We start from the raw sequence: 124,202 nt of genomic DNA, 5'->3' as shown, positions 1-124,202 counted from the left end.
TTTCACTGCTGTGTACCAACGTCCATCTGAACATGCTTGGACATGCACCCAATTATGTAAGCAAATAGACAATAGATAAACACATACCCTTCATGAGCTGGTACTGATTGTCTATTGAATTGTCACATTTTTATATAATTTCAGTGTCATGTCATCTGTGGTATCAACAGTTTGTAGCACATTTGTCAGCAGTTTTCCAGCCTTTTTTACACCTCATAATGGGCAGCATAAAAGCATATTTTAGTCACAGCATGTTGAGCTGTTTTACTCATCTTCCACCAGTCTGTTACGAAGTGAAATCTCAACTCCGGCAGCCACTCACACATCACATCTGAGTGCCACTACCACTTTGTTGTTATAAAACCTGAAAACACGCTTTGGGTCTTTAGATCTAAATTCAGATGCATGCTTCCCTTTCTTCTCTCTTCTTAAAGAATCAGGACTTATGCCTGAATTATTCATCTACATTAGTTTATATCAGCAGTGTGTCAATAATTCATTTACCAAGAGAAATCTGGTTTCCAGGACAACTTGCATAATAGTCTCAGATACCCTTTAGGCTGCTTAGATCTGTTTGAAGTAGAGTGTGAGACGCTCACTTGCTCAGCAGAGACTGAGACCAGTGTTACACATTTAGACTAGAGAAGTTTATATGAGAAACACACCTAGGTAGGCCTATGTTTTGTGCACCTAATGGTGGGTTTATTATATATATATAATACATTACGCTCAAATTGGGGCGGCACGGTGGCGCAGCAGGTAGTGTTGCAGTCACACAGCTCCAGGTTGTGGGTTCGATTCCCGCTCCGGGTGACTGTCTGTGTTGGTGTGTTCTCCCCGTGTCTGCGTGGGTTTCCTCCGGGTGCTCCGGTTTTCCCCCACAGTCCAAAAACACACGTTGGTAGGTGGATTGGCGACTCAAAAGTGTCCGTAGGTGTGAATGTGTGTCTGTGTTACCCTGTGAAGGACTGGTGCCCCCTTCAGGGTGTATTCCCGCCTTGCGCCCAATGATTCCGGATAGGCTCTGGACCCACCGCGACCCTGAATTGGATAAGCGCTTACAGATAATGAATGAATTACGCTCAAATTCTAATTAGAAATGATGGGAGTTTGCTGTAGTACCAGCCTTTTTATTGAAGGTTGTACAGTAAATGCTGGAACATGTCAATGAGGAATTGATTGTAGTCAGTCACCAGAGCATTAGTGAGATTTTTTCTGGATCAAATATTTCTTCTACAGGTGTCATCTCAAAGGTATCATTGGTGATCCATCACTCCAGATTTCACAGTTGCAGTGCTCCACAGCCCAGATGACACTGGGTGACTCTGGTGACCTTAGACTTTCTCCATTGTGTCTCAGTGCTGGTCTACAGTGTTTAGGCAAACTATTATCATGCCTGATGTCCTCACAAAGGTATACTTTGAAGTATAATAAAATAGAAGGTTATCTGGATACTCTTGGACAGATCATGTGGAGCTAACATCAGCGCCTGCGGCAGAAACACACACAGTGAATCACATAAAAAAAATGTGATACTAAAAATAGCATTACATTTTGGATGTAATGCTTTGCACTTTTCTAATCTCTTGGCTCACACACACATCTCACTAATAGCTATAGCTTTCTGAATAATTCTTATTTAAAAAAATCTTATCATTCGTTTATCTGACCAGGAGGAACCTTTGAATATCAGTTACTGGGACAAATGATTACATTTAATAATCTGAGCTGATCTTACAATCAAGGCTAATGGTCCAGAGGATCAATTATTTGTTGATCAGAAAATAACCTACAAGTGTCATTGAATCACCCAGTTCGATTCCGCTCATGGTGCTTCAGCTGTGCCACTGAAATAGTCCTAAAGCACTATTAATCATTAATATTACTTACTAAAGACAGCCTGCAGGTCTTTTATTTCAGAACCATTTGGTTTGTTGCGCAGGCCGTTTATTGGGTGATGCTGCTGTTGGAGCCCATAGTGGATCTTTTCCCATGAACACCATCAGTCATTGTTTTGAATACTCCTCAGCACTAGTACTTTTCTGAGGCTCATAATGCTCAGTTTATGTCCCACACCTGCCCGTCATGCCACATTCCCCACTCTGTGCTCATCATCTTTCTTCTTGGCAACGTGGCAGTGCACTGTGCTGCTCCATTAACTGAATTGTCCGCTCCGGTGTCGCCCACATCTATTGTTATTGCTTATTGACAGATGTCTCTCTACACCAATGTCAGTCAATTCGCCCTTGACTGAGTTGACACATCTCATGGGTGACATAGCATCACACCCAGAGTGTAAGTGATCATAATTCCCCATTCTGAGCCAAAAGACTTTCTCATTCACTCAGACCTGTTGCCGTACAATGTTCTCACTTGCAATATATGTGTGGGTATTTCTCAGCACTTCATGATCTGATTTAATTCTAATGCAGTATTTGTCATTAATATGTAATATATGTTTCACTCTAATATATTTGATTAAAGATTAAAGTTTTTTTTTACAGTTAATCTTACAGTAATTGTACACTGAATATTACTGCGTAAGCCTGTTTGATTCTTTGCTATCTGCTTAGCTGGTTATTAAATAAAAGCATTTTTATGTAGGGCCATATTTGCTAAGGTTTTGGGCCAACTCCTGCCTTTTAGCCAGATCTTTAAACGCTAAATAATTTGTCTCATGAGTGAATTGTACAGTAGGACAAAAAAGCCAATATATGAATACTATAAAGATGCCTCGAGTTATTTCAGAATTTTTCAAGTGAATCATGACACATCAGAATCTACCCCCTTCCTTGTATCAATGCATCTTTTAATCTTTTTTCACTTTTGAAATTCCTTGCCACATAATATTCTAGGAATCGGTTATTCAGTATTTACAGTGAGTTTTATAATCTCTCTGCTGGGTCTGTTTTACCCACAGTAGAAAACATGCCTCAGACGCATGATGCATTGGGTTCATTCTTCTTGGATTCACAGTATGTTCAGTTCATGGGCACTGCTTACTTTGTGCATGATTTACGCATGATGTGTTGTCCAAATGGGGGTCTGCTCAATGCTTATAACACATTTGCAGCACACCACAGAACTGTCACTAATTCACCCTCTGAGAGTCAGGGAGATAAATCAGAGAAGAGAGCAGGAACACATTGGTCTACTGGCAGCTCAAGGATTCAGTAACACCGTGACTTAAATGAATAGCTTCACACCTCAGCTGAATGTGAGCACATTGTTTGACAGTGCCAAGGCTGAAAAAGAGTCAGAGTTGGAATAATTATTATTTTTTTTAACTACTGTATATGCCTACAGTTTAAGACCAGATATTATTCTTCACTTTTTTTCCAAAGTCCCATAATATTCATGTAGTTTTATTTTCTAAAATCAAATTATTCTTTTTAACATTGCTATTATCCAACCTCTCTTCTCATCCCTTACAATTACCCTGTGGGGGTGATACATTTACATGAGCTCTGCGCTGATTGACTGCCTTGTTGGTAACAGCCTTGTGTTGAGTGAATTAAAGTACTGTAGGCAGAATAATTGCATGAAGAATGAAAGACTTTTTCCTTTCAGTGTTTTCAGTTTCAGTTTTCATGGTATGACACCACAGGTGGATTTGTGGATCTCAGTGGATCTCTCTGTGTCTGTGTGGGTGTCCTCTGGGTTTTCCTGTTTCCTCGTTTAATTCAAACAAACAAACAAACAAACAAACAAAAACCCCACACGTTAGCTATTCAAAATGGCCATATGTATGAATGTGTGACGCTTAACTGGTTATACAGAAAATGAATGAACGAATGAATGAATGAAGTTTCCCGTGACATGGGCGTTTTCAGTGCAGTAAAGCGTGGTGGGAGGGTAATTGTGAGACGCTCCCTTGCTGAGCTGGATGTTGGAGGACTGAGGGGAGGAGTACTTAGTTGTTGCAGTGACAACATCCTGGACATAGGAGGCTGGCGGTGCCCATGGCTACTGATAAAACGAGCTTTAGACGAGATTAGATTCAACAGGAGGATTTACAAATAGGAAAACGCACCGAAAAATCTCGTCTGTATCAACTCGTCCTTGTGTTTTTTGGCCCATGGTGGCGATGTAAACCGTTGGAGGCAATGAGGATGTGATGCGGCGGAGAGAGACAGATGATCGCTCCGCTGCTGGGCGCCGTTCACGGTGTCGGTAAACGGTGAGGGGAGCTAGCGCAGATGCCTTCACAGAAAAAGGCGCAGCATTCAGTGCAGTCCGGGCAAATTTAGCGGGTGCTGGGTCTTTTCTCTGCAGTTTTTTTTTACGTTTTCGGTTTGGCGAGCGTCCAGCGGCGGTGATGGGACTATGTGTAATCTGATAAACACGTAGGCTAGTGTGGGTGAAGGTGGTCATCTGCTGTTGAGTGAATGTGGAGCGGAGGGCCTGGTTCATACAGAGCCGTTATAACCCACAGATTATAGTAACGGACTATCAATATAACCTGAGTGAGACTGCAGTATTTAATCTTTCAGCGTTGCGAAAGCGGTCAGGATAAACCCACGTCACCAACGTTACTCTTCAACGACTATAGTTTATTTTATACTCCGTTGTATTGGTTGGTAGTAATACATTAAGTTAGCTTCTTTTTCTGTAAAAAAAATACGCTCAATGTCTTTTAATTTCAATAAGACGTGCCGAGCTCGCGGCGAAGAAAACACGTTATTTTCCAAACGCTGCTAGCTAATGTTAAGGTTAGCTAGCTCTCCGGCTAACGTTAATGTACCGCTCTTCCTCTCAGCCGAGGAGACTTCATCGACGTGTAAACGTTTGGAGCTGGACCCGGGGTTAGGAGCATGGACGGGAAGGACTTCGGAGTCGTTCGGTATGTGAACACTCACCTTAAAACACCGCGTGTAAGACTGGGGCTGTTTAGCTGTTTTACCAAGCGTCAGTTGGTAATTGAGAGCTAACGATAGATAACTGTTAAGGTGTCAGTTTGTTTTGCTGGTGTTCTGCTCTCTGCAGTTTCGAATAGAAATGAATTTACCACTCTATAACAAAATTGAAATCAACTCGCTCTCATTTGAAACTGTCATTATACATTTTCACGTTCCAGTTTTTAGTGTGTTGTGAGTAAAAGTGATGAATTACTTAAACCAGTTTACTCTCCTTGTTTTAGACTACATCTGCTGTGCAGCCATTTATCTGAACATTATAGTTATCACTACATGTATTCTTACCTGTGCAGAGGTTTCTTCGTCGACCTGAAATACAACACTTTGCAGAAGCTACAAACTGTTTGTCCTGGCAATGTTTTACTTGTGAAAACACAGCATATAATTATAATAAATATAAATAAACCCAAATTCAGTAAATAGTAGCCATAATGTCTTTTTTTCATGGCTGGCTTTAAGCGGGGTCTGAGAGTGAGCAGACAAGCACATTAACAAAATAATTGCCTGTTGTGTTAATTATATTTTATATCGTTTTTACTGTTAATGTTTTTTCTGCACAATTAAATGCTCAATGCCCAGATAAATGTCTTGTAAAATTTGTTCTTTCAAAATTAAAAAATGTACGAAATATTCACAGATCAGCTGTGATTGAACCCTCTTTTTCAGAGCCAGATTATGCTTTTCCAAGAATACTATACTTTTGTAAGCTTAATATCTCTTAAAAGTGGATAACTCTTAAATTCCTGTAGATTTGGTGCTGTTTGACCGCTCTAACTAAAGAAAGAGAAATTGCCATGGAAACTGAAATTCCATTTCCAGTCTCCCTCCCAGTGCCTGTACAGTTGATCATCATATCAAACCCAGTAAAATGATGACTTCTTTCTTTTCAGAGCAAAATGATGCACATTTTCTGATGGATGTGAGATTTTTCCTGACCAGGAGATAAATACAACTTGGCAGTTGGGTTGCACGTTCGCTGCAATGAGATAAGAGTGGCCCACATGAGACAACTTTGACGTTTGTCCCTTCATATTCCGTTTCAATATCAAAATATGACAACGCCGGCTCTTCTGCCACTCTCGGGACGTAGGATACCCACTCTGTCTCCAGGTGCCTCGTCATTCCCCCACCACAGAGCAACCCTGCGGCTCTCTGAGAAGTTTATACTCCTCCTCATCCTCAGTGCCTTCATCACCCTTTGCTTTGGAGCATTTTTCTTTCTCCCAGACAATTCCAAACACAAGCGATTTGACTTGGGTTTGGAGGATGTTTTGATACCACATATTGAGCCAGGGAAGGAAGGAAGACATAATGGTGGGCCAGTCATACATGGACAAGGAGGACACGATGAGCATCGGCACAGGTGAGAGCACTGACTAAAGGCTTGCTCACTAAAGTAGTTTTATTATCATGTAATTTCATTCTGTAAATCTTAATATTTGATTTGATTCTTAGATTGTTTTGCCGCTGTCAATAAAACGATCTCTCAATTAAATTTTGAGCTCCAAGGTCAATTTTGGCAGTATAATTTGGGTCATGAATCATTCTCAGCTCAACTGTGGCACTGCCATGGTCTGTTCTGATAGTTTCAAGTACATCCATGCTGCAGAACTTTGTGTCTTTGTCACAGTTTGAGAGGAGGCCACCATCCTAAAATAACACCCAGCCAAGAGTTGGCTAAGTGGGAAGACACTGATCTTTGATGGAAACAATAGATGGTGTCTAGCTCAGATTATGCATTTTTATAGGTGTACTACACTCCCTGTACATTTAATGGTGTTTAATAGTGGACTTTACTGGTATCTTACTGCATTGTTTGTTTCTGGGTTTTCTGCTCAATTTATTCCAGAAATTGGGAAGTACTTTTCTTAGTGAATGACACTGAAGGCTGAATTCTGTATGAAAACTGAAACTTATCAACATTTTTGTGGTTCCAGGTCATGGCAGTTTAGCCAATCAGTGCATGTGTTATTACGCCAAGCAATTTAAACATGTTTACCAAGGCCCAAATGGGAAGAAAAAAGCGAGCTTTCTCTTTAAATGCATTGGACAATGTAAAATGTGATTGCTGATCAAAGGTCATTGTTATCTTATGTGTTATCAAGTAGATATCCAGTAGGTTTGAGAATAAACACATAATGATGAATGTTCAATATTGAGAATCGCTTTCCAGGCTGATGTTATCACAATTTCGGCCCTGTTGTAATTTTGATGATCAGGTGAAACAGAAATGTTTCATTAATTTATATAAGTATTAATCTCTGCATTTTACACTAGAGGCTTTGAACAAGGTTGTTGAATTGGCTGAGTTAAAGCCACCATTTGCTAATTTCATACTTTTGTAAATATATTAGTATGTATTATGATAAATTCACTGAGAGATTAAAAAAAATAGTTTCCCCAATTTTGAATAGTCACAATGCTTCTCCTTGATCAATGTTTGGTGCACTGGAGCAGCATAGATCATGCATCCTCAGTAGAAATTCACATAGTTTTACCTTCCTCTGCTGCAGGGTCGTTAAACCCCGGCTAGTTGGGTTAGCTTCAGGGATTTCTTTGCTGAGGTCCATGTTGATGGTTTTGCTCTGTTAAAGAGTGCAAAAGGGTTGTTTTTGTTGTTTTAATTTGAATCTTTTATCCTCAATGAGCACAAGTGAAACTATTTTTTTCAATGCAGCTCTTGATTCAAACTCCTCATGGAGGAAGAAAGCTTGAAGTAAATTGAACTGAGAAATGCCAGAGTTGTTTATATAGCCATGGCTATATTAGTTGCTCTTTTTTTTTTTTTTTTTTTTTTGGCTTTTTATGGGCTGACTGGTGAATGATCATTCTGCTATTTTACTGTAGTATTTCTGAGATAATAGTACTATGCACAGTCAATTTGACAGTCCCTTTTAAATAGTACATTACAGAAAAATGTGTCAAAGTTGTTAATTTCCTCTGAAAAGCTAGATTAATGCAGCTGTGAAAATGTCACTATGAGAGTATTAACTATAACTTGGGGTTTGAGTTGTGATGCCATGTTTGAAGACATCCTGTTAAAGATGATTTATCAACCTATTTTCAGGCACTGAATACTGGAGTAATTGCAGCATATTTTACTACACTTTTTTTTGCTCAGTGTTAAACACATATACAGATACACACAGAGCTTTCCGTTCATACTCTGCATAAAACTTAGCATTACCACTGGAAATCATGGGGGCAGTGTAGCCAATATTTCACTTATGCCCCTTTCACACATGCATGGTAATCCATAAATGTTCCTTTGTTTACCCGGAGGAGCAGTATGTGAATTCATCCCGGAACTTACCTGGACTTTATCCTAGTAAATGTTCTGGGTAAAGTCCAAGTCAGCACATGTGAGAATGGCGCAGGAAGTGTTCCGGAGATTCTTTTGCATGCACTGTACAAGCGCTGTGCCCCACGTCAAAATCACGTGTTTCACGTCCTGCTGCGAGAGCGCACCTGAGGCAGAAAATCTCCAGCTGTGAGCTGCATGTGTGAAAGACTGTTCCGGGACAAATCCGGTACAGAGAAATTTTCCCGAGTGCATGTGCGAAAGGGGCATTACAGGTGCAGTGTGAGTTTCCATGCATGATGTGGGATTCCAACTGTTGAAGCAATTTGATCACCTCCTAAAGCATTAGACATTTGTCAGATTTTGTGTTACCAACATCTGGGAAGAACAAATTTTACAAGCAAAACTTTGCACCAAGTTCAGGTTTGGCAACTTTGACACACATTTGTGTCCTTGACCAATAGTGGTGCTTCTCTAGTTGCAGTAACCATGAAGGGGTGGGATTTTTGTATACCTTTGCTGTAGATCCAAAATGCAAAACATACAATCAGTAGCTGTGTGTGATTTGATCTGATTTTATAAAGGTACATAAATACGAGGCGGCCTGGTATGCAGTTAGTTGGTAAGCTGGATTTGTATGGAAAGAGATTAGTCTCAAAATACTTTACAAATGCGTAAATGTTAATCCACAAATTAAACACAAGTCACAAATATGTTTCACTTTTCACAAATGAACACATACCAATCTGTGTCTCACAGTCTGTAATTTGTACAAATACAGTTATATTCATAAATACATGTTTAGTTTTTCATAGATATATCATACTTTTATGCGAAAATAAATACATTTGTTTACATTTACATTGTAAATATTTGTAAAGTTGAAGTCTCGAATTTATCAAAGTCGAAGACTCGAATCAAGTGACTCATGATTTTTTCTGTGACGTGCATTAGTTTATTTCCTCTCACGGGTTTTTGGATTTTGAGACTTTCATTTTTTATTTCATCCAATCCAAATACCAATGCAGCCTGATCCACAAATGTGGCCAGCAGGTGAACAAGCCTCCGCTAGGTGGCACTGTTGTTTTCCCCAGTGTCTCAGGACTGCTGACGTGTCGCTCTCAGGGCCGCAGCAAAACAACCCCCTGTAGGCGGGACTATGACGCCATTGGCTGCCGCAGTAAATGATAGACAGATAACGCTGGCTGCTGATTGGCTAAATAAAAGTGATGACCAATGAGAAGTGCATATTCTGTTTAGGAGCCGTGGGGTACTCGTCCTCCGGCTGAGGGTGTCTGTCTGAAACAAATGACCCGTTTTCTCAATCCAATCGCAAAAATACGAAATACATCGCATCCCATATCAGTCCAATACGCAACACCGCTTTTAGTGTCCAAATACGGGATGGTGTTAAGGTATTTTATTTGACAACCCTATTCTACAGCGAAATTAGGGAAGTTTCTCTGGATTTTAACGTCGTTAAACTTAGGGCACCTTCAAGTGTTCCCCAGTGATCCGCTGCTCCTAACTGTCTGTGATATGAAGCTGAATTCAGCGGCTTAGGCGGTATTTTGTTCGAACTTCCACATTAAATATTGCGCAAATGTGTCTCCATTTAAGTTGGCCCCCACGTCCTAAAACAACAGCGCCACCTAGAGGTGGCTTGTTCGCCTGCTGGCCACATTTGTGGATCAGGCTGCGTTTGTATTTGGATCCGGTGAAATGCGAGAGGAAAGTCTCAAAATCCAAAAACCCGCGAGAGGAAATGAACAAATGCACGTCACGAAAAACTCATGAGTGACTCCATTCACAAATGCAAATTCTACAATTTACAAATCAATTTTAAATTTGAGATTTCGACTTATATTGAAATATATTTTACATTGAAATATATTCAATGTAAATGTAAACAAATGTATTTATTTTCGCATAAAAGTATGATATATCTATGAAAACCAAAAACATGTATTTATGAATGTAACTATTTGTACAAATTACAGACCGCGAGACACAGATGGGGATGTGTTCATTTGTGAACAGTGAAACATATTTGTGACGTGTTTAATTTGTGGATTAACATTTACGCATTTGTAAAGTATTTTGAGACTAATCTCTCTCCATGGAGTTGGTGGTGTTTTACTCTTTATGGATGATGAGCTAGATGGTTTATCAGAATGAACCAATCTTCAAGCCCTGCGTGCTTTACACATTGACATGAAGGGCAAACACCTGTTGTGAGCGTGGCTTAATGTTTTTGTGCCATATGCTGCAAATATAGCCAGGTTACTTGCTGGATTTTGGGATGGAGAATATTTGACAGTTGAGCAAAAGTGTTTAACAATGGTCGACCCAAATAATGGTGTCATTTACAACACTGCGACCCTATTACGTTCATAGCCATTTTGACAATGTTCCCTGTATCTGTCACAAGGGTCACAAACTCAGGAGCTACTTACTGAAGAAATTGTGAAAAGAGAGAAATCATTCTGAAGTGACTGTATTGTGTTGATCCATAAAAACACTATTTTATGCTCTATAGCAGCACAATACTGGGTGGTGTGTATCTAGAAATGTTCACATTTCCTAAGGCTTGTCAGTTCAGCAGTGGAAATGGAGAAATGACAGACTGTGTGGTGTCACTGCATTGAGAGAACAGCAGGGAGCTCTGCAGGGAATAACGGGATGTTTAACAGTACTGGGGGATGGGGTTTTATTCTCAGTGAGCAAACCACAGCGTAGCTGGCAGCTCACGCCAAAAGGCATCAATGCCAACAGCTACAATCTGGACTAGCTCTGGTGTAGAGCTAAGATAACAGGCAGAACTGGTTTCAATAAAATACTTTGTCCTCCCTGAGCAGGTCTTTTAAATGGGCTTTCTACATACAGCTGTCCAGAGAAAAATGGGTATTTACAAATTCTCCATTTTTATTTTTCCTCATCATTTGAACATCATTTGAAAGTTGTGTAAACATCCATGAACCTTAACCAGTAAAAGTACTAGATGAAAGAAAAATAGCCTCAAACAACTGACAATCAAGAAACACAATTTTGCCTTCACATGTAAAGTAATTTTCATTATAGGATATAACCAAGCAACCAAATGATCTATGCTGAGCCTGACTAACTGAATGACAATTATCGTCATTACCATTTCATGGCACTCCAGGTATTATATGCATCAAGTGGATGGCTGTTTTGATCTTTGTTTTGTACTTGTATAATCTGTGAAAATATAGTGAAGCTGAGTCCACTGACGCTGAGTTGACATTTTGCTATTAGCAGAGAGAGGACTTCTATTTAGCCATTAACCTGAATTATGACCATTTAGAACACACAACCTCCCTCATGAATTTGAATGAATGAACTAACATTCTAGGCCTATTTACTGATGTCTCTCCCATAGGTCGCAATGAAGATGTTACTTTAGACACATTAATTTTTATTGAGGAAAAGAAAAAACTCTAGCTCCTGCCATTAGTGCCCCAGTAATGAAGCCTTAGAAAGATAAGTCATTCAGATCTTTTTCTACTTATCATCTTAATCCAAAATCAAGGTCATCTCTCATAGGCATGGGAAATACAAAGGCCTACCTGCTTAGCATTTTTATACTTGCCTCAGAGAATGGCAGGATGTTAATTGTGTGGTACACCTGGTCTTGAAGCATCTACACTGAACTGGGGGAGGGGTGGTATCCATGTTTTTGATGCTGTCATACCATTTCAAAATATGAACACGGTTTAAGGTAATACTGTGAGGGTTGGGGGATGGGGGAGTGTGCATTGAAGGGCTACGTGGGCCTCATATCTTTGAGCACAAAGTTGAGTGAAGGGTCTTGCACTCTGCAGTTCAGCTCAGCACAGCCCGACAATGCACGCCGATACATGTGTTGAGGATAAAAACCCGTTTCTGAGAGCAAATTTCAGCAACTGGTCCTGGAAGAGCCGGAAAGTTAATACTAACCTGATACTAACCTTTTTGCATTATTATGGCATTGCTTTTGTGGTCATTGGAGTTGAATTGCTACAGTGCTTTCTTTCTGCGTGGTTTCGAAGGTGACGAGGTTATTATTATATATTTTTATTTATTCATTTATTTATTTTTAAAGAGTTGAAGAGCAGAAGAAATAAAGTTTGCAAATTACACTCATGAAGACTTCATTATACAAATTACACAGTACTTATTTCACCATAATGTAGTTATGCAGTTTTTCTGTAAAAGATCCTTAAAAGATATTTTTCCACATTTTTATATCTCTTTTTCGGTATTTAGCTGTTAACTACCCCCCCCCCCCGCCCCTTGTTCTGGCAGTGTCATATTAGGGATAATTACACTTTTCAACACAATGAATGAAATATTACCCAGGCATAACAGCACTTCTCTGAGTTATTGTTCATCTCGATATCTTGAGAGCTGAATGCACATTGTCCCAGAACAAGAGTCATTTTTGTCAACTTCTGAAAATGTATGCATGATTTCTAAAAGACCACATTGTCCTCAGTATAGTTGTTGTTCTATAAAAATATTTAACATTTAATTTTACATTTGATTAATTTAAAAAATTAATAATAATAATTAGAATTTTCTGGGTGTCATGGTGGTGCAGCAGGTAGTGTCGCTGTCAGGGCCCTGAGGTTGTGGGTTCAAGCCCCGCTCCGGGTGACTGTCCGTGTGGTGACTGACTTTGGTGTGTCCGCGTGGGTTTCCTCCGGGTGCACTGGTTTCCTCTCATGGTCCAGAAACGTTGGTAGGTGGATTGGCTACTCAAAAGTGTGTGTGTGTGTGCTGCCATGTTTTCTCTAATTTATGCATTTGTAAATGTTTTTTGTGTTTTGTGCATGTTGAACCAAACGTCCTTTGTGTCTGTTTCATTGCTTCTTTTATTGTAGTGTTTTCCATCAAGAAATACTACAGTGGAAATAGTGAAATAAAAAAACTAGTTGTTAGGATAAGATCTGCTCTGAGCAAATGTATCCTCTGTAGATTTGTTTTTTCTTTACCTTTTTACATTTCATATCAAAACTTTCTTACCTGAATTCTGTGAAACTGCTTTGTGACAACATCAGTTGTAAAAAGCGCTATACAAATTAATTAGATTTGATTTGATGATAAATTAAATTAGATATTATATCTATGGTCCTTGCTTTGATGATCTACAACTTATTTATTTATTTTAATTGGAGAAAAAAGTTATATTGAAAAAAGTTAGCTTGTGCTTGTGAAATGTGTATTTATGTCATTGTACTAGGTACAACACAGCTGTTTACCACATTTAACCCACACATGCATGCATTAGGGACAGTCAGCACACACACACACACACACACACACACACACACACACACAAAAAACCCTGTTCTAATATATCTAATTTATTTAAGAAGTTTAGACTGTGTAGTCCAAAATCTGTAAGCTCTTAACTAAAACAAGTAAATAATGTTATAGTTATTTTATAGATGTTTATAGTTATGAATATGTTGCAAACTTAACAATTACTATCCGGAAAGGCGTGTAGAGCTGTCCTAGTAGGTTTAGAGGAAGAACCAGATTATCGAGGAAAAAGGGAAGTGTACACTGATTAGTCAAATCAATAAAATTATAAAATGTAAAAAAGAATAGATTTTTTGTGTGAAAAGTTTGTCTCCAATATTTTTTTCAGCAATTTTTCCAAATATTTGCATAGCTATATTGAGAATTTGAATTTGAATCACTTTATTGGCCAGTGTGCTTGCACACAGAGGAATTTGTTTTCTGCATTTAACCCAATCCACCACATTTAAACACACAATATTGAGCACACATGCCCAGAACGGTCTCAAGTCCTCTATTTTGGCATGAAGTGTAGAAGGAAGCTGTCTTTGTTTCGCCACTTGGACCGGTACCAGGGTTGGTACAAAACGATACACGGAAGTACGCAGGTGTAAATATAGCCAGGCAGAATGCAACAGACAGAATCCTGACAGTGAGACCAGGACAGTGAGAGTCTGAAGGTATCAGACTCTACATGTGGATGGAGAATTTGTGGCTGAGACAAACACAAATCTCACAAATTGCTTTTTAGCCAATATTTTATTATGGAGAACTTCCAATGTTTGTAGAGAAAATTATAATGTTTCATTAAATGTATTTACAAATTGTCCCAAAATTTGAATGTAGGGGAAAAAGTACGACGTTTCCTATGGTAGTTTGGTACAAGGGCCTGCTTTGTTCCTGAACAAATGACGCTCTAGTTGTACAAGGATTTGTTTGGTCTGTTAGGAGTTTGGCAGGGTCTGTTCACACTGCAGTGTACATTTCTGTGTTTTTGGTTAAACTGTGAGGCTGCTTTGGTAAGTCTGCTGGATTGGAGTCAGTCTTGAGTATGAATTATGTATTTTGTTGCTTGGCCATCTGCTTTCACTCATGACCCAAGAAGACGAGCTCATCCTGGCCATGAGCTCTGGAGCCAAACACAAGCACACTGATCTCACTCTGCCTCTGGCTGTGCTGTGGTCAGTGCCAGGCTGTGCAGGATAATGCAGTCTGTGCCACCCTTGACCAGTCTATGCCCTCTCAACCCAGATAACAAGACAGGACTTATTTACCCGTTTTAAAAAATGCTTTGGTGAGATATTTGCGTATTGGCGACATGCTGCTTTTTGCCAGACTTTTTTCACCACACTGTACTTTATGGTAACAATTGAGAAAAAGGTAAATTAAGGCTTTGTTGATGTAGTTAAGTTGGTGTGCTATGAAAAGATGCACATGTATTGTATTGATGGTGTGCCAGGTGCTCTGTGGCTCTTGATGTCGCTGGATATCCTCCTGCAGTTCAAACTAATTGAGTTTGAGATCACACCTATCCACCTAAAGAGAGACTCAGGGTTCCACTGAATTAAGGAAATTAAACCAAGACGAAATGATCATGATATTGTTGCTGTGCAAAAAAAAAAACTATATCCAAAACACTAACTTTGTAGGAGAGAGACAAAAATATTTTTTAAAAAATCTAAGCCAAATAAAATCCCCAGTAATTTATGAGCATTTCTATTGGTCCATAATCACCTTCATAATCAGGTCTTCACACAACATTTAAAACTTTTTACACTTTGTGAAGGACAGCTGCTATGTTAAAATGATGTACATTTCCATCCATCCATCCATTATCTGTAACCGCTTATCCAATTTAGGGTCGCGGGGGGTCCAGAGCCTACCTGGAATCACTGGGCGCAAGGCAGGAATACACCCTGGAGGGGGCGCCAGTCCTTCACAGGGCAACACAGACACACACACATTCACTCACACACTCACACCTATGGACACTTTCGAGTCGCCAATCAACCTGCAACGTGTGTTTTTGGACTGTGGGAGGAAACCGGAGCACCCGGAGGAAACCCACACGGACACGGGGAGAACACACCAACTCCTCACAGACAGTCACCCGGAGCGGGAATCGAACCCACAACCTCCAGGCCCCTGGAGCTGTGTGACTGCGACACTACCTGCTGCGCCACCGTGCCGCCGATGTACATTTTAATAACCTAAATATTGTTATTACAAAATATTAAACAATTAATTGTTAATTGCCACTTTCAGATGTGTTGTGTATTAATAACGAAAATGATCAGGAATCTAAATGAATATTCTAGAATGTGCTTGTAATCTAATGGATTAATGAAAAATCAATCTGCTCTGATAGTCAACCCCCTGAGCTGCTAATAAATTTTTGGGATGTGCAGGAAATGACAAATGGCATTTTATAATGCAGATTGTATTACTTTTTTTTGCTTGTTCTAGTGTTTTGTATTGATGTAAACCAAGAACAAAAGGTCAGTGGAAATGATCCTGTTAATAGATGCAAGGGCACTGTGGCCATTGAATTGGACGTGAATGTATATTAAACGGGTATGTTAAACCTAAGTTTGGTGTTGGTCTTGTTAATAGCACTGTAGTATCTATGTTTGAGGAAGATGTGTTTAGTCTTTACTGTAGGTTTATCTGAGCTTTATACTGGGCTTTTCTACACTTATGAAGCCCTCCCTCATAAGAAAGAGAGCAACTTCTAAATCCACAGCACCTGGTAGCATCTCAACCTTTTTTTTTTTTAAACTAGGTGGATGAATAGCTTCAACTAAAGCCCTATTCGGACAGGATTAATTTTACACGGGAAGCTGGGGTAATATCATTTTACCACAGGATGTCAGTAATGTTTATTTAGGATTCGCACTTGAAAAGAACTCTTGGTGAACATAACACAGCCATTGGGAGTGGCTACTCAAAAGGCTACTGCAGTATTTAGACACTACTGTTGTGACAAGAAAATATCCATCCTTCAACGACCTTATTTTCTAGTCCTTTAGAATAGACAGTGGGTGAGACGATAACAAAAAAAAATTCCTCCACACAGTTAGTGTAACTGATATTATAAACTTTTTAACTGTAACTTAGAGTAGGATGCACATTCATAACATGTATGTAAGTTGCAATTGTGTATAAAACTTACCTACAGCTAGCAGAAACATCTCTCCACTTCACTGAGTGATCCTTTAGATTATGTGGATTTGCACAAGGTGTATCGTTCGGTAGCTTAGCTTAGCCTAATTTTTAAACAGTATGTTTCATCACTAAATGCCTCTTCCAGCTCCCACATTCTTATGAAAACCCATGAAAGATTTGTCTTCCCTGGGATATGATGGAATATTCACCCACATGTCAACTTGGACAGGATTAATATAACCTGGGGTTATTTTTACTGCTCTTTTTGCAGTAGGTAAAAGGCTCAGAATTATTTCCTGAAACAAGATTGCACTCTTCAGAAAATGACTGAAATTGTCTATTTGGAGGGGATAAAAACCACTGAGATACTCTTGTAATAATTAATTTAGCCCACGTCCACAGGTAAAGCTAATCCCATCCAAATAGGGCTTAAGAAAGCATCTCATCCATCATATACACCGTGCTAAGATATTTGCCAACTTTTTTAATATTTAACAGTCCAGTACTTTTAGAAACATCTTTAAATACCAGTCTATGACTAAATCTGCCCACCTGACTATTTTCCATGAATACAATAGATGGCAATAAGCTGTTTTTAGATATATCAATTAAGGACTAATTTTCTTTCTTAAATGAGAATAAACTGTTACTGCGTCCTAATAGAAACTTTCACATTTAATAAATACCATTAGTATTGAACACTTCATGTATATTTTCTGTAGATAAAATCTTAGATTTGTCAAGATATTTACATTTGCCAAGCACTCAACAGTAGTGATTGACCGACATGGTTTTTTTGATGGCTGATGCCGATTTTTAGACAGCAGTAGTGGCCGATGGCCGATATTCCCATTCCTCAGGCAGTGAATAAACTAGAGGCATTATCATGATTTATTTTTACAGGAAACCCTTCAAATTTGTAAAAGAAACCATTTAGAGGTCCTGAAATATATATGAAGTTGTCAACAGGTTATGGAAATCACAAAAAAATGTAGGCGCTTGTCTTATTTAAAAAAAAAAAAAAAAAATGTTAGTGGCTATAAACGGAAGAGTTCATGAGTCCCTTTACTTTTTAAATTTGTGTCTCCAGGGGTCTACTTTCATCAGGTAAAATTTGGAGTTGATACCTCATACTCATTTGAGGTTATTCAAGCTGGAGCAGACAGTCTGTAAGATGGCAAAATGGACGCAAGGGGCGCCAGATTGACGGAGCTGTCCACAGCTTTGCCTGTGTGCATTGTGTAAATATTGGCCTCTTGCACTCACATATCGGCCAGTGCCGATTAAATAAAAAATGCCAAAAATCCGATAAATCAGGCCGATATATCAGTCGAACACTACTCAACAGTGTACATTTAAATAGACTACTAACAAGAACTCTACAGTCAATTTCACTCCCTTTTATCACACATAAAGCAGACTAGCTCTGTCAGATTAGTAGTCACAGTACTTGAAGTTCAAAACTCAAATCACATTTAATGCAGATCAGTTTTAACTGGTTTATTATAGAGTAAAAAACACCACCACCAACAACAAAAAAAAAAAAACACTTTAAGCCAAGTGGTCCTTCTTACCTTAATGACCAAAATATGAAAGTGACCAAAGGCATGGAGCAACAGACAGTCTAACCCTGGATCACAGTCTAAATATTAGTCTTACGGAAGTGTCTTAATTTTTTTTTTGTTGTTGTTAAAAAAAAGTCATATGAAGAAGGTATGAGTATGTTCTAGTGGCAAATGGAGTCACATTTGTAGTCTTTTTGATAAACAACTTTGATAACTTTAACCAGTGCTTGCAAACACAATAACAGAATTCAGCATAAATGGTGTGTATATGAAGCTAATCATAAAACTGAACATTGTGACACAGAATTGGATACGAATTTATCCCATTATTAGGCTGAGTAGTGTATTATCGGCTGTTCTTCCTTCTGCTGCTTGGTTTTGTTTTTTTCTTACACGGTAAAGTGTTTATATAAATTGTTAATTAATTTGCAGGGCATTGCCCTACAGTTTTTACTGTGAACAAATAAAATGTTCAGAATGCTGCATGTACATGTGATTGGTTATGATCCTTTGCTGTATAGATCTTTCAGACTTTTCATGTCGGAAGTCATTATTGCCGGACTGTCTACCGGGCTGGACTATTTGCACTCGCTGGCTGACTGACTGACACCTAATTTTGAAACCCGCATGAGCGAGTAGGAACTGCTCATTCAGCCATATTTCACAGAGAGAACTTAAGGTGGTGCCACTACAGCTTCTGTTGTTAGTTTAGCTATATTTCACATTCCGGTGTGTGAACTAAATTTGGAACCGTTCTGCAGTGGCTAAACATCATCTATTCACCGGACAAATACTCTTTTTGAGACCTAAAAAATTTCTAAATCGCTAAAAATGTCCAGGATTTTGCTGCTTGCAGGCTTTCCCCTGTACCATTTCTTGCTATAAGCCCTAAATCCTTCATTAAAATGTTCACTTTGATGATATTGTTGAAAGGTGAGCAGAAGGTGTGAGAGTTGAAGTGTTCAAGGTGTCAGAGAGTTGAGAGCCCCACTTTACGGACACACTCGCGCCGCTTCAGCCCTCCACTGTCCACCACTGTGAGCAGCTCAGTGTTTTACGGGAGCCTTGAACAGAAATGTGTTGAATGTTGTTGAGGTAATATTTATCATTGCTCTGTGTTTGGAGGTGATTCTGTGTTCCAGCCTTTTGTTTTCTACTATATATTTAACAAACAAAGTCATCTTGTCTGTCCCTATAACGACACACATACACGAACACATCTCACCGTTACCGACTTTCTGACGAGCAAATTACATCTGCATGCCTTTTTGTTTAATTTTACACGAAAATGGGCAAAATCTCCGGATTATTAAAGACAGAACACCAGAGCGAGGTGTTACTCAAAATAAACAAGGCTGTGAATTATTTACAGCATTGTTTTATCAGTTGGACCCTTATAGAAAAGTCAGTAATAAATATTTAGTTCTCAGCAAGGCCCTGTTCCTTTATCAAGTATAGATCACTTGGTTTTAGAAATGTTCAAAAACTTAAATGTTAAAATGTAATTTGGTTGCATTCTGGTAAATGAGTTACTTTACTGTCATCTCAACACAGTGCTTCAGTTTTGTAGCTTTGTATGAACAGAAAATAACAGGCTTTCCATAATCATACACACACTGTCAGCAAATACCAAGAACACCTGTGTGACAATGGTTGTATGGCTAATGGCGGTCCAGCTAAAGTAGGCCCGCCTAGTTTTTCTTTGCTCTTGTTCTCTCTGGTGGTGCTAACTTTTTTTAGCCTTTGTATCTACCATTCACTATGAGAAATTGAAGAAATACTGAATCTAATCAGAAAACCGCTTTCTCTCAGAGAGAGCTGTGGAAGATCAGGAGAAACATAGTCTGCTTAGCCTGGCAAATAAGAATTGAAAGCTGCTAAATCCGGTGCTGTCCACTTAAAGACTGCTTTTAATCATTTGATACCATGAGGCATTTGTTCCCCTGAGTGCCCTCAGGTTAAGAGTGATTCAGCCAGGAACAAACAGCTGCACAGCACACCCTCTTTAAGAGATAGCAGCCGCCTCTGGAGAGTATGGAGATGAAGAGAGGGTGGAAGAGAGAAAGCCCATGTAAGGGAAATTTGAGAAGTTGACCTCAATTGTTGCTAGCTAATTCAGAATAAGCCAGACAGAGTTTAACACAAATAAGAGGAAATTGGAAGGACCCTACTATCGTCGCTGTCCAGTGAATACATGCATCTCTATTTTTGTTGATTGTTAGTTTGGGCCAATATTACTTAGAATAAAATATTTTACATTGGCATCCATTAAAATTTTTTTTTTTTTTTTTTTTTTTTTTTTTTTTTTTTTTTTTTTTTTTTTTGGTCCTTCTCCTGGAACATTACTATTTTTGGACGCACCTGATTTTATTTGGACAGTGATGATATACATATTTTAAGTGCTTTTATTTATTTTGTTAACACTGTCCTTCCTTTGCACTATTTGTGCATCAATAACTATGCAGTTTTGTGGAAGCCTTGATTCCCAATCAAAACTGGACTCCTTTTAACTTCTGGACGTCATGTAATTGCTGAGGCAAGATTCAGAACTGAATGTTAGTGCAGACTTTCAAACGTTTTCTTGCTGTTTGTGTCAGAAATAATTACACTGCACTCTAAACACACTCACCAGGCATTGTTTGGGAACTCATGACAGCTGCAATTTAGACAGTTTAGGCTGTGTTCATCATTTGTTGTAAACAGCAGACCTGCTTGGGAATGTAGGTAAATTTCAGTTCTCCTCTCAGTTGAACAGTTCCCTATGCCTTCATTTCCTTTCTGATATTTGCAGATTTCAGAGATGAGTGGTGATGGCAGGGTAGCGCTCAATTTCCAGAGTAAATTCCCTATTGAGAGAGTAAACTAGGAGCAGTGAGTGATGATGGAATTTTAAAGGATCCTACTAATGATGGAGACAGGGAGCCAGTCACTGAAGTGGCCATCAAACGAGCAGCAAGCTGACTTTACTTGTGGTAATCACTTCTGGAGCGAGAGATTTTAAGCTATATTGGAGATCAGTTCTGGTACCCTTTTTATCCATTAGCCACACCTGTGTGCCAGGGGAAAGCATTTATGGTGGTGTTTGTGTTGTTCCCAAAGCATGGGCTACATTTCAAATCATTTTTTGCTCTTTCAGATTTTATTTCCCCATTGACCAAACCTTAACTTCTTAGATAGTTTTTTGCCAGACAGCCTAGCAGACTGGCCTAGAAAAGGTACTTTTGTTTACCTGCTGACTGATTGATTGATTGACTGATGAACCTTGGTGAAGTGTAAATGCGTAAGTACTGGGTCTTTCCAAAAACCCACAGAGATAACAGGTGAGTGTTAGCTACAGTCATGTCCTTGTATGTAGGATTGAATCTTTACCTTATTATTTTAAAAAGGAGTGTGGAGTTATACAGTGGTATGACTGTGGTTGTGATTTTGGCACAAAATACTTGACATCACATTAAAGGGAGCCATGTCTGCCCAGACTTTTAGGTCCTAGTATGGAATATAAATGTCCTATACAGTTCAATTATAACGGTATTATACCACAGGGCAGCACAGTTGTACAATATGTAGTGTCACATATCCTCAGGGTCTTGGGGTTGTTGGTTTGAGACCCACGCCTGGTTGTTAAATCAATACAGTAATATGTGAAGTTTGTGCCTAAGAAGGTATATTTTAAGAACATATTTGGCTGAGACAGGATGAAACATGATACAATCATAACATTTATTTCTGTGTTTATTTATTTGGGTCATTTATGTGCCATTTATTTATGTGTCGTCCTCCATGTTCTGATGTTATTACATGAAATTAGAATTACAGAGAAGAAGTAATAATTCACACTCATAGCTCATGTACAAAAATTATTTTGTTGTTGTTGCTGGCAATTATTTGTCATTGTACAACATGCAACAAAATGTGTTTTTTGCATTAAACCCATCTGTGTCAGTGAACACACACACACACACACACACACACACTAGTGCATTAGGGGCTGTGAACACACACACCCAGAGCGGAAGGCAGACATCCCCAGCGCCTGGGGAGTTTGGGGGTTCAGTGCCTTGCTCAAGGGCTCTTCAGCCATGGATGTTCCTGCCGCTCCTGGGGATCAAACTAGCAACCTTCTGGTACCAAGCCCAGTCCTCTAACCATTAGTCCAAGGCCTTCTTTATAAAACTTTTCTTTATAAAACCAATGAGGTTCTTTACAGAACCAATAAGGGTTCTGTGACTTTGCTGCAAATACGTTTTGGCATGTTACAGACAGTATATTTCTCTCCGGTGTTGTATATTTTTCAGATTTTTTCTCTTCTAAGTAGGTCTTTCTGATGGTAATCCTGCTGTATAATTATCCTGAAAAAGTCTTTGTTACCTTGTAAGTTTGTCTATTTTTTTTTTCTTATCTTAACATTCCACCCCTAATCTCTTTCAGTATACAGCATATGCCCAGCCCAGAATCAAGGGACTATAAGACATGTTGGACCAGCTGGCCTGATGTCATTCAAGTTCTGTGAATTCTGGGCTGTGGATCTGGGACAATGCTTCCACAGTTTCTACAATTGTAGGTGGATTGGAAAGATTGGTTTTTATTTGAAATTACTTGATTTGCCAGGAGTAGTAAACTGAAGTGTCTAAGTGTGCATGGTGAAATAAGAGAGCAGTCTTTGCTTAAAAAATAAAAAGGTAGTTCTTCTCAGCAGAGTATGTGTTCAGAGTGCCAAAATGCTGTTGAGTTAAGATCTGCTCATACTGCAGTTGATAGAAAGCCTACCAAAGGGCGTGTTTTAGGGCCTTCTATCTGTGGGTTAGTAATCCCTCTGTTTGAGACCTGTCCTCCTATGAGAGCATCACTGTTATCTCATTTCCCATTCGTTAATAGCAAGTATGAAAACCTCAGGCTCTCCTTAACGATAAAAACAGATTTCCCCATTTCTTGCTCTTCTCACTGTGAAAGGCAGAAAATGAGGCTTGATCTAAGCCTAATGATTAGGCTGAGTAATGGAACTTGCTGAGACAGACTGCGTCTCCTGAGGCGAGCTGGAATAATCTTCACTGGTTTTTAAAGGCCTCGCTTTAAACTCTGAGGACTCGCACATTAAACAGACCTGTAAAGTGTGTTTCTCTGCTCTATTTCAACAGAATATGCTATGACATAGGACTGGGGAATATAGCTGAAAAATATATCCTGATTAAATGTATAATTTTTAAGTCACATACTGACACATTTTTAATAAAGAACAGGGAAAAATTCAGCATGTATCTGCTCTATTTGTTAAGACATATGTAGTAATTTCAACACATTTAAAACTACACACACAAAGGTTTACAGAAAAAAAAAAGATAAAAGAAAGATATCACCTTGATACACACGTAAAATAAACAAAGCAAGTAAAATCAACTGATTAAAAGTTTGATATAATAAACAATATGAGCAATGAAAGTTTTTGTTAAAGGCTAAGCACCACTTAATGGACCTCCATGAATATTTCACATTATTTTAGTTACTGACATATATAAGTATGAATTAAAATGAAAATAGCAGCTTAATTTGCTTTAAAACTGACAATTTTATTAAATTAATGGAAAAACCCGAGCTCGTTACGGAAATTCTTGAACGCAACCGTGACGTCACTGGTGGACAACAGCTGAACAACGCCACAGTAAAACATCGTTATGACTGACTGTTATGACAGTATCTAGCTAAATAACAAACATTATTCATGACAATAGCCTAGCAATAAGATAAACTCAAATTTAAAGGTACCGTTATTCTTGTAAATGTGATCGAAGTCGAACTCGAATTCATCCGACACTATAAACCTCCGTAATGCAACTAGTGATACGTAGCCTAGTGTAATCTGAGCCACAAAGTGCAACCAACAGTCTTGTAAACCATATTCCTTGAATTAGTGAGAAATAACATGTTTTCTGACTATCAATAAACACAGGTTAGGAACTCAAATTCCACTGTATTTATTTGTTTGACACTTTCATATAGCTGGTGCTTAGCCTTTAACACAAAGTTGAGATAGATCAACTTAGCATCTGCAAAATGTGACAAACATGGTAAAAAAAAATTCTCTAAAACTTAGTAAACAAATGAGATGAAATGTAAACTTTAGTGCCAACATCGAGGGATCATAAGCTGTATTAAAAATTAAGATCTTTTTATAAAGATAACTCTCAAGGACTAGACATAGCTTCCTTTCAAACTGTGAGCCAGGAACACAAGTTGGTTCATTCTCTCTGGTTTTATTGTTGTTGTATTCCTGCTCTTGGTCACCACAGTTTTCCTGCACAGTTTACACACAGCAGTCATCTGATCTTGGTCAAATTAATGGGGAAAAAAAAGAAATAAAAACCCCACCTGATTTTCTCAATGCCTGCACTCATATTTTTTTTTTAACTTGCACGTTTCTGTTGTTCCTGAGAAATATTAACAACAGCCTGGGAAATGTGTGTAATCAAATAAAATTATGTTGACTACATGATAAAACCCATATATCGCTTATAATATACTAAGATACTTACTACCCCAACATGTGTTTTCAAGTCTGTTTCAGCTCACTCTACTGAGTAAAGTCAGTCCAATATTAACTCTTGAACAGTCTCGTCTCTCTCTATCTCTTCGGGATGTCCAACCCTGTTCCGAAGTTGCATGGCCAAATTTTTTTTAGAGCAGAGCAGTGAAAGAGGCAATATTCTCTGTATTACAGGATTACAGGCGGAGGAGCCTTCATCTTTTTAAAGTTGTCATTTTTAAGTAATAATACTTGAAAGTGTTCCTTTACATTACTAAACCTATTAAACATTTTTATTGCTGCTATTTTTGATGTGTCTATAGTGATGCATATTGTTATTGCTTTATTGCCCAGGTCTAGGTCACAGTGGCTCAGTAGGTAGTGTTGCAGTCACACAGGGTCCTGGAGGTTGTGGGTTCAATTCACGCTCCGGGTGACTGTCTGTGAGGAGTTTGGTGTGTTCTCCCCGTGTCTGCATGGGTTTCCTCTGGGGGTGCTCTGGTTTCCGCCCTCTGTTAAAATACACACATTAGTGGGCGGATTGGTGACTCGTGTCCATAGGTGTGAGTGAATGTGTGAGTGTGTGTTGCCCCGTGAAGGACTGGTGCTCCATCCAGGGTGTGTTCCCGCCTTGCGCCCAATGATTCCAGGCTCTGGACCCACTGCGACCCTGAACAGGATAAGCGCTTGCAGACAATGAATGAATGAACACCCAGGCCTACTGTGATTCTTAACGTTTCACATGTGTTGAATACACCCTACTCCTTTCAGATACATTTGTTTGTAGCTAAAAACAAATTAGGTTATTTTCAAGCTCTTTTCGGTATTTACATAAAAATGGTACTCTTATCTGCCCTAGAAACACTGGAAATTTGTTAATTAGCTGCAGACTATGCTAAGTTTGTGTCATATATGTTTTGATGTAAACATAAACATGTTTTATTTGCATATCATATTTAAAATCTGCAGCAGGACATCTTTCTTTAAGATGGAGGAGGGGCTCACTAATGAAACATGCGTCACAGTTCTGGATTGGGAAAAAAAAAAAAAAAGATTAAAGCAACTAGGACTTGATTGGTGCAGGCCTCAACCAGGTCTCTGCCAAGCTAATTGATTCAGACTGATGTTGACATGCTCCTAATTGTGTGTTTGACTTGGAGCATTGCATGAAATTACTGTGACGCTACAGTATCTTTGTGTGATGTAGTCAGGGAAAGGAGAAGCATAACTGAAAGGAGGGAGAGAGAAAAGTAATAAAGATGTCAGCTAAGGCCGATTTGCTGGTGAGCCTATTATCATGGTGTGTTAACCCAGACACAGTGAAATACTTGTTGTTATTATTGTTTACTATCATCAGCAGGAAACCTTTGACCTTACTAGGTCTCTTAGCAGTGCCGTTCGAGTCCACTTCCATCTAATGCATCTTCCTGACATTACTGGCTGGTGTTTTTGATCCAATCCAAGGCACTTGTGTGAGGTAGTTGCTGTAGGAGGATATTGCAGATGGTCACTCAGGTTAGACTTCTGTACCTTCTTAAGGCTGCCTTCGGCTGAGATGCACATAAATGTGTTGTGAGACACAGAGTCTTGTAGAGATATTGAGGCCACGACGCGTACAATTCCAAAAATACATGTCTAGAAAACACTAATTGCCTCTCTAGTTGTGTGGGGGAATGGATATGACACAAACATTACTTCACATGTACTCACTTAAAGAGCAGTTTGTGGATCATTTGCAAACAAAATGTGACAGATTTTGAAATCAATTTTCAAAATACAGAAGCCAGTCTAAATTAGAGAGACGGGAGTAATTTAAAAGCTTATATATTTGTTTGTTGGTACATTCTGTTTTTTTACACTGAGAACATTATTACATTGTTTGAATCCTCACTCAGGCATGTTCAGTATAATTCTTCTATCATTGTGCATCCCCATTTTAAAAGTGAGTGCATTCTTGAGTGCTTGAAGCCACGTACTAACACATCTCTCATTACTGATCAGAAATTAATCATGAAGATTTACAGTGTAATAAGGAGGAGGAGAAAACCCTGGTGACATTACAATTTAATGCATGTATGGAGCAGTGTTCTATACTTTGCTCTTCTGTGAAACCCAGCAGACATTTGTTAGTGTTCTCTATTGTGCAGCAGCCCTGAATAATGATCAAAACATTGTTCCCAATTTCCTTCAACTTTTTATTAGTAAATTCCCACTACAGCAATAAATCTCCTCTCAACGTTATTGGACCATGGGGTAATAGTTTTTATTTTTATTTTTTATTAATTATTATTATTTTTTAAACAGAGCAATGTGTACAATGTGGCAGAATAAGTAACGGGAAGTCTGCCGACACCTGAGCCAGTCAGGATGCTTGTGTACATCATGCGTTGCCTGTTTTACTGGGGAATTGACTTTTTATTTATTTATTTTCCAATCTTTGTGTAAGCTGTTAGGACACATACTACACTAAATGTTTAAAAGTACTGTTGTAATGTATTTTGTGTAAACAAACAGGGAATGAGGAAAGCACTGTTAGACTGACAAACTGCCCAAATATGGATGATTTGTGTTTGACTTGAAGATTGAAACCACATTGCTACAGTTAATATGGACAGATGAGTGAAGCCTAGTGGTATACAATGGCTTATGGCTCAGCAACACTTGGTACTATTATTAAACAATATATATCTTTAACAATACATTTTGTTTGTTAATCTGGCTCTAAAAGTTTCATTGTCAAATTTTCTGAATGCTGCTGGTAATGGATTAGCATTTAGCTTGATATTCGACATGTTTCTTTTCTCTTTTTTTGGCAGCTGTGTAATTATTCATATAATAGAGAAAGGAAGTCCAGCTCTCTTTCTGTTGCTAATTTATGAATAAATCATGGAAATTATGCAATGATGTGCATATTCAAGTGACTGATTGTTTTCTCTTTTTTTTCTCATTTGTGAATACTAAACTGCTTAAAATGCTCATACTTAGTGAAGGCTTTTTGCAAGGCTTGAATGGGCAGTGTTCACTGGGAATTGCGCAGGAGCATTAGAAGTGGATGTGCATGTTATGTTTGCCCCAGTGAAGTGGCACTGAATTAAGTGAGGCCGCTACTCTGAGGTCACGTTTGTCCCCATGCAGTCTGTCTTTCTTGTGGCCAGGGTTGGCTGATAGCCTGAGGCTGTGGGTGAACCACTCTGAGATAAGTGATGTTGCCTCAGTGTATCTCTGTCTGTGCCACTGAATCCACCTGACCTCTTTTCCTTGCAGTCTTTCACTCCTCTGTCCTGCCTTCTTTATGTCTTGCTCTTTTTTTTTAATGTAGTTCACTGGGACACTCCCGTTGCTTCCACTGGAATGAGTGATTGTGTTTTGAGCATGCTTGTGGGTTGTGTACCTGTATGATCAGATTGTGTTACTTGTAAGGTGGGTTTGCATTATATGATCTGTCGTTGTGGTTCAAAACCCCTGGGAGAGCTCCGACATATGCCTTGAACATTCCACTGAAGCAGCGTTTGTGATCATTTTCTCTCTCATGCCTGTTAAGTTCTGGCTGTGGTTATTGCTTAGCTTGACACTTTTTCCCCTGATTATTCCTGATGCTAATGGTTATTGTCATGCATATTTTGTTAGCCAGTTAAATGCACTTTCTGGTTGTAGGCTAATGGCCAGTGCTGTTTTTTACCTGACATGAGCAAATCAGGCTCGAGGACAGATTACTGAATGCTTCTGAAGTACATTTAGCAATAAGATTTTTTTATCCTAGACGAATAAGTCATTTGAATAGTATAATTCAATATATATGCATCTGTCAAAGGTCAAATCAAAAGTAGACTGGTCCAGATCTTCGTTCCTAGCTCTCAAGGCACATTAGCGACACATTCCCCACTGCACTCTGAAGTTTTTATAACACCAGTCAGAAGATTTTGGAAGATCATTGTCACCCCGTCTCAATACCTGTTTCCAGTTTTCTTTTATTTACATGCCTTTTCCTTGACAGAAATGTTTGTCACAGCACACATATGACTTTGAAAATAAACTATGTTATTGCAAATACTAATTGCACTTGTCTCATTTAATTAGGATCAGAAAATTGCAATAACCAAAACAGGCCTAGTCACCAGTTGTGGATATTTCCATTCCCTTTGGCTCAGTGGATAGAAAAGTGTCTAAAACCATCACTTCACACACAGTATGCTAAAGTTAGATTCCAAGTCCAGGCAGGAATGCTACTGTTAATACAGTTGCTCAGAAGTTATTTCTATTATGCCAAGTTTGTGTCACATTATGAAAATATTTATATTTTATTTAATTTTTTATTATATATTTTATATTGTCTAATTAGTTGGGTACAGTGGTACAGCAGGTAGCGTTGCAGTCACACAGCTCCAGGGACCTGGAGGTTGTGGGTTCAAGTCCCACTCGAGGTGACTGTCTGTGAGGAAATAAAGAGATAATATCCGTGGAAGGAAACTAAACATGTAGCTTTTCCACGGTATGGAAATTGTGTTTGTATTTTTCCATCTAGCGGCGACAAAATGCAACTAGTGCACCATTTAAGGTGAAACAGAAAATCATAATGAATCGATTGCTTATCCTTTGTATCATGGATGTGTATTCTGAATTTTTTCACTTGTATTTTGGCATCTGAATTTGGTCTATCTAATTTGAGCAACTTTGAAATATACTGTTTGAATTATTTTAAGCTTGAATTTTTTTTATCTAAATTTCTGTACCTTGAATAATGACAATGAAAACGTCTTCCATTCAAGAGCAATTATATTCAGATGCATAATTGCGAATCAAAATATTCAGAGGTGGAAATCTGAAAACTTAAATTGAAAAGCAACAAAATTCAATTCAGATGCATAATTTCGGTGCAAAACAAAAAAAAAATCAGTGCTACAAATTCAAAGGTGGTAATATTTCAAAGTCTGAGACAGAATTGCTTTCATAGTCATTGTCAGTCCAGAAATAATGTAGCTTTGAGTCCTTGATTCATTTTATAAGAGGTTGTGATAAATGTTTGTGGCATTAACTTTTCATCTCAAGTCAGTTATGAGTCAGTATGAAGAGTTGTAACACAATTTCCTCTGATACCTCTGTTCCTGCTGTGCTTTTGTCCTTGCAGGGAAGAGGAAGAGAGTCTACGGGATAAAATACGGGCAGATCATGAGCGGGCACTGCAGGAGGCCAAGGAGAAACTCCGCAAGTCCAAAGAGGAGCTGAGGGCAGAGATCCAGACAGAAAAGACCAAGGTGGCAGAGGACCTGAAAAAGAAAGATGGACCCAAGCCCCTACCTCCAGTGCCCATGCCCAAATTAGTGGGGATCAATGACGGAGACCCTGGAGTCCCTGATGTGAAAGAAAAACGGGACAAGATCAGAGAGGTGAAAGCAAGTTCTGAGTTTTTGTGGTATTGTGTATTATAGCTTTAAAAGTCTGTGAGTGTCAAGCCAATTGACCACGTATTAGCAGCAACTAGTAAGTCCTGGAATGAGTAAAAAATCTTTAGTGTCGTTAGTCATAAATAATTTCAGTGCCTTTTTTAAATTCAAATAGCAGTGGCCTCTAGGGTTGGGCGGTATTCACATTTTTCATACCGTCTCAAAATATTATCGCAGTACATTACTTACTGTGTTTTTTTTGTATTACTGTGGCTGCACTGAGCCTGTGAGCACAAAGTCGAGTGAATTTATCTGAACGCAGCCCGACAGTGCACACTGACACACGTGCTGATGATAAAAACCTGTTTCTGAGAGAGCAAATTTCAATTTGGTGCTGAAGGAACAGAAATGTTTGAAAATAAGCTAAACAAGATGGTGTACACTGTTTAGAACAGGCACTTGTTCTCCCAGCAGATTTTTCAGTGAACTGAGGCTCAAAACACACATATTTAGAAGATAAAACCGTATACCTGGTATCAAGTGAAGATTTTTTTGGAGTATTTTACCTGTTTACAACTTTCGTCCTCTGTCTTTTAACTCAAACTCAGCACTAAACTTACAACTGCGGTGGGCTACTGGGCTTGTGTTTCTCTCCACCCACTTTTCAGGGATATAAGCAGTCATTGCACTGCCACAGCGCCCCCTCCCTGTGGCTCTCTTAAATGCACATGAACATTTTAGCTGACATTTAAAGACACAGAACAGAAATTTGACATATCTCACACGTCATAAATATTGCCCTCATTTTTGAGATACGTCTACCTTTTTAAATACTGCGGTGTATGGTATTATCGTTATACCGCCCCACCCTAGTGGCCTCCTATATTTGTCTTGTTGCTTGAGTACTGTGGCTGTCGCACAGTTCTTTCACTATGTTTCACTTTTAGGTGCCTGCAAATGAATCTATGGCAATATTTGGTATTTCGGAAAATCATGTTATTAATATACATAGTAATGTTATTATGAACACATTAAAAAGGTACGTTTATTGTTCATAGGGGTACAAACAATGTAAATGTACTTTTAAAAGTACATCAGTGGTTTTAAAGTCCACTTGTGTTCCCTGCACATATAACACATACTTTTCTCCAGAAGAAGAGGTGAATATTTGTAAGGTTTCGTTATCAAACTGTGTTAAATATAAAAACATTATATAAGTTCTGGAGATTAAATGAACAGGGTGGCACAGCAGGTAGTGTCGCAGTCACACAGCTCCAGGGACCTGGAGGTTGTGGGTTCGTTTCCCGTTCTGGGTGACTGTCCGCGTGGGTTTCCTCCGGGTGCTCCGGTTTCCTCCCACAGTCCAAAAACACACGTTGGTAGGTGGATTGGCGACTCAAAAGTGTCCGTAGGTGTGAGTGTGTGAGTGAATGTGTATCTGTGTGTCTGTGTTACCCTGTGAAGGACTGGCGCCCCCTCCAGGGTGTATTCCTGCCTTGCGCCCAATGATTCCAGGTAGGCTCTGGACCCACCGCGACCCTGAACTGGATAAGCGGTTACAGATAATGAATGAATGAATGAAAGATTAAATGAACAAATTTTAATGGCTAGTTTACTAACAACACTAGAACTGAATGTTGATTGGTGCTAATAATTTTCAAACGTAGATTTTAAATGTTGCCATTTCATTAATCTGCATAATTAATCAATTGGCCGTTCTTCACAAATCACATTGTTTAGGAGGTTTGTATAGTCACGGTACATTGTGATGCCAGCTCCTCTTTAGATCTCTTTAGAGTATGTTCAAGTGTGTGTAATGATTGGCCCACGCTACTGGATTTTAAAAATCCTGACCGATATTGAAAATGTGAGACACCACACACATGATAATATTTTTCACAAATATATCTGTGTTTGATCATTATTGGCCTTTTAAAATCCCCACACAATCCTGAAAGAAACAACACATACTTTGAAATTGCTCACATCCGACAAACAGTCCTTAAAATCTCAGGGGTGTTTATCGCAAACTAGATGTAAACAAACACAATGGATTAAACCATTACCCCAACTCGGCTCTTGTTGGTTTACGTTCTTTCAGGCCTGATGTTAACGTCATGTTTCACCTGAGAATCAGCGTCCACCCCACGCTACAAGCTTCTAAGGACCTTTCACATTCACAATTCACAATCAGGGTGGCCCCGACTACCCCGAGGAGTAAAGATTTGATTATGGACTCTCCACACTACAGGATCACCTAGGAAGATAATCTTTTATGATCACCCTTAAATAGGGAGACCTTTGCAATTGTTGTGAGAAACAAAATGACCTGATTATCCTGTATGAGAAAATATGGTCTGTCTTATAATGTTGTTTGTGTATTACCACTGAAAGAACACTGCTTTTAAAATAATTACATCAAAACCTTTTATGAATCTTGAAAAATGTTTGTGGTGAATAACTCAATCTGCACTTTATTGTTAAGCGAGTGAACTGAGAATGAGGTATTGCATCTGAAGTGGATTGTGTATGTATGGGAATGGTCAGTGAGTGTGAGTATTTTCTCTCTGTAAATTGTATTTTGGCTATGCTCGGTTAAGAACCAGCCTGAAATTGTTTTTCTGCCCATTCTCAGTTAATTACTTCTCATTATTTCCTTTTAAATGGTACTTGGAGTTGAACAGTTACAGCCCATTTAATCTACCGCTGACTTTGTCTCAAACCCAGAATCTCTGCAGTTATAATTATCAGCCTTTGAAAATGGGATCCAGCCTTAGATGAGAATAACTCTGAGTTATGGCCAGTGGCTAATTCATTCCTATCTTTAAAATAAATGTCACTGTTAAAGATCCTTCCATTTCTAAGGCCCTGTGTTCTTGTCGGTGTACAGTCAAAGTAGCAGACAGTGTTGGTGTTTATGATTGGATGATGATTGGTTATTAATATAATCTGTAGTGTTTTTTTTTATCTCTCAGTAGACTATAGGGTTTATTAAATTTAGGTGATCATAACTTAAAAATAAATTCACCTATTAACATTGTATGTGGTTTTGCCAGTTTGGGAGTGTTATGCATAAAACATATCTTGTAATGGCTATGTTGTGGATTTTCCAATAACCAAGACAGCACTCTCTGATGTTGGCTGCATCTATAAAGTTTTGTAGAGAGTACTTTGGATTTGAATGAGGACTGCATGTTGGAAATTGCATATCTGGATGTGGCCATATTCAGGCATGGTTTATCCAGGTAAAATATACACTTTATGTAATAGTTTCTACACAATAGACTAGATTACAGCTACTTTACAGTGTACTAATGTTAGAGACACATTAACTTTATTATTTAGTATTAACTTTTCATCACAGTTTGTATAAATGTTGATTAGAAGATTTTGGTACTTTTTTCCCCCTTGCACAGAAAATGCTCAGCTCTGATCTTTAGGTTTTCTGCTAGCCAATGCTCGTACCTGGTCCCTGGAAATGGGGACTTTTTACTTCCTGCGTGCGCCTGGTTTAAATCGGACAGAGTAGATATTAAATGTGACATGTAAAACTAGCAGGAGTTTTGAAGAGGTTAAATGAAAAACACCATGAAAGCAGGATGTGCAACAAGGAAAACTGTGCTGATCTGTGAGAACTGGGGCGCAGAACTGTATTCAGTTCAAAAACAACACGTGAATGCACAAAAGTTAACAGCACCTAACTTTACCACCGCTGTTATTGTGGTTTTCAAAGCCCACAGTTCTCATTACAGACAGGGTTTTGTGATGTCACCAGCCCCATTTTGTGGAGGAGCTGTGTTGAGTCGATTTGAAAGCCATAAAAAGTCACTAGCACTGGATTGTGGAGCGTCTCTGGAGTAATCGACCACTATACGTGTTGTTTGGGATGCGTTGGATTGGCTTCTGTTATTCAGAACTTTTCAGCCAAAATCCACACCTGAACTACATTTGATGGCAGTTAGCCATGAAAATCCTAAAGTTTTCACAGAAGAGAAGAGGCAGTTCCTGCAGCAAAAGGGACACAAACTCTTGATTATTGTCCTTAGTTTTAGGAGAATGTTTGATTAACACAAATGTTTTCTTATATAGAGTAAATGAGTGGAAAGTGTTCACTTGGCCGTTTAATAGATATGGAACAAGTTTTAAACCTTCAGAATTTTAAGATCACTCGGATTTTCATTGCTGTCATCGTTTAAGCATCACAGTATACTTTGTTTCCAAAACACCTTCCAAGCCTAGCTTTTACATTTGAATAAATGATACCCTCTCCTTAACATTTAACATTTCCCAGAATTTTGAGTTTAGCTTGCATGTTGCAGGTTCTCCAGAATTATTAGCCCTAGGGGTGTGGATGATGAGGTAGCCTTTTTGCATGAAATGTTATATCCCCCATCCCATTATTTCTACCTAATCTGTTATTGCTAATTGGTTCTAATGACTGTTCAATGCTGGCTATTTTTTATGGTTTGGTGCTCTGGGGACTTATAGGTTTTTCTGTGTTGGTGTGTGTGCTTGGCTAAGATGTCCGTTTCCCTGGGGGTGAGTGGTTCTATTGACCGTAAAGCCTGGGTAAGTGGATGGCTGAAGCAGGGCTTTTAAAGCTGCCCTAATCATGGCACTGAGATCTGCAGAATCATAAAATGACTACAGCTATTGAGACATGGGGTGAGAGGCTACTGAAGAGCCATCTGTCTGAACATTATAACATGTTTAGATCAGCGATACACAAAGCACAGTGTGTGTGTGTGAGAAAGGAGCAAGACATGCTGATTTCTAGAATCTTTTTTCATTCTGTAACATGGAATATGTGCTTATGGAAAATTTGTGCTGATCTTAATTTTTTTAAAGATATTTTTTAATATATAATTTACTGGACATATCTGCCAGGGTCCTCCTTCTTCCCCATTTATCAGACTCAAGCTTGCCAATGCTGGCTTCTGTTAGCCAGTGTAGGTGTTCTCGTCTGAGCTTGTTTGGAGAGAAGTGGTGTTGGTGCAGCAGTTTGAAGAGAAGTAGTGGTTGTGTGATTGGAGTGTTTTGAGGAGTCTTGGCTAGCTTATGTGTGGAATTGGTAATTGGACTAATTTAGGAAGGATACTGGATTAAAATAACAACAACAATTCTAAACATCAGTTCAATGGCTTTTATTTATAAGCGTTTAACTGACAAATTGATTTCAATATTACCTTTGGGGAAGAACTGTTTTTCCAATACAGTTGAATACTAGATGAATATAATATCTCTAGTTTGATTTCATTCATTCATTCATGGTCTGAAACCCCATATCCAGTTCAGGGTGGCGGTGGGTCCGGAGCCTACCCAGAATCATTGGGCACAAGGCAGGAATACACCCTGGAGGGGGGACACTTTTTTGTGGGTTTTTGGACCAGGGGAAGAAACCGGAGCACCCAGAGGGACCCCACGTAGACACGGGGAGAACACACCAAACCCCTCACAGTCACCCAGAGCAGGACTTGAACCCACAACCCCCAGGTCCCTGGAGCTGTGTGACTGCGACACTACCTGCTGCGCCACCGTGCCCCCCCTAGTTTGATTTCTGTTATTTTTATTACATCTCTTTTTAAAAGTCTCAACACATGAACAAATATGTCCATCCATATTCTTCTAATTTTTTGTAGGTCTAAAATGCTACTTATCACTGTAGACATCTTAATAGTCACTTTAATGAGTAGCCTACGTTACATTGTTAAAATGTAAATTTCTGAAGTTTACTGACAAAAAGCAATTCGAAAAACGAAGTGTGCTTTTAGTGTGATTATTTTGTTAACTTGTGCACAGTTCATTCAGTTGCAAATTATTTTCGTTACAGAGCTGAGCTTAGGATTATATGGGTGGTGTTGTTTTTAATAATTATAGTTATATTGATCCATTGTGAGCTTGGTGCATCTGTAAAGTGCATCTGCATGTCTACATTTGAGATCGGGAAATAATGGCCTTTGGTAATGTGGTTGCACATTCTCAACATACACATTGTCTCTCACACAGACAGGACTGTTTTTGTGTCCTGTAGGGCAAAGTCCATATCTCTCTCAGTGGAAAACTCACAGCAGGGCCATCTGCTGTTCACCAGGGAACCTTGACCTTCTTACCTTGTGTGTGTGTGTGTGTGTGTGAGACAGAGAGAGAGAGTTGTTCTAATGAATTTTAGGGCAGTCACAGGTCCTTGCAATTATCTAACTCCATCTCCCCGTCCCATTTGTTGCCGCTGCATACAAGTAAAATCTTAGGACACCTTGAATAGGCCCAGTGTGAGGATAAATATGGGCAGTTGGTTTATTATATTGGATTATATAGTTGTTTTGTTTTCTAAAAGCCAAAAATTGCAACAAGGTGTTTTTATTTTCTGTATTTTTCGGTTTCATCTTCTCTAGAATGTTCACTCTGCATTTCAAAATGCTGCCAATAACAATGCTGTAACTGTCATTCAGCTTTACTAGCTAGCTGTTATTTTACATGTACACTTGCCCCCCTGAAATTTACAGTGGACACGGGTCAGCACTGGTAATGCTTCCCACCGAAATGTATTTTTCCAGAAAAGGGCAGTCTTTGAAAAACTTGATCTTTGTGAACCTTACATAGATTTACTCAAGTCTCTTGCTTGTCTACCAAATTAAACTGATGAGAGGCTGACACCACAAGAGTCAACCCTTTGACTTGTGTTACTGTGACATTCGAAATGTTGAAAGTGATTAAACTAGGATAGGATGGTTTCAGGTGGGCTCTGGTGGGCTTCAGGTGGTTTCAGGTGTCTAAAACTGGTCACTAAATGAAAGTCATAATGCTTAACAATAGCAACAACTCATCATTAAAAAGAATGATGAACTGGGGAAACAGTCAGTGCTGGATGCCGAGTGGTGAACAAAATCTTGCCCTTCATTCAGGAAGGAAACTATTTTAGATTTGAATAAATGTAGGTGTACCCCTCCCAATCATTTCTGACATGAAATCATGAAATCTTACAAATCCTTTTATTAATTTGTTGGGTCAATGCCGAGAAAATGCTCAGAGAAAGCATAAAATATGAGACAACACACACCCCTTAAAGTTCTGATAGATGGCTCTGATGCACACTCCTCTGCAAAATTTGTAAATATAAACAGTTTTTTGCTATTGTTTAAGTAAGATAAGATTAAAAAAAAGTTAGAACTTCAAATGAAATCCCTATGGTTCCATGGTTTGTTCAAATCAAATCCCTACAAATTTCATTTTTTTTAGTTGCAGGGTAAAACCACAATATTTGCACAATAACTCTGTCAGTGGAGTTGATGTGTGTGGTGTGCAGTTCTGCACAGTTCTGCACATGAGCAAATTTGACTTGCGGCTTCCTGATGCCTTTCGTGTTTCATCGGTATAAGTAGGTTTTGACAGATTCGCTCAAATGTGAGATTTGTGTTTTTGTTTAATGCTTTGGCCTGTAGATATATTTACACTAAGTGAAGACCCCGATCTTTCAAATTTGTAAAGAAACAGGTTTAAATTTTATTTAACTGATCTTTAATCTGTGTCCACTTGTCATAGCTGTTCCTGCAGCAATCAGACTTCATTGCTTAAAGTCCTTCTTGTCAACTTGCTGCAACAAATGCCAGTAGACTCCTTGAAGTACAAAGCCTAGTGCAGACATCAGCCAAGTATGCCAAGCCTAAGGCCAGCACACAGCAGCTACAGCATGCGTGAATGAATCTGCTTTACTACCTGCCTTCACTGTTGTGCCCTTGAGCACTTAACTGCATGTGCACTAGGGACCCTGTGCTATGATTCTTCCTCTGTCTGTAATGAAGACTGCTTGGAGTGTGGAATAAAGCACTGTAGCACTGCTGTGATTGGCAAGTAACATACCTTCTTTAAACTCGCTGTATATGATAAGCGGCTGGTATGTGTTTTGCTGCAAACTAGAGCTATACATACACTATTCTCAAGAGGCACGTACAGTTAACATGTTTGTCTCATGTGTATGTTCTATGTCCAGCAAAATATTCCAGTTCAGTAGACATGAAGTGCTGCTGGGCCAGTGGAGGCCTGAACGAACAGCACACTGTGGGCTTCACGGTCCAAATGATGTGAAATGCATGAAGACACAACAACAGAACATTTTCCTAGTCACCTTACATACAGATTCAGCAGAGAATTGCTATTGTTTATTATAAATGACTAACACTGTGTTAAAGCTAGCATAATAAAGGCTAGCTGTGCATCTCCCATTTAAATATGAATAGTCACAAATCTCTGCCAATTCCTTTTACATATACGTTACATTTGTTTACTACTAAGAAATCTTAAGCGTATACATCTCTGCAGTGCAAAATGTTTCACAACAGATGTGAATATGAAGAAAAGACACTTTAACACATCTGCAACTAAATATAGCTGCCTGCTTTTTTGATTATAGACTTTTAACAGTAATGCTGAAACATGTACTGGTTCTACATAGAAGTATCAGAGAATAACAAATGTCAGAAAATTGACACAAGCTAGGGCCTGGAAGATCACTTTGCATACATTACTTGATGAGTTTGAGACACTTAAGGGCACTTGAGAAACCCGAGAGCCTCTGTGTTCAGGGAAATGGTGACCCCCACTTTTAATTCCGCCTCTGGTGCAGTTCTCAGGTCTTGGTTTAGCTCAGTTGCTCTCAGTCCTGGTTCTGGTGGGCCTCTGCCCTGCATGTTATAGTACTCTCCTCACTGCACCAAACACTTCAGCTTTCAAAGGGGTTGTTAATTTGCTCATTAGTTGCATTTTTGATCGGGAGCTGGAAAATCTTTCAAATGTGAAGGGCAGTGGCCCATCAGGACCAGGGCTGAGAACCACAGGTTTAGATGCAGATTTGCTCTGAGGCAGCCTCTTTTAGATAAAGCAAAGCAAAGTAATGGCCTAAACTGCGCTGAAACTAATTAACTCCATAAATATTTCTCTCTTTTTTTAAACTGTTCTAACCCCTTCTGCATTTTCAGAGGTGTTTGTTTGCCAGTCTGGGGCTTGATAAATGATTCTGATCAGAGGAAGTGTGTGCACGTATACACTTTCTCTGATGTTGTTTATGGAACAAGACTTCAAGACATGGGATCTGTTTGTTTGTAGATGACTGTTTACCGTGTATATTTTAAAGCTGCACAGGGTAAAGAAGCTAAATCTATTTCAGGTGAGAGGATCTTGGGTGTGTGCTCCTCTTTCATTAGCGTTGTACTGACTTTGATTAGCCTGACAGAGGAGCTGACGGAGAACAAGATGCTCCCACAGAGCCTCTCTCCCCAGGCTTTTTCCACGGCAGCGCACCTCGGCTATTTGTGAAAGATGCCGTGTTGGAATAGATTAAACAGAAGCTCCGGATTCATTTCTCCTGTGTGGATTAGTATGTAGCTATTGCTTGGAGCACTGACGCAGGAGGGAAACAAGGAAGGAGAGAGAGTGGAGCAGAGCATGAGACAGAGCGGGAGAGAGAGACACGGAGGGAGAGACTGAACATAAGTGGAGCTTTCATGGCGTCTGCCAGGCTTTAGTGTTTGCAAGTGCATGCCCCTTTGTGTATTGTGCAGTTTGTCTGTTTGAAGGTAATTTTTTATGACAGTGTGACACTGCCACTTGCTCTTTGCCTCTCCTTCTCTCTTCTGTTTCCTGCCTTAGCCTATCTGTCGGTCTTTCTTTTTCTTTCTCTCTGTCTTTGTCTCTATTGCAAACGTCCCCTGCTAACCCTGCTATTTCTTTTCCTGCAGCCACGTGCTGTGTGGAAATGACCTGGAGTACTCTCAACACACATTCAGGTGTCTGAGCTAATTGTGCTAACAGAGTAATGACCCCAGTCAAGCTCTCTGTACATAAAGGAACTGATAAGCTTATAAGGTTGGTGATCTATTTGAGGGCTCTTTTATCTCTGGCTACTCTCCACTATGCTGTGCTCTTTCACATAAGCATCTATAGAGGCGTGACATTTTGGCTTGCCCTCTATTTGACAATGCTGATTCCAAAGCCAGCTGGGGTCGTTTGCATGTGTGTCTAGTCTTTCAGACTACAGATAATGTAGAAAATTCAACTCCTATTCCCAAAATCTGTCAGTCCATATGTTGTTTGTCTCAGTCCTGTGCCTTTACATGGTCTGAAGTTTATCCCAGAGGAGTGGAGTCAGGACAGAGAACATCAGCAGTGACTAAGCATACAGCCTCACACAGACATAGCAGCATAAACATAAGCTGTAAAAACTTTTTTTTTTTCTTCTTCTTCTTCATGAAGCTGTAAGTATACGGATGGGTTGTGTTAGTTTATATATAGGTGGCTGTCCTTTTAATTGGCTACAGTACTGCTTTTCAGAAGTTTGGAAGATCTTGCCTGTTCGCTTGTTCCTGAAATGCCTGATTTTCAGTCTTTAGTATTTTATTCCTATTTTCTTTAAATAATACATTTAATAATCATGCCCAATACATGTAATGCCAGGGTTCTGCCCGTTATAAAATATGACTCTTTTCCACTGCATGAAACCTACATGACTTGGCATGGCTATTTTGCTTGTTCACCAGCCAAATCTGGTCCCTGGAACAGGGTAAGTTTTCAGTGTTATCTCACTCAAACCGTGCCGAGTAGGTACTAAATGGTGACATGTAAAAACTCACCACTGGTAAAAGCTATTAATTTACAGCAGCATTCACATTTATTTTTATCGGACTTACAACGGCAGCTCATAACTTTACCTTGAGGTGTTTTCAAGAGGTTTAAATTCTCCTTGGGCCAATGGGCAATGAAAAATTCCAGTGAAAGACGAAAGTGCAACAAGTAAAACTGATCTGTGAGAACTGGGGCACGAAGACAGGTTTAGTCCAAAAAACTAAAACAACACAGAAATACACAATGGATAAAGAGCACCTAAATTTACCGTTGCCATTGTTGTGGTTTTCAAAGGCAGCGATTCCTGTAAGAGACAGGGTTTTTGTGACGTCACCGACTTCATTTTGCAGGGGAGCCCTGCTAGTGGAAATGCGACAAGCTTTAAATGTGCCTAGTCGAGCACCAATACTGCAAAACATCACTGGAGAGCTTGAGTGAGAATGCTAACTACTAGTTCCGGTACATTAGCTAATAGTCACCTGCTTTGGCTTGCAAAAAAATGCTTATGTTGAAAGACGTGAAATCGCTGTCCTACCCAACCAGAACCTGAGAAACCAATTAGGTTCTCTTAAATGGTCTGGGCATCACAGGAGACCAAGCACTGTTTTGTACACCAATCCACTACTGATACAGTCACACTACACAAATGATACACCACATACTCACTATATGTTTAACAAACTGAACAGAATGCTTAATACACTGGAGATGTAAAACAAGTTAGAACTGAAATTATGCAGTTGTACTGTGTATATAGTGCACAGGTGTGTAGTGTGCTCCTTCCTCATTAGGAGTCGAGCAGTATTGGTATTGGAAATGAGTGCTAGGAGTGCATGCTGTAGCTGGCAGTGGAAGCAGGAGGCCCTCAGGGTTCTGGAGCTTGTTTTCATGGGGACGATTACAGTGCCAGGTTCATGGTTGAGCATATGCCTGAGAGGCTGAAAGAGGAGGGGGAATGTACAGTGTCCCCAGCAGCCAAGGTCACTTAGAAATGAGAGATGAAGTTGACAGTGTATTAGAAAGGGGTGTGTGTGTGTGTTCACGCTTGAACTGTGAACCAAATCAGAAACAATAGCAGCATCAGCCAATTAAACTGATTTAGTTCAAAGATGTCTTTGGCTCTGTCTCAGTTAGAGGCCTAAAACTTTCGTTCTGACTGAAAACAAAATGTGCTCTTATTAGTTCCTGCCTTCATTCAGCTCTCCCCTTGGACCGGGACTGGGCTAGAAACCACTAGTATGTCCTTTAATTTGCAGCTATAATGATGTACTAGCTATGTAGGTGTTTGTAGGTGGTGGTGTATTTTTTTTTTTTGGTTTATACATTAAAGTTAAGGTTCGTGGTTTTGATTAAAGGAAAAAGAAACACTTTTTATAAATTGAGGATGCTAGATCTCCAGTCTCTTCCTGGAACCTGGTCTAATGTATTTATGAATCCTGAGGCATCTGAGGTATTTAGACAGCCAATAGACCTTTGAAAAGCTTGAACCAACATGGGAATTTGGCCCTATTCCTGCTCCATAGGTGGGTGATGCAGACAAATTTTTGCTGTTTCAGAATACCTATGTTGGAACTAACACTGCATGAAAATAAAAGTGCTACAAACTAAACAACTCGAGTGACGAATGAGATTCTGGTAATTCAAAGAGTAAATAAAAAACTTGGACAAGTTAAACTTCACCCACGTACAAACAGTCGATGTCCTCTATCATATTGTTCCTTCTTAAAAGACATGGAGCTTCTGAAAGTAAGCAAAGAGCAGCAGTTCCTCAGAATGTTAGACTTTGCATGTATGGCAGTTCTTACAAAACGATGTAGCATCTTCTTCTTTTGTCATACCACCTGCAGTTTACACTGATTTTTGATCATATTATCCATCCTCATGTCAAACTTTCTTTTGAGCCTCTTTTGCATTGCAGTACTGGAGCTTGCCCCCCAATGGCGCTGTGGCTCCCTGAGGGTCTTTTGAATCGGACAGTTCTCTCTCCAAGCCCTGTTGGATCCTTTGGGACAGAATATCTTTTAAGCATGTTACAGTGAGAGAGGACAGGAGGAGGGGCTGTCATGAATCAAACTGACTCCAGCGGACACCAAGGGGCATTAAATAATTTGTGTAGTGCCACAAGCTTTGTGTGCGGCAGCAGCAGCGATGTCCAATTGCTGCCGAGGTTCCCTGGAGTGCAGTGGAGATGAACTGAAGTGCAGGGGGGGAGATTTATGAATGTTCCTCTTCTCAAGCCATGTACAGGGAAGCCTTTTGGGTGGTGTTGGAGGGGGGGGTTAATACTAATTACTGCTTCTCCCCCTGGAGGAGATTTTAAAGGGCACTCTCACACTCAGAGTGTGAAATGTGGGTTTTGAGCTAAATTTTTACTGCCATTGTGAAGGTCAGAGCTCCTCTGCAGACCCAGAGTTGGATAATGTGTTTTCTGGCCATGAGGGGTATCTCATACCTCTGCAGAGGACTCACTGCACAGCCCAAATTATGTTATTTGCTTGAGCTCCTTCCTTCATCCAGCTTTATCCTGGGACTTGTGGAGGGTTTGCTCCAGTATTGTACTGTTACAGTGCTACTTCCTAGAACTTGCAGTGTTTGACCTCAGACAGAATATGCTTGAGCTAGGTTGGGATTTGTCCAGTTCAGATCCCATTAAAAACTGATCTACAACATTCTTCTTAGCACTGTAGTATTTAGTTAAAATCTCACCAGTGCTGATCTACACGATTTCCCCCAAATAGTCACAATGTAGAGTGATAGTCACAGCTCTGCTACTACTTTCAGTACCTCTCACTCAGCCACTCCATGTCTTGCTTCTGCACCTCGTCTGCTTCTATTGCCATTCTTTGACTTTCTTTTTCCTCTCCTCACTCTCTTTTTCTTTCTCTACGTCTCCCCATCCCCCTCGGCTCTGCAGAGTTGGCTGAGCCTCGGCTCTAGGAAACGCTCCAGACAGAGTGATTTGCTCTAAAAGGATCTCCCTCTCACGCTTGCCTCTCAGCGCACTGTAGAAAAACCATCAGGGCACCACATAATGTCTCCAAGTAACACACCTAAGAGTCATGCTTCTCCCTGCCAATGTAACACTCCTGAAAAATCACAGTACGAACAAAAAAAATTGGAGTGTCAGAAGGCAAGGATTGAGTGTGGAGAGGAGATTGTTGGGGCTATAGAAGATCTTATTGGGATGCTTGTGTTGAGGTTTTAAAATATGCATTCTTCTCCTCGATATGATTTATACACTGTGGTCAAGATTTCATTTGCTTTTCACAGTCTTAACCTCTTACTCTGACCTTCATAAAAACAGGGCCAGCATGCGAACATCTTCCAACCTCCACAGCAGAACCAAACGACAGTCTCTTGACGATACAGTGCTACCTAATACTTGTTTCAGTGCTGTGTATAGGACCAGAATCATGCGCATTATGGCAGCAGAAGCAGCAAAAATATGCATAATTTTGAATTTCATTGTGATGGATTTGTTTATAGCCATTTTTGTTCATTTCTCTGCAAAAGGCTGCAGTAGACTTCACAGCAGTACCTCAGCTCTTCCACTTCAGGATGCTAGACGTATCCTTCCCGAAGATCTAAACATGGTCTCAAGGCGAAAATCCCACTGCTTAAGTTTCCCTGTCCCTCAGGGGGGTGAGGAAAAATGAGCAGACTTCTCATCTCGGTTCTCGGTCATGGTCTTAACAGTCACCTTTTTTGTGCTGTTCCTTCACCATCTATGATCTATGAATCATTCATAGCACTGCAGTATATTTTTGCATATGCACATATGCAAATGCAGATCCTCTTATAGAATATTTAAGCACTAATATATTCAAATGATAAAAAGTTATCTTTTTTTATATAAATGAGGTTAGGTTCCTGCTCCTATCAGGTTGCTGCATTTTAAATGGTTTCTTGCAAACAATAATAAGAATATTTCTTTAGTTGTAAGTTTTCATTTTATCTGTTCTGTCTGTTGTATCTATTGCATATTTCCAAAACAGAAAAACACTCGGATTTCTTCACCATTTTGTCTCTAATGTGGTAAATGTTTATTTATTGAATTAATTTATGGTTTTATTTCCTTAATTTAATGTATTTCTTTTTAGAACTTTTCTGGGTTTCTGTGCTGAGTCCAAGATGTTTAGCTACTATTAGCTGCTCAGAGTTCTGGTTATAAGTGACTCTGCTACGGCTTGTGCAAAGGATTTTTCCTTCAGAGGTGTCAGTAGAAGTAGGTGTAAGTTTGGGCACAGGAAGTTGAAACAATCCTGGAGGTTGTATCTAGCCGTACATGTTTTCTGGCATGGTTACTCAAATAGGAACTAATGATGTTTAGCTGCTGCATTCAGAGATGATCAGAAGTCATGTTAAATAGGTGTGTTCTGGATTTGTGTTTGTTCATTTTATTATCTCTTAACTTTCCACAGATTATTTTTTAAACCTGTGGAGTACAACCTTCATGGTAGATTAATTTTATAAATAATCCTTTAACCAAACTGGCTTTATATGAATGAATACAGGTCCAAACTTTGGTACAGGGTTTCCTAATATTTGAATGGTAGTGTTAATCTAAATAGAGGAGCATGGATGACTGCTCCAAGTTGGTTAGGTAGAGGTGGCTGACATTCAGTGAGCAGACACCTACACTCAATCAGCACAGCAGAGGCTGGCAGACATGGCTAATATTTCTTTCCTTTTGTTTCTGACACATTGAGCTCTGTTCGATTGATGGGAGGGTGGAGAGGACCATATCTGTCTACTCAGGAATTGATATGAACACTCGGGGCAGTCCACAGGGACAGTTCTAGTTAATCAATCAGTCTTGTGGTTCATCTTGCGCACACTGCCCTACAATCTGGAAATATTGGAGGAATATAGTACCCCAATTGATTGTTGATGCAGTAGGTCTTCCTATGTAGTTGTATTGGTTAATCAGGATATAAGATTGACAAGATAGCAAGATTTTTGGACAGTACAGCACAAAAGAGGGAATTGATTAGCTATGTGTTTTAATTACATCCCTAGTCAAATGTGCATATCGTATTTTGAGAGCGAGTGTTCTTATGGTTAAAATAAGCAGCACTCTCAATGCTCTCTAAATCAGTCAGTCAACACGGACATTAACTGACAGGCAAAACACTTCAGGCCTTACCTTTGAATAAAACATGAAATTGGCTTATTTTTAGAATATTTATGAGAGTGAGGAGGGGGAAAGGAGAGGAACATCCGAGTGGAAAAATTATGGATTGGTTAGAGGAATGATTTGAGCTGGAAAGGGGGAAAGTCTTTGAAAATGTTGATTTAACTGTTAAACAGTTAAATCGTTTTTGTTTGTTTTTAAGCGTTATTGTTTTTTCTCAGAATTGAAACATCCCAAAATATAACTAAAGAATTTGCAAGAGAAAAGTTCACCAAAGCTTGCCAATAATATCTGTGAGCAAGCAAATGCATAATATGCACATTTCAGGTTGTAACCTTGAGAAGACTCAGATAGCAGCCACATCATCAGTCCAGGCTTAATGACTTCCCCCTTTGTCCCACAAGAGGGTAATGACTGACTCGGTTATCCAGAAAATGGTCAATATTAGGAGTGGTGCCAATCAGGCTGGAGAAGTTCTCAGAGATGAAGTTCCCAAATGGCCAGACTAACGTTGAGATGTAAGAAGATCTAAAACTATAAGTAAGTTGTTTGAGTCTGCAGAAATGGATGTGTAAAGTTTACAGATTGATTTCAATGAACTGGTTTGGATTTACAAATGGGAGGGATGAATGGGTATGAACATCGATGGGAATCAAAGGGAAATGCTTTGCTTTGTTACTTAATTCTTTGACGACTGTGTTTGTGTTTAATGGATGTGATAAACAGAATATTATTTCCACAATTAAGACATCCACAACTTATTTAGTATTTAACACCATTCTACATTAACATGATTTTGTTTTAGTTCATTTATGGCAGTGAGACAGGAAATAAGACAATTGTTTACAATTTTTTGACTATAGCAGAGAGGGAGAGAACACATCAGAGAAAATGTTCATAAGTGTAAAAAAAGCTCTGGAAAAAAGGTCCCAAATCTAACCTGAAACCCAGTCTTTTGTCAAGCCTTTAGCCAATAGTTGGATGTAGGACAGGAATCCATGCTCAAACAAACTTTTCTCTTTGTAGAACACAATCCCTTGTACCATTTCTATGACTACATGAGAGGAAAAGTGCTGAATTTGCTGCAGAGTTGAAGAGCAGTTGGGAAACACATAATCTCTGTAAACAGGACTTGCTGAAAATCTGCAGTGAAAAATGATGCAGGTAGGAGGCTGATATGAGACTCAGAGGACATGGCGATTAGCTGAGGCTGTAAGAACTGCCATCAGTGGGGTTTCCAAAACCAAGGGCTAGCTGACAACACTATTCTTTTTCAGAAAGCACTTTATAAGGATCTGCCTTACATAAGACAGGGCACCATAAGCTTGTAACACTGCAAAGCTGTAACTAACTGACAATGTGGAACTACATGCTGTAGGTTCTACTTATAATTCAGAGCTCTCTCTAGAAGTGTAAAGTACCTGTGAATGTAGGCATTATTAACAGTAAACATTGCAAGTTCTGATTTATTTTCCACTTGTGGCTTTATGTGGACGTACATAGTGATTATTTTATTTTTATACCTCCTGTTTGGAACATTTTACCCCAACAAGAAAGAAGGCCACATTTATAAGTGCTGTAGTACAGGAAATGAAATAACAAGAAAATGTGTGATCATTGATTTGTAGCCTTTATTGTGGGACAATACAGACTTGTATATTATAGTTTACATTACAAAAGGCATTGTGTTAATAAGTGTTAGGTGGGGACATTTGACTTATTTATAACATCAGACAGAGGCAAAGAGTGTGCTGTGTACATGACATCATACACTACTAAAAAGTCTGGCACTCTGCATAAATCTGAAAAAGTGTCTTTTTTTAAAAAAGCCTGGACATTTAACTTATAAAATATAATTTCATTTTAAATTACAATTGCAGTATTGGTGAGACAAATTGGCTTTTTTTTATGTATTGCAATCATAATTTTCTCAAATTGTTCACTATTTCCATACAGTGCAGTAACACTCTGTCCATTGGAAAAGCACTCACAAGCCTGAAACTCTAGATGAAACAGCTTCAGCATGTGGTTGAACTTTAGAAGACTGGGGTTGTGCAGTTGTTGGAAATGAGGTTTTCTGCAGTCTTGAGTTTCTATAAACAATTAAGTTTGTCATAGGGCAATTGTTTGGAAAAATCTTAGTGAAAGTCATACTCAGCAGCCAAAGCAACTATTGCACCAATTATTAACTGTATTCTTTTATTCTTTAATTCTAGGGAATTACAGAGACTGATCATAGAGATCCTGTCCTTAGTGCAGTGCAGTGCTGTTACACACTGGTCAGCCTGTGGTTTTTAGGAAATCTTTGGGAAAATAAGTTAGGTTACAGCTTAATAATGAAATAATCTTTGCCCCACACAGCTTGCGTCATGGAAAGATTTGTAGCCAAGAACACAATGAAATTATTGGCCTTTGTTTTTACTGGCCAGACTCCCTCATGGGTAGTGGTAGAGGTTATAGGCTGTGAAGAGCAAAATAAAATCTGGCCTTTATGCTCCAGATGCAAGCCTCAAGTAATACAGCTAAACAAGTCCTGAGACTTCAGTGACATACACAAAAATCAACCTAAGATGTTGTTTTATGTCTTGGCAGGTAAAAAAAAAAAATCTTCAGACATGGCCAAGCAAAACAGAAACACGTTAGAGGTGACAGATTATTCCCCTTTTCCACATGTTAGCGCAGTACCCTGGGGTATAACTGGGATATGCTTTCTTCAAAATAACACAAGGATCTTGCACACCAGCAGTGTTTTTGCCCCCCGCCTCCGGCTTACACTCACTGGTTTCTACAAAATCACCTATTCCAGCTTTATTTGGTGTGAGATTTATAACTTTTTTTTGCTGACTGACTGACTCCTACTGTTGAAAAGCACATGTGTGAGTATGAAGCTTATTTCAACTTCTTCTGTTAGTTCAGCCATATTTCAAAGATAGAACTTAAGGTGACACTACTACAGCCTCTGTTGATTATTCAGCCATATTTCACATAGCGCTTTTCCACCAATGGGGAACCGGAAACTAACCATGAACTAAATTTGGAACCCTTCAGCACGTTTCCACTGACATAAACTGGTTCATGAACCAGGAAAATTCTTTCCTAGCTGGAACCAAAAAGAGTAGGTTCAGCGTGAACCATGGCTTAGTCCGTGTGTGTGTCGAGGTTCAGTAATTCTAGAAAGAGCTCAGAGCCTCACATACAGCGTTATGGCCCAATGGAGCTGCATGGGGTCATTTACAAAGTTTCATATTAATAAATAAAAGGAAATAAAATGCTCCATTTGTGTGTGTTTCTGGGACTGTGTTTGGCACGACACCATGTGTGTTGGCCAGAGTCGCGTCTTGGTGATGGTTAGCTACATTTTCCGGCTGTTTACAAGCTCAGCACGACGGCTCAGACCTCGGCAACGTTTACACACACATTATATCTCGCAGAGAGAAGAGGACTGCTGAATTAGTCTTATTTCACGTGAGTGTATATATTTGCCTGAAATATTGTAAAGGAAATGAATTCAAAAATCAACAAAATCTTCTTTGTTCTTTGGTGGTAAATCATCTAGTATTTATTTTTAAACAAAATGAACAAGAAAAACACTGATGTTGGTGGTATATTTTGAGCACAACTTCATGCCCCTTTTTTCATTTCAGCATTTATTAGTCCTGCCCTCCACATTTTGTGTACAATACAATTGCATAATAAAAACACATGTAAACAAACGTATTCATATGAAGCACTAAAGCTTCTCATGACCTACCAATGACAAGGGTATGTATTTTGGGCTTTTCTGTTTTTGAAAAGCCAGAAATGCCTCTGTGACAATGGCTTTATGACTAATGGCGGTCCAGCAAAACTAGTTTTGTTGTATGCCACTATTGAAGTCAGGTTTAAAGTAGCCAAAATGTCTGATCAGCTCAAACTATTTTGATAATTTTGACAGCCCTAATACTATATTATTTATACATTTGTATTTCACAAACTTCAGTTGGTGAAGACAAAAATGATCTTGTCCACAGCTCAAAATACATCACTGTTTATTGCACAATAAAAGCCAGTGTTGGCACCTGCTTTGATTTGGCTTTCGCGAACTCTTGTTGCATGAAATGAGAAACACTTATTGGGGCAACCTCTCTCTGAGAGGATATGCCCCGAAAATGTCATCAAGGTTCAAGGCCCTGCTATGCCTCATCATTATTGTGTTGTTTGGCCCTGTGCACCTCCTGTTACAGATCCAGTTCAGACATCTATTGTGTTGGTGTGTTGAGGCTGCGCCAAGATGCTGCTTTGTATTCATGAGCTTCACTAACTCCCTGTTGTATCTTTGCCTCACTAGATGATGAAGCATGCATGGGACAGCTACAGGCATTATGGCTGGGGACACAACGAGCTGAAGCCCATCGCTAAGAAAGGACATTCCACGAATATCTTTGGTGAGTGAGGCACATCCCTTCCTTGTTTCCTGAAAAATCTGCTGCACCCGCAGGTTTGTCCACTCATTTGCATGTAAATAACTGCACTTGGTGTGTGGCTCTCTTCAAAGGGGAAAGCCTGTGCACAAGCACGTCTATGGCCACTTTTCTGAGCTCTCACAATGTGTAATTTGTATGTTTACAGATGGTGTAGACTTACACACAAATGAGACACTCCCTCAGTCCTGTTTAATTTAATAATTTCTGTATTATTTCGGTCTAGTGCTAAGCTCCTCAGCCGTTTTCTGTGATAAAGAAGATCAGTCTAAACAGAGAGCTTGTGAGAGAGTGAGAGAGAGAATGAAAGTATGAGAGTATGAAAGTATTTATTCTGGCAAACTGACCATACATAAACTGTATTTTCTAAAGTCGGTAAAAACTGGGTGCACTGCAATGTTCGTTAGAGGAAAGCTAAAAGGGGCAAATGAATGCAGAGGAAAAGAGAAATTCTGGAAAAAGATTGAGAAGGAAAGAGTCAAAGCAGTGCTGAGTGCTGCTCCTCTGACAATTCCAGTTTCATAATTAATGAGCCTTTCTGTTTCTGCCTCTTTTTACCTCTCTGGAATCTTTTTCTTTGTGTAGGAGATGACTGGTCTCTTTGGACATGTCTATATTGATCAGTGTGATAGTGTGTAGGCTGAGCACTCCTGAATGGTACAGCGGGAAGATCCATGTTGCCCATTTGAGCCCTCCTTACATCACAATGTCTCCATTTTCAGCCTGTAATGAAGCATTCAGTGAATAAACGAAAAAAGAAAAATAACTGAAATGAGGAGTCTATGAAAAATCCAGTCTGATTCAGGATTGAAACGGTATTCAGGTAATGGACACTAATGAAAATCTTTTATCATTGATGGAGACCTGGAAATGTCTTCCATAAGACGTTAAATACCTGATCGTGATTCTTGTCAATTTCTTGGTGAGGGGCTGTAGATGTTTTCTATATCTGTGTGCTGTCATGTGACAGCGGAGTGTTAGGACCGGTATCTTTACACTGATATGATTAATGGCTGCTCATGGTGGTATAATCCTCAATGCCATACTCTTTCTTCCTTTGCTAATTGTCTCTTTTCGTTTATTTGATAACTGCTGTTTCCCCAGTATTGTTCTATATTTACTATATTACTATAAAGGGTTTTTGTGCATCTCAAATAAGATATGATGCAAAATTTACCTTCCAAAAAATTACATTAAAAATTCTTAACATACCATCAATGCAGCAATGCAATTTTCTCCAAATATTATCTCCTGCTTATCCCAAGACCTGATAAAGACCAGACACTTTATATAACACACCTGGGACTATTAGTCACTAGTCACTGGAAAATGGGAAAAGTGTTGTGCAGTAGCAGGCATGCTTTAATTGTCTGAATATCAGCTATGAACAGACTCCAGATAATAGGGTCTTTATTTTTCATATTGTTTTTGTGTTCTACGCCATTGGCTCTCTCTGGTTCAATGACATGTTTGGTAGATTATCTATGTGAAAATAAGTTCATATATCTACCTATTGTATTGCAAAGTTACTGTGATAGCAAAATGGCACATTTCAGAATCTGGTTTAATCTGTTGTACTTAATTTTATATAAAATGGGTTTGTAAATAACTGCTGTCTTGAAGAACTCTCTGGTTGTTCTGAATTGAGCCTTATGCACCTAGTCCTCGGTGTTTGTGTAAGAATCCTATTCTTTAATTTTGGCCAGTGTGAGACACTGCTTGGAGTATGACCTTTTGGTTGAGCTGCTGATGTGGTTGAGACATATCAGTTTACCTGTGGCTGACTCAGAGGTCGTTTAACCTCACATAGCTGACCTGTAGAAACCCAGAGTCTTGCTTACGAGAAGCGTTTGAGCTGTTTATGCATTGTCTTAGATCTCACACAGTGACTGTAAACAGTTTGTTGACTGGGGGAGTACTATTGGGAGACTTTGGATCAGATTACAGAGATTATCCCACTACACCAACTGACATATGTCAAAACACAGTATTGCATGGTTTCACAATGTCTACAGCTCTCCTTCCTCATCCCCATGCTGTGTTAGTTCATTTAGTGCATGCTGTCTTCTGAAACTGTTTTTATGCTGGTCTCTGATGACTTATGATATCTCATTAAATTTTCCAGTCAGTTTGAGAGTGCTTTTTCTTCAATAAATAATTACTTCTTGATTTGCTGTAGGAGAGTGATGATTTAAGTTGGGAAGGATGTGGGTATTGTCAGAAATGTAACTGAGGGCCCATAGCTGTATTCATTAAAGCTACTCAATAAAGAATGCTGTCAGAAAAGTGTTGAATGTTCTTGCACTGGAGAACATGAGGGGTTTAATTAGTTTCTTGCCCTGTATAGCTGTGTTGGACGGTCCAGAATTAAGCTTAAAGCCCAATTTATACCTCTGCGTTGACCCTATGCTGTAGGCAATGTGTCAACGCAAACCCTACACCGTAGCCTGATGCACACCTCTCCAGAAATGTAGCTATGTATCATGTCCACACAGAGGACAACAACTGTGATTGGTCAGTAGTCGGACGGACATTGTTTATGCTGAACCGAAGAAGTACCTTTTCACACTATAGAGACCATAGACAGCAGCTAATTTATAGCGGGAGATGTCCGACATGGTCCGACATGTTGAACTCAAGACAAATTCGGCCATCCCCAGGGGAAAAAAGTACTCAAAGAGACGCAATACCACAGAATTAGAGTCACTTTATTGGTCACTGTGCTTGCACACACGGGAATTTGTTCTCCACATTAAACCCAATCCGTGCAGTGAAACACATTTACCCACACACTAGTGAACACTATGGGGCATTGAGCACACATGTCCGGAGCAGAGGGCAGCCCTAGCGCTCAGGGAACAGTTAGGGATTAGGTGTTTTGCTCAAGGGCACTTCAGTCATGATCTGCTGACTCTGGGTTACAAGCCCAGTTCCCTAACCACCCGGCCACGGCTGCCCCTTTGTATTAGTTGTTTCCTGGCACCTCATGTAAACTGTTCTGTCCCAATCAATGACCTACTCCTTAAATAGTGCACTTTAAAGATAATAAAAGTAATTATTTTACACCACTGCATTTGTGCTTCATAGTGTAGAGGAAGATGTTTGAGATTCAGCCTAGTGGTGTGGCAGTGTCATTGCAGAGCGACTCGGACACCAATGCAGAAGTATAAACGCTCACAGTGGCATAGGGCCTGCGTTGAGTCAACACAGAAGTATAAATCTGCCTTAACTTTAATATCAAGCAAACGCATTCTCTCTCTCTCTCTCTCTCTCTCTCTCTCTCTCTTTCTCTCTCTCACACTCTCTCTCACACACACACAGAGAGAGAGTGGGTTTTGTGTTGGTACTGGGTAGTATTTCTGACCACTCCACTCTACACCACTTGGTGTAGACCTATAGGTTTTCGGCTTGAAGTGTGGCTGTCATTGATGCAGCGATCTGCTGAGAATAGTCTGTGAAATGTAGCAGAGCATCGGATTAGAAAGGCTTTGATTAGCATTCAGCTTAATCAATTGAGGGCATCATCTACCCTCTACATCTATTAATTTCCTTCCAATAATGCAGTTTTACTATGGTATTAAAAAGATAAATACTTACAAAATGAAATTTCCAAATCCAGGTTACTGTTTGTAAATGTGAATATTGTGTATGGGGCTTTGAGGACAAGGTACAGAGGATATACTTTGGCTGAATTCTGTTAGCACACCTTAAATGCGTCCTCACTTTGACTAAATGAATTCCAATTTTACTTTCCACCTAAAAACACATAAACATAGATGAGGTTTTCTTTACTGTGTTGAGAATGTTCTTAAAAATATTCCTCAGAAGGAATCTCTAGTGGCTCTTTACACCCTATGTAGTGCACTGTATAGATGTACACTGTACAACACTTTAGGTGCACTAGCTATTATAGATGCTCCTCTTCTTTTGATAGTTTAGAGATTTGTGGTCTGAAGTAATAGTAGCTGGTTTGTGACTAAACCATCAAGAACAGGTAAACAACAATTAAACTGTTTACTGCTGGGACAGGTGTTTCACTGCTGACCAAGTTCCATTTAAAGTCTCTTATTTAGGCCATTTGCTTTTCAGCAACTAGGTCATTTTCCCCCCGTTTTATCAGCTCCCTGGGCAGAATGGCACAGTGCATGATGGGCAGCGTTATAAAGCGCCTGCATGACAACTCTCCCCAGGGAAGGACCTGATTGGCGTAAGGAGCTGCTCTGAGTGAATGCTGAGTGACTGACTATAGGGACGAGCTGGCCGTCACTGTCAGAGCGCACAGGCCTATATGATCCTGAAAACATTGCTTTAGGGTAAAGAGGGAGAGAGCTTAGGAGAAGGGATCAGGATTAGAGAAGAGAGGAGAATAGGTGAGGGAGCGGAAGAATAAGGAAAGGCATTTTGACGAGGCATGTCCCCACCCATTGGGTTGATATTCTTCCTTCATTTTCAATATCCTGGAACTCGTTTGTGTAATTCCTGCCATCCCCATAGGAGTCTTGATGAAATCTCCAATTATATATGCATTTTTTGGCTTCTTGTGAAATTGAGTTCCCTAGGTGGTTAATATTTTCTTAATGATCCGTGTGATTCTCTTGTTCATTCTGTTTGACTGCAGAGAACATGGGGGAGTGGTTCTCAGCATGTTATTTTGTGGGTTAGTGTGTGTGCGTGCACAGCGAGTGAGTGCTGCTGTGTTGTTAATGTTGTAATAACAGCTTAGTGCACTGTTTTATCCTCAATAACATGATGAGATACAGAAGAGATGGAAGTGCTGTTATTGGCCTGACTTTGCTGAGACATGTTTTTAAATAGAGGTCCTACTTTCTAACAGCATAAGGAACCTTATCACACCCTGTTAAGTGGGAATAAGGAGAAAAAAATAAAGTGAAACATTATTTCTGACCCTGTGATGAGTAATTTTGCCCTGTTTAATTCTGATAGATATTTAAGTCTCTGCTAATACATAATGTTTGTATTATTTTGGCTGAAAGAGTCAAGCCTCTTTTTGAGTCCTCTTTCATGAGACATGAAGTGCCAACATAATCTCCTCCAGAATTCAGATTCTTGATTCATTACTGAATATTGTATTTATTCTGTCAACAACACTCTGGTTCTCTTCAGCCCATTGTAATCCTTTTCTGTTTAGGCATTCATGCTGCATTTTGTTTGGCTTTTCTATCTGTAAATCCCATTTTGTTTAACCTTTCTTACAATTCTGTCCCAAACACTCCTGTTTCCCCATTTATGTTTCATTTGTTTTGTTATGCATTTTCTATTTTTAAGGCATATTGCTTTGAGTGTTTACCATTGATCAGTTAACATTTTCCTTGTCCTCTATCTTTTGTTTTCATAACTATTCTGTTTTGGTTATATTTGCTCCATGTAGATATACTTTGATACAACTGACTGGGAACAACCAACATGTTTTTCCACACTCTGTGTTGGATATTATGAACTCTCATGTTGAAGAATCCCACCATTCCACCGTGGCCTGGTGGTTAGGGAACTGGGCTTGTAACCGGAAGGTCGTGACTGAAGTGTCCTTGACCGGCATGGCACCTAACCCCCAACTGCTCCCTGGGCACCGTGGCTAGGGCTGCTCACCATTCTGGGCATTTATGCTCACTCCCTCCTAGTGTTCACTAGTGTGTGTAAATGAGTTTCACTGCAAGGATTGGGTTAAATGTGGACAAAAAATTCCCCTGTGTGCGCAAACAGTGGCCAATAAAGTGATAATTTTACTGTACTTGGTCTGAAAAAATAACTAATTTGTTCAAGTAATTAAATTTTTGTTTGTTGTGTTTCACAGAATTAGAATTTTCAGCAGTAAAAGAAATCATATCTGTGATTTGTTTACTTGCTGTGAAGTAAAAATAAAAGCTGGGTGAACATACTCGTATAAGTATAGTTATCATATCATTTTATAGTGTGCAGATATGTTTATGAAAAACTCGGTCAATTCTTAAAACAAATCACTTTATTTGCATTATTGATGTATTCAGAGTAGTGATCGACCAATATATTACTATATTACTTTTGGCAATTTTGTAATATGATCGACATCGGCCAATATATTAGCGTAAGAGGCCGATATTTACATAATTCACACAGGCAATGCTGTAGGCAGCTCCGTCATTCTAGCTGTTAGAGCGCCCCTTGCGTACATTTTGCCATCTTACAGGCAGACATCATTGAGCACAAGTACAGGAGTACAAGCCTCCAACCTGTAGCTGCATGCCATCTCATCAGAGAAATTATGAATTATTATGAATTATTTTCTCTTCTTCAGCTCTCACTATTTATGACTGCTGTCATAAACGACTGAGTTGATAGTTGTAACATTAGAAACCTAGCGTTATTTGGCCTCTTATTTTGCTCATTGGTCGGCGGCACCTATATTAAATAAAAAAATAATAATAATAATTCACTCATTGTTATATCCGTCAGTATATCTCAAGTACTACAGGTCCAAAGTTGACAGTTAATGTACCAAATTAAAGCTTAAAGTCCCTGATTTTCATTGATTTAATCATTTTATATATAATCCCAGTCGATAAATAAGTATTTTGCTGTTATTGGAAATTTTTATGAAAAAATATTAGTGAAAGTACAAATTTTCAGATTTTTCATGGTGCCATATTTGAGTAATGTGTACATATCATACACCAATCGAGCGGGCAGACTCTCAGGATCACGAAGATATACAGTAAAATGTAGGGCTAAGCATTTAAAACCGAAAACCACAGCTTCTCGAAGCCTGAAGATCCCACAAGCGGCTCACACACAAAGTTAGCACAGCTGCGCTTACCTTAGATAGTGAGACTAAATATGGGTCTCTCCGTTTGTGAGTAATCCTCATGTTTGTGTCAAGAGTACTGGCCCAAAAAAATCCCAAAAACTTGAACACATTTTCAAAAAATTAAGACATGATCCCCGTGGAGCCATGTCACACCTACTGCCGCGTAGCGTAGGCTCTCAACTTTCCAACGACATGTCAATCAAGTCTGTAGACCAATCTGGGGCAGAGTTATGGTGCTGCGCACCCAAGGAGGAGGGACAAACACGCAGCAGAACGCATATGTTTAACAGACCCAGGCACCGCGAAAGACTCAAACGGTTCTGTTTGACAGCCACAAGCTCCACAAACAATGATCAAGTCAACAAACATGCTTCAAAACTTATATTTCTTTTATTTCTCTCACTGAGGACATTTAAATGCAGCAGGGGGTGTGGGGGAGGTTGCCTTGCTCTACAGCCAATCAGAGTGCAGCTCTCGCCTTTCAACATGGCAGTCATTTAAAGGAACACTGTAGTCGGTGAGAACAAAAGTGTAAACATCAGAAATAAACTCAGTATATTAGAATAAAACACACCATACCTGAGGGTTTTTACTGTTTGGTGAGGGTTAAATGGCCAATTGGTGAGGGACAGGAGACGAGTTTCTCAAAGTAAAAAAAAAAAAAATCGCTGTACGATATTGACATTAGGTTTAGACAAGGTATATACACTGTATTTTTGCAGTAAAAGTAATCATTTCCTTTATGGAGAGCTTGGGGTCTAAAGAGACACTTGGAGAGGCCATCTGTCCACTGTCTGCTGCAGCTTGAATAACATCAGTATGAGGTATCAACTCCAAATTTTACCTGATGAAAGTAGACCCCTGGAGACACAATTTTAAAAAGAAAAAAAGTAATGGGAGTCATGAACTCTTCAGTTTATAGTCACTAACCCTTTTTTTTTCGTTTTGTTTTTTTTTCTCAAAAATAAGACAAGCGCCTACACTTTTTTTTGTGGTTTTCATAAGCTTTCGACCACAAATGGTTTCTTTTACAAACTTGAAGGGTTTTCTGTAAAAATAAATCATGATAATGTCTCTAGCTTATTCACTGCCCGAGGAATGGGAATATCTGCCACTACTGCTGTCTAAAAAGCGGCATCGGTCATCAAAAAACACATATCAGTCAATCACTAATTCAGAGTAGCTGAAATACAAGCTAATATTTCTGAAATTGCATGCAAATGATTTTGAAGAGGTTTTATGTTACGTACGCTGTAGCACTGACTGTAGTCTGAGGCTGTAGCAGTTGGCCATGTTGTGGTGTGTGAGTGGTTTGGAGTGTCTCACGCCCACAGGGAAATAGATGTAGTTCTGGGGTGTGTATGTGTGTGTGTGTTTCTGCTTGTGCTTTTGCAGCAGTTAGCACTGCTGTATGAAGTAGAGTGCCACAGCAGTCAAAAGTGTTGTGCAGAACCATCACATTACATTCTCACTTAGTGCAGGTTTGGTCCCGGGCTAATATACAGCTTTCTAAAATGAGAAAATACGTCCAATATGTCAGTCCATTTCATCTCTCCTGAGGAGAAGAGGAGTGTGTGTGTGATATCATACACAGCCCGTGTAGCTGTTATATATGTTATTTTGATCTGTCCCCTCACTGCTGCAGTGTTCAGACCTTTGTCTTCATACTGAACGTGTCAGTCTGGGAGGATTTAAACTTTAAACTCCATAGGTTTTGGAGTGTGTGCATGAATATAGCGGCACACAGCCCTGATCAGAAGTGACTTTGTTTATTTCTTGCTCTCTTTTTAAGTGCTCTGAGGCTGTACTTTGGGCTGGCATATTGCCAGATTTGAAGAAGTGGCTGAGAGCAGCAGATAGAGAAAGCCTTCCCAACAGAGCTTCACATTTTCTCTCCACTTCCTTGCATCTCCTGCCTCATACTTGGAGTTCTGTTTGGATTAAACTTAAAACAGTGGGTCAGCGCCAGCCTTGGGCAGAAGAAGGCATGAATGTGAGATTGCTCAGTCCACTGGAAATACACATAAATCCTTTGTGCCTCAGTTGCCAGAGATATACACGCTCAGAGAAAGAGAAATATATGAACAATAATAGATGATTAGTTAGTGTGCTGCATTGGTAAAAGTGGACCAGACACAGCACTGCGGCTGTAGTTTTTAAACACAGTTGGACTGAGAATTTAAAGCCAGCAGCATCCTGTAACCACTAGAGATTAGAGGACTAGAGAATCACTAACACAAACTGGGCAGCAACAGATGAGCTAATGTCTCTGACTTTACAAAGTGGGCCATTGAGGTTGGTGTGTGTGTGTGACTGTGAGGGTAATTTCTGAAAACGCCAGCAGTGTTTTTGTATCTGATTCACTTGTATCAGTGCGACCCACAATAACACCACCACTCAAAAGATCGAATGATCCTCCACTCAAATCATACCTGCTGTGTTGGGGTCCGGTGGTGGGCGGTCGCTTGGCCATTAGATAACAGGGTGAAAGTAGGCTAAAGCATAAGAAGACCAACAAATGGACTATAATCTGTAATTATAGAACTGCAAAGTACGTGTTTATGTTAAGTGGAGTGGATAAAATGAGTGTTAAAACAAGGGGGTTGTTTTCGTGTTACAGCTGATTGATTCATGTATGGGCTTGATATCCACACCATTTTATGTTTAAATAGAAATGTTGCAGTTGTACTGCTGCGTGCTTGTAAGCTTTCCTGTTTGTTGCTGAACATTATTTTCAAGGGGTCACTTCCCTCCTTTGCGTGTCCCTAATTGGAGTCGACAGGAAGGTGTTCATAAACCATTTCTGCAGCACTGACTAGAGGTTGTGGTGTGTGTAGAGTTCTAATTAGCACCAGGTCTGTTTTGCTCCTGTCCTGTTTTGTGTGTGTGATAGAGGAGTCCTGTCCCTCAACATCACTGCTCCTGTAATTCATCAAAGTGCTGTAGCTCAGTAAATATTCATCAGCCACTTAACCGTGACTGACAGCAAGTTCAGCGTACAGCAAACACTGCACAGATCACACACTCACATCATATAGACAGCACAGAGAGAGTGAGAGCAGGAAATGAAGAGTTTCTTCATAACATTTGTTTGATAATATACACCAGGCTCAAGTAACATTTTTTTTCATCTCCTTGTAGGATTAATTATGAAGAAGACTGAGAATATCTAGGCTCTTTGCCAGATGAAAGCTGTTCTGTCCTGCCCAGAGAGAACTAGTTCCACTCTCAGATGTACCTGAGAGAGTGGATGTGAGAATGGATGTTAGCTGGAGTGTGAAAAGCAGAAATGACTGCATATGTGCCACACTTCCAATTCCAATATTTATGAACTGTACATAAGCAATTTAAATCCTGCCTTTCTTTTATTCCCAGTGTTCTCCACATCTTATTCTCCTTCATTCGTCACAATAAATCACACATCCCGTAGGTTTTCTGTTTCACTCTCATTCTCTCACACACACACACACACACACACAGAGGTTCTGCACTTACACTCCACTGAGTTTGCAATTCTCTCTTGAGTAGATAAGTAATGGCTTGGGCTGTATGAAATAGCCTACAAGTAGATGGAGGGAAATTTTATTGCAATCTGTCAGTGTAAGTGACAAGTAGTGGACTGCGTAGGAGACTGCATAACTGTTGGAGGATAATGACCATGATGTAAAGTTAACTGGACTCCTGGAGTTGTATATGGACTATAATCAGTTCTGATGGCACTGCTTTTTTAATTTGCATGTTGCACTGTGCTCTTGTAAGTGATTTTTTTTTTTTCCCCTCAAGTGCTTTTAAAGTTTCTTTGTGGAAACGTAATACGTGACCTCAGAATGTTATCATCCAATATCCTGAGTGTCCATGGCATCGAAGCTTGAAATTAATGTTGGATTTTCATTTCAAAGCCATCAGAAAAGTTAACTGGCTTGGAGAAAAGTGAACTTGTCAGTCCACAGCCCTTATGATGTCCAAGATGTAATCACCCAAAACGCATGCATTTTAAAGAGCTTCGTTTAGTATTCACATTCTCTGACATTTTCAAATTCTCTGGTGGGGTTTGATAACCTCTCCTCATTGACTCTGTAGATTATGTGTCTGGCTACACAATCACTGACCATTCCTGTGAGATACTGTCTGGAGTTGACATTCCCTGTGGCATTCTTCCCCTGGCCATAACATGTCACCTTTTGGCTTGAGAGACCAGTTGTCCTGTGCCCCTTTCACACATGCACAGTAATCCAGATATTTTCCCGAGTTTACCTGCCAGAGCTGCGTGTGAGAACGGGACCACCTGCAACATTCGTCATGGACGTTACCCGGCATTTATTTACAAAGAATCTAGGTAGAGGCCGTGTTAGAACAGCGTGAGAAATGTTCTAGAATGTCTCCTGCATGTGCTGCACATGCTCTGTGCTATGTCTAAAGCATTAAAAAAAAGCAAAAAAATCTGTGAGAGTTCATGTTTGAAATTTTTGGATATATTTTATCTGGTACTGGATGAATGGACCTCCACATATTTATGCATATTTAACTAGGGCAGGATATAATTTTTATACACATTTTCAATATTTCAATCTATATTTACAGCATCTGTCACTGACGGGTGTTCACTACAGGGAGCTCCTATCAGTTCATTGAATACAATTTTAAAGTTAGTTTAAAAATATTAATGATGATAAAGCCAAGAAGTTTTTGTTTGATTGTGATGTCATGTTGCTTTCAATTTTTGACAGTATTTCTGCAGCATTTTATGTTTTGTTCATATTGATGTCGGAATTATATCATATTGACCGAAATTAAGAAATATATTGTGATTTAAATGTTGGCCATATCGTCCAGCTATATATTTAACACACTTTTGCCAGACCGCCTACCGGTCCGGCCTAGAAGAGGCATTTGCGCTTACTGACTGACTGACACCTAATGTTGAAAGGCACATGTGCGAATAGGAACTGTTAATTCAGCCGTATTTCACAGAGAAAACTTAAGGTGGCGCCACTACAGCATCTGTTGTTAGTTGTTAGCCATATTTCACATTCCAGCTTGTTAACTAAATCTGAAACTGTTTCACGGTGACAAAATGTCCTCTTTTCCCTGTACAAGTACTCTTTTAGAGACCTAAAAAATGCATCCGGCAGGGATTTCTAAATCGCTAAAAATGTCTGGGATTTTGTTGCCTGCAGGCTTTCCTCCATCCCATTTCTTGCTAAAAGCTCTAAATCCTTCATTAATCAGAAGCATTAAGCATTGAGCAGAAGGCACGAGAGTTAACTTGTTCAAGGGTTTAGAGAGTTGAGAGCTGAATTGGGACACACTCGCACCGCTTCAGTGCTGTAGGTCCTCCGTCCACCACCGTGAGCAGCTCAATGTTTTACTGGAGCCTCGAACAGAAATGTGTTGAATGTTGTTGGGGTAATATTTATCACAGTCTTTTCTTTGTTTGGAGAATGTTTCTGTGACCTTTTTGTTTTCTACTATATGTTTAACAAAGAGAAAGTCATCTTGTCTGTCCCTATAACGACACAAATACACGGACACATCTCACCGTTACTGACTTTCTCACATTACTGAATTACAGCTTTTGGTTTAACTTTACACGAAAACACACAAAATCTTCAGAGGTGTTACTCAAAATAAATGAGGCTGCGAATTATTTACAGCACTGTTTTATCAGTCAGGCCTTTATAGAAATATAAGTCAGTAATAAATATCTACTTTCCTTTGTCCAGTATAGGTTACTTGTTTGATAAAATATTGAGGTGCTTGGTTTTAGAAATGTTGAAAAATGTGTAAAATGTCATCTCAACACAGTGCTTCAGTTTTGTAGCTTTGTATGAACAGAAAATAACAGGCTTTCCATAATCATACACACACTGTCAGCAATTGACAAGATAAACTGTTTTTATAGTTTGTTATTATTTTAAACAAAGACATTGATATGAAGCACCGAAGCTTCTCCAGACCTTCCCATGACAAGGGTATGTATTTTGGTTTTTCCTGTTTTTGAAATGCCAGAAAAACCACTGTGACAAAGGCTATATGGCTAATGGCGGTCTGGCAAAACTAGACTTGCTTAGTTTCTCTTTGCTCTTGTTTTTAAATAGGTATTTCTATTTCTTTTTCTTTTTCTGTTGGTTTGGACCAAATGTCATGTCTGTCACAGAACCACTCAGAGTTTACTTCACTCACCTTGAAAAATACAATGCTTTCCAGCACATTCAGGCTCTAAAGCTATGTTGGGATTAAAGGAGTTTCTCAGGGGGATGGCTATAAGTAACATTTCACACATCTCCAAGGAAATAAAACCCATGCACCCAGAATGAATTTTAATTAGTAAAGGATGTGTAAGTTTCCCAAAATGCGCTAGAGCCTCAGAATTTACAGATGGCTCCTCGCCAGTATTGAAGCCTCTAGAACAGTTAGCACGTTCTCCTGCTGCCTGTCACTGTTGTGGCTTGTGTTTTTATATTCTACATACAACAGTTCAATTGCAGGCCAGATCTCCACTCTCTTGAACTATATCTCTGCAGGCTGGAGACCAGCGAGTGGGAGAGACAAACACAGTAAGTTGGAAGAGGCCAGCAAGTGGGAGGTTAGGTTTAGGTATAGGGTTAGGGATGGGTTTATCGTTAGGTTGTACCTCCCACTTGGAGCTGCCACCAGCCTTCAGAGGAGTGTCCAAACCCAGGCTAAGGATTTTTTTTTTCAACACTACTTAACTTAATTGCTCTCTAAATATATATTTAATATATAACAGGACTAAATTCTTGATCCATGGAATGTTAAAGATAATTAAGATTAACTTAGAGATTATTCATAGAAATGTGTGGACATTATCTTTCATCCTTTTCTTAGTAGCTTACCACAGTGTCTCAGGTATAAATATAAGGTTGGATTGGCCATATTTAAAAGGGATTGGTTACAAAATGGTGAATGTAGATAAATGTTAAGAATTAGTTTGGCTGGCGTATGGTGTTGAGACCAATGGGATTTTTCTATTGTGTATTTAATTTTACAACAGGCAGATGCCACAATTAGGTCTGTAGCAGGTGCTTTAGAAAATATAATTTAAAGCACAGCCGCAACTTTCATCATTAGTTGTTGTTTTAGTGCAGTGATCTTAAGCGATCCTAATTACAAACCCACAGTGTTGTCTCATCAGAGCCAGAAAAAGTTTGAGGTTGGGTCAGCTGGACAAAATAACAGAGATCTATTGATCTTGATGTTTCTTATGTCACTCAGTGCGGTTAGTGTTAAAGTGTTGCATAAAATGAGTGAATCTTGGGGACACAGAGTATTGCTGGAGTGATTTTTCATATTGAAGCACTTTATTGTTCATTTAAAAATGTCAAATTTCAAAATCTTTCTTATATTATTTATGCAAAGTGAAATCTGTTCTGTTTAACTCACCTAAAATCTTACTTTCTGATCAAAAGATGTAAATTCTTGTAGGCCCTAGTGACCATTGGTCTTCACTTTCCATAGAACCCGAGTGTTTGTTTCTTCTACCACAGATCTAATTTGTGGAAAATGGTACCAAAGAGGCATTAATCTGGCAAAGCCCAGTTTAATTCATGGAACACAAATTGCACATTATAAGCACTTCCTTTAGGATAATGCTACATACAGAGACGCCACCAGGCAATTAGCACCCTTGGTTTTAGTTCAAAGCCCATATGATATAGTCTCTACTGGGGCTGAGGTTTTAATTGCATGCCTTTTTATTTTTTAACTCCTTTCTCTGTGTAACATGGGCAAAGACGTTGGAGCATTTGTTCCCATATAGAAAAAACTCTTTGATCTTTTTTTCTTTTAAAGATGTTATTCAGAAGATGATCAAGGACCCTTTTTATCTCATTTGTACGAGAATGAACCCATTCCTGGCTTGACATTATTCTTACGGTTCTTTTTCTCACTATTAGACAGTAACTCATATTCTTGAACCAGTTGGATGATGATGAGCTCAGCAGCTGTTCCTCCAAGCATCCAGAAAGGCTTAGAGGCTTCTAGTCCATTTGGCCAGAGCCATGGTAGCCACTTTTGCAGTGTGTGGAGGGGGTTCTTATTAATCCCAGATGGCAGAGAGAGCAAGACTACTGATTAATAGATTTGGATTGTCAAAATAGTGCTCTAGCACATTGGTTTCTCATATAAATATGCAAACAATTTTGCCAAACGTGTGTGCATGCAAACACAAACAACTCATCTACTGTCATATTCTTTGCTCAACCTGACAGTTTATGAGCCAATGGAGAAAATGAAGTCTGAATAATGAAATCATCACCCTAGTTGCCATGTGTGCATTCATATTAGAGCAGCCAGAAAGCTGTCACTTAATGAAACTGGCAAAGATTCCACAGAGGTAGGGCTTTGGGGAGAGAGAGCAGGCGACACATGGAGAGAGGCTGGAGCATTGACTGTTGTTGTTGTTATTGCTCCAGATAACCTTGTTGGATCCAATTTGTCCTGTACACGCAGTGTTTGGCCTCTATAATGTTCGGCTGAGAAAATGGCAATGAAGATTAATTTGGTATGATGGGTTTGATTTGTAGGCGATTGAATGTCAGGCATGAAGAGACGTACACTCTGAGAAAGTGAAAGCTGAAACAGAAGAAAAAAGTGAAATCATTGAATGTGTTTAGCTGGATGCTGGGGAGCCAGGGTAGCAGGCCAGAGCTGAGCAAATGGCTGAGCGTAAGGAATGGAACAAACAATGAATGGAAAAGATGTAGGGGGTGGTAATAATACTCTTGATTTAATCGTGATGATGAAAAAAGGCCTTACCGTGAAAAAGCCTGAGATGGTCCTTCATTAATTTATTTTCCATTAAACTTGACCACCAAGTGCCGATGAATTTTCCATCATATATCATGTTCATTTGCAGGGACAGTTTAACACCTCTAGACTTCAGTCTTAAAGATTGACTGTGTTTTCTGCTTCTCATGATCCAAGTAGGGACTGGATTCTGCTGCTGTCATTCTGTTGTTCTGATAACACCCTAAACGTCTATTTATGATTTTGTTTTTCAAACCTCTTTGTTTCCTTTTTTCAGTTATGTCTTTTTCACATCTGCTTATCCTTTTAGACCCAAAACGTTCGATTGTCTCCTCACAGCTGAAGGAGACAAAACATGATTCTGAGAAAGATTTTCTCTGATCTCTCAACAGTAGAGTCCTAAACTGTTGCTTTTCTAATGGTTATATTTGTGATAGTTGCCAGGGCTTGCACAGTTTTTAAGAATTAATTTTTCTCCATTAATTGTCCCTTTTGAATAATTAAAAAAAAAAAACTTTTTTCCCTTAGTTCCCTTTGACTTTGTTACTCTTTAATAAAATGTGTTATCTAATCTCCTCAGAAAGGTTTCCTGGAAAATAAATAACTTATGTAACCAAATTTGTGAGCATTTGATTTTAAATTAAATGTATAGGGTGGGCTCTGATTTTTGCACATTATTATAAATTAATTGAGTTTGATTACATGGCAGATGGTGTGATGGTTACATGACGTGTAGGTGGTTTTAGGTGTGGATTCAGTTTTTTTTCCCTTGTCTGTTAGGCTCAGGTACATTGTGGACAGAGGAGCTGAGAGTGTAGATCTGAGAGGAGGCTGCTGTGTATTTTTAGAGTGATTTAGAGCTTCTGTCAATAATGATAATAACACTGCAGTTCCTGCAAAACATGACTGAGCTCTACCACGCTGCAGCTTTCAACAGCTGACACTGCTGTACTCAAGCACCAGGAGTTTCATCTGGCCTCTTTTTGGACTGGAACTATTACCCTATGGAAAAATGATCCAGACATATTTGAGCAGGCTGAAAGCAGGCTTATATATTAAACGTATGTATTAAACGCTCCACAGTAAAAGTGCTGATCTTTTCATATCCCAGTGAATACAGTCACAGCGTAGGGGCAGGAGTGCTGTTCCCTAACTCTGTGTATTGTGCTGTGAGCTGACATCTTTTATGTATGTATATGCTTTGTCATGTACATGTACCACCAGGTGTGACTGGCCTTTTCTCTGTTTGCTGGAATGAAAAATAGTCTGAGATGTTGATACCTCGAGCAATATGATATTTTTGTGAAAGTGAATATGATGTAGCTGTCAGTATCACTGTAATGAAGACTTGTGGCTCAGCAATCTGCTTTCTGCCTTACTGAAGGTAATTAGGGAGAGAAGCACAGCCACTGACTCTCAGCAGCCAGAGGTAATAATTGGTCAGGCACAGTGAGTACAACCTGCATTTTGAGACGGTTTCCTAAGAGGCAGTAGTTACTGCTTTGTGTATCATTGTAGTTTCACCCCTGATTGCTGCCAGAGCTACAAGATGTGGACAAAAGACCAATTACACTGCTGCATATTGCAGTCGAGATGTGCGTGGCATTCTATAAATGTTGGTGAATCAGTTTTGTGATGCGTTTAGACACTGGCAATATTTTGACCATTACATCTTGTGGAATTCTGTGAATCAACCTTCCACAGAAACTCTCATCTGGAATGAGGATAGGCCAAGATACTCATAGTATACGAAATGGTTTTGTTGCTGAGAGGGCTTATTTACATAATGTAGACTTTGTCGTGTCAGCAATGGTCAGTATTATAATAACTCCTAACCATTACACCTAACAATTACACAAATTTTAATCCTGTTTAATTATAATGTTATGTAATTTATTACATTCTTTAAAACAGCAGTGTGATGCAGTATGTGAACATTAGTACAGCTTTAAAATGTGTCCATCAGTCTGTACTATTTTTTTATTTAAAGGTGTATTTCAGTCCAGAATTCTTTTTGAAAAATGTACAATACAGGGCAGACGAGAAGAACAGATAGTTTTAAAATGTACCACCTTGACCTTCTTAATCCTTGTCTCTGTTCCTATTGAACACTATTGATCTTCTCAGCAGCCATAGTACCTCAACAACAGAACATGCAATCCACTGAGCGTAAGGAGGTTTGGGCTTGTACTCGTACTTGGACAGGAGACCACCTTGGAAAAGCTTGGGTGGCAGGACGTGCTGTCTCTGTGGTCTTTGTGGATCCCAGTTCCTGGGTGCCGTGATAGGAACGTGGTACTAAACAAAACCAAAGTCCTGCCTCTGAGGTCATAAAAGATCCTGGGTCATTTCCTTAAGAGTAGGGTGTTATACTGATATCTGGCTACAATAAAAAAAATTATTTCCAGCTCATGTTAACATTAAGTGTACAGTAATAAAAGCAAGGATTGGAAATTAATCATGTAAAAAACAAACATGGCATTTTTGGTACCTACATCAGTGATTTAAAGCAAAGTAAGGAAATACAAGGAAATTTTAAAATATGAGCAGGTTAGGGAGACTTTTCCACCAGTGATCACTTCTCTGGGGTTTTTATGAAATATATCCCAAGGATAAAGCAGCAGAGCCCTGTCTACCACTGTCTAAACAGCCCTGTTCACAATGACCCTTCCAGCACCTGTTCCTTTAAATGAGTGATGAGCTGCAGCTCAGTCCAGTCTGAGAGCCCAGGAGCGGGAAGAGAGTGAGCAGAGGAACCGAGCTCTAGTTTTAGCCATTTTCATATGGTCTTTTTCTTCTCTGGTCTTGTTTTCTCCTTTTTAATCCATATATTTGTTTCTCCACTTTTTTGTTTGTTTTGACAAACTTTTAACCAAGTGTTTGAGCGCTCACGTAAACACAGGTCCAGCGCTGTGACTGGAGGCTCAGATAAGAAGACACGAGAGTTCTAAAGTCACTGTACTCTATGTACGATTCAGCACAAAATCAGAATGGTTTATTTTATCACAGCCAATATTAAAAAAAAAAAACAAGTGGGTTGTTTTAGTTTGGTTTGCCAGTTGGTATATGTTCCTCATGTAGTAATTTTTGTTTTATACAGTTCTTTTCTAAATCTAAAAGAAATATTGTCATCTACTGCTTTCTGTATCAGCAGCTGCATGTAATTCCTGTGTATGTTCCCTCATATGCCTACTGTTCTGTCTCTGTCTCTTTCTCTTCCTTTCTCTTCCTCGCTCCCTGGGTAATGGAGATGCATGTCCAAATGGATAGTAGATCTTGTCTGTTTGACACTGAGTGTGGGTTAGAATTTACGGTGCATGCTGACACATCTGTCTGTTCTCTGTCCCTGCAGGTAATTCCCAAATGGGGGCCACAATAGTAGATGCCCTGGACACCCTCTATATAATGGGACTACATGGCGAATTTAAAGATGGCCAGGAATGGATCGAACAGAACTTGGATTTCGGTGTGGTGAGTGCTCACGCCTTTCACTGGCTACAGGACCAATAGGGATGTGTCCCCGTTTTTAAGGTTGAATAGTCTGCCTGTGGTATCAACTCAGTATCGATCGCTCAGTGTGTGCCAACAAGCTTGAAAAATTGTACTGATTCAAACATCCTACACTCTTAGCAAAAAGGGTTCTGTATAGTACCAAAAAAGGGTTCTTTGGCTTGTAATAATAGTGGAACCCTTTTTGGTGCTATATAGAACCCTTTTCATAGGGTTCTATATAGAACCCTATGAAAAGGGTTCTATATAGAACCCTATGAAAGGGTTCTTTTCAAGGGTTCTATATAGAACCGTTAATGATACTATAAAGAACCATGTTTCCATGACTTTTTTAATTTAATTGCAAATTCTTTAAAATGTACAAACTTAATATTTTACTGCATAGATCACTTCATGAAATAACAGGAGACCATATACTAGTAAATATTTTTATTTATTGAGTTAATTCATAATAAACAATTTAATTTCATTCAATACATCAAAATGGCATTTGTCAATTCACAATACTAAAATGTATTGTCATGTTGAAGCAAAGACTCCTCCAACATGTATACACACACATTCACACCGGCCATATCATTATGTACATCTAGCATGTATCGAGACTCATTTTCCATTTTATCAGCTCTATTTACTATAGAGGAGCACTTTGTAGTTCTATAATCACAGACTGTAGTCCGTCTTTTTCTCTGAAAAATTTCAAACTCAGCACTGCAGTGACATGGTGATTATGTCACAAGACACAGCGGTGCTGCTGGAGATTTCAAAGCCCTCAGTGTCACTGCTGGACTGCGAATGGTCCATCAACCAAAAGCATCCTTGTACCAGTGCAACACACACTAACACACCACCACCACATCATTGTCACTGCAGCGCTGAGAATGATCCACCACCCAAATCATGCCTACCCTGTGGGGGTAATATGTGAGTCCTGACCATGGACAAACAAGGTGAATGGGAGATAAAGTATGCAGAGAAACAGATGGACCATTGTCTGTAACTGTATAACTACAACGTGATATAATGTAGAAGTACCTAATGAAGTGGTCAGTGAGTACATTGAAGACCGTTGAAGTATAACAGGAATATATACATTCTTTATATATTTTAAATTCAAATACTTACAAGAATGACTTAAAATTTTAAATTTACAATTAAAGCACCCAAACTTACTAAACACTGAAACTTGTGATTTGTCCAAACAATCCTAATAATATCTGTGGGGGGAAAAACTGCAGGACTTACATTACATATGACACAGAAATGCAGAAAAAACCTGAACTACACTGGATGATATACTAAAGTTTGCAAAATATTGAATCTTATTTCACATTCAATAAACATGTTCAACTGTGAGAAGCTCAAGTAAATATCTGAAAAACAAATGTAAAGTCTACTCACAGAGAGAATTGAATACTCGCTTCAGCGTAATTGGAAGGAATCTTTCCTCCTTCATTTTAAATACAAATGCTTCAAGGAATGTAAGAGTTTTTTTAAGTCCTTTAGGGTACTCCACCCCAAACACAAAGTAAGTGCTGAAGAGTACACCAAGGGCAAGCGAGACATCTGTGCAGTCGTCCACCATGATCTCCTTGTCCATGGTGACTTTCACCAAACTGTACTGCAAGGGAACTCCCTCCTTACAGCCACTTAAAATAATCTGTGGTGTGACGATATCTAATGTGTCTGACTAGACAGAAACAGAAAATGACCTGGTCACATTAAATAAACAAACATATCCAAATGTTACATTTGACTTTTTAAAAGAAGCTTACTTCCTCAGCTGTGAAGAGAAGTGAGGAATCCTCACTGAACAGAGACGGAAGGCACAGGATGGCTGCCTCTAACTGCAGACCTATAATCAATTAAAAATATTTTAAATCAAGGAGTGCCACTCCCAAGTCATTTTCAAGACACAAAAGCTTGAACTCATTGCACAAAGTTTTGGAAGGGAAGGGCAAAATTTCTCCAAATAGACTTTAAATTCCTCATTGGTCTTTTAGCTTCAGTTTTCCCATGCATCTTTTTCAAGTGAGCATAAAAAAAACCTAACGTTTGCAGATCCCACTGTAGCTACATGACTTACTACATGTTTGATGGCATAATATGTCATTTCAATAGTTGTCATGATCTACTGGTTAATCAATGGGAATATTTGGCAAAATCACATAAATATTGCAGGTAATGGTATAATGTTTTTGCCACCATCATGGCACTAGCCTTGCGCCCAATGATTCAGAGTAGGCCTGAACTGGATAAGCGGTTAGAGACAATGAATGAATGAATGAATGAATGAACGAATGAACGAATGAACGGTTGTACTATTTAAAACAAGGAAGTTCGGATGTTCTCACCTTTTTTTACAGGACCTTCTTGGCAGTCCTCAATGGTCTCCAGACATCTCTTAATCACTGCAGTGCGAGATGCTCGCAGTAAAATCATGGGGGCCATTTTGCTCAGCACTGTAGTGACTTGCTTGTCTATGTCAATGTGTTGGAGATCTTTCATTTCCAAAAGCAGCTGTTGGTGTTCAATATCCAAGTTATTAATGTTACCATGTAAAAAAACGTGTTAATTGCAAGACTAACAAATACATAAAACATACAATTTCAGGCAACTTAAGGCAAGGGAATTCCATTAAAATCTCTCTTGTAGAATGGGAGGAGATATATGTTCTTCTGTATCCTCTTGTCTTTGTCATCTGCTCTTGTAGAAACAGCATATCTGGTCGGACCTTCTTTACCTCCTCAGCCATTGTCTTGACAATTTCGGTTATGTTTCTCTCCTCCATACACACTTCAGTTGCAACAGCACCATTAACCTATATGAATTCACACAACCAACTTGAACTTACACAAGAGACAATAAGTGACATGTGAATATAGCCATGTACAAAGTGAACGTTCTTTTGTACGTACAGCAAGTCTTCTCCCTGCTTTAAATTGTAATTGGACAACCTCAGATGTACGCTTTCTGCCAGAACCTGGAATTGCAAACTTTGTTCTCATCCTGAGAACTTCATCATCGCTGATCAGCGGGCGTCTCTCCTTTTTGAACTTGTTCTTTAAGGACTCGTGCAGAGCATCCTAACAGAAAAACATGGCAAACACATGGCTCTCATAAATCAATTTACACTGAAAACATAAGTGAGTAAATACATTTTGAAAATATTAACTACTTACAAAACCTGATCCAAAGTTCTCTCTCAGGCATGGGTATATGGTTATGAGTGAAGACAACAACTGAACATACTGGTTGTGTGAAGGGTACCTTGGATAAGATTAAGCGAATAATTAAAATATTACAGCATTTTTAATGTTTGATCTGACATGAATGAAAATACTAACAAATACTCCTTTTGTATGGATAAAGACAAGTACCAGAATACACTTACAGTGTTTTACTAGACAGCTGGTCAAATAGAGCCTGCAATAGAAGAGTCCTTATTTTTGACTTCTTTGAGCTTTTGAGTTCAGGGTCTCTCCGTTCCAGCGCAGCCAACAACAATGGGGGGAAGGCAAAATGAGATGAACCCTGTGTTTTTGAGCCACATCCGTGTGTATACTCAATCAAAGATCTATGATGCAAATGAGACAAAATGATAATTATTCTGTTTTTCTGTTAACTATGCTAGTCCTACATCTCCACATGTTCTGGCTAGTTAACTTGGCCATGTATGCAAGAATAAATAACGCTATTCACTTTGACATTGTAAATTTCAGTGCATCATTTTGTAATTAGGATTAAGTTTTCTCTCACAGGACGATGAAGCAGGGTGATGTAAAGTTCGCCTTTCCCATCTGTGTAGCAGTCAAGCGGATGATAGTCTACTTCTTCACCAGGGTACAGAACCATCCAATGGGTAGTAGACTTCACACCATAGGAATGTAAATGTTCTGAATAGTGGGAACTTTGGTAAATCCTCCCACACAGTTTCCACTCACCATGGAACTTAATTATGTGAATCAGTTTAAAAAAAACTGGAATCTCCTCAGCATGTAAAAGATCAAGAATGTAGTAATCTCCAACTTTGTACTGGACTCTGTCATGTTCCAAGTGTTTTGTTTTCCAAACAGAGTCTGCGAAACTTGCAGTATCACTTACAAAAATTTCCCTCAGTTGAGAAGGGAGCACTCGCAAAGGTATTTCTGTTACACTGTGAGGGACTGCTTCTGAATTCCAACTGGTACTACATTGGGACTCCCAACACTGTCTCATTTGGTAGCGCTTTGCAAGAGTTTTTGCAATATTCTGGTAGTTGCTAACCACAGATGAAAGTCGTTTGAAATAGAGGTGCTTTGACTCATACCTAAGACACCAGTGTGCCCTTAGAGGTCCAAAATTCTCTATCAAGCGTGGGTAGTGAACCAAGTAATGGATCTTTGGTATGAAATCATCTGGAAACAATCTTTGAAAACTTGTCAGAAATTCTGTTATTAAAGCTGTCAGAGGACTTAGCCAACTTGTTTTAATGACAGGTGCAAGAAGGATGTCACACACTGATCGCAATAACAGATAGAGATCCCAGTATGAATTCCGTTTAGGAACAAAGTCTCCAATTAGGAAGGGTAGAAGACGAAACAATACAAATTTTTCAACAGCTTTTCCTTGAATTCCACTTCCCTGCAGGATTGTCTGTCTCAACAACACCGGCCTGTGTGTAACATCATTTTGTCCAAAAGGGAACTCCTGGAGTCGTTCATTCAACTGCTGAATTGTGATAAGTTTATCACTGTTCAGATTCTTTAAGACTAACCTTGTAACATGTGGAATTACACCCTCTAATACATCATGCATAAGATCTGGTGGAAAAGATTCGGTCACCTCAAAATGAGGAATTTTTTCAAATGGACAATGCTCAGCAACACCATAGAGAGATTTTGAATTTTGTACTCCTAAATGGCCTCTGTGGTCATCAGGGGTCCGAAGGGAGCAGGATGACTCATCAGTTGAATCACACATGTTGTCATGATGGCACATACAGAATCGACAAATGAAGCCATGACTAAAACATGCACTGAAACCAGCTAGGGAATGGGCAGATAGGTTGTCAGCTGAAATTGAAAAAAGTGCTCCTTTCAGGACATGAGTTTGGCCCTCAACACTGACTGATATTCCTTTGTTTTGTAGCTCTATGAGATCACGGATGAGCGGCTGAAGAATAGGCTCATAACCATACTTTTGTAATAACTTGTTTCGAACTAAAACAGAAACATGTATGTTCTGAAGTTGTGAACGGTACTTTAGTGGTAGATTTCCAACAACAAAATAGAAACAGGCTATCTTGTGAATCAATTTTTTGGAGCCAAGGCTATTCAAAATTTCAAACTCATCTGTGTACAACTGCAATTTTAACAATTTGTCTGACTTTCTGCAACAAAGAAGCACATGCTTCTTCTTAGAAAAAGACCCATCAGTGAAATCTGTTAATGTATCGCCATCAGAAACTCTCTCCTTTTGTACAAACAAGAACACTTCCTTCCTCTTTAAAATATGACAAAGAACTTCCAAAATAGGTATGTACTGAAAAGTGTCTTTTTTCCCTCTCTGGTCAGTTCCAAGTATATACTCAACAGGTTGAACCAATCCAAATTCTTTTATGCAGTACCGTTCAAACTGATAGTCTGAAGTTACATGCTCAAAGCACTTTCCAAATAGATTGTCTTCAATTAGTGCTTTAAGATCTGAAAGGCTATCAAGCTCTGTATGTGCATCTTGAAGGCAAGTCTTTAGCAGAGCTCGATACTGTTCATTGAACAGCTCAATTAAACTTTTTACCTCCTGTGAAATACTATGAGTAACAGTCTTAGAAACAATGTGTTTTTCCTGTAGCTTTAAACAAAACAGGCCAAAGTGTTTCTGAACATTTTCTGTAAAATGGCTTAACTTTTCAGAGAGCAATTCTGTATGGACAATTTCATCATAATCACTGTCTTCGTCACCACCTTCGTCTTCATTAACATACGGCAGCTTGCACTCTTTGTCCAAGTTCTCTTTGATTGAGTTATGTTTACGGAAAATATGAACCTTAAAAGAACTTATTTTCTTGTAAACATTAGGACAACCATTGTCAAGTCCACATTTGACAGAGAAGTTAGGTTCACTTTCATGAAAATACTGCAAATGCCTCAAATATTTTGATAATGAATGTTTCTTAACAGAGCAGTTGGGGCAATAGTACATGGAGCAGGACAGTCCTTTAGGATCTTGTTTGGTGGATCTCACCCATGAAAACATCAGAGAATTCACCCAAACTGTTTCTCTCTAGCCACTGGCATACTTCCGCAGGTGTCCAAGATGTATAGTCACTCATTGTCTATAAACAAAGAAAACACACAGGCATAACATTACTGTAATTTCCAATTTGTCTTTCATCAAAATCACTCAAATCTTGATTTTTGGTCATGTTCAGAGGTAGAACACTAGCTATAACATGCTATAAAAAACCTTTCCAGTGAAAGTTAATGTGGCTTGATGCACTTGATATTATAGCAAGTAAAATCATACTTTTAGTTTTTTTTTTTATCACAGTTGCACATTGTAAACACAACATCCTCACCAAGGAAAATACAAACTTGCCTAAGTAAGCATTCCTTTTAAACCATTCTTTCTAGCAAATAAAATATTCAGTGTTAAATGACATTTCGGCAGCTCCATATGAAATATTCATTCAGATAGTTGTCGCTAGCTACATTATTACTATTATTCTTGTCAAAGTTTACAAACAACTCCAACTGCAAAAATCTAGCTAGCTAAACTACATCTGAATATTAACAACGGCTAAAATAACGACCGCTAGCGAGTTAGCATTAAGCTAACAGTCTTCTAATGTCGAACTAAAAATTAAATAAATCGTTAGCTATTATTACATTGTCTGGCATCGCACCTAGTCAGTCTAACACGAAAGTTTTCCAGCTAAATGTAGCCGCGGGTTCTAAGCCTGGCGATAAATTACTTTGTGTTTACAGACTGTGGACTTACCTCAGAAAAGTGTGAAGGGTAGCGCGCTCGAGCTGCGGCGTTTGTTCACCGGCAGCCGCGCTGAACATGCGCATTCCCGCGCCCAGAGACAACGCCAAACTGGTCCCGCAGCGAACTGAACTTCGCACCGAGAGAGAGACTCATGTCTAGACCAGCATATCTAAGACGTTCAGTGTTATAACTTACTGTTCAGTCTCACAAAGCTGCAGCTGGCACAGATGGAAAATAAAGAACTATTTTGTGAAGCTTGCGAAGTATTTAATCAAGATAACTAGAAAAGCAATTTTAATTTTTTTTTCACAACGAAAACCAGGCAACCATGTTTTGCCATTTTCCTCAACGAATAAACACTAACCAAAAATTGAATGATAAATGACCCATTATTTCTGATTTTGAAAACAGAAAATCGCAAGGAAATAAAACATTTGAAGAGGAGTTGACTCCCAAAGAATCGATTCTTCCAACTTCTGAGAGTCGCTCGTATAAATTCTAGGCCAACGATTCATAGAGTTCCATCTCTTAGAGTCGACTCAGTCTCTATATGCAGAGCACTTTAAACTTTAATTGTAAATGTTAAATAAATGAAAAATGTATTTGAAGAAAAATGGCAATTTTTTCCATATTTCCTTATTTTTAGATGTTAACGTTTTTAAATGTAATATCATTTTAAGCTTTTGTTTATTAAGGTTATTATTAAAATATAGCTAAAATATAGTAAAACTTTAAAATTACATCCCTAAAATTAGGCTATTTGTTATTAATGTTAATTGATTAATTCACATTTTAGTCAAAAGCCTTAAGCTAAATCAAAATCAGCTGCCAAAATTAACTGTAGAAATTGTTCCAAAATGTAAATAAAAAAAGACAACAATAATAAGCATAATAATAATAATAAAAATATTAATAATGAATAAAAACAACAACAACAATAATTTATATATTGTCTAGAATGTATTGGTTCGTTTTGTTACAGACTCATTACAGCTGCATAAATAATAATGACTTATTATTGTTATTATTATTATTGCAGCTTTAATGAGCCCATAGCAGTAAGAACCAATACATTTTGGACAACATGCATAAAGAAGTAAAATAAATTCAGGACAACACATAAAAACATATACTTGACCCCCAATGCCAGCATACTGTAGCATAATTACACAATAACACAAACAAAGAACCCTTTCCTGAGCTGCAAAGAACCATTTAGGTATTCAGAGAGTTCTTTGAGTATTCATGGTTCTATATAGAACCATTGCCTGTAGCAAAGAACCCATGAAGAACCCTTTTTTTTAAGAGTATACACAAAGTGCATTTATCAGTGCAAAGATGTGGTCAACAGAGAGATTAGGAGATAGAACAGTGAACGGTGGTGCTGATAAATGACAGGGTTTTACGCATAGCTGTACCATAAAGCCATTAAAGCATCAGTTCTTTAGGTTTTCATTGTTAAAGTTAAAGAAATGAGTTGTTCACATCTGAGGCTACTTTTCCAAAAGAGAGAGACATGCTGCAGAGCCTTTTCACACTGAAAAATACCAGACTGCTGTGGAATTGCTTAGAAGCAACTAGCTGACTCATGAATTGACAGCCATTTTACCTTCTTTTTATTTTTATTTATTTATTTATTTAAACATCATGTTCTTCTCCAGCAACAGAAGAAGCACGTTTGCAATTTGGCCAAGCTCTGAAACCGTTGTTTTGCATTTTTTTGAGTGCATTAGCACTTTTTGGACTTAGGTGTGATAAGAGAGCAGTGGATCTGACACATGGTTGTATCCAAGAGACAGCGCTAGCACCATGGAAACAATGTAGACGAGGACAGTTCAGCCAAGCAAGCTGAAGAAAAGCCTCAAATGAGCAGACAGTCTAAGGTTGAGCAGAAATGGTAGGCAAAATAAGTTGGAGAATAGAGCCGTCCCAGAGAGATCCCCCAGGGACTCCTCTATCCCCGATTCACTTTCAGTATGGCTCTGCCATTAAAGAATCTTCTTCCAGTCCATGCTCTCTCTCTCTCTCTCCTTCTGTCTGGCTTTTTTTTTTCTCCTCTTTGTCAGATACGGTGGAGTGAGCTGGGTCTTTCATATCTCTTCTCTTTCCTCATTTTGGAATCGTTTTTTTTTTTTTTTTTTCCCTCTTTCTTTCTAGTCTTTGTGCTCTCTTCTTCTTCTTCGTCTTTGTCTTCTTCTTCTTCTGTCTTTCTCATTTTGTTTTGTCTTTCTCATTTTGTTTTCCACAGTCCTTCTCAGAGTTTCTCCTCTGGCAGGTTTTGCGTACTGGGCTTTTTTTTCTTATTCAGAAAGATTGCAGGCCTAATTCTTAGTTCCTTTATACTTTTGTGTCTTGCTGTCTTCTTACTGTCTTTTCCTTTTCCACAGTTGTATGTGTTTCTGCGAACATTTTCATTGGCTTTATGCTCCTTTCATATTTTGTTTTCTGTTTCCTCTCTCTCTCTCATACACTGTATTTGGCTCTTGCTTCTCTGTTTTTCTGAACATTTTCCTGAAGCCTTTGATTCTAGAAGAGATTAACCTTTGAGCAGTTTACTGCAGCCTGCCTGGGCTCAACAGGTTACAGTGCTGTGGGTCAGTAGGACCAGGCTAATTGATTCTTTTTTTAAAACAAGTGTATGTTACTAGGAAAGAGAGTGGTGGGCTGTCATTAAAAGAAATAAGGGCGTAGTGTGAGGGTGTAATGAATGAAGGCAGACATGCGCATGCACTTGCCCAATTCAGCAATCTGTACTTGTCCTAGTAGTCTAATGCTGACTGACATTTCATTTGTGTTATGTTGTCAGCTCTAGGCAGGATGTTTGCTTACAGGATTCAGGATGCAACTACAATTAGGTCTAGCTGGAGTTTATTTTAGAAGCCCCTTTAATATCCTTAAACAAAGTTCTCTTTATTCAAGGATAGTTGTTCCTCTGTAACATTGCTGAACAAATCAGTGCATAGCATAGATTTTTGCTTTAATCATTAAATCATATCAACCACATCATGTTTGACGAGAAAAGTGCCTGTTAAATATGAAATGAAACTCCTTAAAGCCTCAGACACATGTGGCTTTCTCAGCTCTGCTCTTTGTTCCAGGCTAATGACTGTGTATGCTTGGGACAGAGCAGCTGCTTGACCTTAGCATCCCACTGTTTGGCCCTTCAAGTAACTTGTGGTCAGACACAAGCTTCTTCCTCTCTCAGATTTTGCTGCCCTCTCATATCTTTCAAAAGATCACTTTGTTTAGACCAGGAGTAGAGAAATACTTTTATTTTGATTGGAATTACAGTATCGTCTGCTCACGTGAACTCAAATTAGTGGCTTGTTTTTAGATTGACTGTAGTTTGTCTCTCTAGCTTGTCCTGATTTTACCAGGAATAAAACACTAAAACATTTTCACTTTAGAAAGTATCCAAGCCACTGTAATTAAAGCTGACTGTTTAAATATTTTCAGACTTGACTCAACTACTCATTGACGTTAAAAACTCGTTCAATGGGTTGTTCATAAACTATTATTGTGAGGTATTTCTTCTCTCTCTCTCCCCCATCTCTCTCTCTCTCTCTCTCCCTATCTCTCTCTCTCCCCCCATCTCTCTCTCTCCCCCATCTCCCCCCCCCCCCCCCATCTCTGTCCTGTGGGTGTACTCTGTCTCTTTTTGATGGTGTTGGTTTGATGGATGGGGCTGCATGCCATCGGAATTAATTGTGGCGGTTAAACCAAAAGCTGAATTAATAGACCTTGGTTTGAAAACGGTCATATCTGAATTAATCTGGTCCATGCACACTTTTGTCAGAATTAATAGACATGGTAAATGAAGGCTAAGCAAGGCGACCCGGCTGAAACATGGTCTTGTCTTTTTTGATTAAAAGGAAGTTTAATCTGCTTCACTAGACCTGTCTGAGGAACAGCTGACGCTGTTTGAAAACTGTTTCAGGAAGGAGAGGACGACAAAATAAGGAAATGCAAAAAAAAAAAAAAAGTTCTGCTGTGCATAATACACCTGCAAAACTCCCAGAGGCAATAAACAAATCACAATATTTGTTTAATAGATGTATATTCTTACTTTGTGAAACACACCTCTAACAAATTAAATTATACAATGACAATTACTTTCTAGACCTGTTGGAGAAACATTTGCAGACATACAGTGCTGAGGAAAAAATGGTGGAGTTGCCGTAAACTTATATAGGCAAGTTGAAAAATACTATGTTATATGATGCCATGTGTCTGCAGTTAACAGTGAGGGCTTACAGACTTTAACGAGCTGTTGGACTTGGCCCCAACAAGAGAGGTGTCTTGTTGAAACAATGGAAGGGATTATAAAATTCCTTCAAGAAGGAAATCCAAAGAAGTCCAATATGGAGTGTGGAATGAGATGGTTGTTCCCAGTCAGCTGTGTTAAAGTATGGTGCAGTTATGAACGAAATGGGCAAGTTATAATTTGAAAACATACAGGTAGATGGAGGAAGACATTAAAGTATCACTTTAGAAAACTCAAAGCGAAATGCATTGAAAATAGAGAATGCAGAACAAACCATAAAACAAATGGGGGCAAAAAGGAGTCAGTATATGAAGAAACTGGCTGAATGAAATGACATTTACAGATGGAAAAACCCAAACGAAATCCACTGCTAACCTAACACCTAAACAGAAGACAAAATTACAGTGGGTTAAAGAGTAGCTATCATGGAGTGTGTATGATTAGATCAAAGTGATATTTAATGATGAATCATGAATCAGGATGCAGGAACTTGCAGATGCAGTATCAGGCGCAGAGATGTCCCGGAGTGCTCGTTCACACATGCAGCTTGTAGCAGGAGATGAAACATGTGATTTAGGGGTGGTGCACAGTGCTTGTACAGCGTGTGCAGGAGAAACTCCAGAACATTTACTAGGGCTTGAGGAGGATAAGGTCCGGGACGAATGTTGCGGTTGGTCGCTTTCACACATACAGCTCCTCCGGGTAAACTCTGGAACATTTCTGGATTGCCATGCATGTGTGAAAGGGGCATAAGATATATATGCCAGGTATAAACAACAGGGTTAGATTGTGGAGAGGTCATAGAGGGGTATAATCACTCCTCTGACCTCTCATAGCACGCATAGCAAGGTGTAATCACTCAGAACAGTCTATGGATGGGGCATAGTGAGAATTAGTCACAGCAGAGAACATGCTCGGCAAATATTTATCAAATGGCAATCCCATGAAGGAATCGTTCTTTCTCAGTCAAATAGATTCATATATATATAGGTTCTATCCAACATTTCTGTGCCATTTTGCACTGTATACCTCTATGCTGTTAAATAATCTAGAAATAATTTGAAACCGTGTTTCAAAATTTATCATGAAACCAATGACAACATACTATGAATTGCCTATTCTAATACTGTACTGGAATTGTACAGTGTTAATTTAAAGCCAAATTACTGTTCTTTATTTATTCTGTGTGATATAAATCTATGGTCTACGGTCTATTGTAATACCATACTTTTTGGTTTTTCCATGCTCACATCTCTGTTTGTAATCAGTTACAATCATTAAATTTTTGATCAATACCAAAATATTGACCTGAAGACAGTATTCCAGTGCAATCATTTATGAGTAATTAGTTTCCTTGGCTCTGTTACAGTAACTAACATTGTTTTGGTTGGTGTCATTTACATGAGTCAGTGCACGTTAGCTAACCGATGGTGTGAGTCTGTATGTGTGTGTGGCCTTCCCTCACTCTAAACCCTGATGCTGAAACTGACAGTGAGAGATGCTGACTAGGCCCTGCAAGTTCTTTATGAGCTTTGGCTTGCATCAGTCATCCTCATATCGGACTCCACTAAAACATGTCCAGGCAAACATGCACATATACAAGACATACACACACACAAGACATACACACACACACACACACACACCCATCCAAATCCTTTCTCCTCAACAAGCACATTATTCTACAGTCTGTTCACATTCCAGAAACTCCATTCTCACTTCTGAGTGACACTCTCTCTGAATTTATGATGTACCCTTATGTAAAGGTGAAAGATATGGCAAGACTATAATATCACGGTTCTTTACACATCAAAATGCAGTGCACAATGTGCAATAATTTGGAATGGAATAAAAGCAACTTGCAGTGCCACATTTCTTAAGAACACAAACTCTAATTAACACTTCACATTCAGTGTACAAAAGGCTCTGCAATTAAGATAGATTAAGCTATTTTTCTCACTTTGCTTTATTCTTTAAATACTGATATTGTCAAGTTATGATCAGAATAGAATATTGTGACACTTCATCGGACAATAAATACTGTCATGTTTTGTCTGTAGAGATTTGAACATTGTTGTTCTTTTATCTCTTAGAATGCAGAAGTATCTGTCTTTGAGGTCAATATCCGCTTCATCGGAGGACTGCTGGCTGCCTACTACCTCTCTGGACAAGAAGTAGGTCACTACTGTTTGATTTGTGCATGACCAGGTCAATCAAAATCTTGTGGTTTTATTGAAAATCATTGAGATGTCTTCAAATGTTTTGTGCTTAAAATGACTTGCTCTCGAAAGGAAAGTCCTGCCTGTCCTGTCGGAAATGTCTAGATAGCTAAAATTTTGACTTTTTTCTGCATGTGTACATAACCACTAGGGAAAGTATGTGGATCACAAGGCTTCTGAAATGTCTTTGAATTTGATTTTACTTTTATCATTTATTCATCCACTTGCTTATTGCTCCTCCTGTTTATTTACGCCCTCTCACACATATTGATGGAAATGAGTGCACTAGGAATACACAGAGGAGCAGAGGTGGCCCAATGGTCCGAGGAGATAGCAGCCTTTGGGGAAATAATAGTCTCTCACTATTAGCCCATGTTAATTAACCCTCCCTCCCTCCCACTCACGCTCTTATCTCCTCTTCAGTATTAAAGGAGGAAGGTGTAAATCTTCTCTTCTCTTCTTCCATATCCTTCTTTATCCTTTTCTTCTTTGCTGGCCTGCGTATCATCGGGTCCTCCTGCTTTTGGTATAAATGTGAAAAATCCAGAGGACTTAAGATTCAGCCGAGCATCACAGCCCCACTTCATAAGATTGCTGCAGAAATGGGCTCTATCTGGAACGCAAAATCACACCAGAAATCACCCCTAACCTTCAAACTGGATGCCCCTTTTTATCAACGTTTCCTACCAGCACCTCTTTCTCTCTTCACTTGTTTTCATACAGCTATTAACCAGTAGAGTTGCTCTGCCAGTGGTGCATGCAGAGTCAAGTGTGAATAGGTTCAGGTTTCCTGGCTATAGATGCACCTCAGACTGCCCTCATTTAGCCTGAGGCAGTTAAGAGGGTGAAGGGCTGCTGCCAGTCTCTCTGCTGCTAATGGAGTAGCAGATGGAGCAGGGCTCCTTTCCTCTCGGCTGAAAGAGGCATATTCACACTAAGGAGGACGCCTTTGGATCAGGAGAATAGAGAAACGATAAAGAATAGATCAAAGAAATTGAACTGATAAAAGAAACTGAGCATGCAGTCGTCATTGAAAGGTGAAACGAATGGAGGAGAGTAAAGATAAATGACTGTAGATTAAAGTGGGAGTGCAGAGGATAGAGGACCACATCACTATTTGCTCCTAAAATCGTGTATATGGCAGAAGGTCTTTCACAGCCTTGTTGTAGCTTTTCTATTATACAGTACTGCCTGTGTTAAAGCTATATTTTGGTGCTTCAGGAAGTGTCCCTGTCTCAAAGCTCCAGGGTCCCGGGGATTGTGGGTTTGAGCCTCACTCTGGGTGACTGTCTGTGAGCAGTTGGGTTTTTTCTCCCTGTGGGTTTCCTCTGGGTTCTCCTGTTTCCTTCCACGGCCCAAAAACACATTGGCAGACGGATTGGTCTCTCAAAAAAGTGTCCATAGGCGTGAATGTGTGAGTGTTTGTCGCCCTGTGAAGGATCGCTGCCCCCTCCATGGTGTGTTCCCGCCTTGCACCCAGTGTTTCCGGGTAGGCTTCAGACACTGCAACCCTGAACTAGCAGTTACAGACAATGAATTAATGAAACTACAAGGCGAATGGTAACTGGCCAGCAATGTTACCAAAAAGTAGCATTTTGCTATTTGTCCCTAAAAAGCAATGCTATTTTTGAAATCCTGAGGACTCACATTTAATAGGGCCTATAAACATAGACATAAGTCATCAGTCCTGTTTTAGCTATGTACAGATTTTACTGAACTGAAAGAAGTTTGCAAAGCAGTGTCTTGACTGAGCAGTGAATTTGTGGAGTGTATAGCACAGTGTATATATTCATGTTCCTCATCTTACTCTCGCTTTAACATATGCCAAGCAGCAGCATAAGTAAGAGTTCTGCATGTTTTTCAATCAGCTTGAGCCCTAGAGATGAGATGAGCAGGCGTGACAGTGTTGAGAATTGGAGAGAAATGATGAAAAGTGCAATGGACAGATGTTGTTGGCAGCTCTGATGAAGGGGTGAGTCTGAGAAGAGCAAAGGGAATGGAAGAGATGGGAAATGGAGCTGAAGATGGAGAATAGAGTGGACAAATGTAGCTGGAGAGAAGGCTTTGTGCTATTATGGCTGTCCTCAGAGCCCCCTGCCCCAGTGGCCCTCTGCTGCCTGTCAGCCTGTTCCAGCCCAGCCTGCAGCCGCATGATCGATGGTGTTTACTTTTCTCTACTCTGCCCTCCTATTTCTCTCCTTTTCTTTTCTCTTCTGCCCCTCATTCTGCACTTCTTATTCTCCTTTTTCAGCCTCCTCCCTCCTCTCATAATATGCTTATTTCATCCCTCAGTTGTATTTTAAGATGATTATGGCAAAGATGAATGATGGCTTCAGGCAAAAATATGCAGTTTGGCCATGCAGTGTGGACTCCCAGCCAATAACTAACAAATCATTAATTGACTGAAGAGCCCTCGTGACTGAAAAGTGGTCCAGTAGCCCCTCTGATACTACACCCTTTTTGTATACTCTCAGCACTCATCAGAGTGACCTCAATGCTGAAGTACTCAGATGATGTGGTCAGTTGTGTTTCTGATCCCACTAGACTGGCTCTGTCAAGCTTAAACGAAAGGTTCAAGGAAGTGTTCAACAGTCTGGAATTGTAATAATATTGTAATAAGTCCACCATTCATTCATTCATTGTCGGTAACCACTTATCCAATTCAGGGTCGCTGTGGGTCCGGAGCCTACCCGGAATCACTGTGCGCAAGGTGGGAATACACCCTATAGGGGGCGACAGTCCTTCGCAGGGCGAGACACATTCATACACTCACTCACACCTTTGGACACTTTTGAGTAGATTATCCGCCTACCAGCGTGTGTTTTTGGACAGTGTGGGGAAACCAGAGCACCCAGAGGAAACCCACATAGACACAGGGAGAAAACACCAAAATCCTCACAGATTAAACCACCACCAAACAGGTATTATTGGAGTGGACTAATTATTATTTGGGTAGCAGTGTTATGTGGTATTTTAAGCACCTAGTTGTCTCTGATGTCAGGAACAGATGACTGTCACAATTTTACTTTGGCCCTTATGAGGGTAATGTAGCTGAAGTGTGTTGTGTTGTTTAAGCTCCAGAGTGAACAGTTCCATCCTTTATTATTTTTGTAAAAACCCTGAGCGAGGAGGAGGAGTAATAAAGACAGCCCTGTGTTGTCTTTACCTGTACAGACCTGGGCAGCAGAGTCCACTGATATTAGATAATAAGTGGAGTTTAGCATAGCTGTGCACTCAGCAGCCTGTCAGTAGCAGCGGTGGAGAGAATGAAACTGATGGTGAAGAAGCCAGGGAGCCATCAGTATCGTCTGGGTTCTTTCGCTCTGTGTCGCTCTTTACCAATTTCTGTGTATCTTTCACAGTTGTGGGGAATATCCAGCGGCCATCAGTCTGTGAAGGGCTGTGCTCAGTCTTCTTTTGTTCCACATGCTTCCTAACAAAAGCAGAACAGACTCAGTACCTTGAGCCTGACAGGGACAGGTAGCTCAAAAATGTGACTGGAGATTGGGACAACGTAATGTGCTGTATTTGCACATTTAGCTGCTGCAGTTGTCTTCTCATGTCTGCTCAAACCACCCCAAAAGAGATTCATCCACTGCTGGGAATTTCACATAGCCTTTGCAGTGGTATGGTGCAGCACAGTTACTAGATTTATTAGATTTTCTTTGCTAGGTGTGATTGTAATTGCAGCAGGAAATTTTGAATATGAGATTATTTGAAAACAAAAAAAATTGAGCAGAACAGAAAAACCCACCCAGTTAAAGACACTGTACTACAACCTTTCAATCCAGTACACTTTTTTATAAATTCCTCACGACACAGTGTCTTAGTGAACTAGATAAATCATTCATTCATTATCTGTAACCGCTTATCCAATTCAGGGTCGCGGTGGGTCCAGTGCCTACCTGGAATCATTGGGCGCAAGGCAGGAATACACCCTGGGCGGGGCGCCAGTCCTTCACAGGGCAACACACACGCACCTACGGACAATTTTTTTTTGAGTCGCCAATCCACCTATCAACGTGTGTTTTTGGACTGTGGGAGGAAACCAGAGCACCCAGAGGAAACCCACACAGACACGGGGAGAACACACCACACTCCTCACAGACAGTCACCCGGAGTGTGAATCGAACCCACAACCTCCAGGTCCCTGGAGCTGTGTGACTGCGACACTACCTACTGCACCACCGTGCCGCCCACTAGATAAATCATTTGTATTCAATCCTGGCTCCTTATTATTCCAGCATACGATGGTGTAAGTGCAGGGCCAGGGGAGACTTTGTGCATGATTTTGTGGGATGGAGCTTCTGAAGAAGCACTGAAGGGAGAGATGTGATTTTTTTTTTTTTTTTTTTTTGTGTTCAGATATCAACAGTCATTCTTTAAAATCAATCTGTAAATCATTTATAGGAATAATTCATTGTAAATTTTAAACATTCTCCTGCAACTTTGAAGCTCAAAAATGACTGCTAGGGCCGTCAAGTAAAACAATCCATCTTGGATGAATACATTATGGATTAGTTAATATTAAGTAAAGACAGTGTGTGTATTTGTCTTATACATTAATTTTGGCAATATAATATATCGCAATGTATTTAGGTATATGTGTGCAAAATATCTTATTAAAATATTTCATTTCATGATTTCCTTTAAATCATTCAAATTCTGTTTACTTTTTTATTGTGACAATGCCAAATTGCAAGCCTTCTATTATGAACAAGATTGTTCCTAGTGATTTGAATTAAATGAGCGCGGTTTTTCATTGTTATCACTGATACTTAATGAGAGCAACAGAATTTGAATTTTTCAGCAACTTCTTGACTCTAGCTGCTGTTATATACTGGTGTATTTGCCCATGCCTCTCATCTAAGCACTATGCAGTATCTCCCAATATACTGATATTACCAACATCAATGGTGTGCTCTTAAGCCTTTTAGTGAAGAAAATTCAACATGGCATGCATTTTAAAAACATTTTGTCAGTGGCTTTTTCAAGAAAGGCCAGATTGGAGCTTGCTTCAAAATCCGTTCGTAAGTGAGAAAGGAGAACTGGGGCTACAGGTGGTTTAAAGTGGCATACTTGGTAAACATCATTAAAATGTTATTAGTTAAGTTGCCTTTGACAGCTGTGTTTTAATGCACAGCCCTTGAACCTCCTAAATTCAAGATAAAAGCAGTAATCATGTGTTAAACACTCATATTCAGCCATCTGAAGTAGAGCAACCAATCGAAACATTAGATAATTATAAACACATGCAGCTCTGGGTTCGGATTTGTTGACTGCTTTGGTTTTATTAGCTGACCTCATGGTAAACCACTTGGTTGACCGGAGTATTCCCATGATGGATCTCAAATTTCCATAAAAAGGGAGAGCAAACGCGCCAGGAAGCTGTAGATAAACAAACACATGATAGAGCCACACTGACAGAGTTAGAGCATTTAATCCAGCTTTAACCCTGTCCTTAGGGACCTCCAGCACACACACTCATTCCCTCCGTTTCACACACTCAGTCTGCTTAATCTTTTTATATGCTTCCATTTGGCATTAAAAGAGCAGACACAGACTAGAGAGAGAAAGCAGAGGGACAATTCACTGCTGTAGGGAATGCCCCTCACTAATATCCTCATATGTGTAATAACAGGATCATCTGCTCTCTTCATGATCTGCATCACTCAGATTAAACACACTCATGCATCCAGTTGATAATCTCTCTCATGCTCACACGCACTCTCACTCTCTCTTTCTGTTGTCATTCCCCCTTTTTCTCTCCCTTCTTTTTCTGTTTTGGTCTCTCTCTTCTTTTTTTTTGTCCATTTTCCTGCCTCTGATCTGTCTCCTCCATTCTTATTTTTCTCCCATTTTGTTTTCTCTCTCTCCCTCTCTCTCTCTCTCTCTCCTGTTATACTTACTCTTTTTTTTCTCAGACTCACAATCTTCCCTAAATGGATCTTTTGTTTATTTACCATAACCATCGATAAGTCTCACCTTTATGTTTTGGAGTGAATGAGAGAGAGGGAGACTGGAGCAGCACACACCTCACACATCAATTTGTGTGATCTGTAATGCATTTTAATGGACCAAATGTGAAGCCTGTCAGGCAGAGGCTAAAAATGGAAACATCAGCAGCTCTGGCTAATGTGCAGGTTATTTCCAAGAGAAAGGCCTTTTCCTGCCGTATGCCTCTATAATGCTTTCAGTCATCACCCAGACGGGTAGTGTTACAACTGAACAGTGGTGCTTGCCTCCTCTGTGTTTCATTACAGAATGCACTTTATATTTTTTGTTTATTTTGTTTTAAAAATCATTCTGTTTGTGGATTCATCTATATTGTCTCCATAAAGTATTTGGTCTAGTGTAGTTTTTACCTGCCTCTAAGAGCACCTGAGGAAGCATATATGTAGTGCATCATCTTAACTTCTGTGTGCTGAGGTGGAGAACATGAAGTTAGGTTTGCCTTCTGCACTATTAAACTGCTTCTAAAGATTCTGAAGGATACTAGAACAGCCTGTTCCCTGTGTGATCTTAGTAATAAGACAGTTGTGTATCCCAGAAACAACGCAGCAGTCCATTTAGAGCAAAACACATGCTTGAAAACACAGAAGGAAACAATTTAGAACATCATGATCACCATTCACATTCATTCACATACATCTGAGAAAATGATAGTTCCCAGTGAAGCAGCTCTCTCAGACCATGTATACACACAGTGCTTGACATTTCAGAGCAAACAGATACTGTTAGGCAGTCATACCAGAGCTTTGGTTTGGGTAATGATTCCACAATAGAAAAAAATGTTGTTTTAAAGTACATATTGATACTTTAGTCTTGAGGGCCTGCTGCGGACTGAAATATGGTCTGCATGAAGTTATAAAATATTTGTTCAGGTTTTAATTGACTGGCTGGACAACATTCAAAGCTGTTGTAAGATTGATTAATGCACTTGACTGCATTTATTAACAGAATTTGGTTTGCTGGGCAACTATAATCTACTGCTAACAAACTGTTTTTTTTTTTCAGAAAAAGAATTAAATGTTGTGGTATTGTAATAGAATTAATTATTTCTATTTTTTTTGTATTTACTTTGTTCTGCTCAACTATAGGTTGCTTACACCTAAAGTGCATTTTTCCTGCAGTGTAAACAATATCAAAATGTGCCTTTTAATGCATTTATTAACTTTTAAAATAAATAAAATGTAGTTTAAAATGTAGTATGACCTGTACCTGGAATCATTGGTCGCAAGGCGGGAATACACCCTGGAGGGGGCGCCAGTCCTTCACAGGGCAACACAGACACACACACATTCACTCACACACATGGACATTTTTGAGTCACCAATCCACCTACCAACGTGTGTTTTTGGACTGTGGGAGGAAACCGAAGCACCCGGAGGAAACCCACGCGGACACAGGGAGAACACACCAACATCTCACAGACAGTCACCCGGAATCGAACCCACAACCTCCAGGTCCCTCGAGCTGTGTGACTGTGACACTACCTGCTGCACCACCGTGCCACCCTTGATCTCATACGTAGACCAGCACCAGCCATGGGAAGTAATCATGTTGAGTCTGCTCAAGTATGAGATCTAGATGTAGATCACTGGATAACATGTTTCTCCTCAGTTCACTTACAACACAACTGGGGTTAAGTGTAGAAACACTGAAATATTTTTAGATACATTTGCTGGTTGTTTTTTGGTGTCTGCTTCCGCTTTCCCTTCCCTCTCAGTTTTCTTTCTCTCAGATTTGCAGCTATATTCTCATTCTTTCCGTCTAATAGGTTTTTAAATCGAAGGCTGTCCAGCTGGCTGAGAAGCTGCTTCCTGCATTCAACACCCCCACAGGCATTCCCTGGGCAATGGTCAACCTCAAGAGGTGAGTTACATATTCTGCCATTGTTAAGCTCTTCAGCATCTTTTCACATTTTAAATGTACATATTTTTCATTCAGATCCATCAACCTTAAACATTCCTAAATGATGGTTATGTGGCCATACATTTTCTATAAAAACCTTTACATAACGTAGTTTTCCTTTCTCTTCATGAAGGTTCTTCACACTTTACAAAAACTATTTGTAAAAAAAAAATTGTTCTTCTGTTGAAGCACTTATTGGCATCTTTGCAACTGTGCCCTTCTGACTGCTGCCCCCACCCTTCAGCTCTAGCTTGCTCTGTAATTCCACTGTGTTTGCTTTCATTTTCTTAAGCGGCGCATTATGTAAGCCTGTTAGCCCTCATGTGAATAGGTCTTCCAGGGCCTTCTCTGCTCTTTCCCTGTTTAATGTGACTGTCCACATAATTTGATTTCAATGGCATAAGATGAAAATTGCACAATTAATCCATTGAGCACATTGCGTATGTACATTAGGCTTTTTGGGCAGAATCAAACGGAGCCTGACACAGCTTTTGTGAATTAATTGGGTGTTTAGAGAACATGGGTTGGGAACAGAGGAGACCACCATGATATTCTTTTCAACGTGTCTCTAATGTTGAAGAAAAGAGCAGATTTTTGTTCCATTAATCCCTGTTCACCCTGGGGGCACTCACCCAGTAATTACAAACACACACAAAAATACATCAGACACAACACATACTTTCCACAGTAGGCTGGCGTGTGTGTACCATGAATGTACACCTTGAAGAGCACAGAGGAGGGGGGTCTTGAAAAAGCAGCACTCAGTTAATACAGCCATTTTTGTGTATTTATTCCATCAAATTGAACACCCTCTAGTTTCATCTCGCTGTAGCTCGGTGTTGAACATGAGTAATATGATGATCTCTGTCTCTCAGTGGTGTGGGCCGTAACTGGGGCTGGGCGTCGGCTGGTAGCAGCATCCTCGCTGAATTTGGAACCCTCCACATGGAGTTTGTGCATCTGACATATCTGACTGGGAACCCTGCCTATTATCAAAAGGTCTGTTTTTATTTTTTATTTTAGTCGTTTGATGTTCTTCTTTGTTTACAAGTTTCTAAATGTATTTAATGTATGTAGTACAATATATATTTTATTGATTATTTCAAAGTATGTAGGTTTTATCACTTTTATTGGCCCCTTAAAATCCTAGACTCATTACATTGTAAGGTTTATTATTCAGCAACTCTGCAAACTGATTTATTCTTAAGGCATGGAAGTGTGTAATAAAAAAGATATGGAAGTGGGTAATAAAATATATGGAAGTGTACAATAAAAAGTTGGATTCATTCCTTTTTTGTTTTAGTGATGTTTTAAAATTATATTTTGAGCTGAAGTTTTATGAGGGAAAGGTGTGTGTGTGTGAGTGTGTGTGTGTGTATATATATATATATATATATATATATATATATATATATATATATATATATAATGTATGTAAATAAAAAATTCTGTTAAACTGAACAAAATCTCCCAATAAAAATCTGTCCTGACAACTCTTGACAGCATATGACAGTAAATTGTCTTTGTGGCATGGGTACGTTCTATAATCTATATATATTATATAGCTGGGTTCAGCTGAAGTGTTACCTGCTGCTCTCTTAATGCTCATAGTGGTTTGCTCCTTGCCTCAGGTGATGCACATCCGGAAGTTGCTGGCTAAGATGGACAGACCCAATGGTCTCTATCCAAACTACTTGAATCCTAGGACAGGTCGCTGGGGCCAGCGTGAGTATATTACTGAACTCTACTTCTTCCCATTGAGGCAAACCTCTTTTGATTCCCTCTGGGAATGTGCTTCCATTTCTAAGACTTTTGGCCGACTTTTGGCAAGGATTATGATATATGGTTATACCTTTCTGCTCATTCTATGCTAGTGAGGAGGTAAAGTAAGTAAGTGTGGTTGAGAGGTGTGACCCAGGGTTTCTGCAGCATAATCCTTTGTGTGCTATTCCTATCTTTAACTCATCTTCTACTCTGCCCTCACTGTATAGGAATTGAAATTGTTTCTATAATTCAAGCAGAAGTTCAGATGGAGTTTTTTTTTTCTGTTTAATAAATGTGTAATTGTGTAGTGAAAACACTCCAGTGTATTTTAACAAAGTCTTAATTACTGAGCTAGATGAAGTTTTAATTACTGTCTCTGTCTCTGAAGTCTAAACTGGAAGGTAAACTGACTGTGCAGAGATGCAAACATTTAAACAAATTACACTTACATTTATTACACAACTGTTAACATGTTGAAAAAAAACATGTATATTGATCCTGGTATAAATGCTCTTTTGCAAAATATAGACCATATGTCGTTTATATAACTACCTAGATATGCGCTCCACGGATATCCACCATGGAGTGTGCTTCGGGAATCTAGGCTGTAATTAAGCCAGAAGCAGAGCTGTCTGAATGAGAGTTCAGTATGAATGACAGGTCATTAAAGTACAGGGTCACTCACTCCCCTTTTTTCTTCTGCCCCATATTCTCTCCTTCCTACATCCCTCTTGCTCTCACAGCTTATCCATGTTAATGTGTCTGTCTGTTGTGCCAGTCTCCAGGCAGTTTATAACAAAGAGGGTTATATTTAGATTTATTTTTTACATTTTCAGAAATGAACTGGACTATATAGAATATTCTGGAGGGTTCTGTCTCTGCAGGTTTTGGAGGTTCCACCCTTTTCATTTCATGTCTGAGTGAGCAGTATTCTGCCTCTTAATCATTACTGCTGCCTCTTCCCCTGCTGTACAGTACATCAATGTCTCGCTCTCTCTCTTTCGCTGGGTTTCCATCCAAAACGTTCTAAAATGTTTTGCACAATAAAGAAATATCGGCAAAACATTTGCTAAATGAATCATGTTTCCATCCACTGCACTTTTGTGAATAAACTTCCCATGATCAGGGAAGGGCTGTTTATATCAAAAACACACTTTATAATGTTTAAAGCTTGATTTAATATTTCTTTGTTAGGGCATCTGTCATTTCTGTGGTATAGAGCTTGTTCTTAATGTTTTGAGTAAAAATAAAATGCTTGGTAGTCTCTGACTTTTGTGCAGTGTTGTATATCTACAATATTCAATACATGCATTAAAGTAAGAAGCTCGGTTGTTGGTGTGGAAACAAAGATATTCTATCTTTTCCACCTCGTCTGAGTGTAAAACTCTTTGTGATATTTGGGTTGTAAAAAAAATTTGCGTTGTAAAAACTCAGTTGATGGAAAACCCTTCTCTAATGCTTTCTAATCCATAACTTGGTCGCCAGTGATCTTCCAGAGTTTATGTTTACGTGGGCTGTGGGGTGGGGACTGTTCACTTTTGAACCAGTACCATTATGGGTACAAGAGTTTCAGTACCAGTACCTAGTGGTATGATGTCATGAGGTTTACTCAGTCATGCAGGGCGCCTGGGTCCTCTAAGAGACTACTGAAAGTGACTGCATTTTGCTCCATTAAGTTAATGAGCTTGAAAGTTCTTTGTTTACCTCTGTGTTCATCTTGACATGCAGAAAGTTTCCATCCTCTTAAATTTTGTCATAAAGCTTCCTTTTGCCTCAATGACTTTCCACAAATTTCCTTCAATGGGAAATAAAGGGTATATTTTAACATTAGACGTTGTGACGACACCCCGAACATGGGCAACAGAAATCATAATGTATTTTAATCCTTATTTTTATTTTTATTTTTTAAATAAAAGCCTGAAATTATTTTGACTATGTTAATGTCCAGTCAGTGACCGTTTCAGTTAACATTTTTGTTTCCCAGATTATATTGCAGACTTTAATTGGCACATGACTGCACTGCAGAAAGAGTTGTCTGCATAAAAATGTAACCACACTTGAGACCGCTTTTGACTCACCATTGCCCTGATTGTGTTGCAGTTTAACAAAAATCATTCGTACTACTTCCTTAGTATCATTAGTATCTGTACCCTTAAAGTACTTCCTACAGTATCCAACCCTAGTGCACTGGCCATTTAATTAATTCAGTATTAATCGCTTCAGTGAAAAATGTAACCAGTTTGTAGTGTGACTAGGGGCACTATCTTGTGTACAAAGAAAAATACATCACCCTAACCAGAACTCTTTCTCCTACTAACATAAATGGCTTCCTCGCACTTTTGTTTTATTCTTTCCCCATCATGTGACAGTTCTCTGTCCACACAACATGCTCCTGGGCTCCTCCTTTAGTCTAGCCTTTTGATTCTTTCTGCTGAAGAGAGGTTGAGTTAATCTAGAGTGTTCTCTCAGACACGAGACACTATGCTGGCAAACAACTTTTCCCATTTAGCTCTGAATTGTAGAGGAATTCCAACAGCAGTGTTTAAGTGATTCCCCATTGAGAGTCGTCTTGGAGCAGCTCACCATTGTGCTGCATGTTTACAAGTCTTGGCAGATTAATATGGTTCGTCGGGTAATTCAAAGAATTAGCACTAGGGCCAGATTAGCACCAGTGTTTTAAAGTATTCTCTAATTTTGATTACTGCATTCTTTGAAATTTCACCTATGTGTATTTAATATTGTAATACAGGATACTGAAATATGCTTTACCTACATATATTCATGTTAGGGGTAAAACAAATTGAGATTAGCTGTGACATTAGGAAAGCAGTTTATATTCAATATATAAACTGCTTTCCAAAATGTATATATGCTATATATATTTTGAGACTGTTAAACAGTAATCTTTTCTTTAGGGTGTATTTATTCCCTTTTAATATTTTAGTAACGTTCCAGTGTTCATTGCTGACTTAATGGGAAAGCATCATCAAAAGCATGTTTCAGCTAATGAAAGTAAATTTCACTTCCTGGCAGAGAATTGTCAAATTTTTCATGGACGCCACCCACATACTCAGCGCTACTGCTCGTTCCACAAATGCATGTTCCTTACAAACGTGGCACCATTTAAATGGGAAATTTACAGGCTTTTCAACAGCATAAGAGTTATTGCCCAGAAGCATTGTTACAACAAAGAAATAGTCTACAAACACAAATTTCCTTACTTTTTGTACTTTTTTTTCCCTATTAGTTTTATTATAAACTACGTTTATAATAATATGCAATTGAATTACGTTGTCATTTCTTCAGCTTGTGAAGTCTTGGTAGAGTGGAGACTCTTGGAGGCCTAGAGCTTTCGCTGTTGCATTTGTTAGTTGGTTCCTCAGTACGTTTCCCCTAAGCATCAAATTCATACTCTGTCACAGGTGTATGTGAACCAGGGGAACGCGTCATAATTTCTATCATAGCAACAGATCAGCAATTGGGTCTCAGCCTGCAAGACTTAAGTTTGATTTGAAGGGTCAAAAATAAGATAATGTGTCATTATGACATTCATCTTTGTTTGCTGTTTGGATACAACCTTGAGTGGTCTATTGTTACGTCACCATTTAAGGTAATTCATGTTGTCACTTTTTACTTTTTCCCCCCAACGTTTTCTTTAATTCTTACTTTTGTTTATTTTCTCCTCTTCTCCCTTCTCTCTCTGCCCCCCCTTGTCTCTCTCACTCTGTCTGTTTCTCACTCTTGCTTTCTGAATAATTCATAAATCATAAATAGTTCCACAAATCAATTTGCATACAGTACATGGTCAAGTGCTTCTGGGTGGCTTTTGGGAGTGTTTCTGATGCTGCGTCACCATGCTTGCACACCCTGCCTGTTCACTAATGGAATTGCTTTGAGACTAATAGCTGGGAAATTATCAATTGGTTGCGTGGGTGCATGTGCTTCATACATGTGGGAGTGCAGGATGGACATAAGGTTCTGCTCTCACCGACCTAGTTTGTTTGAAGACGGGTGAGCGTAATGGGTATCAAGGTCATAAAATGGACTATAACACCTTCGTCTGCATGCATTATCTCCCCCCCCAAAGAAACATTGCTATCTCCCAGCCATCTGCCGCTCTCCCATCCTGTCCCCTAAAGACTGCTCCGTAACAAGCCTGACTGCATGTTCCACAGTGTCAGGTTCATCTCCCTGTTTACACACACACACATGCATTTGGAGTGCTACAGTGGTACCAGCAGCCAGGCACTGGAGCTGTGCTAATGGCTCCTCCAGAAGCCCTCTGACGATGAGCATTGTTGCACCTCATGCAGACTCAGCGCTCTGACACTGTTCCACTTGTTCTCAGTTTCGTGAGCCATGTTTGCTCTTTGGTTGGTCTAGTTTTTGTGCTGTGAGTGTGCTGAGCTCTGGTATATTATTGTCAGGGTTTGAGCCAACAGTGGTGTCATTTCTTATTGAATGCCACTCAGTCATGGATAGAAATGTAACACTATTAAATAGTAAGAGCCAGGGTATGAGTCATTCTTTCACTTGCATTTCTACATACAGTATGGGCAAAAGTCAGAGACCACCCTTTCATTTATATTTACCTTCATTTGTATTAAATTCATTTTGCAAGAAACACATTTCATAACATATAAATATATGATTAAAATATTTTAGTATATTATTTGTCCACTCTTTACTCTTGTTTGTCTGCTGCAATTTTAAAGAAAGATAATTATAATTTTATTTCTTACGAGGGTTCAAGTGTCACTGAAATATTTTTCCTTTCAACGAAGCTGTAATGTTCAAATAACTACCTACCCTAATATTAAGTGCCTGCCTTGCATCTCTAATATATGTAAAATGGCTAATGGCGATATGTCTGAGATCAGACAAAAGATACCCAAGTAGGTAAACGATGAAAAACAAATGGGTTAAATACAGTTTGCAAAATTGTAGTTCACAATTATGTCAAAAAATTAAAAGAGAAAATGCGACTTATCAACCATGTTAGACCTGCAAAACTGTCATAATGTAACACGTTTAACGTAAACGTTTCTCAAAGTTTTCATCTGAGTCAGAGTGAGAGAAAAGAGAATATAAGTATATATAGATTAAATCAGTACAACTGCCAACCATATTCTAGAGGTTTTATTGAAAACACTAAGAAAGCCTTTAAAAGAGACTAAAGTCTCACAGGCCCTTACGTTACATCTCAACACAATGAGCTTTTGGTCACAGACTGCTTTAGCAAAGACTGGGTTTGTAATGTACAACATAAAACAAAATGTCTTCCTCAATGTATACACACACACACGCACACATATAGCGCACTAGAGGAAGTAAGCACACTATTGGAGCTTAGGTGTCTTGCTGTGCAAATAAGCTGTGGACTGAGGGAGGACAGCAGTGTTTCTTCACTCTCCTGCCCTCTTGCATGGTCTCTGTTTCCTAGACTGAAAACCTATGAGAATGTTACACAATGATTTATAGGAAAATTAAGATGAAAAAACTGACAGCGAGCCTTACCACCTTACACCAACAAATCGAGGATATGGGAGCATGTTAAACCTCTAGGATTTACAACTGTTAACGAGTTACAAGAAGTTACAACTCTCATGATTTTTTTCTAACACTGAAAATTTGTCTGCACCAGTGACCACCAAAATGACTTTTGAGTCATTTGTAACGTTGACATGAGTCAGAATGGATGTGTAGATGTCAAGATAGACAGAAAAAAACAATTACACATTACGCTTTTAAGACTGAAATTTGAATTTGAATCATTTGCCAAAAGAATTAAACCTTTAATTAACGTAAAAATGTGGTGGATGGTTGCTGAGACTCTTTTGCTATATTTTCTGGGTTTTTTTTCTCTGATACTGATAAAACTGATGAGCACTTGTTAGTTGTTTTGACTGGAAATTGAACAAATTAGTTGAATTTTGCACTGTATTGTAATTTCACAGTAGTTAATGAATAATTTAGAGTAGTAAACAAATTTAAAAATGTATAGTTAGTAAGTTTAATTACTCTGTCTGTGGTTTAAGGTTTTTTTTAAAATAGTAATTCCTTTGATTTTCTGTGTTTCAACATTTTGAACCTAATCATTAGTAATCTAACATTGTAGTACCATCCCAAAATCATTCTCTTCATCATTTGATGCTTGAGAAATGTCCCTCTTCAAGATAAATTTAGTACTGACTTTATCTTTTCTCTCTGTTATACAGTCTTAGCCTCATGCTTCAGTTAGTGCTGCCATATTGTTTATAACTATCTCTGGGTTTACTTTTATCACCTCTTTAGCAAAGCTATTATGAGCCATTACTATCGCTGATGCTTCTCGGTCCACCAAACATGTACACACACTTCATTAGTGGCTTATATGCATGCAGCAGAGGCCTTTGTGAGTGATTAGGTGATTGGTGGTGTGTGTCCTCCCTGAATGAGCACAGGGGCTTACACATGCTCTCTTCAATACATTGTTGTTGTGATGATGGTGGGCGTCAAGCCTGAATACATTTTTACAGCTGGGCTTGGGGTCATTAAAAGAATGAGCGTCCAGGAGAGAGTAAACACAGCTTTCGTTCCACCAGCCTGAACTTCAGCGGTTATTATGGAGTTTTTTAGTGCTTTTGCTGAAGTTTGTCCCAATAGTCCACATGCAGGATTGCGTTATATAAGTCTGCTTCCAAGTAGGGCATGGAAAGAATTCTTTATTCAGAGCAGTATTTGGCTTTAATTAATTGTAAATGTTTTGATTGGCATTAAAAGGCGCATTCAAGTAAGGCTTGGGTAGTATGAAAGCATTTCTCATTTTTATGAGATGTTGTCATAAAGTGTTACAATATGCATTTCTGAGCATATTGTGAATGTTGTTTTAAAAAATGACACTAAATATCATGCTTTTAATGAGAATGAACTGCAACACCATAAATAATCAAGCACACAAGTCAATGAGTTTAATATGACTCTGGAAAGCATAATGATTTCAGAATGTCTTCCTATTCCCTGTTGTATTACCTAATGAATTCCCTTTAACTATGTTGGAAATATTAGCATTGGCATTGTTTCACTTCTCAGCCCTTTGATTCTTTCTCGCCTGTATAGATCACACATCAGTGGGTGGCTTGGGGGACAGTTTTTATGAGTACCTGTTGAAGGCCTGGCTCATGTCTGATAAAACCGACATAGAAGCTCGCAAGACCTACGATGACGCTATTGAGGTAAGGCTAGTTGCCATGGAAACAAGCAACATTCTTGCTTATCTGTTGAATTATCTCCCAGCCCTTTCTCCTCACCCTTCTCTTTTTCCTCCTCCGCAAGGCTATCGAGCGTCACCTCATCCGCAAGTCCAACGGAGGCCTCACTTTTATAGGAGAATGGAAGAATGGACACTTGGAGCGCAAGATGGGTCATTTGACCTGTTTTGCTGGGGGTATGTTTGCCCTGGGGGCTGATGGGTCGCCGGGTGATAAAGCTGGACATTACCTTCAACTGGGAGCTGAAATCGCACACACCTGCCATGAGAGCTATGACCGTACGGGTGAGTGAAAGGGAGAGACAGATCCTGCCTCATATATTTGAGATATTTGATGGACTGTTGGCTCTATGGATTTGTCTGACAGTAGGATCATGCCAGATTGTAGCAGGGCGGGTTGTCATGGTAACCCAACAGGCTATTTTGAGAAAGTGCCGTGACTTTCTGTATCTCACAGCTTGACAGAGGTATTGTCACTATGCTCAGCTCAACTGAACAGGTTTAGCCTTCTTTGTATCTGGGTTGCACCATAGGGGTGTCAGGCTAGTGCTGTGCATTGCCATTTACACATCCCCATGGCTTTCTGCTCTGTTCTCCTCTGCTCTTATACTGCCTAAATGCTGCTTTCTAAGCCTGTCTTATTCTCCAGAGAAGTTACAGTAATAGGAGTGTTTTCTCTGTCCTCTAGGGATGTGCATGTATTGAATTCACAACTTTTATTCTTTTTATTTTCTTATTTTATACTTTTAGTGTTTTTCTGTGCTTGGTGCTAGCCTTAGAAAACTGAATTTACTAACCAGATATTTATCTGCATCTGCAAGTCAGAACCAAACACAATAGAGAAAACAGGCAATATATATGCAGCCATATTCACATGCAGGTCATGTTATAGACTATCCTACTGTGTCTATGGCTCACTAAAAGCATTCCCCAGCTTTTATGTGGCATTGCTTTAGAGAGGTTAAGGCTCTTATTCACTTTACTGCCGGATGTCTATCCAGGAAATGCACACACACTGTGTGCCCATGTTATGAGCTGGCAGAACAAAAGGCTGAAAGACTGACAGTTTAGCTAGCTTGTAAGCTTAGTTTAACTTGCTAAATTAGCTGTTGGTCTGTAGTTACTTTTTGGTTCTTCCATGGCTCTGGCTAGAGGAAAGGATGACCATGGGGAGCACTGTTGTTAAAGCTGTCTAGGCTGTAAATGTCACTTATTCTCAAGCTTACTCGAGCTTTGCCTCAGATTGGCACCTCCCAATTCACACTAGAAGGCAAAATACAAGGTTAGACTTAGCAGAAGGGAGTGTAACAGTCACGATACAGAATGAACCAATCATGGAGCCCCAGAACGGATTGTATCCACACCTGCAGTGGACCACCCCAGACCTCTGAATTCAAAAGGAACAGATATCAGTGCTCTGAACTGCACCTAGGCACGAAAACTGAAAACTTGACTGAACGTATCCTTGGAGAAAGTGAACTCTGGTCCGGAAAACAGTTCTAGTGTGAAAAGACCCTGAGAGTCAGTCAGCTACAGTATTGTGGAATTTAAAAATGTTTTTTCCTCACAGTAATATTTTTTTGTGTTTGTCTACAGTTTTGAAGCTGGGTCCCGAAGCCTTTAAATTTGACAGTGGATTGGAGGCGGTTGCTGTGAGGCAGAATGAGAAGTATTACATCCTGAGGCCAGAGGTCATCGAGACATACTGGTACATGTGGAGATTTACCCATGACCCTAAGTACAGGCAATGGGGCTGGGAGGCAGCTCAGGTTAGTGCACATAATAGATTTCATGACCAAGTAGTATCATAGTTAAACATATCTGTTCAATTATGAGTCTGTAGACTGTGAGAAAGAAGCATGCATTTTCACTCTTGTCTGTTCTGTTTCTGTCTTGTTCAAGTTAACTGTATTGTGCTACATTTTAGATTAGGATTTTTCCCTGTCTCTCTCTTTGTGTGCGTCATTCTCATCTAAATGCTTTTCTTTAGGCAACCCCCCACATGATTGTGTGTGTATTAGGATTTCAAAGTGCTCTTGAGAGTGGAGAGTTGTTGTTTCTCTCTGATTGGGCTGCTTTGTTCTGCTAGTGCAGCACAGCTATTCTGCATTGGGACTCCCTTTGATGAACCACTGGGTCTCTCTCTCTCTCTCTCTCTCTCTCTCCATTGCTCTTTCTCTATTTCTATTTTATTACTCTTTCTCTCATTTCCTCATTTCTTTTTTCGTTTCTCTCTAATTCTGCCTTATTTTCTGTTTTTTTTTTCTATTACAGTATTCCCTCTTGTCTTTTTTAAACTCCTACCCCCCCCCACCCCGTAAGATTTCTCTCTTTCACAGCCTTGCACCCTTTTTCCCTTCCTCGCATTCTCTCTTTTGTTCCTGACATCATCTTATCTCTTAGTCTCCTCTCCCTCTGCCGGCTCCTGGCTCTCAGTTGAGATAGCATTGTGTTGATCTCCTGATCCACTGACGCAGTGGCTTGTCTCAGTTGTTCATGCCTTAGCTCTGTCTGAGGCCTAGACTGAACCAGGCTGCTTTAATTGAGTGCAATTCAGAGAGCCTTGCTGCACATATTAAACTGCATGTTGTACAGACAGTTTAAGAGAAATGGCTCATTCCTCTGATTGTGGTCTTTTCATTTGTCACTTGCATCAGTGGAGAATCTGTGAACCAGAATTTAACTAGGTTTTTATGTATGTGCTGTTTTAGCATGCTTGCTGAGCTAAGATTAGCCTTAACATGGACTGTACACAAAAGCAATACTAGTTAAGCTAATGGCTGTGCACATGATGATATAGATTCACTCCTTTAGATTTGCATTCTCTCTGTTCTTAATTAGTTGAGTAGCATTCTAGCCTAGTGCAGCCTGCTAGATATGATACACAACATATCATATTAGATAACACCTTATTAGATAACAGTCATGTTGTTAGTTTTTATTAGCTAATTAATTTCCTCTCTGTGTGGTTTAGGTCGCTGAACAATGAATGCTTTAGTGTAATAATGTGGTTCATAAATTAGCTGCTGTGGAGCACCCCACAAATTGTGGTGTCAATGGAAATTTTGGAATTTTGCGCTCAGTTACCACCAAAATATCTATATAATCTTAAGTCATCCAAAAATTAAGCGTTTAAAAATCTAAATTTTGTTCTGGGGATTTATTACTCATGCCCTCTTGGCACATTTATATTTTTAACTAAGACTCCTTCCCAGAGCTTAATATGGTAGTCAGGCTTGCCAGAAATGGGAGTCAAACCTTGTTCTCCTGAGTTACGTTTTTATCCACTGCAAAATCCTATTACTTCAGGTTTCCATTTTACTAATGAGGCCTAATATGCTTCCACTCATGGACTATTACTATGACGTTCATGGTGTAGTCTAATTTTGTATCTGGAGCATCTCAGTTTTGGCTGATTCTGTGACTGGGGCAGTTGAGGGCTGGACAAGCAGGGCACTCTACGCTGTGCTGTTACTTTGCGTTTGAGTGGGCTGGTGTTGTTTGTGGTCTTCAGTAAACTCTGTAGGTGTAGCTGCCTATTGAGGATGTAACAGTAGCTGTGTGTCTGTGCTAAATGCATTAACTGAAAGTGTGCAGTACCCAGCTGTTGTGCATAACCATGTGAAATTAGTGCATGGCAGCAGCTGTGTGAATTAGTGCTGCTCCCAGTTAACGACCACAGCACTTTGGACTATAGACATGTTAGTGCAGCTGCTGGGGGGATATTTATTTCTCCTACAACACTATAGTAGTGGATTTAAAAAAAAAAATCTTGTTATTCTAGTGAATTACTGTGATGTCACTTCTGCTTTATATAATGTTTCTGTGTCAGAAGTGTGGTCCCTATATTTCTGTGTGCTCTCACTGAGTAGGTGTATTTCTCTGTTTTCTACAGGCTATTGATAAGTATTGCAGAGTAACTGGGGGTTTCTCTGGGGTTAAAGATGTCTACTCCTCCAACCCCACCTACGATGATGTACAGCAGAGCTTCTTCCTGGCTGAGACTTTGAAGTATGTCTCTTAAACTTTACTCTGACACCTCATCATGTTCTGCTACTGCTGTAAACACAGACACGTTTTAAAGAATTTATAAAAGCTTCATTCTCACTACAAAACTTATACATTTATATTGGAATGACATAAATTTAGTAAATGACATAAGTTTAGTCTGTAAAACCTTAACAGAAGGCAGGACTGCATTGTCACTTTCTAAAAATAATATTTTATTTATTTAGTGTTTGCTTGTTAAGATAAATTCATATGAAATTTTGCAAACTACTTGTTATTTTGCAAGAATCAGGTCTAAATCACATTTCAGTGGTTTGTGTGGTGAAATGTCTAATGCTAACCATGATGTACACAGCAAAGCATACAATGTAATTTATGATAATGATAACATATGGTCGTACTTGCCAGCCCTGCTGATAGTCTAAAATTAGATTTTGAAAAGCAGAGCTCTGTAAACTGGATTGATGACTCTGCCTTATTTAACATTAATGCCACCTGCTGGTGGCGTAGTGGCACTGCAACTATTATATATATTTTTTTAAAAAGGCCTGGCAGATAAAGCAATGTATAATAGGTCTCTACTAGGTGAAGAAAGCTGGGCCCAGCCTTTTTTTTCTCCTCTAGCCCTAAAAGGCTTTCAGAACATTGCTCTGATTGATGTGTGAGTAGTTGTGGTTGTGCCTGTGTTGCAGGTACCTCTATCTGCTGTTCTCCGGTGATGAGCTGCTGCCTCTGGAAAACTGGGTCTTCAACACAGAAGCCCACCCCTTGCCTGTCCTGCATCTGGGCAACTACACCCTGCCTGGCAGTCAGGACCAGCGGTAAAGGAGCTCGAACTGGGTGGTGCTCTCCTTGCTCTCTGCCCCCTCCCCAATATCTTTGTAGCCTTCTCCGCCTCTAAAAGACTGCAGGAACCTGCGCTGAGGAGGCTGGTTGGGGCTTTACTCACTTGACCACTGTCTCCTCCTGGGTTATAGGTTGTGACTGCCAGTTTGAGGGGACCAGGATTGACTTTCTCACTCCCATTGTATTTTATATATATATATATATATATATATATATATATATATTTCGTACTTTTCTTGCCCTCTCTGACAAGATGCCAGTCAGAAACGCTCAGCTCATGCAGCTCAGGCACTGGCTGTGTGGGTCTCTCTCCACATGTGGGCAGAAGCCAATCTGGAAACTCCAGCCCAACAAACAGAGCAGCCCTGGTGTGAATCACTTGATGAACAAGCATGGGAAACTGATGGATTTTCTCTGTAGAGAAGACGAACATGGATTATATAAGGCTTGAACTTATCAGTTTCTTGTTTTTATTTGGTGGCTCTTGTGGCGTCCACACATAGCTTAATTACTGCAGCAGAACTGTAGGCTCTCCAGCCTGATTTCCCATTGATACTCTCAGTTTAAATTCAGACCTGGACCTGGAGCTTTGGAAGTTGGCAGCAGCTGGTGGATTGGATACGACCTGTGAAATCTCTTCCACTTTCTCTTTTCTAAGGAGAATGTAGGCCAGCGGCACCCTGGGATGTTTGTGGCTTCTCTCATAATGGTAGTTCATGAGTGTGTGCGCTCTATCTCCCACCCCCAGCTCTTGCATTAGTCTCCTATCAGTCACCACTACACTATGGCACTTGAGTCCAGTTCCTGTGTTCGGTGTGTCATGATTAGTTGGTGAGATTACTGTCTGATTATTTGCGTACTTTTGCTGCTGTTGATCAATTGCTGCTTGCAAGACTATCATTATCTTCATTCCAAGAAATACCCTTCATTCCATATGGCCCATTCTCCACTTCAGTTTTTAGGTTTCTTGTTTTATTGTTTGTTTGCTTTTATTTTGGTTCCTGCTCCTCCATCCCTACCTTTTCTTCGTATCCGTTCGTCCGCTTGCTTCTTTGAAGGGCTGTGTGATCTGGCTTTTATCCATGCTGCTCTGTACTCTGAGGTAGGCACCTTGAGTGGATTAGTATATGGTTTGCCTCAGTTATTCATAATGCACTTTGCTGGTTTGCATTACTGTATTGTTTGTACTACAGAAAGAAAGACCACAGCTCTTTGCCTGAAAGTGTTTTCCTTTCCACTCTTTTCTCCATGCTTTAGAGGTAGTGTAGCTCTGAAATTCTTCATACAGTTTATTTTTTACCACAAAATATAATCAATGTAAGAGTCCAGACAGAGAGAATAAGTCAAATTAAGGAGACTGTGAACACATTGAGTTTTAATAATGCATTCAGAGATAAAGATAATGCTAACTTACACATGGCAACAGTACATTAATGTTTTGTACTATATTTGTGTCATCGTTGGACTAAAGAGGAAGTATAGCTTTTACTATAGTTTTGCAGTCTTCTATTTTGATGCACATCTTTTATAACGATGAAACTAGACATCACTCAGGCCCCAGTCATTAGCATGTTCCAGAGAGTATTTCAGAGAGGTTTGGGCAGACGTTTTAAAGCAGAAGAGACTCAAAATGAAGGCCACCGCTGCTGTACTTCAAACTAGTCCAGTGCCCAGGTCAATCGGTGACCTTTCAGCTTGAGAAAAATATTTCCTCTGGTCTTAATAAGGAATCTAGATGGAAGAGTAAGGCTTTTGACAGTGTGTAGTCAGTCTTGGTCAGGACATCTCGAGTGACGCTGGCCATTTTAAACTATTTTATCTCCTGTATTCAACCTCTCCTTTCCTTCTCTGATTCTCTGGACTCATCACTACATACAGCAGAGATGTCATGTCTTTTCCACTCCTCCAGATGGCAGTAGCAGCAGCCTGCTGATACTTTGTATTTTCACCTCTCTCTCTCTCTCTCTCTCTCTCTCTCTCTCTCTCTCTCTCTCTCTCTCTCTCTCTCTCACACACACACACACACACACTCTCTCCCCCTCTTCTAACATCGCTTTGATATCACCCTCTTCTTGTGGTGGGAGAAGCCTAAGCCAACATAACCAATGTTGTTGCTGGGTGGATTTTGAGAAGCTGTGTTCTGTATTTGTATTTTTACTGAACGAAAAGAAAAACTGTAAATATGTTTAAAATGTGACACTGATTCAATAAAGATGTTACGAAAATAATACCAACTGCATTTTTCCTGTGTAACTGTTTTTATTAGTCATGCAGGAATGCCTCTCCTGGATTGAGTGAGTGGTCTTCGAAGCTGGAGCTGGTGATTTTGTTATCTTTTTTGAAATACGTTACATCCTGATGGCAGTAAGTAAATCAAAAGCTCTGATGATATAAACATAATTATAAATATAATATATACAGGACTGTAAAAATTTTGTCTAGTCATGCCCCATACACACGTGTGCACTTTTTTCAAACACTGGCTCACCCTTACTAGCACCTACTACAGCTTCAATTGCTTTCAGCTTGGGATTCACAAAGTCATTTAAGGGGATATTTACAATTGTAAGGAAACACTAGTCTCTCTGGTTTGTTTATGCTCAGAAGCTCAGCGTCTTTTAAGGTGGAACGATATGTTTGAGGGGGAAAATACAACTGTTTGTATATGGCTGTAAGTTTTTATTCACTGAACAACCACAGAAACTCATTTGTTTAGTTTTGCAGCATTTTTTGTAATGCAGTTGTCCATCTCCCGAATTTAGAGACACACACACACATTTGGTGTTTTCTCTGTTGTCTAAAGAACTCCAGATACCTTTGATCTGTTGTGAGCAGAGAGAGGAAGCCTACCATACCTGACAGACACCGGGGATTTGTAAACACATTACACAGATTTCTAGCACACCGATTGGAGAGCTAGCAAATGGTGAGGAATTTTAGAAAAAGATTTTTTTGTTTGTTGTTGTTGTTTTATTATTAAAACTAACGTTGCCTTTAAGTCCCACCCCAAATTTGTAGAATTCAAACCAAGAAAATTTAAACAACATTTTAGCTAGCCTTACACCTTATGGTCTATCATGGTAACAGCTATCCTACTGCACATCTTTTATGTGCATCTGTAAAAATAAACGTCTGACATCAGATAGCTAAGCATTTAAAATAGAAACCTATTGACCACATGACCCTACACTGCGACATGTTCAGAGCACCAGCTGAGAACCCCTGCTGTAAGTTATTCATCAGATTTTCTGTTCAGACATTTCTAATGCAATTCTCACTCCCTGCCGTGTTTTAGGTAGTTTCTTCTCGATAAGCCCTAATTTTAAAAGCTTTTTTTCTCCCACTCTTCCTGTAGGCGAGGATAAGAAAAAAAAGTGAGTTCTGTATAATTCTTGCAGTATGTCAATCTATTTTATCTAACAACTTCTGACAGGTATTTTTTGTTTAAAGAGCAGCCAATTATAACAGACAAAAAGTAACTCCTGTAAAAGTAACTAAACATGGCTGTAATATAGTAGATACATTGTCTATTATTTAGATTACAAAATACTCGCTTAATTCATTATCATGCATTTAAATGGCAATGTCTTAAATCGAGTGATTGGTTTTAGTGCAGTAGTCATCACAGCCCTGGAATAAAGTTGTGCAGAGGGTTCTGTAAAACCATAATACTGACCTGGAGAATATTTACAGCTGTTTATGGGCATTTAATTACTGGACTGCAAAGCACATTCATTTTAGAAACAGCACGCAATGTAGTGCAGCCTGGCTGCAGCTTTTCAGTGTAATCCCTGATAATTATAGGTTAAAAAAAACACACACACTCCACACTCTTCCTTATTTTGGCACAGTGTTTTTGGCTGTCACTCAAACAGAAGGTTTTACCACAAGTTTGTCTTTATTTCCTTCTCAATAGCACTGATTGCGTCTGATCTTGGCTGTGCTCCTCCCCTCCGCACTGATGTTTGGTTTACTTTGACAGTGAGATGACCCGGCGCTGTGGATAACTGGCAGCCCCAGTGAGCACAGGGAGGAAGTGGACGCTGCAAGCTAGGTCCCCTTTGACCTCCTTTGGCAACCACTGACCCTGCTATGTCATCTGGTCAGCAGATGACATTTCAAGCCTTCGAATGAATAGTCTGTTTTTAGCACCAACACACACGATCCTGTGGATACTAGAATGGTATTGAAAGGTGGTCTGATTATTAATGGGTCATTGTTTCAATAGTGAGCCAATTTTCCAAATTATGCAAATTATGACCGTCAGGTCTGACATGACGACTGACCAGAGATCAGCTGGACGACATGTTTTCATTGATCAATACATTCAAATATCTGCCAGTTCCTCAAGTAAGTTTATGTGCTGTATTTCACACAGTTGACTTACCTGCCTGGGCGTTTCTGTGTGCATGTTGTAACAGATGTATTCTGTATGTGGTTTAATATCTGCAGTACTCAGTCCACCCTCCATTTATTTTCCAGTTAAAATGTGCATTAAGTACAGGGTTTGTATGTTTCAGCATAAGGGATCACTGGCTCAAAACACATTTAACAGAAAATCAGGCAGAATCTCAACTGCTGAATATTCTCAGGGATATTTTTCCTCACCTTCGATGTTCAGTTTTAAATGCTTCACATTGAGAAGTTGCTGAGACCGATCAACTGCACATTCACTGATGTGAAGACTTCATTTTATTGTCTATATATATCTTCATTAACAACTACTCTTGAGTTACACATGTGTTCACATTCTTGGTGTTTCTCACTGTGGAAGATTTCACAGAAAACGTTTTGGACCAGAAGCAGAGTGGGGGGTGTAACTTTACTAAAGTTACTTAGTGCAGTTTTTTCCAGTGCTGAGTCTGGAGTACAACTGTCAGAGGCTCTGTTCTCCAGGTCTAGATCTCCTTGGAGCAAGCCAAAGGGGGGATGCTGGCATGCAAAAAATTGTTTTTAAAAATCCCTCAGTGCACAAGAAAAACCCTGAGAGGAACCAAGACTCAGAAAGGGGAACCCATCTGTCCTGAACTCACACGTGGCACAGAAACTGACTTCAAGAACTTTAATGTGCTCTCTGTGAACAACTCACAGCTTAATCTGCTCTCTCTGTCTTACATATGTACACTGCCTTCCTCCTATCATCACATGACTTGAGAGCTATATGAAAGCACCACACTATCAACACACCATCCCTCTGTGAACGACACCAGAGAGCACCACAAAATAAAACAGGAAAAGCAGAATAGATCAGGTCAAAGTAATAAAGAGCTGGGATTAATCTGAAAGCAAGACATGAGTGCTGGATGCACTCTGTGTAAATGGGATGTCTCAGTTTAATGATCATTTGTTGAAAGGGTCTGGGTCAGCTTAGTTCACTGCTTCACGATCAGTGTGAAAACTAAGAGAGAAGCAGATAAGGAGGCATATCTGGCACAAGACACGCATACACAGCAAAACATTAGGCCAAGGTCACTTTGGTCCAGGTGGGTCAATATAGGCAACCACTGCAAATGACAGAAGACTGATATCTCGTTCTCTCTTGCTGTCCACACACAAAGATTATGTCCACAGGTGTTACTAAAATTTCCATTCCTGCAGATTTCCACCATCTTGCTTGCTGTGCTTAATACACCTGACATAAAATAGTGTAGAACATTAAATATTATATGCAATCATTAAATATTCTATAAAAATATTATATAAACATAAAGAAATGTTGGTCATTTAATCACAGTAGCCATAACACTGTTTAAATTTTTGCACAGTCCACATCAAATAATTTTCTTAATAAATATCATTACATTTCCAAGATGTGGATATTGCTGTATTCTTGCTCTAATATTGACTTATTTTTGCTGCTTTTGATTAATTGGAAATATCTCCAAATTCATTGAATGATGCATGGAAGTAAACATCAGCAACAACCAAAAGTGCTATGAAACTAATCAATAACTCAAGTTTCAGATGAGATTCTGTGGCACTCCAAACATTGAATATCAAATGTAAAAACAAGTTAAACTTCAGCCACATGCAAAATATAGTATTCCTTTTTTCCATCCTACTTTAAAAGACATGGAGATCCTGAATGTAAACAAATCAGAGTGAACTACAGTTCCCCACAATTTTAGACATTGCCTTTAACAAACAATTTTCCTTTTTTTCTTTTTTAAACACATTATATCAATTCATTCATTATCTGTAACCGCTTATCCAGTTCAGGGTCGCGGGGGGTCCAGAGCCTACCTGGAATCATTGGGCGCAAGGCAGGAATACACCCTGGAGGGGGCGCCAGTCCTTCACAGGGCAACACAGACACACATTCACTCACACACTCACTGACACTTTTGAGTTGCCAATCCACCTACCACCCGGAGGAAACCCACACAGACACGGGGAGAACACACCAACTCCTCACAGACAGTCACCCGGAGCGGGAATCGAACCCACAACCTCCAGGCCCCTGGAGCTGTGTGACTGCAACACTACCTGCTGCGCCACCACATTATATATATATATATATTTATTTATTTTTATAAAAAAAAATGATATATATATATATATATATATATTGTTAGATTAGATGGTGGTTGTTTGGTTTTGTATGTGTTGGTATGTGAAATTAACTAAAAGGTAATTGTGTATTAAAATATGTATAAGTCTAAAATATGTATGTATTCTTTAAGAAATCATTAATGATTTAACTAGGGGTGCAAATACTTGCGCACAGGTGTGTGTGTGTGTGTGTGTGTGTGAGAGAGAGAAATACCTTTAAAAAGCTGTAACTTTTCATGTCAGTTGGTTACTTATTAATTTTTTTAAGAATACAATCATTCTAAACATGATCTGTTTAAATGGCCATCTTAAGTGAGATGGTTTTAAAGTCTAACCATTGGCAAAAGGAACTATCTGATGGGGTTGATTCTGTAATAATATGGTGTGCCATCTCTGCATATTCCCCTTTAAGAAGAATGTAAAACTGTGTTGAAGGACTTACTTGCTGCCTCCAAGTGTAAGTTTCAGATGATGACTGGAGTTTCCATGAGAACATATGCAATATAATAGCTTTGTGATTGTACACTGAAGTGCTGCAGTCACTTACAAACTGACTCCTCAAAGTGTGTTCATGTGTTTCATTCCTCCTCGATGACATTACTAGTCACCAGTGATGTGATTAAGTAAAGCTTTTCTTTCCATTATCTGCAGTTGTGTGTTAGTATGCTTCTGTTATTAGTCATCCTGCTGCTTTAGCTGTTCTGCTTTTGGCAGAAGGGGTCTATTAATTTTTTGGGACGGAGTTATTAAACTAATCAGACATAACGGTCAAATTCCTATGAAGAAGCACTGACCTTCCGAGCTTGAAAACATGAACTGAGCATTTTGTGCAGATCAGCTGTATTCTTGTTAGTCAGTTTGGCTTATTACTGCCTTTTTATGTCAAAACACCCTTATTTTAGGGCATTTGGCTGCTTTATAGTATTCTCATTGCTGAATTTGGTTTCACACACAACAGCTTATATATAATTGCTGATCGAGGAAGCATTAGACCACAAACACATGTGAGCCCAAGATGAACATACACAAGCTCAGTTGTCAGCTAGGTCGGTATGAAGCAGTGGACTATGTTCTGTGAAGTAATGGAGTATAATTTGATAACTGTGTTGGAGTTGCGATTGTGATGCAGAACTCATTAACATTAGTGCCTTAACTCATCAGTGATCAAGGTGAGTATGAGTGAGAAGAGGGGCAAACTTCATTATGAATAAACTTGGCTTTAAAAGAAAGGTTGGGTATTCATTAGGATGAATTAAGTTTTATTTTTTATTTATGTATTATTATAGGCTAAACTGCAATTGCAAATGTGTTTCAACATTAAATATTGCATTTAGTCAAGACTTTAATCTGAGTCTGGAAAAATGGCACATAAAGTATAGCAGGATTTCTTAACCACTGGGCCATGGACAACAGGAAGTGGGCTATAAAGGACATTCTGGTGGTCCTCAGGCAAATACTGAGGGAAAAACAAATGGTTGATAAAAGACTATCATTGCTGTTTGCAGTTAATAATAATTAATAAAGGTGGTGCAGCAGGTAGTGTCACAGTCTCTGTGGGTTCAAGTCTTGCTCCGGGTGACTGTCTGTGAGGAGTTTGGTGTGTTTTCCCTGTGTCTGCGTGGGTTTCCTCCAGGTGCTTCAGTTTTCTTCCCCTGGTCCAAAAACACGTGTTGGTAAGTTGATTGGCTTCTCAAATGTGTGTGTGTGTGTTGCCCTGTGAAGGACTGCCACCCCCTCGAGGGTGTATTACCGCCTTGCGCTCAGTGATTCCAGGTAGGCTCCGGACCTACCACGACCCTGAACTGGATAAGTGGTTACAGATAATAAATGATATATGAATGTTTCAGACTAAACTGTCAGTGCAATCATTAGAACAATGGCACACAAAGAATGTTTGTAACAGTTTGTTAATTAGTGTAGTGTTTTGTTTGCCTGTTGGCCTTCATTCATTCTGATGAGATGGAACAGGCGGAGGATTATTTCTGTATACTACAGTTACATTATAGACCTGGATTGAGCACTTAGAATAATTCCTGTTTCTAACCTCAATGATTAAAGTGGAAAGACTGTAACCAAAACTGTTCAGCCATCCAAACGTTTTAAATGTCTTTTTAATGCTTCTGCCTTTATTACATTTGTTTTTGTACCCTCTAGCTAATCCTGTTTTTGTGCTAAGACTGCTTAAGATGCTATTGACTCTGTTGACATGGCTGATTTGTCCTCAGTGAGAAATGATACTAGAGGGCTCCAAGTGTCATAATGTCTTTAATGCTTATGTGCCATGTAGTAAAAGGCCAAGAATGTGCGTATCGCACAGTAATCAGGCAGTGGTGATATTCTCCATTAAAAAGAATCGAGAGAGTCAGATTCCATGCAGCCTCGCCAAAGATGCTGTGATGTTTCTGCAGTGAGGATCACTAATGACCAGCTTCATCAGCCAGCCTCTGCTGAAGGTCACGAAGAGGAGGTGACATATGAATATGTTGCTGTGAGTCATAGGGTGAAAAGAGAAGTGGGGGGGGGGGGGGACACTTGCGTGAACATCTGCAAAAGTAGTGGAGTGTTTAATGTGTTAATGGCCTGTGTGTGTGCATATGTCTCCTCCAGTGTGTGTTTAATGTGTTAATGGTTGCTGGTTAACCATCCGTAGTATGGACAGTGACTCACTTCCACTTGGCCTCTAGCCCAGCTGCAGCAGGTGGCACAGCTCCTCCTGAGAATTCAAATCTTCACCTTTGGACAAGCCATCGTTTGGTTGTTTCTTTTTTCCTCCCCTGTCCCTCCTAATACTTGTTCTGTTGTGGTGCATCTGTGAACCAGACGCCTTGTTAAAGCTTATGGTTCCTCGTCTGGTCATGCTTTGAGTTACAGGAGTTTGTCCTAATCAAGAGATCAGAGCATTACTGACTGTGCGTTTGAAGCTTGGACACAGATGAGTGTTCATTTGATCTATATGACAACGGTCACTGATGTCTCTCACATGGCAGACAGTTTTCACGCCTTAGCTATTTTTTACACACTTCTAGGGTCATTTCGTATGCTAGAAGCATAACATCTTTAATTGGAACAAGAGTGTTTCTGAACCCATGTAATTGTTATGAGTTTTGACTTTCAAAGGACTTCCTGCATGATGACTCAATGTGATGATGTCATCAGTGTTTGCCTATGTAACAGAGTATAATTGGAAGAAAAAGGTCAGTGTTTATGACTTTTTTCCTTTCATGATAACGGTTTATTAATGTTGCCTCTAACAACATCTGCTGATGACAGACAGGAATCTGTTATGATATGGGTTTATGTCATTTTAGCAAGTTTTATCTGGTACATTATACAGCACAATTCAGAAGAAATGATTCAGAAATGTTTCTCTCTCTCATTCTCTCTGTGGGCAGCATCTTCAGTTTCCCCTGCACATGGATATCTCTTGGCTTTAAGGCCACAAATGTCTTATCATTTTACTCAGAGTTCAGATTAATTAAAATGGGATTTCCACATGACTTTTACAATGAGAATGGAAACCCATGATGAAGAAGTCAATACAAGTCCTGAATGAAATCAAAGTCACTCTTTTATTTCGGTTTCCACATCAACCACTAACATTAATATAGTTTTTAAAAAATCATGTTTAGTTTCTTTCTGGTGAAGGTAAAGGAAACCGAGGGTGAACAGTGTGTAATTAACGACAGAGCAACTAAGTATGTGTGGGTAACCGTGGGATTACCCTTTTAGAACAGGAAGCAGTATGGAGAACATGAGTAGACTACATCAGAAAACTGCTTCTGTCTGACTCAGCACAGCCGGCCCTCCACTTCTGAAAGACTGAGGGGCATTCCTATTTATTTTTTATTCCTGCTTTCACTCTACATTTTCTTCAGAGTTTCTCTCTGTTGTTTTCTAGGCAATAATGAGAGAATGCTCTCATCACAAATGAGAGACAAACTACATGTGAAAAAAAATTAGGGGGAAACCTAAGAATTTTAATGTAAAAACTATGACTTTGAGGGACATTCAAACCTCTCATTTGATACCACATGAACATTTATATTTACAGGCAATAATCAGATTTCATTGTTCACAACCCATCTCAACTACGTTGGTTTTGCCCCACTATGTACATATAAGTAAGATCCATTGTTTATGGTACATGGTCTCTTTTTTTATGTGTTTTCTGAATGTACTGTGGCTAAGCACAATATATGCTTGGACAGGTCACATGGATTAACAGCTCAACAGGTTTTGGATCGTGTAAAAATTCTGACAAACTGACTGCCCTAAGTTATGAAATGGTCATCTGAAGAAATGCTGTACCTTGGAATTACATCCCTGGTGAATGTGGAAATGCATATCTTAAAAATAAAATGACACAATATTATTTTAAATTTTTGTTTTATTTTAAGTTTTTGTTTATAGATTCCTTCATAATATAATATAATATAATATAAATTCCTAACAGTGAAATATAGTACTGGCAGTCATTGTTGAAAAATAAAAATTATATATTTTGAAAAATTAAAGAATATAATGTATGATTTGGGCGGCACGTTGGCGCACCAGGTAGGTGTCGCAGTCACACAGCTGCAGGGACCTGGAGGTTGTGGGATCAAGTCCCGCTCCGGGTGACTGTCTGTGAGGAGTGTGGTGTGTTCTCCCCGTGTCTGTGTGGGTTTCCTCTAGGTGCTCCGGTTTCCTCCCCCAGTCCAAAAACACACGTTGGTAGGTGGATTGGCGACTCAAAAGTGTCCATAGGTGTGCGTGTGTGAGCGAATGTGTGTCTGTGTTGCCCTGTGAAGGACTGGTGCCCCCTCCAGGGTGTATTCCCGCCTTGCGCCCAATGATTCCAGGCAGGCTCTGGACCCACCGCGACCCTGAACTGGATAAGCGGTTACAGATAATGAATGAATGAATGTATAATTTCATTAATTGTTAAAGGGAATGTTTCTACAAATGTATGTTTATACACACAGAAGTTAATCTTCCCTACTGTGTAAAAACTGGTAACAGGCTAGTTTTGTTCATTATGAGCTCAGTCATTATCTTCTTATAAGTGGACATAAGTTTCCCAAAGGAAACAACACATGAAGACCCTCTAAGGTCAGAAGCTGAAGTTGGACCCTGTTACACTGAAATATTTTCACGCAGCACATGTGGGCAGAGATGTGACATCACTACTGTTTCCATCATGACTAAAGGGTTTGTCCACACCATGGAAATCAAATAAAGTGCCAAACCTACATCAGTTTAAAAGCTGTTTAATAATTAATTATGTATGTTAAATATAAACAATTAAATTGTGTTATTTTTGTACATTTGTGCAAAAACAAATAATAAAAATAAAAAAACACTTGTACAAGACTAAGAATGACACCAACTACTAACAAACTACTCATGTTTTCTTTGTACTCCAGCAAATGTAGCAGCACTAAAGATACTTTTAAAGTGATGCTTACCCACACCACATAAAAGCCTCCACAAAGCTGACTAAATCAGTTGAATGAATTCAGGGCCAGAAAAATCTACCACGTGATGTGCATTGGAAAGCATTATAAGACATTGTCTCGTTATTACTAAATTGCTATATACTGTATTTATTAGGTGGCGGAAATGACTCCCATACAACAGTTGTAATGGCAGGAGAATGTTTAAAAAACATGTAAAAATACTACGTGCACTGTAGAGGAGTAGGAAGATTAGAAGGACTATGAGCGGACGTGTCAGAAAGGGTACACTCTGAGAATTTCCTGCAGTTGCAGGAGTAAAATGAAGCCAGAAAGTGCAGCAGAGGAGTTTTTTTCTTCATTCTTCATTCTGAAAGAAGTTCCATCTACGGCTGTGGTTACCGGGCAACGCAAAAACCGGCTCAGCAAATCAGAGCTTAGCTCAGCGCATTGATACCACGCGTGTAACAGTGTCCCTTTTTAAAATTGTCGATCTTCGGAAAACCGAGGATCTCCACTTTGAGCAGTCCGTGGTAAAAAAAAATAATAATAAACTATCGTCAATTATCATTAACTTTCACAAATACCACATATTACAAACTCTGCGCACATTCTTAAGTCGCGGGAAAACAACGCAGGCTGCGGAGGATGTAGTGCGGCGTGCTGTGGGGTTTTATTTTTACTCACTGCGCTCTTCGGCTTAAAAGAAGGCGGAGCGGTTTGAGTTCAGTGAAGTCGGAGTCTTGATCAGAAAAGAGGGCGAGAGGGGCACTGAGACGGATGGAAGAATTGATGGAGGTGTGGACACGGTTTTAGTTAACATCCCTGCGCTGCTCTTGTTTACTGGGTTGAATAACGTTACATCCAGTGGACTGGCGTTTCCCAGCAGGTTTGACAAGTTTTGTATTTTTCGTGGTCGATGTGTGCTTTTGCTTTGGCTAAGGTTTGACGCTATTTTAAATGTTTTCAACAAGAGAATACAAAGCTAACGTCTTGTTTTAATTTTTCGTTCCACCTTAAATGGAGCATTCCCCTCTGGCGCGATATTTAAGGTCGGACGGAAATTTAGAAGAAGCAGTTTAAGCCACGTGTTCGATTTTTATTATTATTATTATTTTTTTATTTGTTTGATTGTTTGTTGCCTTGCTGAAGATCCTAAAGGAGTTACAGAGAAAAGTTATTCCGACTTTGTGGGCTCGGTTGTGTGTAGTGTGTGCGGGAGAGCTGGGAATATTTGAGTCAGGATTTTGAACCAGTCTGAAGAGCTGTTTGGTGAAGGCTAACACGTGTCGATTCTTTAAAGCCCGTCTGATTCTGGGTGGTTTTGTGCTGTTGGTGAACCGCACATTAAGCTGGTGTAAATTTTAAACGTACTACGTTTGTTCTCGCGCTTTCTCTCCACTTCCAAACACCGTTATTACCGAGGAGTGTAGTTCTTGGTCTGTTTTGTGCTGTTGTTTTAACGGGAGCGCTGTTCTCTGAACTGCGCGACTGTGAGTTCTCGATTGTTGCTGAAAGCTGGTGTGTGCTTTTCTAGAAACGGGGAGTGTTTTGCTTTTCAGTGACTCTGCCGGTCTGCTCCAAAGGCAACAGTTTTATCATATGATTGACCATGTTGTTCAGGTTGCTTTGGCGCTCATAATTTGTCTAAATTTGGTGTCCCTTACTCCCGCTATACGCAGTCCTGAGAGCTAGAAGTGAGTTGCGGTTTATCGTTATTCTCCAGGTTGATCCTGAAGTGTGTGTTTGAATTATCTCGTTATTTCCATTGAGCTTGAGACTTTTCCTTTCTTGTTATCGCCGTTCTTTCTTTGTGTGCTTCAGGCTGACCCTAAATGTTGACAAAGCATTTTTTGTTTGAGCTTTATCCTAGTTATCGCATATGTAGTTTTACTTATCTGTATATCATATTTTTCCAGCTAGATGGGCCCCTTTCCCCGTCCCCGTTCAGTTTTCCTCCTCTGTATGCTTCAGTTTATTCCAAAATAATACAACTCCTAATAGTACTCCTTTTAATTTAATTTTATTTTTTATTGCAGTTTGTCTGAAGAAACCTCAGCGGAAGGCAAACATGGCTGAAGCCTCATCCAGCAGCGAGAGCGAGTCTTACAGCGTTCTTACCTGGGAACAGGTGAGCCGCTTGAATGAGGTCCTGACCGAAGCAGTGCCGGTCCATGGTCGTGGCAACTTTCCCACTTTGGAGGTGCGGCTGAAGGATATTGTGCAGATGGTGCGAAACCGTCTAGAGCAGAGGGGCATTCAAGTCAAAGACATCCGCCTCAACGGCTCCACAGCCAGCCATGTGCTTGTGAAGGACATTGGTTGGAGCTACAAAGATCTGGACATCATCTTCAGGGTTGAACTCCCCCAAGAATCACAGTTTCAACTCATCAAAGACGTGGTGTTGGGCACTTTGTTGGACTTCCTACCAGAGGGAGTAAACAAAGAGAAAATCACACCCATGACCCTGAAGGAGGCTTATGTGCAGAAACTGGTCAAAGTCTACACCGAGCAGGACCGCTGGTCCCTCATTTCTCTGTCCAACAACAACGGCCGCAACGTGGAGCTCAAGTTTGTGGATTCCATCCGCAGGCAGTTCGAGTTTAGTGTGGACTCCTTCCAGATCATTCTGGACTCTCTGCTGTCATATTATGACTTCTCAGAAAACCCCATGTCTCAGCTTTTCCACCCCACCGTGGTTGGTGAGAGCATGTATGGTGACTTTGCTGTTGCTCTAGATCACCTCAAGAACAAGCTGATTGCCACCAAAAGGCCAGAGGAGATCCGTGGAGGTGGGCTGTTGAAATATTGTAACCTCCTGGTGAGGGACTTCAAGCCCACAGACGAGGAGGAGTTCAAAGCTCTGGAGCGGTACATGTGCTCTCGGTTTTTCATTGATTTTCCTGACATCGGTGAACAGCAGAGGAAACTGGAGGCCTACCTACAGAGCCACTTTGTGGGTGAAGAGAAGCGAAAGTACGACTACCTCATGATCCTGCGACGGGTCGTGAATGAGAGCACGGTGTGCCTCATGGGACACGAAAGGAGGCAGACGCTTAACCTCATCTCACTCACAGCTTTTCGGGTACTGGCAGAGCAAAATGCCATACCAGATGCATCCAGTGTCACCTGCTACTATCAGCCAGCGCCTTATGTCAGAGACTTGAACTTCAGTAACTACTATGTGGCCTCTTGCAACCAGTCTATTCCAACATGGCTGCCATGTAACTAAGACAGTCAAAGATGAATTATGAGGGGAATTTAAAAAAAAAAAGGAAAGGCTGGCCATTTTGTCATGAGTAGTATTCCCCATGTGAGCATAAAATATATTTAAAAAAAGTTTTTTTTTCTTTTTTTTTTTCCTCCCCCCCCTTTCCCCCTCTTCCCTTTGTCGGGGACTTGATTCTTACCTTCAGTGATATTTTTAGTGATTGGATTACATATTTTGACTCCTTTAAATGAGTATTTGTTGCCTTTATTTGTGTCTCAGATCAGAGTAATGCAATTTTTGCAGATTGGAAAATTCTTATTGTGCCTTAATGCCTGCCTATCATGGATGTAAAATTATTTAAATCTTTAGTCTTTCATAAGGGGAAAGTATTTTGAGAGTGATATTTGTGATTAAAATGTAAAGTGAACATAAAAAAAACCTAAAAATTGTTAAATGCAGAAAAAAAATACAAAATGTTGTTGGGGATAAAAACATGAGCACAAGCTTAAACAGCAAATTCCAATGTGCTATTAGATGGGCTGAATTATTATTATTATTATTATTATTATTATTATTATTATCCCCCCCCACCCCTTCCTCTTCTACTACCCTCAACCTTATTAACCACTGGTGAGCTGCTACTAATAAGCATTTTTAAATTTCCTGTTGCTCAGCTAATCATGATTAATAGAGGGATGAAAAAAGATATGCACTTCTGTTCTTATGGTTGCAGATGTGAAAAGTGGAATAGTTAACACAGCATTCATAGTGGTGTTTTTCAGTGTCTTGCATCCTCTGCAGAGTGGGTGCATAAATATTTTGGTGTATTAGTACAATATTCCTGTGATTTTTGAAAAGGACATTATAAAATTTGAGGGTATCAGCTGTCTGCTGAAAGTTTAGACCTTTTACAAGTAACTTGTGCATGGCATTAACATCCAAATGAAAGTGGGAGGCTATGTGAGATCAAGAGTGTGTGAGTAATTTGGTCCCTTTCCTTAAATGGATAAAGCATTGAGTGTCTAGTCCTCTTGAGTCTATCACGATCCTTAGCAGGCTTTGCATTGCTGTGTAACGAGACTCCACACTGTCACAGCACTCTAAATTTGTCCAGCAAGATGCAAGAGGAATATGTCTGCGTCAGCCCCGATAGGGAACACCTTACATGTGCGTGTGTCGTGTTCCTCGTGTGCACACTTGTCTGGTTATTGCAGAGACTAGGCATTATTTACAGATATTGCGGTGTGGATTTTTTATTACTGTTGAAATTAATTTCTCCTGCTCTTACTATTTTCCAGATCTAGCATTTTTCACTTCATTTTGATATTTATTCCTGTCATTTTGGAGTTCCCACCCAGGCATATTACTAACATCAAATGGCCAAGCTGTGTTTTAAACTGTAACTTTTTTTTTTATTAAATATTGTATAATTAAAATAATGCCAGTTAATTTTTTTTGATGCATGACAGAAAGGCTGATTCCTACACTTAGTCACCCCAGTGACAGAAGTAGAGGAGATCCCTTTGGCTGCCTTATTTTTTTATTTTTATTTTTTTCTCCTTCTATATCTTTTATGTAATGTTAACTGCCGCCCCAATGCCCTGTAGCAAGGTTCTTCTTTCCCTTCTCTCTGCTCACCCTGGACACACAGCTGTGGCTGGTTCAGCTTATAAAAGCACACTTGCACATGCATAGATAACCTGGAGAGTCATGCTCAAGCTCTTATCTGCTGCGCGCACAGACTCTGGAGGGAGGGAGTGGGTCACAGTAGCCGCTGATGTCAGGGGTCACGCCCCTGTGTCAGAGCGTTTTGAACTTTGCCTGCTTTTTTTTTTTTTTTTTTTTTGCTATCAGTTACTGTTTTGTTTATAGAAATTTAGACTGTGGACCAATGTTTAAACCAGCAACAAAACTCTCAAGTGCCTTGACTTTTGGTAGTGTGTTTTGAGTGTATGGCTTGAGCGTTGACTCTGTTAATTGTTTCTTTTTCTCTTGCAGTGTGAGATGGCTGAGTGACACTTATGGGTCTATTCTAGAAGGGGTGTATTGGTGGTGGTTATTTGTTTAAAATGTGAAGGGTATAAGTTTGGTCCTCCCTGGTCAGTCCTCGCATCCTGCTTACCCGGCTTTTCTCAAACCTAGTTGTCTAGTCATTCCAGTAATTGGTGCTTGGCTTGCCTTGTGGTTGTGAGATTTTATCCTCACCCCTCCCCCACCCCATACTTAAGCGGAACACTTGGGAACTGCTGTTACTGTTATATCTGAGGCTAAATGACTCAAAAACCCAAGTGAATAGATGCACTTTAGCGTTTTTGTTTGACTTCAAAACCCATGTAACTGTAAGCATATGAGCTCTAAATTACAGATGGGGAAGGGTGAAAGATGTATCTCAGGGAGATGTTTGTGGCTCATTTAACTTAAACTGTGGCTTATAGCCTATTTCTGTTCCAATGTGATCCAACATGTACATTTAGTGGAGTAATTAACATTTCTTCCCAACCATCTCCTGCTCCATAGATACCATCTGTGCTGTGTTCATTTTAGCTGTCTGTACACGCTTAAGCCCAAGGTCAGTTGGTCAGATTTAGCCCATTAGTATTTTGAATTAATTGTGTGTTCCACAAACACACACTCACTCTCTCTTAAAAATAAAACAAACACACACAAAAAAACTTGTAAGATATGCTGAAGACCACTAATAGCGTTTATAGAGGCTTGACCTGTTCATTTGAACACAGCTATCATAACTCATTACATTTTAAAATCTTACCTACCCGAGCTTCACCTGTAAAATGCAAAACATAACACTTGGCTAGATCCCTTCCTGTTTAAACCCTCTTCTTATAGTGTTCTTGCAAATAAGGAGGATGTATTTAGGCTAATTATACTAATGTATTTTGTTTTTCAAATAGTTTTCTTCCTGCTGTAATTCTACAAATAATATCCAGATTCTGAAGTTTTTCTTGTCTGTGGATGAAAGTGTTTGAGTTTTTGCTTATGTTGCACTACAGCTTGAAATGCATGCATCTGTATCCTTATTTGTTTAATGTTTTCCTGGGCTAGGCAGGTGCTTTTGCTCTCTTAGGACAAAGTTGCCTCAAATATGATAATTGCTGATGCCCAATGGCCTTTTAAGCTTATTTGGCCTGGTGTGGGAAAAGTCGTGGGATTTGCATTAGATGCTGTTTACATTTTGTTTCTGTCTCTTGTTTGTCTGACGAAGCCAATGATTGTGAGTTGGAAAGGTTAATATATGGAAATGTTGCACTATATATTTTGGATTTCATTGGAAAGAGCTTATTTGTCAGCTTTGTGATTTGAGGACTATGAAGATATTTCCTTAATACCATTTCATTTTTCAGCACTTTTACCTCACTTTAATTTTCCTTTTGGATGGTACTGAACGTCAGGAAAATGTATGAAGAGGGGAAATGAATAAAGTATTGAACCCCACATTTGTTGTGTGCTTTTTTTTTTTTTTACATTTATAATAGAGGCCATATTTATACACTTCAGTATGTGTTTGAGACTTTAAATACAATAGAATTTAACTCTTCTTCCAAGAAATTTAAACGAAGATCGTTATGATGTTTAGCTTGACGTATGAGTCAGCAGGTCAACATTTTAAAACCTGATGGTCAAAAGGTTGGCATTTAGGTCATGTGAAACGCTAGTCCCTGGTTCCATGTCCTTGACTAAGTTGTAATGCGACTGGAACAATGCCTTCCTGTTCGTACCACATCAGAGCACTTCAGAATTCTGTCTGGCCTCCAGCGGTCTCTCGATGTGGCCTTGCTTCGTTGCCCCCCTGCACGGTCCAGCAGAGCTATGAGTCAGCACACCAGTGTGCTCAACTTGCAAGTTTGTATAGCGTTTATCTGTGCTTCAGGCTTTTGGTTAAACTAGAGGCCTAACTTTACAGCTGTTGAACCATGTAGGGGTTAACGTTATTTCAAATCCAAGGTTTCTTTTCAAAATCGTTTTACAGGACTTGCTGTGAAATTTCATAAAATATGGTGTGACAGTGGCAGTCTGGTTTAAATTTTTTCTTGTGGACTGGCAGGGGCACCTTCCACAAGAATTAGAAACAAAGTCTATAGATGTAATCAGAATATGATGGACGTGCTGAAGGGAGTAGAGTTAGTTTATCTTGTTTATCCTGAGAATCGTGTGCATATTGTAGTGATTTTATCTGCTGAAGGGACATGCTTTTAAATGGAAAGTATGACTTCAAGAGCAGCAGAACACTTCTGATGACACCAAAATGAAAAAATGTTTAGAATTCCTCAGACTTTGGAGTCTTACATGAATTTATAATAAGAATTTT

General features: G+C 39.4%; 3 protein-coding genes across 6 annotated transcripts; 2 read left to right on the top strand and 1 right to left on the bottom strand.

Annotated features, from left to right (window-relative positions):
• The first annotated feature begins 3,911 nt into the window (after positions 1-3,911).
• man1a2 (mannosidase, alpha, class 1A, member 2) lies at positions 3,912-106,887 on the top strand. The gene is made up of 15 exons (XM_066686494.1): positions 3,912-4,180; positions 4,760-4,843; positions 5,807-6,279; positions 29,897-30,155; positions 50,228-50,324; positions 69,284-69,402; positions 82,771-82,851; positions 90,677-90,771; positions 91,686-91,809; positions 92,442-92,535; positions 99,673-99,788; positions 99,889-100,108; positions 101,420-101,592; positions 103,719-103,834; positions 104,524-106,887. Exons 3-15 carry the CDS (start codon positions 5,969-5,971, stop codon positions 104,654-104,656), a joined length of 1,938 nt encoding a protein of 645 aa, XP_066542591.1. The 5' UTR covers positions 3,912-4,180; positions 4,760-4,843; positions 5,807-5,968; the 3' UTR covers positions 104,657-106,887.
• LOC136710954 (sterile alpha motif domain-containing protein 3-like) lies at positions 69,864-76,668 on the bottom strand. 2 transcript variants are annotated; one of them, XM_066686868.1, is made up of 8 exons: positions 76,423-76,664; positions 72,836-75,757; positions 72,624-72,711; positions 72,360-72,527; positions 72,047-72,262; positions 71,796-71,961; positions 71,217-71,296; positions 69,864-71,131 (listed from the first exon to the last, which is right to left on the bottom strand). In XM_066686868.1, the coding sequence occupies exons 4-8, from the start codon at positions 72,447-72,449 to the stop codon at positions 70,835-70,837; spliced, it is 849 nt and encodes a 282-aa protein (XP_066542965.1). In that variant the 5' UTR covers positions 72,450-72,527; positions 72,624-72,711; positions 72,836-75,757; positions 76,423-76,664; the 3' UTR covers positions 69,864-70,834. The 2 variants fall into 2 exon arrangements, with proteins under 2 accessions (XP_066542965.1, XP_066542966.1); XM_066686869.1 differs by having other exon boundaries at positions 71,014-71,153; positions 76,423-76,668.
• A 10,242-nt stretch (positions 106,888-117,129) lies between the features above and the next one.
• Positions 117,130-123,323, top strand: tent5c (terminal nucleotidyltransferase 5C). 3 transcript variants are annotated; one of them, XM_066686961.1, is made up of 2 exons: positions 117,130-117,197; positions 118,704-123,323. In XM_066686961.1, the coding sequence occupies exon 2, from the start codon at positions 118,736-118,738 to the stop codon at positions 119,894-119,896; it is 1,161 nt and encodes a 386-aa protein (XP_066543058.1). In that variant the 5' UTR covers positions 117,130-117,197; positions 118,704-118,735; the 3' UTR covers positions 119,897-123,323. The 3 variants fall into 3 exon arrangements, with proteins under 3 accessions (XP_066543058.1, XP_066543059.1, XP_066543057.1); XM_066686962.1 differs by lacking the exon at positions 117,130-117,197 and adding an exon at positions 117,211-117,462; XM_066686960.1 differs by lacking the exon at positions 117,130-117,197 and adding an exon at positions 117,212-117,553.
• Positions 123,324-124,202: the final 879 nt, after the last annotated feature.

This window comes from Hoplias malabaricus, chromosome 12 (assembly GCF_029633855.1).
Source record: "Hoplias malabaricus isolate fHopMal1 chromosome 12, fHopMal1.hap1, whole genome shotgun sequence".
Taxonomy (NCBI): domain Eukaryota; kingdom Metazoa; phylum Chordata; class Actinopteri; order Characiformes; family Erythrinidae; genus Hoplias; species Hoplias malabaricus.
Note: the sequence above shows the minus strand (reverse complement) of the source record. Positions and strands in the feature narration are given on the sequence as shown.

What these genes read in the sequence shown, in the direction of transcription:
- tent5c (XM_066686961.1), top strand. Translation starts at nt 118,736, where the DNA reads ATGGCTGAAGCCTCATCCAGCAGCGAGAGCGAGTCTTACAGCGTTCTT.
- man1a2 (XM_066686494.1), top strand. Translation starts at nt 5,969, where the DNA reads ATGACAACGCCGGCTCTTCTGCCACTCTCGGGACGTAGGATACCCACT. An exon ending in ACATTCCACGAATATCTTTG is followed by an intron (nt 50,325 to 69,283) that starts GTGAGTGAGGCA and finishes CTGTCCCTGCAG; the next exon opens with GTAATTCCCAAATGGGGGCC. An exon ending in GGGGCTGGGAGGCAGCTCAG is followed by an intron (nt 101,593 to 103,718) that starts GTTAGTGCACAT and finishes TGTTTTCTACAG; the next exon opens with GCTATTGATAAGTATTGCAG.
- LOC136710954 (XM_066686868.1), bottom strand. Translation starts at nt 72,449, where the DNA reads ATGAGAACAAAGTTTGCAATTCCAGGTTCTGGCAGAAAGCGTACATCT. An exon ending in AAGCAGGGAGAAGACTTGCT is followed by an intron (nt 72,263 to 72,359) that starts GTACGTACAAAA and finishes GAATTCATATAG; the next exon opens with GTTAATGGTGCTGTTGCAAC. An exon ending in TTCTCTTCACAGCTGAGGAA is followed by an intron (nt 71,132 to 71,216) that starts GTAAGCTTCTTT and finishes GTTTCTGTCTAG; the next exon opens with TCAGACACATTAGATATCGT.